General features: G+C 48.6%; 37 protein-coding genes across 37 annotated transcripts; 18 read left to right on the plus strand and 19 right to left on the minus strand.

Moving 5' to 3' along the window:
- Positions 1-1,010: 1,010 nt before the first annotated feature.
- Positions 1,011-5,531, minus strand: FSST1_005684 (DNA-directed RNA polymerase III subunit RPC1; the record flags this gene model as incomplete). The annotated part of the gene is made up of 4 exons (XM_083231985.1): positions 1,011-5,009; positions 5,066-5,215; positions 5,271-5,382; positions 5,440-5,531. The coding sequence occupies 4 exons, from the start codon at positions 5,529-5,531 to the stop codon at positions 1,011-1,013; spliced, it is 4,353 nt and encodes a 1,450-aa protein (XP_083089114.1).
- Positions 5,532-6,024: 493 nt separating this feature from the next.
- On the minus strand, positions 6,025-9,463 carry FSST1_005685 (DDHD family phospholipase; the record flags this gene model as incomplete). Its single annotated transcript, XM_083231986.1, has 8 exons — positions 6,025-6,181; positions 6,244-7,047; positions 7,101-7,509; positions 7,569-7,801; positions 7,853-8,582; positions 8,632-8,665; positions 8,721-8,800; positions 8,848-9,463. The coding sequence occupies 8 exons, from the start codon at positions 9,461-9,463 to the stop codon at positions 6,025-6,027; spliced, it is 3,063 nt and encodes a 1,020-aa protein (XP_083089115.1).
- A 789-nt stretch (positions 9,464-10,252) lies between these two features.
- FSST1_005686 (uncharacterized protein) lies at positions 10,253-11,102 on the minus strand (the record flags this gene model as incomplete). The annotated part of the gene is made up of 2 exons (XM_083231987.1): positions 10,253-10,886; positions 10,948-11,102. The coding sequence occupies 2 exons, from the start codon at positions 11,100-11,102 to the stop codon at positions 10,253-10,255; spliced, it is 789 nt and encodes a 262-aa protein (XP_083089116.1).
- A 761-nt stretch (positions 11,103-11,863) lies between these two features.
- On the plus strand, positions 11,864-14,044 carry FSST1_005687 (fimbrin; the record flags this gene model as incomplete). Its single annotated transcript, XM_083231988.1, has 5 exons — positions 11,864-11,886; positions 11,942-12,152; positions 12,212-12,909; positions 12,968-13,953; positions 14,013-14,044. 5 exons carry the CDS (start codon positions 11,864-11,866, stop codon positions 14,042-14,044), a joined length of 1,950 nt encoding a protein of 649 aa, XP_083089117.1.
- Positions 14,045-14,370: 326 nt separating this feature from the next.
- On the minus strand, positions 14,371-16,651 carry FSST1_005688 (MBOAT, membrane-bound O-acyltransferase family-domain-containing protein; the record flags this gene model as incomplete). The annotated part of the gene is made up of 7 exons (XM_083231989.1): positions 14,371-14,490; positions 14,543-14,760; positions 14,821-14,917; positions 14,965-15,083; positions 15,139-15,790; positions 15,847-15,968; positions 16,027-16,651. The coding sequence occupies 7 exons, from the start codon at positions 16,649-16,651 to the stop codon at positions 14,371-14,373; spliced, it is 1,953 nt and encodes a 650-aa protein (XP_083089118.1).
- Positions 16,652-17,941: 1,290 nt separating this feature from the next.
- On the plus strand, positions 17,942-19,150 carry FSST1_005689 (splicing factor SR family protein; the record flags this gene model as incomplete). The annotated part of the gene is made up of 6 exons (XM_083231990.1): positions 17,942-18,024; positions 18,425-18,481; positions 18,533-18,632; positions 18,701-18,918; positions 18,971-19,050; positions 19,095-19,150. 6 exons carry the CDS (start codon positions 17,942-17,944, stop codon positions 19,148-19,150), a joined length of 594 nt encoding a protein of 197 aa, XP_083089119.1.
- A 1,363-nt stretch (positions 19,151-20,513) lies between these two features.
- Positions 20,514-21,776, plus strand: FSST1_005690 (uncharacterized protein; the record flags this gene model as incomplete). The annotated part of the gene is made up of 5 exons (XM_083231991.1): positions 20,514-20,561; positions 20,609-20,947; positions 21,007-21,282; positions 21,342-21,478; positions 21,536-21,776. 5 exons carry the CDS (start codon positions 20,514-20,516, stop codon positions 21,774-21,776), a joined length of 1,041 nt encoding a protein of 346 aa, XP_083089120.1.
- A 631-nt stretch (positions 21,777-22,407) lies between these two features.
- Positions 22,408-23,256, plus strand: FSST1_005691 (uncharacterized protein; the record flags this gene model as incomplete). Its single annotated transcript, XM_083231993.1, has 4 exons — positions 22,408-22,411; positions 22,582-22,686; positions 22,758-23,125; positions 23,179-23,256. 4 exons carry the CDS (start codon positions 22,408-22,410, stop codon positions 23,254-23,256), a joined length of 555 nt encoding a protein of 184 aa, XP_083089121.1.
- A 260-nt stretch (positions 23,257-23,516) lies between these two features.
- Positions 23,517-24,848, minus strand: FSST1_005692 (RlmE family RNA methyltransferase; the record flags this gene model as incomplete). The annotated part of the gene is made up of 7 exons (XM_083231994.1): positions 23,517-23,619; positions 23,670-23,851; positions 23,906-24,034; positions 24,082-24,393; positions 24,441-24,467; positions 24,535-24,588; positions 24,654-24,848. The coding sequence occupies 7 exons, from the start codon at positions 24,846-24,848 to the stop codon at positions 23,517-23,519; spliced, it is 1,002 nt and encodes a 333-aa protein (XP_083089122.1).
- A 551-nt stretch (positions 24,849-25,399) lies between these two features.
- On the minus strand, positions 25,400-27,133 carry FSST1_005693 (uncharacterized protein; the record flags this gene model as incomplete). The annotated part of the gene is made up of 2 exons (XM_083231995.1): positions 25,400-26,758; positions 26,810-27,133. 2 exons carry the CDS (start codon positions 27,131-27,133, stop codon positions 25,400-25,402), a joined length of 1,683 nt encoding a protein of 560 aa, XP_083089123.1.
- A 716-nt stretch (positions 27,134-27,849) lies between these two features.
- On the plus strand, positions 27,850-29,017 carry FSST1_005694 (OST3/OST6 family protein; the record flags this gene model as incomplete). Its single annotated transcript, XM_083231996.1, has 4 exons — positions 27,850-28,197; positions 28,265-28,365; positions 28,420-28,775; positions 28,833-29,017. The coding sequence occupies 4 exons, from the start codon at positions 27,850-27,852 to the stop codon at positions 29,015-29,017; spliced, it is 990 nt and encodes a 329-aa protein (XP_083089124.1).
- Positions 29,018-29,781: 764 nt separating this feature from the next.
- Positions 29,782-31,222, minus strand: FSST1_005695 (WD40 repeat domain-containing protein; the record flags this gene model as incomplete). Its single annotated transcript, XM_083231997.1, has 5 exons — positions 29,782-30,207; positions 30,400-30,717; positions 30,802-30,928; positions 30,988-31,025; positions 31,181-31,222. 5 exons carry the CDS (start codon positions 31,220-31,222, stop codon positions 29,782-29,784), a joined length of 951 nt encoding a protein of 316 aa, XP_083089125.1.
- An 862-nt stretch (positions 31,223-32,084) lies between these two features.
- Positions 32,085-33,062, minus strand: FSST1_005696 (TBP-associated factor 8 family protein; the record flags this gene model as incomplete). Its single annotated transcript, XM_083231998.1, has 2 exons — positions 32,085-32,752; positions 32,807-33,062. 2 exons carry the CDS (start codon positions 33,060-33,062, stop codon positions 32,085-32,087), a joined length of 924 nt encoding a protein of 307 aa, XP_083089126.1.
- A 1,642-nt stretch (positions 33,063-34,704) lies between these two features.
- On the plus strand, positions 34,705-37,473 carry FSST1_005697 (uncharacterized protein; the record flags this gene model as incomplete). Its single annotated transcript, XM_083231999.1, has 1 exon — positions 34,705-37,473. One exon carries the CDS (start codon positions 34,705-34,707, stop codon positions 37,471-37,473), a length of 2,769 nt encoding a protein of 922 aa, XP_083089127.1.
- A 419-nt stretch (positions 37,474-37,892) lies between these two features.
- On the minus strand, positions 37,893-39,702 carry FSST1_005698 (serine hydroxymethyltransferase; the record flags this gene model as incomplete). The annotated part of the gene is made up of 5 exons (XM_083232000.1): positions 37,893-39,040; positions 39,110-39,256; positions 39,300-39,393; positions 39,456-39,512; positions 39,583-39,702. 5 exons carry the CDS (start codon positions 39,700-39,702, stop codon positions 37,893-37,895), a joined length of 1,566 nt encoding a protein of 521 aa, XP_083089128.1.
- A 1,494-nt stretch (positions 39,703-41,196) lies between these two features.
- On the minus strand, positions 41,197-41,988 carry FSST1_005699 (60S ribosomal protein eL19; the record flags this gene model as incomplete). The annotated part of the gene is made up of 3 exons (XM_083232001.1): positions 41,197-41,340; positions 41,415-41,835; positions 41,966-41,988. 3 exons carry the CDS (start codon positions 41,986-41,988, stop codon positions 41,197-41,199), a joined length of 588 nt encoding a protein of 195 aa, XP_083089129.1.
- Positions 41,989-42,674: 686 nt separating this feature from the next.
- Positions 42,675-50,859, minus strand: FSST1_005700 (armadillo-type protein; the record flags this gene model as incomplete). The annotated part of the gene is made up of 4 exons (XM_083232002.1): positions 42,675-43,223; positions 43,279-48,534; positions 48,590-50,661; positions 50,721-50,859. The coding sequence occupies 4 exons, from the start codon at positions 50,857-50,859 to the stop codon at positions 42,675-42,677; spliced, it is 8,016 nt and encodes a 2,671-aa protein (XP_083089130.1).
- A 1,226-nt stretch (positions 50,860-52,085) lies between these two features.
- On the plus strand, positions 52,086-56,868 carry FSST1_005701 (P-loop containing nucleoside triphosphate hydrolase protein; the record flags this gene model as incomplete). The annotated part of the gene is made up of 7 exons (XM_083232004.1): positions 52,086-52,827; positions 52,883-53,585; positions 53,644-54,214; positions 54,265-54,362; positions 54,416-56,437; positions 56,492-56,567; positions 56,626-56,868. The coding sequence occupies 7 exons, from the start codon at positions 52,086-52,088 to the stop codon at positions 56,866-56,868; spliced, it is 4,455 nt and encodes a 1,484-aa protein (XP_083089131.1).
- Positions 56,869-57,215: 347 nt separating this feature from the next.
- FSST1_005702 (U6 snRNP complex subunit PRP24) lies at positions 57,216-60,419 on the minus strand (the record flags this gene model as incomplete). Its single annotated transcript, XM_083232005.1, has 1 exon — positions 57,216-60,419. The coding sequence occupies one exon, from the start codon at positions 60,417-60,419 to the stop codon at positions 57,216-57,218; it is 3,204 nt and encodes a 1,067-aa protein (XP_083089132.1).
- Positions 60,420-65,300: 4,881 nt separating this feature from the next.
- Positions 65,301-66,385, plus strand: FSST1_005703 (uncharacterized protein; the record flags this gene model as incomplete). The annotated part of the gene is made up of 4 exons (XM_083232006.1): positions 65,301-65,375; positions 65,439-65,613; positions 65,680-65,915; positions 65,975-66,385. 4 exons carry the CDS (start codon positions 65,301-65,303, stop codon positions 66,383-66,385), a joined length of 897 nt encoding a protein of 298 aa, XP_083089133.1.
- Positions 66,386-66,894: 509 nt separating this feature from the next.
- On the minus strand, positions 66,895-68,041 carry FSST1_005704 (mitochondrial 54S ribosomal protein uL22m; the record flags this gene model as incomplete). Its single annotated transcript, XM_083232007.1, has 3 exons — positions 66,895-67,034; positions 67,094-67,918; positions 68,002-68,041. The coding sequence occupies 3 exons, from the start codon at positions 68,039-68,041 to the stop codon at positions 66,895-66,897; spliced, it is 1,005 nt and encodes a 334-aa protein (XP_083089134.1).
- Positions 68,042-68,390: 349 nt separating this feature from the next.
- On the plus strand, positions 68,391-68,887 carry FSST1_005705 (cytochrome c oxidase subunit VIIa; the record flags this gene model as incomplete). Its single annotated transcript, XM_083223786.1, has 4 exons — positions 68,391-68,414; positions 68,519-68,561; positions 68,705-68,735; positions 68,800-68,887. The coding sequence occupies 4 exons, from the start codon at positions 68,391-68,393 to the stop codon at positions 68,885-68,887; spliced, it is 186 nt and encodes a 61-aa protein (XP_083089135.1).
- Positions 68,888-70,208: 1,321 nt separating this feature from the next.
- FSST1_005706 (uncharacterized protein) lies at positions 70,209-71,332 on the plus strand (the record flags this gene model as incomplete). The annotated part of the gene is made up of 2 exons (XM_083232008.1): positions 70,209-70,268; positions 70,613-71,332. The coding sequence occupies 2 exons, from the start codon at positions 70,209-70,211 to the stop codon at positions 71,330-71,332; spliced, it is 780 nt and encodes a 259-aa protein (XP_083089136.1).
- Positions 71,333-72,362: 1,030 nt separating this feature from the next.
- On the minus strand, positions 72,363-73,766 carry FSST1_005707 (HAD-like domain-containing protein; the record flags this gene model as incomplete). The annotated part of the gene is made up of 2 exons (XM_083232009.1): positions 72,363-73,344; positions 73,471-73,766. The coding sequence occupies 2 exons, from the start codon at positions 73,764-73,766 to the stop codon at positions 72,363-72,365; spliced, it is 1,278 nt and encodes a 425-aa protein (XP_083089137.1).
- Positions 73,767-77,567: 3,801 nt separating this feature from the next.
- On the minus strand, positions 77,568-78,386 carry FSST1_005708 (SDR family NAD(P)-dependent oxidoreductase; the record flags this gene model as incomplete). The annotated part of the gene is made up of 1 exon (XM_083232010.1): positions 77,568-78,386. The coding sequence occupies one exon, from the start codon at positions 78,384-78,386 to the stop codon at positions 77,568-77,570; it is 819 nt and encodes a 272-aa protein (XP_083089138.1).
- A 1,445-nt stretch (positions 78,387-79,831) lies between these two features.
- Positions 79,832-81,415, minus strand: FSST1_005709 (enolase C-terminal domain-like protein; the record flags this gene model as incomplete). Its single annotated transcript, XM_083232011.1, has 4 exons — positions 79,832-80,922; positions 81,015-81,163; positions 81,225-81,258; positions 81,346-81,415. The coding sequence occupies 4 exons, from the start codon at positions 81,413-81,415 to the stop codon at positions 79,832-79,834; spliced, it is 1,344 nt and encodes a 447-aa protein (XP_083089139.1).
- A 2,010-nt stretch (positions 81,416-83,425) lies between these two features.
- FSST1_005710 (transcription factor domain-containing protein) lies at positions 83,426-86,315 on the plus strand (the record flags this gene model as incomplete). Its single annotated transcript, XM_083232012.1, has 3 exons — positions 83,426-83,595; positions 83,861-83,930; positions 84,015-86,315. 3 exons carry the CDS (start codon positions 83,426-83,428, stop codon positions 86,313-86,315), a joined length of 2,541 nt encoding a protein of 846 aa, XP_083089140.1.
- A 439-nt stretch (positions 86,316-86,754) lies between these two features.
- FSST1_005711 (glycoside hydrolase superfamily) lies at positions 86,755-87,839 on the minus strand (the record flags this gene model as incomplete). Its single annotated transcript, XM_083232013.1, has 2 exons — positions 86,755-87,159; positions 87,210-87,839. The coding sequence occupies 2 exons, from the start codon at positions 87,837-87,839 to the stop codon at positions 86,755-86,757; spliced, it is 1,035 nt and encodes a 344-aa protein (XP_083089141.1).
- Positions 87,840-89,365: 1,526 nt separating this feature from the next.
- Positions 89,366-90,214, plus strand: FSST1_005712 (uncharacterized protein; the record flags this gene model as incomplete). The annotated part of the gene is made up of 1 exon (XM_083223787.1): positions 89,366-90,214. The coding sequence occupies one exon, from the start codon at positions 89,366-89,368 to the stop codon at positions 90,212-90,214; it is 849 nt and encodes a 282-aa protein (XP_083089142.1).
- A 2,729-nt stretch (positions 90,215-92,943) lies between these two features.
- FSST1_005713 (uncharacterized protein) lies at positions 92,944-96,161 on the plus strand (the record flags this gene model as incomplete). The annotated part of the gene is made up of 4 exons (XM_083232016.1): positions 92,944-92,966; positions 93,188-93,323; positions 94,193-94,411; positions 94,467-96,161. 4 exons carry the CDS (start codon positions 92,944-92,946, stop codon positions 96,159-96,161), a joined length of 2,073 nt encoding a protein of 690 aa, XP_083089143.1.
- Positions 96,162-96,915: 754 nt separating this feature from the next.
- Positions 96,916-98,862, plus strand: FSST1_005714 (RING finger protein; the record flags this gene model as incomplete). Its single annotated transcript, XM_083232017.1, has 1 exon — positions 96,916-98,862. One exon carries the CDS (start codon positions 96,916-96,918, stop codon positions 98,860-98,862), a length of 1,947 nt encoding a protein of 648 aa, XP_083089144.1.
- A 3,445-nt stretch (positions 98,863-102,307) lies between these two features.
- Positions 102,308-102,864, plus strand: FSST1_005715 (uncharacterized protein; the record flags this gene model as incomplete). The annotated part of the gene is made up of 2 exons (XM_083232018.1): positions 102,308-102,392; positions 102,446-102,864. The coding sequence occupies 2 exons, from the start codon at positions 102,308-102,310 to the stop codon at positions 102,862-102,864; spliced, it is 504 nt and encodes a 167-aa protein (XP_083089145.1).
- A 570-nt stretch (positions 102,865-103,434) lies between these two features.
- On the minus strand, positions 103,435-103,869 carry FSST1_005716 (hydroxyisourate hydrolase; the record flags this gene model as incomplete). Its single annotated transcript, XM_083232019.1, has 1 exon — positions 103,435-103,869. The coding sequence occupies one exon, from the start codon at positions 103,867-103,869 to the stop codon at positions 103,435-103,437; it is 435 nt and encodes a 144-aa protein (XP_083089146.1).
- Positions 103,870-104,853: 984 nt separating this feature from the next.
- FSST1_005717 (guanine nucleotide exchange factor GET3) lies at positions 104,854-105,929 on the plus strand (the record flags this gene model as incomplete). The annotated part of the gene is made up of 2 exons (XM_083232020.1): positions 104,854-105,243; positions 105,294-105,929. 2 exons carry the CDS (start codon positions 104,854-104,856, stop codon positions 105,927-105,929), a joined length of 1,026 nt encoding a protein of 341 aa, XP_083089147.1.
- A 578-nt stretch (positions 105,930-106,507) lies between these two features.
- FSST1_005718 (cleavage polyadenylation factor subunit MPE1 domain-containing protein) lies at positions 106,508-108,456 on the minus strand (the record flags this gene model as incomplete). Its single annotated transcript, XM_083232021.1, has 3 exons — positions 106,508-107,891; positions 107,947-108,235; positions 108,285-108,456. The coding sequence occupies 3 exons, from the start codon at positions 108,454-108,456 to the stop codon at positions 106,508-106,510; spliced, it is 1,845 nt and encodes a 614-aa protein (XP_083089148.1).
- An 855-nt stretch (positions 108,457-109,311) lies between these two features.
- Positions 109,312-111,294, plus strand: FSST1_005719 (metallodipeptidase; the record flags this gene model as incomplete). Its single annotated transcript, XM_083232022.1, has 3 exons — positions 109,312-109,347; positions 109,606-111,062; positions 111,114-111,294. The coding sequence occupies 3 exons, from the start codon at positions 109,312-109,314 to the stop codon at positions 111,292-111,294; spliced, it is 1,674 nt and encodes a 557-aa protein (XP_083089149.1).
- Positions 111,295-112,266: 972 nt separating this feature from the next.
- Positions 112,267-112,998, plus strand: FSST1_005720 (yippee zinc-binding/DNA-binding /Mis18, centromere assembly-domain-containing protein; the record flags this gene model as incomplete). Its single annotated transcript, XM_083232023.1, has 1 exon — positions 112,267-112,998. The coding sequence occupies one exon, from the start codon at positions 112,267-112,269 to the stop codon at positions 112,996-112,998; it is 732 nt and encodes a 243-aa protein (XP_083089150.1).
- Between the last annotated feature and the right edge of the window lie 1,704 nt (positions 112,999-114,702).

The following is a 114,702-nucleotide window of genomic DNA, read 5'->3' on the forward strand; positions in this document are numbered from 1 at the left end:
AGATATTTAGGTTTAATATATTAAGTTTTTAATTTATATAGATCCTTTAGTTTTAAATTTATAATAAAAACCTTAAAAAGACTTAAGCTCTATAAAATATAAAGTAAAAAATAAAATAAAATATATTATAACTTTAAAGTTTATAATTTAAAGCTTATATCTATTTAATTATATCTCCTTTAAGAATATCTTCTTTTTTATTAATAATATAATACTTTAATTTAGCTTTTAATATAAAATATTAAAATATTTTTCTTCTTTAAAGACTTATTTAATATAATTTAATTTAATAAAATATAAAAAGATTAAAATTAGATAATTAAATTATATTAATATAATATTAAGCTAATTACTATATATAGATTTTTCCTTATATATATTATTAATTTTAATATTATAAAGTCTATATTACTTAAAGGTTAATTAATATAAATATTTAATATATTTATTATTATTATTTAATATAATTATTAATTTCTTTTTATTATTATATTAATTATTATTATTATAAGCTAAAGCCTTAAGGCTAATATTTATAAGGTTAAAGCCTATTTAATATAATATATTATTATATAAATTATTATTAATTAATATTTTTTATTATATAAATAATAAAATAAAATAACTTATATATTATATTACTTAAAATATTAATATTAATAATTCTTTTATTTTTATTATTATATTATAAAAAAGAGAAGATTTTTTATTATTTATTTAAAGCTTATATTTTAATATAAGGTTTAATTTAATATTTAGCCTTATAATACTATTATACTATTACTATTAAATTACTATTAAGCCTTATAGTATTATTATATTATTATTATTAAATTACTATTACTTTATATTTACTATTAAATATATAGCTTCTTTTAAAGTATTAGCTATTATAAAGAAAATAATTAATTTAAAATAAAATAAAATAAAACCTCTTTTAATATTATTATACTAATTTTAATTTTACTCCTTAGCTTAACTTACTAATTCTAATTAACTTAAAACTATCTTTATACCTTACTATAGGCCTTGCGCTTTAAGGCAATCTCTTCTGCCCAAGAATCCTCGAAAATCGTTGGCTTCTTCTTAACATCGCTATTTCGAATACCTAAACGGCGAACGACTTGGAACGCCCCGGTACCAACAGACATTGTCTGTCCCATGATAATGCACTCACTAACGCCTTCAATCTGGTCCGTCTTCATTCCAGCTGCAGCCTCGAAAAGATGATCTGGGGTCTTTTCAAACGAAGCCAATTGCAGTACGCTATCGCGCATTTTGGACAAACCGAAACGTGTGATGCCAAGAACCTCGCCCTTGTAGGTCATCACGTCGGCAAGAAGTTGCATGTGGCGGGGATCAATATTCATATCACCCATGACAGAGCCAATTTCGACCGCGATTGTTGTTCTTGCAGCTTCGATACCAAGCACGTCCCTGCATTCCATGACGTTGTTGGTGCTTGCCTTGGTGCCAATCACACCCTCCGTAGTCATACATTCACGAAGACCATAGCCTTCAACGAGAACAGTGTGGGTATTTTGTTCTGAAGTCTGAATGATTGCGCGAGTCGCTTCGGAGTAACCGGATATGGGCACGTTAGGCAGTGCTCGGCGAAGGAAATTGGCCCTCAGTAACATGTCGCCACTTTCCGCAGCAGCAGTCTTGCTTCGGGCAGTTGTCCTCTTCGCTGCCGGGTCGCTAATATCACGCACTCGAACGACTATTCGGTCGCCATCGATTGAAAGATCATCTCTTTGCACCTTGAGCTTGCGTTGTTTGCATATAGCCTCCGCAATATCGTAGGGACCGATACCAAGATGCATGTCCGAAAGCGCAGTTGGATCAATCTGTAAGACAACATTGCCTTCTGTTGTTCGCCATTCGTCCTCCACAAACCGCAGGATATCTGAAATGTACGTCTTCTCGATCCGCCCTTTGACTACCCTTGCGGCTTCAATCTGCTCATGGTTCTCCAAGGGGCATGTGATGACCGGTGTGCTAATAGCCTTCGACGCGTTTATAATTTCCTTGATTCGGGGAACACCTTGTGTAATACTCATACCAGCAACACCAGCAAAATGGAAAGTCTTCAGCGTCATCTGAGTACCCGGTTCGCCAATAGAGTGAGCTCCCACTGCCCCAACAGCATGTCCAGGTTCAACATGTGCCTTTTTGTACTTCTCTAGGCACAGTTTAATGAAAAGTTGGAGTGTTGACAGCGTGACTTTGGCGGTTCGGTCGGCGTGGTCTTGAGCAGTCGGCTTGACCATTGTGTCGCCCTCAAACCCAGCAAGTTTTCTTACTCTTTCCAATTTTGATGCTAGAGCTTCAACATGACGCTCGATGGCTTTGAGGAATCCTCTTGCACCCTCGTGCTCGTCAATACCATAATCACTAGTATCTTCGTAGTCCAAGACCTCGCCATCCAGAAGTCCCTTTCGGACATAACGCCGTCGCTCATGCTCTAGTTTCGAGTCGCAAAACGATCTGATTTCGTCTGGTGTCATAGAGGTCTCGGTGTTATCGATCGTCAAACTTTGTGCATGGGTCCAGGTTCGTTCAAAATGGACCGGTGCTGCTGAACCTTCCATATCGACAGGATCGAGTTTATCCGCGCCAAATTGGAACTGGACAATACCACCACCAGAGGTCCGGACCGTGTCGTCATATTGGGTTGACAAATCCTCAAGTGACTTCATGAGTCGCCGAGACATATAGCCGGTCTCGGCGGTTTTGACAGCAGTATCGACTAAACCTTCACGACCTGACATGGCGTGGAATATAAATTCGGTTGGGGAAAGGCCACTGTAGAAGCTGTTCTTGACAAAGCCTTTGGAGGGGGGTTGTCGAGCGTTCTTATGGAAATGGGGGAGCGTTCGGTCCTGGAACCCATCTGCCACACGAGCACCGCCGATGATCTGCTGTCCGACTAGGGCCACCATCTGAGCCACGTTGAGGTCCGAACCCTTCGATCCAGATTTAGCCATGACAAGCGGAGCGTTGTTGCGGCTCAAGGTTTCGACACAATAAGATCCTGCCTGTTGTCGAACCTTGCTGAGAATACCCGACATGAAGTTCTCCAGGGACTGTTCCTGATTGCAACCGGCAGCCTTCTCAAGTTTTCCGGCCTTGAAGGTTTCAATCAAGTCATCACATTGCTTGTAAGCGGCTGCAGCAAGCCTTTCCTTCTCCTGGATGAGCGATTCGGGAGGAAATACGTCTCCGATACCAATAGAGAAGCCATGATTTGTTAGCTGCCGTGCACAAAGTTTGGCTAGCCTGTTCATGGCTGTCACAGCCTCGTCTGGTCCAAAATCTCGCAGTATGACATAGAAGATCGAGTCTTTCTTGCCGTCTCCCACGGTAGACTTATCCATGCGACCGCACATCACTTCTGAGTTACGAACCACCAGCCAACCATCATTAGGGTCCATGTCGGGACATTGACCAGGCCTGGCCTTGTATGTTTTGCACTTGGCATCAAGATTCACCTTGACTGGCGAATCTTTATTGGGCCGCATTAACATACCGAACAGCTGCTTACCTGTCCAGAGGGACTGTGGTGCAATGATGGCCGGAGGTGGCAAGTCTAGGTGCGTTTTACCATCCATCATGTGCATGCAGAGATAAGTGAATGTCTTTCGATCGAAAAATCGATCTTTGCCGCTTAACAGATACGCGGCGGTGATAAAATCTTGTGTCGCAGCAATGACAGGTTCACCGTTCTTGGGGGTGGCAAGGTTGTGCTTGATACCCATCAGATTGATGGCCTCAGCACGAGCCTCCTCAGTTTGTGGAACGTGAAGATTCATCTCATCTCCGTCAAAATCGGCATTGTAAGGGCCACAGACACACTCATTCAGCCTGAAGGTCCTCCAAGGACGGACTTTGGCAAGATGGCTCATGATACTGAGTTTGTGGAGGGAAGGTTGGCGGTTGAAAAGGACAATGTCGTTGTCTTCAAGATGTCGCTCAACAATGTCACCAAACTTCAGATCACGAGCTATATACTCCCTGTTGCCAAACTTGAGAGATTGTAGATAGCCACCTTCGTCTGACTTGATGACTCGCTGGGCTCCAGGCCAGACGTCTGGTCCATTTTTAACACATTGACGCAGTTTTTCGATGTTGTGTCTTTGCACCCTTTCAGGATAGGTCAAGTTCTTTGCAACCAACTCAGGAACAGCGACCTGATCAATACCCAGGTTAGGATCTGGGGAAATAACTGTTCTTCCAGAAAAGTCGACTCTTTTACCGGAGAGATTTCCACGGAAACGGCCCTGCTTGCCTTTCAGACGTTGACAGAAACCTCTTGTGGTTTTGCCAAACCCAGGCTGCTGGAGGCCAGGAACGTCGCTGTTGACATACATGGCTATCTGGGTCTGTAAGTATTCCCATTGCTCCATGATGGTCTGGACCGGGGATCCTTTTTGCAAAGCGGAGCGGATCATGCCACTGACCCAAACAATATCAGCCAATTTTGTGGTAATGTCGTCCTCATTACTGGCATTATCTTGGGCAACAGATGGCCTGATACAGACAGGTGGGGCAGGCAGGAATTGCCAGATAAACATCTCCGGTCGTCCCTCAGCAGGGTCAAGTCCCAGAAGCTCACAGTCTGTGGGGCTAATCATTTTGAAGAGGTTGAGGACTCTGAGCGGATTCAAATCCTCCATCGCTTTGCGTAGATGCTTATCAAGCTCAGGATTTTCGCGTTTCGCCTCATTGAACGAGTTGTCAAACTTGATCTTACTTTCTGGCGGAGTTTTCTTGACAGAGGTTGACTTGTTGTAGGCAACAAACTTGTCATGAGCTAGCTTGAGGACACCAATCTTTCTGATTTGGCCATTGAGAGAGCCGCAATAAGGACAAGTCTTGACTTTTCGGCATTGTTCGTTGATCCTCTTGCATATTTGGGTCCGTCGTAAATTGTCTAGGAATGGTCGTCGTAGCTCCTTCAGGAACTGTTGTCGTTCGGGCTCCTCAAGTAAAACTCGACCACAGTCCTAAGACGGCATTAGAACCTTAATACCCATGCCACACGTTCGGTTTATGACTATACCTTGCATATTTCTTGCAGAATCGACATGATGAAACGAAGATATCCAACATGGAACGCAGGCAGCGGCAGGCGAACATGACCAAAATGGCCATTGCAGTCTTTGAGAGACTCTTGGCAGGTCGAACATCTTCCTTGCTTACTGGAGGTACCCTAAGACGATATAAACTTATGGCCAGGATGTTTTTATTTCGCATGAATCACTCACCAGTCGAGAGTCCAAAGGGCCGTGGCGATATGGAGCGCGATTGTTCTCGATGTCATACAGTAGGCGATCGGAAACCTCGAGAACAGCTTGGTTGGCAATATCTTGGTTAGATCTAAACGCGAGGAGTCAGTGTTGTGCAGCCAGTCAATAAGAAAATTGGAATACTGACTGGATACCAAATTTAATACCCTTGAATCGCTTTGGCAGCTTGTCCACAAGCTGCTGCTTGACGGGACTGTCCACAGAACCGGAAACCGCCATTTTGAATGCGTAAGATAGTTCCAGGTCACCGTAGCCGTCGCAGGAGATCTTTAGGTCCAGGCGCCAGTGGACTTTGATAGAGATTGCGAAGGCGCAAGCTTGTTGGTAGTGCTGTAGCGTTTAACATCAAGTTGAAGATTGAAGGTCGCAAAATTTCCATCGCCTACGAAGAGGGACTCGGCGCGCACTTAGATAGTCGTGCCCCACCATGCTGCCGACATGCGGGGCCACGCATCCGACGACGGGTAGTCACGACGGACACCAAGTTGACTTGGTTCAGTACAACCCTTACGATACAAACTACGTATTAGGTTGGTACGAGCTTCTAATTCTAGATACATAAAAATTATAAACCGTTTATTATCTGTTTTGCGAGATTCTAGGCCAAGGTTACTGGAGCATTGTCGCAAATGCAACTCAGTCTTCACACGCCTTGGCGTTCTCTCTTCATTCATAGAGGGCTTTCTCATCCGCAATTCTTTCTCTACTGCGATCATGCTAACTCTTTCTTGGACGAGTCCTCGGGATCACTTTTGAAGCTCGACCGGTTCGACAACAACTGCGACAGAACAAAATGATTCACGTCTTCGTCGCCCCAGTATGCCATATGAGATGCAATCGTATTGATCGGGTTGAAGTCGAGGACACTTCTATATCTGCTGTCAATGCCCATCTCTTCATTAGGTTACACTGTGGTTCAGTGTACACTTACTCTTGGATACTGTAATCAACTCTGCCGTTACGGTTAAGTGCTCGAACTTTGGCCTCCTCATTACGCATCTTACGCGCCTTCTTATCTTCATCCGCTGCTGTGGTCGTTGCACCATCATCGTCCTTTGTCGGTCGAAGACGGCTTTTCTGAAAACTGGTATACAAAGTTTCAATCTCATCGTCGATCAATGTCGGGTTATGATCTCCGGTTCTCGAGTCAAGCCCAGAGTTGCCAGTTGCAGAGTCCGCGAGCTTTCTTATCCGTGCGTCTGTTACCTCCAACTTTTCAGCAGCACTGGAGACGTCCTGGTTCGTTGCCACCTTGGTCCCTGTGGCATCAGTGCTGGCAACCTCTCCTTGACTTACGTTGGCCGTCAGCCGCGCGACTTCTTCACTACTTAACCCGAGAGAACGATTGAGTAGATTGCTGGCAATACCAGCACTCAGGCTTGACCACAGTCCACTGACGCTCTGGCCAACTTTGGCTCCAATTCCTGTCAATCCCTGCGGTGCAACATTGCCAAATATCCCTCTCTTCGTGTAAGGTAGCAACTGGGGCTTCAGTACCGACATAGAGGGTGATATCAGAGGTTCTAGGCGGTAACTAATAGGGTCTGAAGGATGGAAGATGTTGAAAATCTGCTGAACCTTTGGTGATGCGACAGACGTAGGAAGACCAGTTACCGAGGAAATCTGCTCTGTCCCTGAAGGAAGGGTTGAAGGGCGCAGAATATCATCTGAAGTGCTTTTCCCCCCTGTGGCGTTGACTTTCCCTGATGAAATATGATGTCTCGCTGCTATTGTCCTGGAAGCATATTAGCTGGTGGATTTCTCTATATAAAGTGCGGTAAGACGTACTGCCCCTTGAGCATTTGAAAGAGGCCTATCGGAGAGCCGATACAAAAGAAGTCATCAACCTTAAATTCTAGGGTGAGATCGGAGTCTTTGCTGGGCTTTTCGGAAACATTCTGAGCGGGCCATAGCCTCATAATTGATCTCGAGCCGGGAACTTGGTCCCGTCTCTGTTGGCAAAGCAGATCGAAAAGGATAGCCGAACCTAAAGAGTGACCCATCAGATGCACTTTCCCCCGAAAGTCCGGGTTCCGTTCTCTGAACAGTTTGAAAATTCTGTTGCATTCGTTGAGAACAATCTTCGAAATCTGAGCTCGGTACGAACTTTGATACAGTAAAACATCCAACGCAAGATCTGAAATCAGAGAACGGGCGAAAGCCACACCTTCAATAGTGATATCCTCTAAAGATGGGTCTGACGAGTCGTTCAAGTCAGCTTCATGTCAGTCAACAAGTATGGGAACATGCACTTACACTCGTCCTCATCACCGTCTAGATCCCCCAGATCACGCTCGCCTTTTTTCTCGCGCTTCTTGGGAAAGTCTAACAAGTGTCTCCAACACACGGGGAGCACCTGCACTCTGCTATTGCCCGGTCCTGCTCCCAGCTCTGAGTTCAATGCCTTCAAGTCTGCCGAGTTGGCATAAACGGACTTGATTGTCTTGCGGAGGACGTTGACATCATGGACAAAGTTGACACTCTCCATTCTAAGATGGTCAGTCACATAACTATCAGAGCACTCCTTAGTCAAGCCTTACCGTAAGCTGAGAAGCTGGCCTATGCCGTGGGTGACAAGCACCAGGTGCTCTATTTCACGTCCTTGAGTCTCGCCGGCCTGCGCGTTGTAGTCGTCTTGAATTTCTTGTTCTTGCCGCCGGCGTATTTCTTCTTCCTTTTCAGCCTTAGTCTTACCTTCGCTTTCAAGAAGAGAAGATAGCTGTCGCTGGAGCGTTGATTGCCGAGGGTCTCGACTTGGGTTGTTCACGCCTTCTTGAATCGGTTCTTCCTGTGAGGCTCGAGTCGAAGGCGGTGCGGATCTTCGCTTCAACAGCTTTTGTTGTTTTTCATCTAGTGGTAACACATCCTCACCAGTTTCAGGCTTATTTTCGTCACTTTTTTCCTTTTCTGCGTCTTTTTCTTTGCTCTTAGAAGGCTCTGAGTAACCGCGAGCCAGTTTCACTCCACTCATATAACTCCCGCCAGAGAATCTCTGGTACATAGAGGAAGCCACCCACGAAAGCATGCCCTCTGTGTTCAGATAAGCAGTATTTGTATCATGATAAGTGGCCATACTGTTCATATGTGTTCCAAACAAGCGGTACGACTGGGGTTCACTCTGGCCACGGGAAGGTGGTTCTGTTGGTGAAGCATCACCAACTTGCGGTGCGGCGGTGTTCTCTACTGGTCCCTTGAGCGCTGACCTCAGGTTCTCTTGTGACGCCTTTGGTGTCATGTTTCGTCTCGTACCCGATGGACTACGATCCCTTGCTGTACAATGATTTAGCTGGATAAGTGAATCAAGTTCTGTTTGTCTTACTGGGATATAACCATGGCTTCATCTTAAGATAACCCTGAACAGTAGGTCGAGTTAAATGAGAGTTTGAACATATGTCTCTTGGTACTGACCTCCTCGAGCTGGGCAGCAAGATTCTCCTCGCAAGGGCGCAAGTTCGAGCCTTCTTGATAGAACCATGTTCCGCGTCGAACTAATAATGATCAGAAACGGGGAGAGGTAGATGATGCCGCAACATACCACTATAAACTGGCCCAAGCCAATAGACAGGGGCCAGTTCGCGGGATTCAATATCCACGTCAAACAGAAAGTCCTCGTTCACCGGGACACGGATGCCAGTCGAATATGAACACAAGATCCCGGCAGCCTGATCCGGGATATCATCAGTGGTGTCGCCTGTAACTTCTGCCTTACGCTTTCTTGTGGCCGCGTGTGTGTTTCTGGGGGCTTGGCTCCGAGTACTTTCGGTTTTCTCGAGCAGCTTCTGATACTCAGCTTCAAGAGCCCTGGAGTCCGAGGCCGAAAACGCATTGTATTTCTTGGGCGTCGTAGAAACCTGCTCAGGTTCCGCCGAACGACTTAGTTTGGGCTTTCGCTTAGGGACATCCACGGCGTGAAACCACTGAACCTTCAGTGGAGGGCATCCTGAAGGATATGTCCGGAGACTCTGGCCATATAGGTGCGTCGTGCTATGGTCGTCTGGATTCGCAGGCGCCGCGGTCAGAAGACTGTCCGGTTCTGCTTTGGGCCTTTGAGTCGGAGTTGTACTGCGACTGGCGGCCCAAGGGTTAATAGAATCAACTGCAGAACTCAAGTACGACCTCTCAGTCTTTTTTTCAGCAGCCACTGGGGCCATTGTTTTACTGAATCTTCTTGACCATACACTTGGGCCTTTTTTGCAGAAGATCAACAGCGTAGACCGTCTCAGAAAGAGCGAAGAGGTAATTGTGCGTGTTTAGAGCTGTAGTAACGCTAGAGCGACACGAATCTCACCGTTGTCCCTGGAGAGTCAGAACTCGGTTTAATAGTCAACGTTATCAGCCCTAGCAAAGGTATGTGATTTTAGTTGAACAGAGCGTTTTGAATCGAAGGCACAACAGGCAAGTTTGAGGTTTCCACGAAATATGACAAAAAAGATCACCAAGCATCAAGAGGCATCGAGAAGTTGAGAGTTAATAAGGATTGCATGTTTCATGTGAAAGTCCATATGACGTCCCATGGCTCCAATGAACACACTACCTAGGTAGGTACGTTAGTGCGGTGATTGTTAGCCTAGCCGCTTTTAGCACTTCCATGTAACTTACCCGGTACGATACTAGGTAGGTATATCATCGTCTGATCTACCTACTAAGGTATATCATAGATAAAGCTTCATTTCCAAGGTTCACTTCCTATCCTCCTTACGTTTCTTTTCAAACAAAGTCATTTGGTACTGAAAGGGGGCATTGGCAAGAATAGATAACTTGTTCAATATAATTGAATAGATAATCGCCACCGCGTTGCAGCTCATGCTCTTGCAACCCATTTTTACCTTTTGTTTTCCTTCCTCAGCGCCGTGCCCTTGATTTAATGACTTTTGCCTCGTCCACACCCAAGATCATACTCCTTCACATTAAATTCAGGTATATGAAGTTATCACTCCGACTTACAACGACAGCAGACCTGTCTGTAGAATCGACCCCCACTGGCCCTGCTGCTGCTGAGCAATATCTGCTGCTGTCCTGCCATAGCTGTCTCGTAAACCACGAACGTCCTTTTCGCTGTTTACCGATAACCGGCCAATATCTAGAGCTTCGGCCACAGAGCGGGCGTTTTCGGGAAAAGAGGAGGTCGGGATCGTTGAACATAGCCAAAGCAGAAGCCAGAGGGTCTCCTCTTGTTTGCACTCAATGGCCAGGTGAAGCCCACTCTTCATGTCTGCGAGAGGATCCTGATATGTCACAAAGGGTGCCATGTCCTCGATGTCATCGCTGGCATCCCGAAGCAGTTCAACAATACCTCCAATGTCACCCTCTGCACACATCACATGTAGCGCACGAGCCGGGCGTGCTTCAGGGTAACTCTCAAGATATGCTTCCTCTGTAATTGACGGCAGAATGTCTAGTCCTTCTTGGACACCACCCTCGTTTGTATATGTTGTGATAATTGCCGCGCCCGATGGTGCAGAGAGAAATGGGTTGGTCACAGAAGGTCCCGCGTTATTGATAGGAAGGAGGGCGCTGCAGCTGGGACACTTAAGAGACAGGGCTATGTCAGTGGATTGATCCAACAAGCATTGCCTAACAATATTCAGTTTACATTCCGAGCGGCGGTGAAGAAAGAGACATCAAATGAACTCACCAATGGAAATGGCAACCGCAGGACAATTCGAGATCGTCAGGGACCAGTGAATTCGAGGCAATACAGGGGCCAGCGGTACCAGAAGCCTCGATTTCATCATCGTCTATTTCCAATCGCAACACCAACGCCTCCTCGCAAACCTTACAAAGCGACATGTCGACAGTACCGAAGCAGCAAGGGTACTTGTAAGAATTCTAAAACCCTGAAAGATGCGCAATTCGAGGTGGCTGAGGCAGGCAGATAGATACAAATGAACAAGACTGCGAGGTCTAGTAGGGGCACAGATAACTTTTGCTGTGCTTTTTTCTCTTCTCCACCTCCATTTCTGCACAATACTGTAGCCTACCTCCCACACCTCTATTAGTTGGTAGGTACTTAGTAGACGCTGCCAAGTCGAGTGGGGCGCGACGTAGGTACATCAGTACGTACCGGGCAGAGGAGACCCTGGTACGGGGGACAGAAAAAAAGCTGCACTGTCATCTTGCAAGCGCCCTCATTACATCATTGCTGATACAGGCCTCCAGGATGCTCTCGGCCGGAAAGCTCCCCGCAGTGACGTGGCAGCCAAGTACTGTGGCGCAAGCGGATAGGTACACCAACCACAGTCTCGCCCACCTGAAATACCCAAGTTGTCGTTAGAAGGTACTTAATCGACCGCCTTGTCCAGGTACTGCTCAATCTGGAAAAGGTGCTCCCAAAGCCTCCCCACTCATGCTATGGGTGCCGCCTGAAGACCGACCGTTCGTCTCCTTTCAGATGCCCAATTCTCGCATCATCTCCTTCAACTCGCAACAGTGATCAGCCTCTCGTTGCGCAATAGGTCGTTTCTCTATTCTCCTAATTGCTTCGCGATCCCTTGGCCTGGCAGTCTCTTTCTGCAAAAGCGCCCGACGCGAGCGCCCCTCATTCCCCCGCCATGAACGTTTTGAAGCTTCAGAGGTCGGTTGCGCCGGATCTTGCGGGATGCATTGCTCAACTGACAGTGAGGCAATAGGAAGTTTCCTCAATTCCAACAAAACGAGATATTCACATTGTCCGATGCCTTCCAGCGACTTGATGTTGACGACAAGGGATACCTTGACGAAGCTACCGCCATCAAGGCCACGCAACAGAGCGAGAACCAGCCCTACGACGTCGTGCGCCAAGCGCTAAAGGAAGTCGAGCTCGATTCATCACGACGTGTTGAGCTGGAAGATTATGTCAGCGTGCGTATTCCCGCTAAACTGCCCAACTTCGTGATTGAAACTGACTCTCCTGCTACCAGCTCGTTGCCAAGCTCCGCGATTCCTCACCTGCTCAAAAGCGCATGTCCACGGGGCCTACTTCATCCTCAGGGGGTGGAGGAGGCGTCGTTGCACAGCGAACTGGTGGTCATGCCTCCAAAGGCAGCTTAAGCGGCAAGATTCAGGTCCAAGGCTCCAATGCCAACATTACTCACACTATCAATGAGGATGAGCGCACTGAGTTCACCCGCCACATCAATGCTGTTCTGGCTGGTGATGCCGATATCGACAGTCGTCTGCCCTTCCCCACAGATACGTTCGAAATGTTCGACGAATGCAAGGATGGACTGGTCCTGGCCAAACTCATCAACGACAGCGTTCCCGACACCATCGACGAACGTGTTCTTAACATACCTGGCAGGAAAATCAAGAATCTCAATGCGTTCCACATGAGCGAGAACAACAACATTGTTATCGAATCTGCCAAAGGCATAGGCTGCTCTGTCGTCAACATTGGTGCGGGTGACATCATTGAGGTCAGAGAGCATCTTATCCTGGGTCTGATTTGGCAGATTATTCGACGAGGACTCCTAGGCAAAATCGATATTAAGCTCCACCCTGAGCTTTACCGACTGCTTGACGAGGACGAAACCCTTGAGCAGTTCCTCAGACTACCTCCGGAGCAAATTCTCCTTCGCTGGTTCAACTACCATCTGAAAGCTGCTAATTGGTCTCGCACGTAAGTTCGCGCCTTTTGTTCATGTTTTTCTTCTTTTTTCCAAACTGACTATTCCTAGTGTCAACAACTTCTCTTCCGATGTCAAGGATGGCGAAAATTATGCGGTTCTGCTTGCCCAAATTGGTCCTGAATATGGCGTTACCCGTGCGCCTTTGCAGAAGCAAGACCTACATGACCGGGCCGAGGCTGTCCTCCAAGAAGCGGACAAGCTCGGCTGCCGCAAGTTCTTGACGCCAAAGTCCCTTGTTGCAGGAAATCCAAAGCTTAACTTGGCTTTCGTGGCCAACCTCTTTAACAACCATCCCGCCCTTGACCCTATTACAGAGGAAGAGAAACTCGAAGTCGAGGACTTCGATGCGGAGGGAGAGCGTGAGGCTCGAGTTTTCACTTTGTGGCTTAACAGCTTGGATGTCCAGCCTGCAGTTGTATCTTTCTTCGATGATCTTCGGGACGGCGGTGTCCTCCTTCAGGCTTATGAGAAGGTTATCCCTAACTCTGTCAACCCTCGTCACGTAAACAAACGTCCAGCTCACGGTGGAGAGATGTCAAGATTCAAGGCCGTTGAGAATACCAACTATGCGATTGAACTAGGCAAACAGAATGGCTTCTCGCTTGTCGGTATTCAGGGAGCCGACATCACTGATGGGCAGAGGACTTTGACTCTTGGTCTCGTGTGGCAGCTTATGCGCAAGAATATTACAGTTACCCTATCGTCACTGGCTCAGAAGCTGGGTAAGAGGGAAATTACCGACGCCGAGATGGTGCGATGGGCAAACGATATGTCGCAAAAGGGCGGCAGGAACTCTGCCATTCGTTCTTTGAAGGACCCTTCAATTGGCTCGGGTATCTTCCTTCTGGATGTCTTGAACGGAATGAAGAGCAGTTACGTCGATTACGACCTTGTGACAGCTGGTCAGACCGACGAGGACGCTTACTTGAATGCTAAGCTAAGCATTAGCATCGCTCGAAAGCTTGGTGCAACCATCTGGCTAGTCCCCGAAGACATCTGCCAAGTCCGCAGCCGTCTGATTACTACATTCATTGGTAAGTAATTCCTACGTTTCATATTTGTATTCAACCCAATTCGCTAACTTGATCGATAGGTTCCCTTATGGCTACCCATGAAAGAATGTAGATAGTCTGGAACATGTTTGGCGATAGTGCGTTTCGGAGATGCTGTTTTCACGTGCTGGAATATTTATATAGTTTTATAAAAGCTTTTGTTCCATCCATCTTAATTCTGCTATCGGAGCCTGTCTCGTCCTCAATGCCAAGGAAAGCCTCGGCTGTGTGGTCTCATTAGAATAACTTATATACTACTTCACAACGTCATGAACCATCCGTGGTGGTATTGTATGCTCAGTGGTCTGCAAACACAGCGTCAACTCTCGTTTATTCATGCCTGGGTCTATCCTAAGACGTAAGTTCCCCCGTCACCAAAGCATGATCCGTCAGATTAGTTCAAAGGATTAAATACAGACTGCACAGAAGGCTCGGTCCCGTGAAGATACCCAACCAGAATATCAGGTTTCCCAATGTTTTACGCCCCCGCAGCCATTTGGTGCGACTCAATCTCACCAGCTTCAATACAGACTGTCAGTAACCAAGCCGGTGAGCCAATCACGGAACTTACCGGTAGTTGACACATTTGGAGGAATAGTAGATAGCCTCTCAATTTTTTGAATAAACACCACATTACCAACTCATGAATGCAAGCTGAGAGAAAGAATGTGATGAGGGTGGCCGTGTGTTTGTTGACCTTCAAGGATGAAATAGAGCTATGGTAGACATGTCGTAATAAAAAGACGTGTACTGGTCGGTTCCAATCACGGGCGAATTGATCCCAGGAGACTGATGAGCAAATATTTATCAGTTCACGTAACTTCAGCGTGCAAATGGTGTCCGACTTACCACTGTTCCACCATGCGTCATAAAAACTACGATCGGCAAAGTATGTCAACTCGGCTAAGATGTTAAGGATAGTCTCCCATATAAGATACCAGACAAGCTAACGATTAGCACATCCCTTCCGATTTGAAGGAGGTTCTCGCTTACCAAATATTCCATCATGAAAGGGAAGAGGAGGTCAAGAAGTAATCCCGGGAACTCCTGAAGTCTTTCAACAAGCGGAACATCATTGTTCTTCATTTCAACTGTTTTCATGACCATGGGATCTGCCGTTTTCTGTTAAACATGTAACTGATAGGTTCTCAGTAGAAATTAACTTACATATAGAGTACTGCGAGACTTGTACCATGACAAACAATATGCCGACCATTGCTACAGATTTCTCCAATACATATGACCAGTCGATGGAGTCCGATCGTGGATATTCTATCTCGTAGACCAACGTTGGTAACGGGATCCATTTGTAATGGTCAATGAAAGACAGATTGTTCGGATATGCTTTGTCGGCGGTAAGAGCCGTACCCTTGAGTTCATCCGACATTGCATCAATCTCCCATTTCATGATGCGCTCAAATAAAGCGATTTGTTGGTCGTCCAGAGGTTCATGTGAGGCAATTGCTCGTGAAATCTTCTCAATATCGCTCTCTTCTTGTTCTGGCTGCGCTGAGATGGACTTTCGACGCTCTTCAGCGGAGGGAACAACGCTTAGGTGGTGGGTTGAGATAGCGGATGCAGGGGGTTCAGTCTGAGAAGGGGTCATTGCTGGATCAACGAGGTCGAGTTGTTTCAACTTTTTCGTGATGGTAGCGCGTTGCTTGTAGACTGTAGAGAGATGGCCATTATAGAAGGCATACGAATGTTGTTTCATCAACATAACAATGCCATGCAAAACGAAAAACACGGTATGAGTCCACGGCCAGTCACGCCACAGAGTCAAGCCAATAACTCCGGCCAGAAAGGTTGTTTGCCAAATCTAAAGAGAGTTAGTTAGCCCAAGACCTGACGATTCGGGATATATCTTCCACCTACATGCTGAAGCAACCATCCTGCACCATCCCAGTTGAGGTAGTTGGCAGATACAAACCATTGGTTCAACCAAGTGACTGCTGTAAGGGCACACATGATGCCGTCTGATAGAAGTAGAACGACCACTTCGATCCAGTCAGTCTTATAGATCTCAGCGAATACGAGACAAGAGGGGAGTCATACCATCCCGATGGAACATGGTCTTCATGATATCGCTAGTTCCCAAAGGGTTTCCGTAAGCTTGCCAGTTACGGATGGAAATCTTCAAGACGAAAAGAGACACGGCAAGCCAGAACAACGTGTAGAATCCATGGAACGGGCTGTTGAATGCTGACGGGTTGTGGCGGTCAAAGGCAGAGAACTGGCGAGTGAAGACTAAATCAGCAAACTTGCGTCGTCGGATCTTTGGGCCAGAAGGTTCTTCAGACCACTGCGAGCTGGTCATGAGTAATTGCTGAAGGCTGTTGTCCTCATCTGAGACGATATAGACGCCTGAGTCACGGTGGCTAAAACGGGACTCGGGTTCTGCAGTTTTTGGGGATGCTGATAATGTTTTCGGCAGTAGATGATCACGACTGCCATACGGGTAACGATTCCTGACAGTGGATGGCTCTGTCAAAGTTGGGCGGACGTTTTCTTCGTAGTCCTCCTCACTAGGAGTCTCGGAGCCAGGCATATCAAGCGTTGTACCGACAGACCGCAGAGCTTCGCCGAGCGATCTCGGCATTGGCCGTCGAGTTTCCGACACCGCATGTCCGGAGCTCCGGTCGGAATGTGGAGAACCTACCGGAGCCACTGAGGATTTCATGGTTTTGGCAGTAGAGGGTGTAGGTTATTTAGCGATAGCCACACAATTCTATGAAGAATCAAGCAAAGGAGGCTTTCTTCTTCAGAAGTATGGAACAGATGGTATGACAAGCGATAGATGCTCCAAAAAAAAAAAAAGATGTAGGCAGAAAAGGTTGAAGTTCCCATATCATAACCGTAGTAAGCGGCAAGGCCTTTTTAAGAACAATCCAAAAAGACAACGAACATGGATAATGAACTTGATATCTGAACGGATGCAGCGGCTCACGATCCAACAGTGCCAGCTGTAGTCACAACTGTATCTGCTGATGAGTCCGAAGTTGCCGTGCGACAAAGGGAAAAGACTACCTACCTACCTTAGTACTAAGGTGCCTCCTAAGTTACTTGCCTGGGTACGGACAACAAATATGCCTGCTTTGCCCAGACGTTTAGTTCCGGGAAGTTTGATCAGACGTCATTCTGTCGGCCTTCGGGCAGGTCCTCGCCCTCCACACTTATTGAAAGTACCCAACTCACACACGGTCGGGAGGCTCGGACGGGACCAGCGAACGCCGGGTATAGTAAAGTCCACCCTTCCTACCTTCCTCCTCAATCAGGCACTGGTGAAGAAGGTACCAACCATTTTGAACATGGTTGGTATGTGTTATAACTTTTTTTATTGAAGCCTAATTAAAGGCGACTCGATGTTGTGAAAAGAAATTTTATCACTCTGCCTAGGTAGGTATCTTATCAAGACCAAGCCAGGCGAGTAATTACAAGGCGAGTGAGTTATGATGACCTCATATGCAGTCAGTTGCACTCTTCTACACTACAATTACATGGGTTTTCCCTGAAACGGGCTGCGCGCTCGCCAGTCGACCTTGCTCGGCCCCGAGGCCGATTACAATTGAACGAGCATGAGAAGATCCCTATCATTTGAACTATCGAGTCAATCCATTCAATTGAATGAGTATCTGTAGACATTTAGACTACAAAACAAGGCAGCACTACTAATGTATATACGTCTGGTAGTCCCATAGAGGAAAAAAAGCTCCATCACCTTGTAAGTGTAACGCGTTTTAATTGGGTGCGCAAGTTGGTCGTATTATGTCAGCGACGCCGCTAAATTTTCCGCACCTGCCAACACTCGTGACTGCATTGCATCGTATCGTACAACCTCGAAAGGTAGTCAAAGGTTACACCATCATCAATCGGTTTCCATCGATTCCTATCCTCTCAGCACACTTTTAAAACTTCTCCATCGGTTTCTCTTGTTATAATCTTCCAGAAGCACGTCTTTCGCAACACGACAATGTCTCGCGGCGGCACCACCCTTTACGTGACCGGCTTCAGCCACGGTACCCGCGCTCGCGACCTCGCCTACGAGTTCGAACGGTATGTCAACCTCGCCCACGCTCACGCCCACGCTCTCGTCCACGTCCGCGTCCTATCGTTTTCGCGCTCGCCTTCGTCTGTGTCTGTGCCATAGCCTAGAGACTCTTTCGATGCAATGCAAAGGTCTCCTGCTTGGCCATGATGCCTCGCCGTCCATCGTCGTCCTTACGTCCTCGTCCTCGTCCTCCCGTTTCCGTTCTCGCTCGCGCCCACGCCCCAGCACTCCCTCCTCCCCTGTCTTTCCACTTTCTTCGATGGGACTGCTCGTCTATCGCGCAGTCGCTCTTCTGCTCGAGCAAACGCATGAATGCCGTACGCATTCGTATCCAAAGGGGGGCCTCTGTCGGCGTTTTGCTGCGTTACACCGTGCTTCATAGTATACTGACCAACCCTTCAATAGCTATGGCCGACTGGTTCGCTGTGACATTCCTGCACCCAGGTCTACGTCCAGCCGTCTGTGAGTGTGATCGACTATGGTAACTTGCGACTGAGCTGACATGGACAATAGCTTCGCCTTTGTTGAGTATGAGGACCGACGTGATGCTGATGATGCTTATCATGAGATGCACAACAAACGTATTGGTCGTGATGACATTCTAAAGATCGAGGTTCGTCATTCAACTCTGCCCATTAACAATGCATGGCATCTAGAAATGCTTGCTGACTTATCTTCCAGTGGGCTCGCACTCCTCCTTCTGCGTCTTGGCGCTTCGAGTCAGGCCGCGATCGTGATCGACGTGGTGGTGCCCGCTCTCCTAGACGTGGACGTTCGCCTTCTCCTCGTCGCAGCACTCGTGATTATTCTCCTCGCAAGGACGACCGCAGGGACCGTGACCGAGACTATGATCGCGAGAGCCGACGTGATAGGGATCGCTCCCGCAGTCCTGACCACCGGTAAGTTCGTCTCTTGCCTTGTCTGTTGCTCGTACTAACATTGCCACCGCAGGGACCGTGAGCGGGACTCAAAGGATGATCGCGAGGACCGTGACCGCCGAGAGAACGGCACCAACGGTGATGACCGAAAGCGTATGTCTTGTAACCCTGCTTTGGTTGATTCTTGCTCACAATAGTCACAGCTCTCGACAGTCCTCCCCCTGCTAACGAGGATCTCGACGTCGCCGAGTGAGCATTTCACACGCAGTGCTAAAAGCGCTCGCAATGTTGTCTGGGCTTGTCAAGCTCAAGCAAAAGTTTCTGGCTTTCTAGTCGAGGCTGGCTTCATTCCCTGCTAGGACAGGTGCAATGTGTAATATTGTTTGAATAACCCAGCTAAATGGCAACGTATAAGAATCTACGGACGCCATGTTGAGTTGGGTGGGTTATCCCGTTTTCCGAGACTGAAGGCTTTTGCCACGGCGCGTTTTGTTTGGAGGCTTCTCATTTCGTAGTTAGTTTAGATTGTTCTGTACCATGATTCGACGCAACGGGTCAATGATCTGTTTTCCTCGCTTCCAACTCCTCGTTGTCAGCTGAATATATGTATAGCCACGACGTTGTGTAACACAAAGTTGTGACTTGTTCCATGTATGCGGTGGCGCTTCAGTGAATGATTAACCCTCCAAGGTCTGATTTTTCTTGTTACAGCCCATTTCCCCTGGGCTTGACTAGAATGAGTTGAACGATGACCGTGTTGTAGTAGTAAGTCGTAGTAGCTGAAATGTACCTTCCCTTGATTATGCCAGCCCGAGCCATCAGAAATCTCGACCTTCAGAGTTTAAAGTCTTGTAACGAAACAACTGCAGGGATATTGAAAATGAAGACCTGCGTTGGGTTATCTTTGTGTAAATGTAATCTCATGGAGGTTGACTACTTTCGCTTTGGTTTAAGCCACAAAATAATACAAGAATTCAAGTTTGTCTCGTTTCGTCTCCGGATTACCCTGTAGCTGTTACTTTGGCTGTCAAGTACTATACCCACAATTCTAAACCTTTCAGGTCCTACTAATGATTCTCCCGAACGGCAACCGGGGCACCACGCGCGCGCCCCCGAAGTCATCCGCATCGCCGGCTCACGCGCCCCCATCCGCTCGTTGACGGCACCGATCCCGTATCCCGTCTGTCGAACATACTTCTCTTATTACAATCCAACCACATATATATACATATATACAATACTTGTCGAGCTGTGGATCGCTGCCCGGTTCGCCAATAACCCGCCTCCTCGCCTTGCTGTGTATTGGTCTCAGCGCATGAGTCTCTTCCTTCTTCTCCGATGGTTACCGACAGCTTATACCTGATTCGACCTCTCAGCATGCCATTACTATCTTTCAGTCGACAGTAACAATTGGAATCATCATTCCATCGGAGATCTCAACGGCCCAATCTCGCACTCCCAAGCCCCGAAAGCTGCCTACCATTGTCGCAATCCACAGCTAGAACATATCGACCACTGCCACCACAAATAACACAGCGCTTCAAACAGAGACGAAGCCTTGGCTTGAAGGAAAATACAATATCGCACCGCACAGCGTAATACATCAATACATCACGATGTCTACTGTACGTGAGACATGCGCCAATGCCTCTTCGAGACAATTGGTACACGGTTACTGTTCTATAGAAGCGTCGCTAATCTGGCAGTTTAGTCACAGCCTGGCTTGGTGAATTCGGCAGCGCCCGTGGCCTCTGACAGGTCTATACAGTTTCGAGAATCCATTTCCCAGCCAGTTATCGCCGCATTTTGCGCTGGAGGTGTCGCCGGTGCCGTGTCCCGAACGGTCGTATCCCCTTTAGAACGACTCAAGATTCTTATGCAGGTGCAAAGCGTCGGAAGAGATGCGTACAAGCTGTCGGTTGGAAAAGCTTTGGTCAAGATGTGGAAGGAAGAAGGCTGGAGAGGGTTCATGCGAGGCAATGGCACCAATTGTATTCGCATTGTTCCTTACTCTGCTGTTCAATTCAGCAGCTACAACTTTTACAAGCGGGTGCGTGATGTTTGAATAACCGGCTTGAGCTCATGCTTCAAAGGCTAACAGGGCCGCAGAGTATATTTGAAAGCCATCCAGGAGCTGATCTATCACCACTCACTCGGCTTGTCTGTGGTGGCATAGCGGGCATAACGTCCGTTTTTCTTACGTACCCTCTTGATATTGTTCGAACACGACTATCTATCCAGTCTGCAAGTTTCGCCGAGCTGGGCGCCAAACCAGAAAAGTTGCCTGGCATGTGGACTACTTTGACCCAAATGTACAAAACCGAGGGCGGTATGTCTGCATTGTATCGAGGCATTGTCCCTACTGTTGCTGGCGTAGCACCATACGTAAGTCCTATTACCAATGCTCGACCATGGTCTTGAATACTGATAAAAAATCTACTCAGGTCGGCCTCAACTTTATGGTTTATGAATCTGTTCGTACATATCTGACGCCGGAGGGAGAACAAAATCCCAGCGCAACGCGGAAACTGCTTGCTGGTGCTATTTCTGGAGCCGTAGCACAAACTTGCACATACCCCTTGTAAGTAGTCTCACTGTCCATCACCACGTATAAGAATCATCACTCACATGGTTGCAGCGATGTTCTACGGCGGCGATTCCAGATCAACACAATGTCAGGCATGGGTTACCAGTACAAGGGCATTACGGACGCGATTCGAGTTATCGTCATGCAAGAGGGAATCAAGGGCCTTTACAAGGGTATCGTGCCTAATCTTTTGAAAGTCGCCCCCAGCATGGCATCGAGCTGGCTAAGTTTCGAGATGACGCGTGATTTCCTAGTCGATCTCAGGCCTGACCCTGAGCCTCAATCATTATGATTTTAAATCTGTTTGTCAAGATAGTCCGTATGCCCATTCGGATTTCTGAAGCATAGATTGTTTGGCAGCAGGGGATGGAATAGTGGATGGAAGAATGGTGCGGTTATGGGAGACATCGGTAGATTTGTATATTCATGGGATGATTGGAACAGTAACAAAACACATGGGGCAAGGGCTACTGTACGTATTTGGTGTATGCATAGAGGATTAGGCATTATAGGAAAGAATCAGTACCTAGTTGGATACTATAATGACATTTGACTGAATGGACAAAAAATTGGCTATGAAAGCATAATCACAGTTGCTAGCGCGTGACGGCCTCGATAACGCAATGTAATCGAGGCCTTCAACGTATGTTAGTCACAGTTGGAGCATGACAGACGGAATTAGTAGGACCACCAGACTCGGTCGCTCATTTTTGGCCCATGGAACACACCTCGGTGAGTTCGGTGAGCAACTACGGTGGGGTGACTAAGAAAACCCTAACTGCCGTCAATCACCGCCCTTCAGACGGCCACACCAATCTGGAAGACCCACCAGTGCAAAGGCTTCGAAAAGTGAAAGAAAGTGTTGTTCGACGCATCCACCTCCATACCCAGCACCGCCAAATTTCACAGCGACAACCGCCGCCATGGGTACGTGAAGATATTGAAGTTCAGCCTCTGTATGCGAGTAGAGAAGGTGTGCGCTTCTGTGCCTCCTTCTCTGCGACCAATGCACCATCTTGTTCGCGAAAGCGCAAGACAGAGTTGCTATTTTTTGAGCATGCTTGAACAAAAAGGCTGACGATGGCTTCACCCTACAGGTATCGATCTCGACCGCCACCACGTTAAGGGCACTCACCGCACTGCCCCCAAGAGCGACAATGTCTACCTCAAGCTCTTGGTGAAGCTTTACCGCTTCCTGGCTCGTACGTCCAACCCTCCGTCAACGACTCCGTAAAGTTGAATATGCGGACTAACCCGAATCACAATTTTACAGGCCGAACCGATGCCTCTTTCAACAAGGTTGTTCTTCGACGTCTGTTTACTTCCAAGATCAACCGACCTCCCGTCTCCTTGTCCCGCATTGTCGCCAACATCAACAAGGAGGGCGAGAAGCGAACCGTTGTTGTTGTCGGTACCATCACCGATGACAACCGTCTGCTCGAGTGCCCCAAGGTGACCGTCGCTGCTCTGCGATTCACCGCCACTGCCCGTGCCCGCATCCTCGCTGCTGGTGGTGAGGCTATCACCCTGGACCAGCTTGCTCTCCGTGCTCCTACCGGAAGCAACACCCTGATCCTCCGTGGTCCCAAGAACGCCCGTGAGGCTGTCAAGCACTTCGGCTTCGGTCCCCACAGCCACAAGGTAAGATCAATCGTTACTTGCTCACAAACGACAACGTCTAACCCCCATTACAGAAGCCTTATGTCGAGTCCAAGGGTCGCAAGTTCGAGCGTGCCCGTGGCCGAAGACGTTCTCGTGGTTTCAAGGTCTAAGCGGTTTATGGTGAAAATTATTGGCCTTGGGTGGAGTTGGGGCCAGTTTATGGGGCAAATGATGCCGAACATCGGCTTGCAAATGGGTCTTGCATGGAATTGGCGTGCCTAGGTATCACAAAATTCTACAATGAACTTCTCGCGCATTGCTGCCGTCATGATGCCATTTTCCAATTGATCGAAAATCGCTGGCCCAAAATTATATACATGGTGAAAAGATGAGTGCATTTCAACACAGCCTGGCCCCTATTGGTGCACTTCTATACGCCGGCTCCAGCCTTGGCAGTCTCGTCCTGTGTGCCCGTCGATGATTGTATTGTAATGTTAGGCTTCCTTCGCAACCCAATGAAGTATGCCTCGCGGCTTTCCTGTTGAAGGAATTAGTATACTTACGCGCCCTCGTATGGGTGTACCCAGCCAGAGTTAGACTTGCCTTTCTTGAAGAATCCGGCTTTTCTCTAAATACTTTGCTGAAGAGCATCTTCAACTTCTTCTCAAAATCCTTATCCTCAGATCCCTGATAAAACTTGCAGACAAAGTGTCCACCAGATCTCAGTGTATCACTGGCAAATTGTAGCGCGGCGGCACAAAGATCCTAAGTCGATGAGTTTGGACGCTTTTCACAGTTGTAGAGTAAGACTATTCTCACCATACTCCCGGCATGGTCGCGAAAGGCGTTCCCGCTCGTGTTCATCAACCTATGATACGGGTTACTCAACGTGTTCACGTTAAAGCCAGTGGTTTGGTCCCAGGGTGCTGACATGTCACTAAGAACAACCTAGACAGGCATTAGCGTACAGGTTATACAGAGATAGCTGAACGAACATCTACGATGCGCTTTTTTGACGCCTCTGATTCCAACAACTGTACCTCATCCTGGGCAGCATGACGTTCCATATCAAGATAACTCGGCCGATCAAGCGCAGCAGCCTCATCGGGACTAGACTGTTCGGCTTCACTATTATCTTGTAGGGGAGGTGGGCGTCGATGGCTTTCAAGAATGAAGTTTTTGACCATTTCCTGTACGTCTGATGAAAGGAAGTCGCCCTGGAAGGTTGCAACACCACGCGGCGGTTGGGCTGGGATAAGGTCGATACCAATGACCCGACCATTGGGCCTGGTTCTTTCTACAGCGACCTTATATCATCAATGATCTGTAGAGCCAAGAGACATATGGACCTTACCTGTGACCAACTACCTGGTGCGTATCCCTGATAATGAGGTAAGTAGAGGAGCTAGCTCTTGGTACTGGGAATATCGAGTGTAAACCAAACTCACAAGATCGACCACTGTCTGTCCGCTTCCCTTGAAAAGTCTGTATTTCGAGTCCATCTAACGGAGACATTAGCCCACTCATGACTCTGGACATGTCACGATAAGAAAGAAAAATGACGAACCTCGAGTAGCTTGAAAGCTGCCCGACTTTTGAGTCCCTGGACCTTTGCACCACGGGCATAGGAATCACGACCCTGGCGCTGTTTCCAGCGAGATCCCGATGACGACCATCGGACAAAAGGTGCGATCGATTTCTGCAATGATAACACTGAGGAAACACATTGGCCTGTAAGGCATGGTGCCAATCGAGAGATCATTTTGAAGATTGCAGGTGGCAAGAATAATGATATTAGTAGCGACAAAACTTTTCACAACCCTGTGTTAGCTAGGTAGGCTTTCTTTTGCAAGTGCCTAGCGGAGTCATCCGTCGAGAATCATGGAATCGCAGAATCAACTCCAGCAACGCTATCATAAACACAATAGACAATTCAGTAGCTCGTTCAATCACCAAATCCCCTGAAGTGTCTGGGGGCACATAGAATGTGGAAGATACGAGATTATTAGTTGAAAGTAGTTGAACTGTCTGACTGTGCCTGACGGCCTTGCTAACCTATACTGACATGCATGCTGGGAATGTACAAAGCCTCGACACACTTTGGATGAAATCCTGGTTACAAATGTACACTTCATCTTTTGCGCCTACTAAGAGGCAATGTCTAATTCCAGTTCAAAATCCTTGCGCCTATGCCAAACTCCCGACCCAATAGCACCGCTGATCCAGCCCAATGAACCAGTAAACGCCAGTAAACCACGCCGTCCCATGCCATATTTGTCCTGTTAGACGAACGAAACAACTGAACAGTCCTTTTCAATGAAGGAAACTAGCACCGGCTCCTCTTCTATCCTTCTTCAAGGGAGAGAAGGTCGCCCCGGCAAATGCATTACGAGGGCCTCCCAATGGCGCTTTCGCCCTACGGCCAGCCCCCATCTGTATCTTCGCTGGATTTGGCGCTGGTTCGGCTTCTTCATCATCATCAAACAGAGTCTTGTTGCCACCACCGAGCACCTTGCGCTTCTTCTTTCGCCCATCTGCGTCATCAGCACCATGCCTCGACAACGCCGCAGCAGGGTTAGACTTCAATAACCCAAGCATCTTTTTGGGCCTTGCCTGAGGCTCAGCCTCTGTCTCACCAATCTCGACTTCCTCACTCACCGCTGCAAGCTTGCCGGGAGCCTTTGTTGTGTTTGCCTTTTTCTTTGCCTGTACAGGCATGTTCTTCTTTGTTGTTGGTGCCTCATCGAGAGCCTTTCTTGGTCTACCCCGTCCCTTCTGAGCCTTCGGTTCTTCGATCTCTTCAGCACTAACATGACCATCTGACTGGCCATCTGAACCAGAGGTTTCATCTATAGCTTCAATGGAGAGTGAATCACCAGCTTCCGCAACTTCATCCTCAACAGGTGCCACAGGTTCCGGGTCATCAGCAGCTTTACCCGTCGGTGAATGGACTTCACTTGGCTCCTCCGACAGGCTGTCGGATATATTCTTGCTGCGATTCAAGAATGGTGTAATCGAAAAGGTCGATTTCTCGCCTACTAATGCCTGTTCAGCGCCTCGCTTCTTGAACGGGCGCCGAAGAGTGTTTTCATCCGGTCCTGGCGTTCCGATGCTGATATCTTCCATGCTTATATCATGAGCTCGCCTCTTTCCGGCCAGTTGTTCCTTTGTGACGGCATTCTTCTTGCTCAACTTGTTGTTGGCCATCATCTTACGTGCTTCCTCTAGTTCGGCACGGCAAGATGTAAGCTCGGCTCGCGCATCCTTCAAGTCTGTCTGTGTCTTCTTCAACTTGCTTTTTGTGTCTTCCATGCGGCCTTCCAACATCTCGTATTCACCGCGGACTTCCCGTAGCTCTCTGCTATGTTCTTTGTTGAGTCTTTCCATTTCTTCCTTAGCTTCGTCGAACTGCCCCTTCCACTCATCGCTGTTTTGGTTTTTTGATTGCATGCGTTGGTTAGTTCTTTTCTCATTTTCAAGCTCGACTTCGACCGAACTGAGTTGGCGTTCGAGATCCTGCTTCTGGGCGACAATAGCGCGATGATTTTCGAGTTGTGACTGGAGATGTTCGAGTTCGGGTTGAATCTGGTCAAGCTTACGACTCAGGGCAAGTTTCTCCTGCAAGACTTTGTTTGAGTCTTGTCTAAATTCGTTTAACGAGTCGATCTCAGCCTGCTCTACCGTTAATTAAATACCTGATGGGTTTCGCCGCCTGCCACTCACCTTGAGATCTTCCAATGCATTACTCTGTTTTCGGATTTGTGTATCCTGGGCTTTGAGCTTCGATTTGGATGTTTTGAGCTCGGCCTGTGTGTCGCTGCTTTGTTTGGAGAGTTTCTTCACGAGAGCATCTCTCTGAACCAGCCTGTCCTTCAACGAAGCATTTTCATCGCGTAGTGTCAACAGTCGAAGCTTCAGTAAACGAGCTTCTTCGTCACGACCCGTCAATTCCATCTGATTGACATTACTCTGGTGCTTCAGTTCGAGCTCGTTGATCCGAGCTACGCGCTGTGAGGTTGCAGTCAGTATTGTGTTAATGTCAAGCATGTCGTAACGTGCATAGCTACCTCGCTGGACCTGACCTTCATTATCCTAGATGGAAAGTGCAGGTCAATTATAACAATGGGGCTAAATGCGGCAGATAAGTATGATGCTTGTGTATATGCAAAGCGTGTCTCATGCGAACGGTTTGAACAACGAAGTGGGATGAATTAACGGATATCAGAAGCCAGCCAAAGTCTGTGTTTTGGTAACTAGGCTATTCCCAGTAGCAATAAACAAGATGCTACATCTAGACTAGTGTAGATACTGGCACGCTGCACGGACGCAGGCACGTGATGAATGAAAGGCAAAGAGATCCTGCCCAATGACGCGTGAAACCACGACGGGCTGCAAAAAATAGGGGACTGGAAAACAACTAGACGAAATTGTAAGTGCTTTCTCAGGTTATCTAACCACTAAAGCTGATTTGATATTTCCATCAACCACTAAATCAGTACCAGTTTTTATGCGATGCGCCTGCCCCCCCACCAATTCCCTGTTTGTCTATGAGAGCTTACTAAGGTAAGGTATTTAGGTACGTACCGCAGCTAGAATCAGAGGCCACCTCAGCTTCAGTTCATTAGCTCCAGCTTCTTGTGTACAAGGTGTAAGTAACAAGGTGAACTAGGTCAGTAGCTTCACTCTTCTTCTACGAAATACTTGGCCAATTGGCCTCTTCCTTTTCCTCTTTTCCTCATCCCCGAATTGTTGTTCTAGCCGCCATGCGTTTTCTCAATTCGCTTCTCTCCTTCGCCTTGCTTGCGACAGGCGTTGTGGCTGCGAAGAAGTCCTCCGCCGAGCGATTCAACGAATTCCACGCCAAACAAATCTCGACGCCTCTCAAGCTCAAGGATTCCACCTACAAGTCCTTGACATCCACACCTCGAGACTACAGTGTTGCTGTACTGCTTACCGCTGCCGATGCGCGATTCTCTTGTCAGTTATGCCGAGAGTTTCAGCCTGAATGGGAACTGCTAGGCAAGAGTTGGAACAAAGGCGACAAGGCAGCCGAATCGCGACTGGTTTTTGGCACGCTAGATTTCGTTGACGGTAGAGATACCTTCATGTCGGTATGTACCCTTGGAAGACAGCAATACAAAAAAACTGTGGTAGTTTGGTTGCTGACTTGTATAACAGCTTGGTCTCTCAACTGCTCCTGTGTTGCTTCTATTCCATCCTACGGTTGGTCCCCATGCATCAGCCAAGAAGGAGCCCGATCGCTATGACTTCAACACTGGGTGAGTACCGCAATCTCGTAAACACAGGAATGGCAATGAACTGACATCATTCAGACCTGCATCCGCCGAACGAGTTCAGTCATGGCTCGCTCGCTCTCTTCCTGACCGACCTCACCCTAGCGTTAAGCGGCCTATCAACTACACAGGTTGGATAGTCTCCATCACTGCTATAATCGGAGTCCTCACTGCGGTCATGGTTGCTTGGCCCTACCTCGCTCCAATTTTCCAAAGCCGTAATCTCTGGGCTGCTATCTCCCTGATGGTTATCCTGTTGTTCATCAGTGGCCATATGTTCAACCACATCCGCAAGGTTCCTTATGTTACTGGCGATGGACGCGGCGGGATCAACTATATTGTCCCAGGTTTCCAGCAGCAACTTGGCTTAGAGACCCAGATTGTGGCGGCACTTTGTATGTTGTACCTTTTCCTTTTCAACTTGTCTACTCATGCTAACCTCTATGTCCAAGATGGTGTTCTGTCATTCTGCGTCATCACTCTCACCATCAAGGTTCCGCGAATTGCCGATGCCAAGACTCAGCAAGTCGCTGTCATCGGTTTTGGTGGTCTTCTCTTCCTCGTGTACAGCTTCTTGTTGAGCGTGTTCCGTGTCAAGAACGGCGGATATCCATTTTCTCTGCCACCTTTCATGTAGAGAGGCTTTAGAGCAGGGACTAGCGATTGGGATAACGGGTGGATAACTCTTGTGCCGCACACCGGCGTTCACCCTATAATGTCATCATCCAGACGACGGTTTTTAGGTCAAGGTGGACTGAGAAAACAAGCATTGTGCCAGATAGGGAGTCCTAGGAAAATGAAATGACCATGTGCCAAAGCTGGTCCATAGTATCTGGAACACACTTATTTATCTGGCAATTTTCATCGGTACCCATGCAAGCACTATGCCAATACTTCATAAAAGCATTTACATTCTAATCAATGCTTGGTTAAAAAGGTGTTTAGTGCTATATGATACATTATCTTCGTTAAACCCTGAGCCTGTGGTTGGCAGAATAGTCCTTCTTTTGTTGGTTAACGGTCACCGAACGTTTCTTGATGTGCCAGAATAAGGAGACAGTTGTATCCGTGTTGATCACATAGGCACGTTTTGACTGTACGACCGGCGACATTACATGATAGCTTAGATAGGCACATATACATACAATCACCGAAAGGAAGTCGTGACATATTTTGAAAACTCGAGTTCTTTATTGGAGAACAAAAGGATGAATCCCGGTAATTTCAGGGGCTGCCTATAACCATCAAATGCGTTATGCCCTCGTCAGATTTGTAGTCGCCCCCCTTCCTTTGCATCAATAAAGACCAAACGAGGAAGCCAACCAATTGACGCCCCACCAATGATCTACCTTCTTCCGCTCGCCTTCGTCACCACGCCTCTTTTTTACAGGGTAGAGCAATTTATGCCCTCGACATGACACCCCAGGCACGGATGATGTTGTCAGTGTAACCAGCGAACAGAGTCTGGCCATCAGCAGACCAAGCCAAGCTGATACACTCAGGCTCTCGGCTCTTCTTGCCGACAGCGGGGAACTCGGGCTTGAGCTCATCAACCTTGCTCTTCTTCTCGAGGTCGAAGATGATGATGCTGCTGGCGGTGGCAGCGCACAGCCAGTATCGGTTAGGGGAGAAGACAAGAGCGTGGATCTCGTCGTTGGCGTTGAGGGAGTAGAGGTGCTTGGACTCGTTAAGATCCCAGAGCATGGTGGTACCGTCCTTGCCACCAGAGGCGCACAGGGAACCGTCGGGGGAGATGGTGACGGTGTTGATGTAGCCGGTGTGACCAATGTGGTCAGTCTGGAGCTTGCAGGTAGAGAGCTCCCAAACCTATACCAGATGTCAGAACCTTGTCAAATGCATGAATCTGGGCGTGTATATAAAGAATTGTGGCAAGTTAAGATCAGGGCAATGGTGAAAAGTGGTCTCATGGCCTGCGTGAACAGGCTCTGAAGTAGCAAATACTTGGGTTGCAAACATCATGTAAAAAGCGGCAAGGAAAATATGGCTTGTTGTACTGACCTTGACAAGCTTGTCCCAACCAGCGGAAACGATGACAGGGTTCTGGGGGTTGGGGCTGAAGCGAACGCAAGAGGCCCACTCGGTGTGGCCCTTATCGGTGATGGTGTACTTGCAGTCACCAAGGGTGTTCCAGAGCTTAATGGTTCGGTCACGAGAACCGGAAACGATCTGGCGGTTGTCGGCAGAGAAGCTGACGGAGAGGACGTCGTTGGTGTGGCCGACGAATCGTCGAGTGGTGGTACCGGTAGCAAGCTCCCAGAGACGCAGAGTCTTGTCCCAAGAGGCAGACAGAGCGTAGGCACCGTCAGAAGAGATAACCTATTTCCAACAATCAGTCGAATTCTTCATTTCTTCTGCCCGCCGAAGCGCTGTTGTTCAAGGCGGGGCACTGGGTAAACGTACACAGTCGGAAACGATGTGAGAGTGGCCGTGGAGAGATCGCTTGGGGTAGCCGTACTGGGTCTCATCGCGGGTGAGGTTCCAGATGATCAGGGTCTTGTCTCGGGAAGCAGACAGGAGCATGTTGGGGCTGTCGAACGGTTAGTTAGGTGACTTGGATCAACTGCGTGTTTGCAATGCTGCACATACTTCTCCATGGAGGTAGCCAGGCTAGTGACCCAGCCATTCTGTGAACAGTCAGCCTTCAGTCTTTCCTTCCTCAAATATTATCTCCTTCCATGATGCCGACTCAGCATTTCGTTATGAAGCGGGCCGTGACCGGCGACATTCGCGACACAGCAGTTGGCATCGATAGAAGCAGGGCTGATGGGGTTCGACGTACGTGGCCCTCGAGGGTTCCCTTCAAGATCAATTGTTCGGCCATTTTTGCGGTGACGAGGCGATGCAGAGGATCAAGGTGCGTGAAGGGGAAGAAAGAGAGAAATCAAAGGCTGCTCTGCAAAACCTAGGCCGAGTCGGATGGGAAGGCGGTTGCGAATCGTACCTGCCCTTTTTTTTGTGTGGGTTAAAAATTAAGGAAAGTTAGGGCCTTGAACTCCGCTTTGAAATTAGCGGGGTGTGCGAGCGGCAGGCGAGGTACGTATTTATTTTCTCTGGCACTTGCTCTAGGGTGTGGTTTTTTTTTCCAGTTGCGTGGCGCTGTTGATCGTGGCACACATGCCCCAATGTGGCTGATAAGATGAGCTCATTATGAGATATGATGCTGAACGGGCTGCGATCTCGGTCAAATGTCCTAACAAAGCCTTGGAGCTATACTACGCAGTCCTCAAGCCAATTGAAGGGAAGCTATAGTTTGATCACGGAGCAGAGTAAAATGTGCGGTAGACCAGACCAGACTGTTGTGGGAAGGAGAATGCTTCTTGATCGCCGTGTAGCTCGTCCTCGCATATTTGATCGATGCGGCCTAAAGGTTGAATATCAATGTCAGTGGTCTTCGTATGGGAGAAATGGGTAAACGCACATAATACGATTCAGTCATATTGTATCAATAACCAAGTTGTTCCGTGCATGTAAGTAAGGAACGATGGCCTTGGTCTTTGTTCGATTCGTTCTTAGCCGCAACTCTACATCAGTAACTGATCTGTCTCCATGTTTACCCTCGCAGGAAACATCAAATCAAAGAGAGGAGAAATACAAAGCAAACCCCGAAACACCTGACGCCATCATCCAACCAACACCATTATATGCATATTGGATATCATGTTGGTGATCTTGTTCATGTATCCTTATGTCACCTTTTTGCTTGCTAAAGCGGTTGAACGTTTGCCAGCTCTTGGTACTTCCTTTCGTGCGAAAAGCGCTTCACCGTTGACAATCATGCTGTGGTCCGCAATCTCCATTTGATCAGTATTTTCCCCTCTGCCTTCAGTCGCCATGAACCGTTTCATTGTGGATTCCCAGAGCCGGAATCTCTCTTTCCCGTGCGTATCGCGTTCAACCAGGTTTTTTACTTCTTTCTGTTTTCGCATCTTGGATGCTCGTACGAGTCGTCTAAGAGCATCCTCCCCCTGCTGAGCTGTTCTTGCCGCCTCTTCGCGTATTTTCTTAGAATCACGAATGCTGGTATCTTCTTGAGGAGTGAACTTATAGGTGTGTTTGCTTGGAAAGTCAGGGAACGAAGTCGGGACATAGTCTTTCTCGTCCTTGTCGGGCTGACCACTGAGTTCCTCGCCCAGAAGTGGCAGTGTCGTGTATGCGTCAAGATCTTCAGGCAAAACATCAACGTAGCCAGGAAACACTTGTGTTTTGGGAACGGGCGGCTTCAAGTGTGGTTTTAGTGATGAGACACTGACGTTGTGCCGTCGTAGCGCATGCTCGAAGTCAGTGGGTATGGGATGTTCGCGGCGAGCAGCCAAAGCGAGAGTTTTTGCAGCTTCAATCATGCCCTCCAAATCTGGTATATGTCAATAACCCGGTCTTGGTTGCCCATGACCAAATCGTAACTCACAGGTCTCTACTATTCCCGTGAAACTTTCCATTGCCTCGGGGCTTGCTCCTTCAAACCCATCATGATTGAGAACCATTGCGATAGAACGCTGAAGGCCTGTTCTAGCTTGGTAATGAGGATTCGGTACCAAAGAAGCGATCGAACTAATCTCGTCGTCGTCTAGTTGTATCACCTCGTTTTCGGATTCGTCCAGTCGAGCGCGTTTTGGATCAGGCTGTTGCCCGTCGACGGGCGATAGACTTCGCTTGGGTGTCATTGCGACCGATTTCGCAGTCGGAGGTTTCGCGACGCGATGCAATGTCGACTCGCTAATTTCCCATTGATAATCGTTGCTTTGAGAGTCCTAGCGATAATGTGTTGATATCTGGTTGTGTTGCATACAGCAGGTATAAGTATTAGATAAGTCGATAGTGAATTTGTCGTTTGTGAGGCTGAATGCACGTTCGCGATAGATGTTTATGTATCAGTAAGAGCTTAAACAAGGAGCTGCTAAGCTTCGCTGGTGGTGTCTGGAGAAACCCCGGCCCATTCGCTAATATTGGATGAGCCCCACTCGACCCAACTTCTTGTGCCTGAATCACTAACGCTTATAGCTACATGGAATACTGTCAGCACGGCCTACCACGTAGGTAATATCCAGCTGGAATCCAGCTTCTAAAGCTGGCACTAAATTAAAATAATCAAATCTAAATATATTCATGAAGGAGCTGACGGTTGGTCGTGAGGTTTGGGTTGTAAGTAGTTTCCAGCTTTTAAGTACCTACGAAGGCATGTTGGTAAATGCCGGCACTTGTATGGAGTAAATGTCGCCTTTCCATTACAACCTGGAAAGCCTATTTCTGTGTAAAAAGGTAGGTGCGTGCTAAGGGAAAGGCATCTATCTATTCAATGATGAAATAAAGTTATAATACAGATGCAGAGACAAATAAACAAGTCATCCTGACACGCCAGATTACGTCGCGGTCCTCTATGCTGCCTTTAGATAATGTGCAACTTGTGTGCAGTATTAATGCCAGTGGTATGACAAAGTTCTAGACCAACAGATCGACAACGGTCTGGCCTTACCGCTCAAGTCCCTTGAAGCTCCCAATACAACCTATTGCACTGATCCATGCAAGTAACGATTCTCATCATCCACTTACTGTAGTACCTACTGTACAGAGGTAGTACCTACTACTCAATGGATCTTTTGACCGACACTTGGAAATATGCCAGTACACTTCTCGCTCAACATCAGAGGGGCAGTTACGAAAACCACTTGCATGGTTTCCAGGTGACAAGCGAGTCAGTTTATCACCACATATCACTCAAACTACCTAGCAAGCACCCTTTAAGTCAAAGCGTGTCACATGCTGCCTGACGAAGCTGATCTTTTTTGAGCAGCCCTCAATTATGTGTTTGGCAATGGAGATGTTAACGCGAGCGTAGTTCATATAAAGAGATCAGGTTTTCTTTTTTTAATGTTACTATATATATCTGTACATTAATTGCCTCTACCCAAGTAAAAATCCATAGACATAAGAGTAAGTGGCGTCACAACACAGGCTATTCTTAGACAATGCGAAAAAGAAAAGCTTATTACATTTCGTGTACAACTACCAATAAATGCCACGTTGTATATCTACCTGCACGTTCAGACAGAACCCAGGCCTAGTGACATTATAATTGGATTTTTCCTAGGACCCTGATTGTCTAACACCCCTGCCCTAACTAAAACCCTCAATATCAAAGTTACAGTCCCACCTACCGTGTAAGGACGGCATCGTATGCTTTGTATTATTTTCTATACATAGGCTGGAAGCTGGACTTTCACGGCTTGCCATTCCGAGATATTTTTTATGCATCTGCACGAATTCCCTATCAGACATCTATTCTACTCTTACGCTGTACCATCCACAATGTTTCCTTTCGACCAGGCCTCTTTGCCGCAAATCACAACACGCAAAGCCCTCATCGGAGTGGATTTTCAAGAGGACTTCATATCCAAGGATGGTGCTCTACCTGTCCACGAACCAGACGGCTTTGTAGAGCGTACTGTCAAACTTTCAGAGGCGTTCCGAAATGTAGGTGATGTTGTCTGGGTCCAGTCTCAGTTTAACGAAACGCGACATGCACCGGAGGAAGATATTGTTATCACCGACAAGGCGCCTAGATCAGTACAATATTCTTCAAGGGGTCGTCCAAGTCCTCCAGATAAGATAATCGAGGCTAGTGGTCCGCCAGACAAGGAGGCTTTCCTCAGTCATGAGGATGCTGTATGTGTTAAAACCGACACGCCTGGCTGCCAGATCGCCTCCGTCATCCAAGACTCAATGCACAAGACAGACGCAAAGCTTTCTAAATCCCACTACTCGGCTTTTCGGTCGACTCATCTACTGCGCGTTTTGCGAGCCAAGATGGTCATGGAGCTTTTCATCTGCGGGTCATTGACTAATGTTGGTGTGTACGCGACAGCCCTGGATGCTGCCGGACATGGCATGGCCATCACCATTGTCGATGACTGCTGTGGTTATCGCACCGAGTCAAGGAAGAGCGAAGCAATAGCCTCTCTGATAGAACTCACCGGGTGTGAGATCGCTTCATACGATGAGGTGATGGAGGTAATACAGCCCAAGGAGAAACTCCCAAAGTCACGAAGGACCCAGTCACCCACCTCATCACAAGGCTCGGAACAGTCACAGACCTTCAAGTCAGGTTCCAAAGAGACGAAAGGCCGCGAGAAGAGCACCACCCCGGATTTTGTCAAAGACATGACAAGCCTTCGGCTGGCTTCAGATTCACCAAGCCCGGCACGCTCATCACTTCAGACCCCACCAAAGGCCTCGTCAACAGATGCAGTTGAAGGCCATGGCTCAATAACCAAATTGCCAAAGACTGAAAAGACCCTTGACATGAACCAGCCTATAACGAGTGGAGAGCCCGACGTTGCACAGATCGCAGATTCATCTATCAAAAGTAAGATTGTGGATGCAATAGGAGACAAGGCACATCAAGCATCCCCACTGCAAAGTGCTGAAGAAACATCTACCATTGATCCAGACCGTTCAAAGAGCTCCCCCAAAGATAAAGACAAGTATACTCAGTCATCAGTCTCGGCAAACAAAACACAGAGCGAACCAAAACTCATCCAAGCGATCCCTACCCCGGACGACAAGCATCTTGATCAAAAGACCAAGGAGTCAGAAACTCCGAAGGACAAGAAAACAATGGCAAGGCGTGATGATAACTTTCGAAAGAGGGAGCTTTGCGAAGGAGATACCGATATTATCGAGAATGCTCTCCCTGATTCTCTAGTCGACGGCATATTCGACAAGCTACGCGAGGAGGTCCATTGGCAGCATATGTCCCACCAAGGCGGACAAGTCCCACGACTTGTCGCAGTGCAGGGTGAAGTTGGTTCAGACGGAAGCCTCCCAGTTTATCGACACCCTTCTGATGAATCGCCACCACTGCTGCCATTTTCCCCGACCGTTCAGACCATCAGGACCGAAACAGAGAAGCACCTGGGGCATCCCTTAAACCACGTGCTCATTCAGTACTACCGAGATGGTACCGACTACATCTCCGAACACAGCGACAAAACCTTGGATATTGTCAAAGGATCTTATATCGCCAACGTGAGCCTGGGTGCTGAACGAATCTTCACGTTCAGGACGAAGAAAAAAGACAAGGACGCTGCTCAAGACGGAGCCTCATCACCGGCAGACGCGAAGAGAACGATCCAGCGCGCCAGACTCCCACACAATTCACTATGTCGGTTAGGTCTACGTAGCAATATGAAGTGGTTGCACGCTATTCGCCAGGATAAACGACCCAGAAAAGAAAAGTCCGAGGCGGAACTTGCTTTCGAGGGGGGCCGAATATCTCTAACATTTCGACATATCGGTACGTTCTTGAACCGGGAGGAGACTCTTATTTGGGGCCAAGGAGCCAAAGGCAAGACCCGTGACGAGTCTCATCCCGTCATCAACGGCCAATCTTCCGAAGCTATCGAGATGCTGAAGGCTTTCGGAACCGAAAACCATACCTCAGAATTTGACTGGGATGCGTATTATGGAAAAGGATTTGACGTGCTGCATATGAGCAATGCGCCTCGTTTCTTTGCTTGCCGCGACCCAATTGCCAATATGCGCATTGCTTTGATGTTGGCCGAGTTTGGCGTAAACCATGCAAAAGGAAGCATAACAACAGGATCCGAGCCGTTAAGCTCCGATAAACTTGTCGTCAAGTTTGCGGATAAGGATAAGTCCATCGTGCAAGGTGATCTTGCTGTCATGTTGTATCTGGATGCTCGTTATAGCATTAGCAACCCTGGTAGTGCTCTGCAAGCTCCGTCGGCACTTGCAACTCGACTCACTCGTTTCCAGCGTGCCATGGTCTTTTTGGATATTTGGCGAAACCAGCCCAAGGTCGGCGACAGTGGCACACGAGATATCAAGTCTCTCAAACAAGAACTTGAGGTCTGGGACGGTTTCGTAGAAGGGGACGCACAGCCCTTTATTGCTGGCGCAGAGATGTCGCTGCCTGACTTCGCAATTTGGCCAGTTCTTTACAGCATGGTAGACGAAGTGGGCCTGAAAACTTTTGATGGGTTGAAAAACCTCAAGGTGTATTATGAGAAGGTGAGGGAGAGGCCGAGTACGAAAAAAGTACTTGGCAGAGGCTAGGGGATATATATTTTATGATCAACCAAAACTTGTATATTCATTAGTTGTTTAGGTGTAATAATTAATTACTTAGCGTTGTAACGATGTTTCGGGATTGCCGTTAAATTAAAAAAAAAAATTCGCATAATAAACACAGTCAGATGAAATTCTTATGTCCTACTTGGTGTTTTCAAGCTGAGTCTCCTCGAGCCTCAAGTCGTGTTGTACCAAAGTTCATTGCGTAAATAATGGGCCGATGGAGTCAGGAACCGAACGATTATGGATCATGATATGCACTATAGACCTGTCGAGCCGAGTTGCATGTTTTGTGCCAACCCAAGATAACGTGAGAACCTTGTTGTTGTTCCCTCACCACGAGTAGAGAAGGGTTTGGTGTATCAATTCATAAGTTCTTGACTAAACGATTCGCCAGTAGAATGTTATTGCGACGTGCCCCATGGTACAGGGTATGTGCCTACCCAATCCTCGACTTCACTTCGCAGCTGAACGATTTCGGATTGTGTCTCACCATCGCCGAGATGCTCTAGGAAAACCTTTATTTTACCAGGAGTCTTATCACCTTTCTCCTCCGCCGCCTTCCGAGCAGCCTTGTCAATGCGAGAAGCGATAGTGACAGCGCGATCAACAACATCAGCGACGCGGATGAAGTCATCCTCATTAAAGCCGCGAGTGGTCATGGCAGGTGTACCCATGCGAAGACCACCGGGAACCAAAGCAGAACGGTCCCCTGGGACTGTGTTTTTGTTGGCTGCGACGCCAACTAGTTCGAGCACGCGTTCAACTCGACCACCATCAATGCCGTGTGGTTTTAGGTCGGCCAGGACCAAGTGATTGTCTGTCCCCCCGCTGACAAGCTTGTAACCTAAGCCGCCTTTGCCCTTGGGCTCACTCAACCGTTTCGCGAACGCTTTCGCGTTCTTTAACACTTGAGACTGATATGCGTGGAACCCAGGAGTTTGAGCCTGCTTGAGAGCCACGGCGAGGGCTGTGATGGTGTGGTTGTGGGGGCCGCCTTGGTGACCGGGGAAGACGGAATTGTTGATTGGACCTTCAAGGTCATAAAGGATATCCTCCTTAGTTTTCGGGTGCTGCCTTCGAGTGCCCTTTCTGTAAAAGATCATGGCACCACGGGGCCCCCGTAAGCTTTTATGACTGGTAGTAGTTACAATATCTGCGTGTGCGAACGGTCCAGGTATGACCTTGGCTGCAATTAGACCAGAAATATGAGCGATATCGGCAAGAAGATAGGCGTTGACTTTGTCACAGATCTCTCGCATGCGTTGGTAGTCAATAAGTCGACTGTATGCACTTGCACCAGCAACGATAATCTTTGGTCTATACACGCTCGCAATCTCCTCCAGTTTGTCATAATCAATGTATCCAGTCGTCTCATTTAACCGGTATGGTAAAGTTTCGAAGTACTTTGAGATGGCAGAGATCTTCTTGGTTGGTGTTTGGTAACCGTGTGATAGATGGCCACCATGTGGTAGGTCCAGACCCATTAGCCGGTCGTGTGTATTGAGCAAAGCGGAATAAACGTAGAGATTGGCGGGTGCGCCGGACAGAGCTTAACAATACAATCAGCATCAAACTGGGGAGATATAGAGTAGTTTAAATGATGTCTGTATTGACCAACCTTGAACGTTCACCCCCCATTGCTTCGGATCGAGGCCAAATGATTCTAGAGCGCGTTGTTGACAAAGTCTTTCGGACTGATCGATGAATTCGTTACCGCCGTAGTACCGGGCACCTGGATACCCTTCTGAGTATTTATCTGTGACGCCTGCTGTTAGCACTTGCTGCGGCCGGCCTTGAATAAAGCTCACTTTGCATCACACTGCCCAGAGCATCGAGCACGGCTTGTGACGTGAAATTCTCGGAAGGGATCAGATTTATGAAGTGTTTCTGACGATTCTTCTCCTATCCAGCCGATAAGTAAACGGGAAAAGGCATGAGGGCCCCTATTCAGCGAGGCAACCGACCTTCTCGATAATGTCAAAGACGGCGGGGTCAGCTTTGTTCAGGTGAGCCGAGAGAGCCTGTAGTAGGGGAATTGAGATTTGTTAGCTGCTAGACTTATCCTAAAGATCCAATTGAACAAGAGCGCACCTGCTGCTGATCCTCAACGGCTAACGAAGAAGCTGGGCGAGTGCATGTCGCTGATATGGCGACTGGCTTCGCAATGCTACGCAAGACACGGGAGGTGCCTCTCACGCCTGTGAGGGACATGGCGGGGCGTAGAGCTGGTAGACGGGTGCAGAAATCGGGCAATAGGAGTACGATTGGCAGAAGAAAGAAAGTGGCTGTCCTGCTATAGTTCTTCACAGAAAACCACACGACTTCGCAATGTGGTTGTGATTGTCTAACGGCGCGATCGCTCAGAACGTCATCGACTGAGACGATGGACTTATTTAGTGCAGAAAGCGTGAGCGTGGGCGAGGTGGAGGAGGTGGAGGTGGAGGTGGAGGAAGCCCGGGCAGGACCGAGACTCGAATGTTAAGCATGGATCTCATGTTGCATTGGTCTAAACGAAAAGCTGCCAACCGCAACAGGTACCTCAAAGAATACTAAGGTACTAACCTTGCTCGGTGGGCCATACAGACCTGTAGGTACCTACCTCCTATCTAGATAGTAGGCAATACCTAAACATCACCTTTAGCGCGTACCTTCTGCAGTTAATCTTCAAGATCTATTGATAAACATAGGTACCTATGTAATTATTATATGTCTTGAAGCTACTGGTAGTATATATTTTGCATGTAATACTTATCACTGTTGCGGCTGGCATCATGGGTTGAGATTCTTTGAAGCTGTTGCGTCTAGTGCATCATTTGTAGTTAATGCGGGCTGCTGTTTGCGTCAGTTCCAATGGATGGGATTAGCAATATGTAGGCACCCCCTGCAGCGCAGTTTGTGGACGCGAGTTCCTCTATAATAAAATGGGACTGGTCCAACCTTTGTGATATCCATCAACACTTAGTCACACAGACTTATTGTGGCGGATCAATAATAAACCATGAGTCTGTGGGTATGATGTAACTGGGGAGACCTATCGCAACATCCAACTCCAGAAAGTCACTACTTGCAAGATATGAATGGAGCCAGTATAACAGTCTGATCTAATGTTATTTGATAATGACCCCATGCATCTTGTCTAGTCGTTTCTCGGTTTCATTCAAGTCAGGCAGTCAAGATTCCATGGATTTAATTCGTCTCTTGATGGCACCGTTGTTTTCCGGATACTGGTTGACATCCATGTTCATAATTACTTTGTGTTTATGGCTTAACCAATTGTGAGACGCCTGCTATGTGATTCATCGCTGGTGAAACAGATTGCATGTGCTATTTAATGACGCTCCCACAGTTAAGAATTGTCAAGTTGCGGCTCAAGTGTGGGTCTGGATCCTCTTGGTCACCCCAGTTGGCAGTATAGATCGAACATCACATACGACCGCAGATAAAGACATAGGCAAACATCATTTTCGTCACTGATTGAAGCGGTTTGTTGTGGGAGTGAGCAAAGCAAATGCTCACGACAAGATCGTAAATGGGAAAACATCCAAGCATCCGAGCATCATCGATTCCATTTTCAATGCTACATGCCTGAACCCCGCCGGTACAAGTGTAGAAACCAGAAGGGCATAAAAAAAGACCCAACCCGTAGACTCCGTATGCAGCCTCCTCTTAAGACCGAAATGTTGTCGTTGTCCACTAGGCTTACATTTATTCCTCGGCAAGGAGGGCATTTCGCTTCGCCACCGCACGCTCCTGCTTGCGCTCACGGGCAGCCTTGTTCTTCGCACGCTTGGCATCCATCTCCTCCTGAAGGGCAGTCTCGCGGGCCTTCTCAGCCTTGGCACGGTGAATCTGTAAATCTCCATGTCAGTAGGCATCCCTCGACGTAGCCCTAATGATAGGGCAACATGATGGATAAGACATACGTGCTCTACGAGGGCACGCTTGTGCTTGAAGGCGTTACCCTTGCTGCTGTGGTACAGCTCGTGGTAGAGGTGCTTGTCGATCTTTCCGCTGGCACGGTACTTGACCAAAAGACGGCGGAGGACTCGGAGGCGGCGCATCCAGAGGACCTGGCTGGGCATACGGGCATCGGCGGTACCCTTACGCTTACCGTAGCCACGGTGTCGGCCCTCTCGTCGGGCGAGGTTCAGCTCGCGGGCGCGCGATCGCGAGTGCTGGGTGACGGGCTTTCGGATGATGAGGCCATCGGAGATGAGCTTTCGGATGGTCTGACGAGAGTTGGCGTTGGAGATCTCGCTCTGCTCGTTGGGGTCGAGCCAGATCTTGCGCTTGCCACAGCCGATGACCGATGAGGCCAGGCGCTTCTGAGTTCGCAGGTTGACCCTGTAGTCGAGAAAAGAAAATTATCGATTAGCCACCAGTCCCCTCTGATAATATGATAACCGTGTTCAAGATTTTCCCGAGCACCGAGTCCGTGACGACGCCATCAAGAGCATTTGTTTCCAGCTCGTACTGTCTCCAAAGCTCCTCCTGCATCGCCTTCTCGAGTGTCGTGATCGATTCGATATACTTACATCTTGATTGTCGTTAGTGGTGACGGCCGGGTCCTCGATGGATGTTGGATGAAGACTGAGAGGGGTTTGCAAGGCCAGAATTTCTCTGCGTTGCACCTCACCTGTTGGAATGGTTTGTGGGTTTCAGTGCGCTATGCCTCATTCGATGCACTAAGCGAGGGCTCTGATAGAGTCATGAGTCACCGCCGATTGCACGTGACTCGCGCCACTTAGGGTCCGGCTTGTTTTCAGTCGTTCTTTTGGCATTAGGTACTAAGGTAAGTAGGTAGTTATTTGTTCTGGTGGGGTGCCACAGAGCTTACTATGGCTCAATTGACAGGTGGAGGCTGCAAATTCTCATTGACTCGTTGGTACAACTGCCTTTTCTGTTCTATTCTTTTTCTCGCCAAGTTTTAATAATAGTTAACGCAACACTTTTCAAATGGTACTGAAAATAAATAAACTGCTTACCAACTACCCATCACGTTGAAACTTAACAAGTTCAAAAGGGGAAGAAGAAAATATACACCATCCTCTTAATTCTTACAGGCAACCATGATTCCCTAATTAGATGCTGCGATATACTGCGATTGGATCGTTTGTACTTGTATTCATTCAACCTGCTATAATAGCAATGGCAGACATAAACTCAGGATCGAATCTATACATTTATGTGAATGCTTCGCTACCCACATCAACCTTGCCCACGCTCCATATCTCTTTTTCGTCTTCGGCTTCATCGTTCGATAATCCGAGTCCTCCTTGCCCACCCTCAGCTTCGCGCCTCTCGCGAGCTTGAGAACCCAGCCTCGTAGCAACACGTTTGAAGTAGTCACCCATGCTTCTCTTGGTGTTAGGAGCAAGGTCAGCCCCGGCACCAGCCATGAACTTGTCAAAGATGCGGCTCTCCTCGTCCGCCACATTGAACAACTCTACAAATGCCGCTTCGGCAGCAAGCTTGACAGGGATGACAGGATCTCGAACGCTGGCAAATATAGGCTGTGCTAACAGAGCAACATGGGGCCGAACCATCTCCATGTCGTTGCGGCTGACGGTACGAACGACGACCAGAGCAAGTCGACGCGAATCGGTCGCATTGCCAGGCTGGATAACAGAAGCCAAGGCCTCGAAGATACCCTTTGTTGTCTCAAACGTCTTTGCAGAATCCGAGAGCAGGTACTTTCCAGTAGCAAGAATACAGTTGTCCGCGACAAAGACCTAAAAAATTGTTAGTTGACTAGTATAACATCTCACAAGATTAAGAGTAACTTACGCTCTTGTTAGTGACACCCTGGCACAAGAGGTCGGGCAAGTCGTCGACTAAGGAGCTTTGAAGCAGAACATCTGGGGACTCCGCCAGGACGGAGTTCAGAGCAAGAACAGAAGAATGGGTAAAATGTGGGGTGGCCACGCGGTTCTTTAACAAACTCAGAGCGGCATCTTCAGGAACGTTCTTGATGAGCGCGCCCAGTAGCTTGGCATTAGTGATGGTCATGGTCTCATCTCTCTCATCTGTATCCATGTCGATAAGTGACAAGACAGAAGCTCGAGAAGCCTCTCCCATGTTAGCGCCAGCTTTGCTGATAACCTCGTATAGCGCCTTGAGCATAGCGGTCTTGACGCCGGGGTCCGCTGTCTTGGATCCAGTAACGAGCTCGGCGATGAGGGGATCAATGCGTGGCGTGTACTTGATCAAAGTTCCGAGTGCCTTGGCAGCTCGGGTTCTCAGCGTCTCGCTGGATGAGTCCGCCAGAGATTTAGCGAATGTGCGCTGAAGCTGGGGAAGAAAAGGCTTTAACGCGGTGGGCATTTTATCCAGCAGGTTATTGAGGGTCAGGAGAATGGCCGACTTGACTTCGGTGGCACGCTCTGAAACGACTCGGATCAGGGGACCAGTAATCTGGGTCACAAATGGCTTGAGAGAAGCCTCACTTGTTCTGTCAACAATATCCGATATACCCAGGGCGGCCTGTACTCGCTGATCAGCGGTGCCGTTCATGAGACCCTGTAAGAAGATAGGCAGAATAGCGTTGATGCCCTTTGGCAACTCGAAACCGCGCAGGTTCGCTCCTGCGACACCAACACGCTGAAGAGTTTGTCGTGTTGAGATAACAAGCGACTCCATTTCCTCCTTTCGCAGCTTCTTGGTGAAGGCGCTGAGAGCTGCCCACGCAGCCTTGACAACATCGGCGTCTCTGTCGTCGAATGAATTGAGAAGGGAGCGGATGATATCTTGGCTGTATCTAGAGTAATCTACGCTAGCAGCTGCGAAGAAGTTGGCCATGTGGTGTGCAGTGGCTGATCGGCGACGGTGGTCCTCATGCTTGAGAAGCTGCAATAGGACGTTCATGACCGTATTCAGACCATCGTATTCATCAATAGACTGGATGACAGTGTCGAAAGACGTCGCCAGCTCTTCACGAAGGCCATCCTCCTTGCAGTTGATCTCGTTATCCATAAGCGAGTTGATGATGTTGGGCAAGCGACGATTCATGGCAGGACCAGCAACCTTGGATAGAGAGGCAAGAGCCTTAGCATCGAAGGATGAAATAGGAGGTGTTGTAAGTGTTGGGATGAGGTTTGGCAAAATAATGTTGGATCGGGTTGTCTCAGTAAGCAGCGTAAGAAGAGCCTGCAGAGCGTTATCTGCCTCGTCCTCAGAACGCAAAAGGTTGAGAAGGAAGGGAAGGACCTGATCGACTGCTCGCTTGCCAAAAATCTGCTGAAGCGAATCAAAGGCTTCTGCAGCAGCTTCTCGAACATCCTCGTCGGAATCAGTAAGCGCGGTACGAACAACTGAGATGAGGGTCTTCTCGTGGTCTTCGAGAGCCTCGGGAGAAGCAGACGAAATAAGTTCCCTCAACGCAAGACAGATACCTTGCTTAGCATCGACATCGACAGATGTCTGGAGACCCTCTTCCAAAGTAGGAAGAAGACTCGACAGAACACCATCTCCGGCCTTTCGAATAAGCTCTCCAAGAGCATTGCTGGCGATGACCTTGTGTTCCATGTTGGAGCTTCCCAATCGTCTGATGAGAAGTTGAGTAAGGGTGGGCACAAGCTCTTTGAGGGTTCTCGGGCTATGAACGAGAACCTTCCAGACAGCAATGGCGGCTGATCGAACAGCACCAGCTGTATCACATCTGCATACATATAGGGCTGACAGAATCTTGTTGCGCTTGTCTTCGCCAAGGGTTTCTTTGAGAGACGCGCCTGCTTCCTTGATGTTCTCGTCGTCTTCAATATCTTCGGCGTCAGTGCCAGCCTTGATACCTGTAAGGTTAAATAGAAGATCTCCAACGAGTTCGACGGAGCTGAGCCGGATTCTGTAGCTATCATCGGCGAGACCACGCTCGAGTTCCGGAAGTAGAAGATCGACAGCTCGAGCTGCGAAGTTCTTAACCAACAATCTACCTGCGCGTAGTGCAGTTTCACGAATAGACTCGATATCGTCGGCGAGGCCTGCGAGAATAGGTGGAACAATTCGGCCCAAGTAGTTGGAGAAGCTGTTGCCAAAACAGACGGGAAGAAAGATGAAAAGCGACATAAAACCCTCGCGAACGGCGGGTTTTGAAGATTCGACGTTCTGGAGAATGGTCGGGAGGGTCTCCTCCAGTCTTGTTGTTCCCAGTCCAGCAAGAACTTCGCTGAGGGCTTGAGCAGATCCCAGACGGTCACCAGCACCAGTGTCTGACTTGAGGGTTTGCATAAGGCCAGGAATAAGGTCGGGAAGCGTATCTTCTCCAAGCTTCTCCACCAAAGAACCTAGAGCCCTAGAAGCAGTAGCTCGGGTGGTCGGTACTGGATCGACGATGGCAAGCTTGAGGCCAGCCACAAGCACAGGCAGGTGCATGATAACGTCCTTCTTCTCCGTCAGGTGAGCCAAGCTGCCAATGACCTGTGCAGCCTTGCGCTTGGTGTTAGAACGATCGGCCAAACCGCGTTGAAGAATGCGAGTGACCAATGCCAGAGAGGGAGCATCAAGGTAATGGACGAATTGAACTTTGATAAGCGAGTCCAGAGCCTCATCTGTGTATTTCGTAGGGTCGCTGAGGGCCTTGAGAATGATGTCAACCAAGGACTTGATCTCTGGGTTGTTGATGACTTCGCCAAATCTCTTCAAGCTTCGGTTCGCAGCAGCTCTGACTTCTTTGTGACTGTCGTTGAGCACGCCAGTGAGAGGAGGAATGATGTCGGGTAGACTGTTGGCAAGCTGCTGGGGATCGAGGTATGCCATTGCACCGAGAAGGTCACAGGCACCCTTTTTACTTCTCCACTGTTGCTCCTCCAGGCCGTTAAGAAGGGTTGGCATAATCTTCTTGACACCATAGGAGCTCAACCTGGCAAAACATGCCTTTGCCGCTGCCAAACAAGCATCCCGAACGTTTGCATTGGCGTCACCAAAGCCCGTCAGCAATTGAGGCACGATCTGAATCACATAGGGCTCAAAGATGCGCCCAAGCATGGTGGCCAGGAGCTCGTACGCGAGTAGAGCGGCCTCACGTTGGTTTGCTTCCTTCTTGTTCTCCACAGCATCATTGAGAGTTGAGAGTATGCGGTATTCTCGGATTGATGCAATGCCACGACCCATGACAAGTCCAGCCAGACCATATGCAGACCCACGTTGGACAGCATACTTCTTCGAACTAAGAAGCTGCTCCAGAATCTGACCGAAATACTTAGAAGACTGATCTGGACAGGCCTGAATCAGGGGAGGCAAGCATTCGGCAATAGCATACTGTACTGTTTCGGAAGGGGTACTTAGAGTAGCCACCAGGCGATCAATGACAATGGGGATCTTAGGGTCACCAGGGCTGAGGTGACGAGCCAAGGCACCATACATGATGATGACGGCTTCGTTTACACGATCAGCCGCATCACTGTTTGTGTCTGGCTGCTCCAAAGTCTGCTCAAACTTCGACATAAGTTTGTCGAGGATTGTCTTGCCGTGGATCTCGACCGCCTTGATTGAGGCATCCAGCATTTCACTCCGTACCGCGTCGTTTTTATCGCCAAGGGGTCCGGCGCTGATAAGAAAATCGAACAATGGATCCAGCTGATCGGTCTTGATAACTGAAGCGAGTTCTTTGAAGGCAGTCGCGATACCTTGCCGACCCTCCCAGGGATCGGACAGATCCATCTTCTTGGGCATTCCAAATTCATCTAATTGCTGAACCCTGGGTTTTGCTAGCTCAATGTAGGTAGACTTGAGCTGCTCGAGCACAGCTTCCAAGGTCTCGTGATGTATGTTGACTGCTTCAGCCAAAGAACGAGCAGCGCCACGACGTAACTGCCCATCTTTACTCTCAAAGAAAGGTAGCAACCTCAGCGGCATCTCTGTCGTAACTTCAAAACCACTTTCCTCCCAGATTTCTCGACCGAGATCTTGATGTTCCTCCTCATCATCGTGAGCAGCAACCCAGATTTCATCAGAGTAGCCCATTTCGCTCATGTCAACTTCGGCACTGATCGACTGCAACACTGTGGATCTAACCCTCGTTTCGGGCACCAAGGTACCCTTTGCTAAGACGATCATCTCGTCTCGGTCCATGTTAGGAGCGATACAGCGACACATGTCAGCAAAACAGTCCTTGAGAAGCTTATAATGCTGAGCATATGCCTGCATAGAACTGATGAGGACTGAGAGGAGCTCAGCTCGGGGTACGGCCTCGTCGACACAGACATCTGTATGGTATGAAAGGAACTCAATAGCCAACACTAGTTGAGCATCGGCGTCATCTGCTGAACTGCCAACTCCACCCTTACGGAGAAGGTCCAGCACGAGTGGCAGAGCATAAATGAGTGACACTGAGTCGAAAGGTCGTTGTTCGCCTGCGAATCGCAATCGATAAAGAACTCTCGTAATCAGATCCTCGACAGCCTCTTCCTGGTAATTTTCCGATAAAGACACGCCACGCAATCTTAAGGCTGCGATTCCGATGAAAGGCCTCATTGAACCCAGGCGGTCAGTCACCTTTTCAGCGCAAGTGAGATAAGCTAGAGGTGCTTCGTCTCCTGTGATCAACGTGGCACCGGCGTCCATGATGCCAACCAGGAGGGATACTGCAGTGCCAATCCATTGAGTGGCATCGGTTGGCGGACCAGTGGCAAGGCTGCGGATAATGCCAATACCTCGCAAGAGCCTCGCCACGGTCGCGGTAATTGATTGTCTGATTTGACTCTCTTTCTTGAGTTGAGCGTTGACCTTTGCGTTCTCTTCAGGGGTCAGTTTCTTTTGTTGGCCTTTCTTCTTTTCAAGTTGACTCCTGAGTTCTTCCTCCCATTTAAGAATATCGTAGTCCTTCTTGTTCTTGTCCAAAACTTGCTGAGATTTCTTTGCGAGGACATCAACAAATGCGGTGCCTTCGGCAGTTCTATAGATAGCCGCCTCGACAGGACCAATGTCTTGTAATTGTCCCGCATTGAGGTCTCGGCGCAGTGCCTCCAGCAAGCGTGGGATAATAGTTTCGGGGGCGACAAAGGCCAGATCGGCAGCTGCGTTGTATGCAGCTGTCTTAACAACCCCGACCTAGCAATTTGTCAGTAAAGATGTTGTTAAACCCTGTGGGAAGATGGCTACAAACCTTCTGATCAAAAGACGTCCTGGCTTCTATTTCGGCCATAAGTTCGTCTTGATATTTTGTCACAAGATTGCCAGGATCCAACTCCATTCTGAGACACATGTCGATCCAGTTTGCTCTTGGTATCAACTCCGACCGTGCCAGAACAAGAAGGCTGTTTGCCTGAGACTCGAGGTCTTCCTTGGCAATAGATTTGCCAGACTTGCTTATCTCGTTGGGGGTGAGACAAATTGACTTCACAACCTGAATCAAGTTATGAGTACTCGCTGAGTGTTCCCTATCACTGGACCCAGAACGCTCGACATGATCCCATAAGCCACTTATGATGAAAGCGGACACCAATCTTGAATTATGGACATAGAGACCAGAAAGGAGTTTGGATGACTCCTGCTGAATAGTAGCGGGTACGCTATGGGCGGCGACAAGATGGATAAAAGCTTCAGACCAAGCAAGGGCCACCTGCTTGTCCACATTCTCATCAAGGCTCTGGAAAACAGAACCCAAAGCACGCGCAAACCATCCAAGATCTTCGTTTGCTGTCACTTTGGAATAAATTCGATGGCTCAGAAGAAAGGATGACTTGGGATCCAGAGACAACGATTGCTTTGTGACTGACGCTTTTGTTAAACTAGATTCCGCTGAGGAGCCGGGAAGTAAGCGATATATTTGGGGGCTCACAGCCGTCAGGATATAAGCACCAACGACGAGACCGCTTTGAGCAGCAGAGGCGGCATTGGCTGCCACCTCTGTGAGGGTTGTGACCATTTTAGGCACAACAGCCTCGACAAAAGTGGCCATACCCGGGGACACTGATTGCACTTCAGCAAGGGATTGCAGGATAACTCCTACCCTGAGCAGCCAGCACTTGCGAGATGGGATCTTCTTTTCGGTAAGTCCCTTGGTAACTGAGTCCAGGACAGATTTGGGCACTTCAACATCTTGCGCCAGAAGAAAGGTTATAGCATTTGCCAATGCTGATGTCTCTGCGGCCAAAGCACCCTCATTTCCTTCCTTGACAGCTACAGTGGCCACCGCACTGGCGACCTGTTCGGCACTTGAAGTTGAAAGAGGGGTAGCTTCGAGCATCTGCGCATGCAATATGCGATGATCAGGAGATGCGAGTTTGCCTGCTTTGAGAGGGGTTGCGACCTCATTAATGACCTTCTCCAACGAGGCGGTATCCTTCGATCTGAGAACTAGTGCACGGAAAGCATCCAAGGCACCAGCACGAATTGCTGCATTTGTTGACTTGGCGTTTGACAACAAAGGTTTGAGGAGATTCTGTTCGAGAACCTTTGAAAGGTCGAAATCTTCGGGTAGAGAGCGGACAAGAGGCGTAACAACGCCCCCAAGTATGACCTCGGGCGCACGCAGAAGGCCTTTCTCAAGAGCAGGGATCAGCTCCTTCGAGAGTTCCTCAGGGGTTGCGAAAGAAGTAAAGAAGTCACTAAGTCCCAGCACAACGTGCTCCGGAACAGCGGTGCGGGAGCCAATTATTTCTCTTGTAAAGAATTCGTAGTACTTGGGTTTGATGGTATCAAGAACCGGTCGCAGGTGATCCTTCCTGGCAGATACGCCAGCGATAACACCAAGCAAGACAGCATTTCTGGGGGTCGATTGAGCGCTCTTCGTAGCTAAGGTATTGACAGAAGAAGAGAGTCTCTTCTCGCTTGAGTCAAGTGATGAGAAAAGCTTTCGTAGGCCCCTCCTGGTAACAATGATAGCAGAGTGGGCTACAGACTTCCTGGCAGAGGACTGGTGGCATTTATCTAAAGCATCGGCGTCCGTTAAGATGATATCGGAAGCGAATTGGTCCCACAATGAGGCATCAAGATACTGCATGAACAAGCTACACCATTCGACGAGTACAAACGCGTTGGTCGGAGCGATGCCATGTTTCTGGCTTTCCTTACGCAGAGCGGCGATGAGCGGGGCAATGGTCTTGGAGTCGATACCAGCTGAGATCAAGGCAACAAGGCACTTCTGGACGGATAGTCGGGACTGTCGATCAGTGTAGAAGGCGTATGTACCAAAGAAGAGCTGAAGAAGACGTGCGATTGAGGTGTTGTCGACGGCTGTGGAATGAAGAGTCAGTGGGCTGATGGGCCTTGGTGGACTACAGGGACTTGCGCACATTTTTGAGTAAGCTTCTCCTCGATTGAGCGTAGCTGACTGATTCTAACATTGGTCGAAGACGAGGCCAGGGCGTGTTTAATGGCTGTAAAGTCGAGGCTGGCTATGCCGCCAGGTTCGGATGAGTCGCCGTTAGACATTCTGGAGTTCGGAAATGAAAGTGAGCGTTTGGTTTGATGAACTCATCTGGGGCTACCAGAGCTCACAAACGCCGGTTCTGAGGCGTGTCTTCTGTCGTGGCGGGGGAAAGGCTAAGTCGAAGGAGTTTGGTGATGAGTGGTTGGTGGTGTTTTGGATTTTTCGTGCACCAAATCCGTTATATCTACACTAACCCGCGGACTCGACCCCACGTCGAAGCAACAGGTAGCAACTTACTAACCTAACACTGTTTTTTCCGTGGAGCTGTAGGTTGGGCTCGAGGCTGCCCCTCCAAGCACTTAGACCACAGCGAATAGCCAAGTTGGTGGGGTTAAGAGCCCTGAAAGCCCCTACGCCCAAGCCAGATAGGTCATTGGAACTTCGCATCGGTATGACGCATCGGGGATAGATAAGGCAAAAGGCGTGCGCAGCTTTTATGTTTCTCGTCAGGTAGGTACCTACCTACCTAGGTACTGGTAAGTAGAAAAGTCAGGTAGGTAACCTCCAAACTTTAGGGTAGGAAACCAAGTAACCCAAGGTCATGCATGGTCTGAATAGCATAAAGTGAGTGACCTGCTAATTTCGTCTCTTATAACCCAAGCGGCCAACTCTTCTGATACCCTGAGGCTACTACCTCCTAGACTACCAAGGTGGATCGGTTCAGAAACGCTCGAGTAATTCGATGCTATCATTAGCACTAATAAAGGCTGCTACGAGCACAAGCTGAGCTTGATGGGACGGGAAACATTTAACGGACTACGCCTGTGAATGCATATGTAACCAGAAGTTCCTTGCAGGTCCGAAGAAATTGGTCGGACTTGATACCAAATCATGACCAAATTATATAATCGAGGTTTTCAATCCATCCATCGCACGAATCTTGACAACATCATTCTGATTTTGAACCATTGGCACTGTAGACTACTGTCGAGCATTTTTATCGACTCTTCATCTCTCTCATCGACATGATCCACAACTGGACCAAAAGCCCTTGCGTCACAACCTCCACCCGATCACTTCGCTCCTACACCCTTCTCTCGTTGATTGGGATCTTTTGACATAAACATTGATCCCGCTGTCTTTAGTTTGACAAGGAACAAGAGATTACCGAATACACTAACTATTCCCTCATGATTGTCTCAACCTGAAAACGCATCTCCCTCCTTCTATTGGGTCTCCAAACTTACCACCGATCCATCCTTTTTTCCTCGCTTGGTCGCTGACTATCATGGCTGGCGGCGCAAAGAAGAAAAAGAAGCCCGCTGCCAACCCAGCTCGGGGCTTCGCTACTACTTCGGTCGCTTCCAAGCCCAGGCCAGAAGTCACCGAGCCCGAACCAAAACCTGCAGTTGCCAAAGGCCAAGATGCCCCTCCATCAACACAGAAAGATGCCCCTCCATCATCGTCTAACAATGCGACTGCCACCACCAACAGTCAGGAGGTGACTCTGAGCCCCGAAGAATTCGAGAAACACTTGGAGGAATCTGAGTTGCAAATCCTTGTCGAAAAGCATGCCGCGAAAACGAAGAAGGATGCCTTACGCCAACGGAACCGGCTCGATACTGATCGTCGGCTCTTTCGCAGTCAAGCCGACTCTATCAATAGCTTCAAATGGCTGCCTCAGGATCTGATGGATCATATACTTGATTTAATTCAAGCTGAAAATCGGTTCACAGCTTCGAGTTTGTCTTCGTCCGACAGCACTGGCGCTGGTAAGATGCTCCCCGAGGAAGAAATGATCATTCGCCTCTGGACCTTACAGCAAACCTTGACTACGGCCGAGTTTCCAATTGAGCGTGTCGCCGCCGTCATACGCTATATCTTGGATATAGCCCCAAATGTCTCGACCACGAGCAGAGAATCAATCTGGGGACTCGAAGAAGCACTCGACTGGCTGGCCCGAGAATGCAGAATTGAGGAGCTACCCAGCTACGAACCCAAATCAAAGCCCATGCTCAAAAGCACCACCGGTTTGTTTCCTTGGTATTTAAGTTCTCCTCCGTCCTGACCATGATTCTTCTGTAGATACTCCCCAGGACAGTCCAGTACCAAGTCGCTCAAGTACCCCTCGCCATGCTGATCCGCGAAACGGCCGCAAGAACAAATCTTCTGGGGCCAAAAGCCGGCAAGTCAAAAACTCAGTGCCCGACAAAAAGATGGTGGTAGCTTGTGATAGCGATATAGAACCCGACGAGCTTGTTTCGAAATACTTGGAGAGCAAAGCGAAGCTATTGGAGTATGAGCGTGGGCAACCCAGGGACTTGCCAATTAACGAACATGACGAGCAGCTTGCTGTTGCCAAGCTTGAGGCCAAGATTAAAAAGATCGAATTGGATGTGCTCTTCGACAAGTACGAGGCAGACCAGCAATGGAAGGTCCAGAGAGTTGATCTAGAAAGGCAGTTAGCTGCTGCAAAACATGATAGGCAAGATCAGGCTGGGGAGAACTTAACCATTGAAGGGGAGCCCGTACTCGAAAAGACTGATGTCGGCGACATCAGTAACGAGGCCGAACGGATCGCTGCCGAAATATTGGCTGAAGTTAGCGATGAAGATAATGACATTGGAGGGCTGTTCGCATCTCTGCCACAAAACGAAGTCGACGCACGTACAGGCGAAAGTCGTACTATTGTTAATTCAGCTGACGGCAATCAAATCGTGATTCGTGACTTTGGCAAATCAACAGGTATCAGTCCCCGACGAGCTCTTGAAGAAGCGTGTCGCTCAAGGTAAACGAAGATGATCATGAAATTGGAAAATAATGATACTAATCATAAAAAAAATCAGGGATTCAATGGCAAAAATTTTATATACTATCGTGTCAGATGCCTCGTTTGCGAACCGCCATTCTGTGGATATCATTTGGACGAAACCTCAAGAATTACCACCGCCAGCAGCTTCATCAGAAGTTGAAGTTGTAGCGGACCATTTTCGATTCACGTTCACCATGACCAGCATCGCCACACCAGATTCGAAGCAGTCAGAATCCTATATCTCTACCGCAGCCTTATTTTACACATTCAGTGGTAACACTAAGGACGAGAAGGTCGCTATCAGACTTCCCCATGTATGGAAAGATGTTTGGGCAGAGCTTGCAGAAGCTAGGAAGGCACAAATCGACGAACAAGATAGAGAGGTGATGAGGGGCTTAAGAGCCCTAGTCCGTGAACGTCACGACCAAGAGCTCGAAGACGGTGTCATAATTCAAGGGGCATTCCGAGGACGGGGTAACAAACATGTCACTGACTCAGGCGATGATGGCAACCACGATCGCTCGAGGCAAAATACCACAAATGGCGATTACTATCAGAAGATCTGGGCAGACAAATCTAGCACCCGCAAATTCCAAACGATGCTGGTAAGCAAAAATATGGATCAATCGTTCTCAGTAAGACTTACACGGTGCAGCAATCCCGAATGCAATTGCCCATGTGGCACTTCAGAGAGCAAGTATTGGAAGCTGTTGATGGAAATCAGGTTGTAATTGTTTGCGGTGAGACTGGATGGTGCGACGCTTCACTTTTCCAGGTTCCGAAATCCTTGACTGACCATCGCACAGCGGCAAGAGTACCCAAGTTCCCTCTTTCCTACTAGAGCAGCAGCTCTCTCAAGGAAGACCTTGCAAGGTTTACTGCACAGAACCTCGACGAATCTCTGCCATCTCTCTTGCTCGTCGCGTCAGCGAGGAGCTTGGCGAGAACAGAAATGATCTTGGAACTAACAGATCGTTGGTGGGTTACTCTATCCGATTAGAAGCCAACACGTCAAGAGAGTCAAGGCTGGTGTATGCGACCACCGGTATCGTCATGCGGATGCTCGAAGGGTCCAACGATCTCCAAGAAGTGACACATTTGGTACTCGATGAAGTGCACGAACGGACAATTGATAGCGATTTTCTCCTCATCGTCCTGAAAAAGCTACTTGTCAGACGCAAAGACTTGAGAGTCGTTCTCATGTCTGCCACAGTCGATGCAGATCGTTTCTCCACTTACCTTGGTGGTGCACCAGTCCTCAACGTTCCTGGACGGACGTTTCCTGTTCAAGTCAAATATCTGGAGGATGCCATCGAGCTTACTGGATATACGCCTGCGGACTCAGAGCCTGATAAAATGGTGGATCTGGATGACGACCCTGTCGAAAGTGAGGGAGAGAACACGAAGAGTGATATCTCAAAGAGTCTAGCAAGTTATTCACCAAGGACTAAATCGACGCTGTCTCAGATTGATGAGTATCGGATCGAGTTCGACTTAATTGTCCAGCTCATAGCTCAAATCGCCACAAACGACCAACTCCAAGATTTCAGCAAAGCCATTCTTGTCTTCCTGCCAGGTATTGCTGAAATCCGGACGCTGAATGACATGCTTCTTGGAGACCCAAGATTCGCTAAGGACTGGCTTGTCTATCCTTTGCATTCCACAATTGCAACCGAGGATCAAGAGTCAGCATTCTTGGTCCCGCCGTCAGGAGTCCGCAAGATTGTCCTCGCTACCAACATCGCCGAGACTGGAATTACTATCCCTGATGTTACTTGTGTCATTGACACTGGTAAGCATCGGGAGATGCGATTTGATGAAAGACGCCAGCTTTCGAGACTAATCGACACATTTATCTCTCGAGCGAATGCAAAGCAAAGGCGAGGCCGAGCCGGCCGTGTTCAAGAAGGTCTATGCTTTCATATGTTCACTAAGTTCCGCCATGATCAACTGATGAGCGATCAGCAGACGCCTGAGATGCTCCGTCTTTCACTGCAAGATTTGGCCATTCGTGTCAAGATCTGCAAAATTGGAGGAATCGAGGAGACCTTGGGCGACGCCCTCGATCCGCCCTCGGCCAAGAATATTCGGCGAGCGGTTGACGCGCTCGTAGACGTTCGTGCACTTACTCAGGCAGAGGAACTGACACCACTTGGACATCAACTCGCCAGGCTGCCCTTGGATGTGTTCCTCGGCAAGTTGATCTTGTATGGTGTGATTTTCAAATGTTTGGACATGGCCATCACTGCTGCTGCCATTCTGTCTTCCAAGTCGCCTTTCTCCGCACCTTTTGGCCAACGTACCCAAGCAGATAATGCGCGTATGGCTTTCCGTCGTGGTGACTCCGATATTCTTACTATATACAACGCTTACCTAGCATGGAAAAGGGTATGTCAGTCTACAGGCGGTGGCGGGAAAGAATTCCAATTTTGTCGCAAGAATTTCTTGAGTCAGCAAACTCTTACCAATATTGAGGATCTCAAGGGACAGCTCCTCACTTCCTTGGCAGACTCGGGATTCCTTTCTCTGACCGAAGAAGAAAGGCGAGCGCTATCCCGCGCCCGCTTTTCTGGTGGACGAGGAAGAAGGCAGCAGCAGTTCTACGACATTCCCCGAAGAGTCAACCTCAATAGTGACAACGATGTTGTTTCCGCATCAGTGATAGCTTGGAGCTTCTATCCCAAGATTCTAGTAAGAGATGCGCCGGGATCAAAGGGCCTGAGGAACATTGGTACAAACCAATCGATTAGCCTCCATCCGTCATCTGTCAATCGAGGACGTCTTGATCTTCGATGGCTATCGTACTATCATATCATGCAATCCAGAGCGTATGTTTTTTCTACGGCCGCCTGCTTCTATGTTCGTACTAATATATATCCCAGAGTGTATCATGCCCACGAGGCCACGGCTGTGGAAGCATTTGCCATCGCTCTTTTGTGCGGCGATGTAAGATGTGACGTAAGATTTTCTTTCTTGCCATCGTCGATAGAGGGAGTACTGACTTGTGAAATTACAGATGTATTCTGGAGTAATTATCCTCGATGGAAATCGGGGACGTTTCGTAGTTCCAGATTGGAAGACGATGTTGGTTATGAAAGTCCTCCGAACACGTCTACGTGAACTGTTGACACGGTCTTTCAAACAACCAGGCAAGTTGCCTACCGCCCAACAAGAGAGGTGGCTTGATGTATGGCAGAGGATCTTCACACAAGATTTTGGACAAGATAGAACTACTACGGGAATGACGATTAAGGCATGATTGGACATGTATTTCGATGTACTGTTTTGCGACCGCAGCCGAAATATTTTGGTTATGTGTTTTCAGAAATGGCCCCTCAGTCAGTCCGCAGAGGCAATTTGTCTCTATGCTCCAGGGGAAAAGACTACTCAGAAAGAAACCACAGCTCCAGCAGCTTATGCTGTCCTCAGGGTATCAGAAATATTGACCGCTGGAAGCAGAAGAGACGAAATTAGAGATCACTTTATGTTCCTTAGACTATAGTTCTTAGACTACTTATTTATACCCTAAGACTTAGGAAGCTAGTAGTAAATTACATTGTGCTTCATGATAAGCACTCGAAGTCAGCATTGAACCGAACTTGCGGCTTAGTTCTCCTTAGCCTCCCCCTTGTCTCCCTTGATTTCTTTACCCCCTCCACTGGCAAGGAACATAGCCTTGAAGTCAGCATTGCTCTTTTTGGCTGGTGTGTCAGATTCGTCGTTTTGTGTAGGCTTACTACCGGCCTTGAAACCAAGACCACGACGCGGGCCAGGCTTCCCCAGTACTGGGCGACGTACGGCAGTTGCGGAGGGTATGAACATGGTGGATGAGGCACCAGGAACATTTGACTTATGCTCCTGATCCTTGTTCTTTCTGCCTGTGATAATACGGTCGGGGATGAACTCTGCTTTCGATTTTCGGAGTTCATCAGGCGTGCCTGTGCGGAGCTTGTGGCCTTCAAACTCCATGCTGTTTAGTTGTAGACTGGCCTTGCCTGCCATGGCTGCGTCGGCAAACTCGATCTCGGCTCCGCCATTCCCGGGCTTCGCCGTCATTTTGACTATCGCACCGAAAGGTTCGACGAGCGACCGGATTCGCGCATCGTTTACAGTATCAGGAAGACCCATCAGAGCGATGGTTTTTGCCGAGATTTCCGCTGCAGTTGGTTTGGTCTGAACTTCAACATCTTGCATAGCTTGGTCGCCGTCGACATCATGAGACGAAGGTGCTGGTGAACCTCTGGCATTGTTAGTAACAATAGTCTTGGCTGCTGGCTTGATCCTGGACTCTTTAGAGAGAGCGACTGCGAGAATTTGGCTTCTGAACTTGGTATTGTTCATTTCTGTCACAGTTTTCGCAGCCTCTTCTGTAGTTGCAAAGTCAATGAAGGCAAACCCCTTGTTTTTTCCAGCCAGAGTTGTAGGGATGTTGACCCGTGTGATATTGCCATACTTGGAAAAAACATCTTTCAGCTCTGTCTCACTTGTCGATCGATCCAGATTGCTAATGTGAATTTCTCGACCTTCTGCAAGAGCGCCCTCTCGAGCTTTTTTGTGTCCTGGGTCGGAATACTTGGCAACGAGTTTGAAACTCTTTTCAAGGAGCGTACCATCCAGCTCAACGGCCTTTGCTGATGCTTCTTGGTCTCGGAACGAAACGTAACAGAACCGTCGGTGGGCGTTGACCTTCAGGCTCGGCCAGCGTATGCTGAGGATCTCACCGCAATCCCTGAAGAGATCACGGATGTAGTTTTGATCCGCAGCAGGGGGGTAATTTGTGACATATACAGTCAGATCGTGACCTGATTTGACGGTCAGCTGTGACCGGTTCATATATTTGCCGTCTTTTAGCATGGCGGACTGGGCTTCTTCCGGTGAGCTGAATTCAATGAGTGCTGTTGAGGAATCGTTTGTCTCATCGCGCACCAATGCCGTAACATTGTTAATATGGCCGTAGTCCTTGAAGTATTGCCGGACCTTAGTTTGCGAAACGTCGGCAGGAAGACCAGAGACAATTATGGTGGCATTTTCCCTATCCCTTTTCGGAGGTTGTGCTGCCGGAGTAGGATCAGGTCCTACCCCATTGGGACCATTCTTTTGGCGTTTGCTGCTGCTCTCAATTACATCGGTAGATTCCGGTTCGGCGTCCCTTTTCCTCTTGGAGCCACCTGGCGATGACGGGACCTGCTCTTCAGGTTCAGGAACAGTGTAGTAGGCAGCATAGGCCGCCGCTTTCTCTTGTTCTTCGCGCTCCCTGCGTCTTTTAACTTCTTTTCCAGTCTTGTGCACTCGATCAGCAGCCTTTCGCAAAGGCAGCGGCATTTCATAATCGTTGCAATGTTGCATATAGACCTCCAACACCTTCTCGGGCCAGTCAATTGTTCTACGAGCAACGGCACGGGCAAGAACTGCTGTCGCCAATGTTGGTATTCGGTATGTGCCACCTCCAGACGACGGCGTGGGACTTCTGTTGTCCTGTCCTCCAGTGGATGAAAAAATGAGCATTTCCCACATGTAAAAGCGGAACCAGAAGTCGTGGTTGTCAGCGTGAATTTGCATTGAGGCCAGCTTGTTCCACTGGGCTCTGGCCTCATCTACCTTGCCCTTCTTCTCAGTGAGGTATTGGATGTATATACGCTCCAGTCGAAATTTAGGGTCGCCTTGGAAGTCTTTGCCGTAAAGTCGCTGCCCGACGACTGACACGTCCTCGAGGGCCGCGCCGAGACCAACATCGGCAACATCAACAGCTTCGTCAGATGCAGTAGCATCCATGGCATTGCGTTTCAAGAAACCGCACCATGCCACGTACATTTCGATCATGCCCTCCATTCCATCCTTGAGCAACTGATCTTCACTTGTCGCAGCATGTTTGATAGATTCGACCTCGCCAAAAGGAAGCCTGGCCTCTTCGGCGCACATGATGTAACGGTTCCAAAGAAGACCAGACCATGGACAATGTTGAACGGATCTTTGGAGCACGTCAAGGAGGCTGCTTGGCTCCTGGAGCTCGGTGTTGGACGAAGAAAGGAAGACAACGTATTCGTACCAGGTGTTTTGGTCGGTAGCGAGGGCCCCGGTGAGAGCACGAGCATAAAGTCCGCGGCATAGGTCGATTCCAATTTCAGGGCTATCGTTGCTGCGCTTACTCTGAAGCATTTCCCATTCGAGATACGTGTTGAAGGCAGCCTTTTGGGCTTCGATGTCGCTGGTTTCTACTGCTTTTTTCAGATCAGCCTCGTATGGGTCACGCGCTGCAATCAACCGTTTCGTCTCCTGGGCGTTAGTGACGATGTCCTTCATGGAATCTTCATAGGCAGAGGGATTGTATTCGGTGAGGAAAGTGGAAAACTTTTGGGAAGTCTCGTCCCAGGTGAGGTGCGGCGTTAGTAGCAGTCGATTGCGGTAGAGATGACTGATGCGCTTGATGCCATCGGGCGTTCTAGTCTTGGCTAGCAACTCCATCTCGAGTGATATCCAGCGATCCCAAAGCAAGTGGCTGTCGCCAAGACGATAGCAAATAGCTTCGTATCCTTGCTTCCATAGTTCGAGAGCAGCGCTCAACGAGAACAGTTCGCGGCCGAGCATGCGCTCCTCGTCAGTCCATCCTTCTCCAGTAGAGATCTGGGTAGCTTCCCACAGAGACCAAAAGTAATTGCAGTAGGCGAGCCAAATGCGTAGGCTGCCAGGCTCACAGCCGACGGCGCGTTTGTAGTGTTCAACAGCATTGACTCGCTGGTCGAGGTCGGAGGCGTTTCGGACGATCTCTTCGAGGTAGGCAAGCCAGTTTTCCTCGCCCACTGGGTTCGCCATGGTTATCGCGCTGGATGGATTAGAACAGAGAGTGCATCACAGAGAGGTTTGGGCAATATCGGTTCTGGCGCATGAGATGTTGAATAATGAGGGTTTGTTGGTCGACGCTGCCGCGGAGTGGCTCGGGAGGGAGATTATTTTTTTTGGTTTTTGGTTTTTGGTTTCGAGAGTTTGGAGGGAAAGTAAGGCGATCACGCGAGAACGTGGCTAAGACTCATCCAAACTAAGATTAATCAGCTTAGTGGGCAGAAACAATAGCCTCCTAAGTTTTAGGGTATAAAAATAAGTAGTCTAAGAACTATAGTCTAAGGAACATAAAGTGATCTACTAATTTCGTCTCTTATGCTTCCAGCGGTCAATATTTCTGATACCCTGAGGTCAGCCCAGCAACTACAGTAAGTTGTGATGTGCCCTGGGAATGGATGTCTGGACTTAGGAAGATTGCGTGTGGAGCAAGGGAAAAAAGCTCCTCCCAATAAATCAACAGCTTGGGCTCGGGACGGGACCAGCTAGGCAGCCTAGGCAGCGTTGAGTTAGCACAGCATCGACGGAGCAGGGGTTTTACGTAGGTACTTTCCCTGAAGAACGGGAAGCGAGCTGGAGGGTCGTCCGAATGATGTAATGGCTTGTCTACTGCCTAACCGATGAATTGTTTTAGCTACTTTTGATACAACCCTTATTTAAAACCCGACTATCGGGATAGAGATATTACCATTGACGATCTGAGTACAGGGTTCAGGTTTTCGCCTGTTGTCCAAAGTGCATCACAGACTGCCTCCTCTCAATGTCTACGATAAATGAAAACAATAGGCCCGGCTCTCAAGGTACCTGCCGTAGGTACGTAATGGATCCCAACAATCGGTACTCGTTACAACTGTATGGGCTTGTTGGCTCTGAGCTGATCTATTACCCAAAATGCACAAGCCGAGAGAGTCTAGACCGCGATTCGACTCAGTTTACTGCAACAAGGTCTTGGCAATTCAACGTCCGATCCTTTATTCCCGGCATATGGTTCAACAACTGGCTGAGTCGGGCTGCCAGCTGACAAAATCCCCGACTCGATGAATCAAGAGTAATTAATGTCTTTTTTTCTTTCTTTTTCGGACAACAGCCAGGTATGCATGTGATCGAAACCATCTATGAAGACTTGTCGACCTTGAAAGCATGGGGAATTGTCTCGTGTTCCTCAAAGTATGATGGAAACCTAGTACCCATGCTGAAAGTATCACAGCCATTTGTTTTAGACCTAATATTGTTCCCGGCTCTAAACACCTCGCAGGTGTGCCAGGCCACTCAAGCAGTCTGACAAGTGGAAGATGGAAATATTAGTGGATGTGCAGAATACAAATTAAGAGGGTTCATTGTCGTCGTAGCACCTATTGCCCAAATCCTTCTACCGTTGAGAGGTCTAGAGGTGGCAATGGCTCTTCTGGCATCCAAGTCAGAGCGTCACTTCATGTATTATTACGAACAACTAATTTGAATCAGTTGATTATCAAGTATCTCGGGTGCATGGACCCGAAGACCACTGGCGCTACATACTTACCTGCCACGCAGGTTGAATTTGCGTTCTGACGTATTGTGCTGTACCTGTTGGTTAGAATGGAAGTTGACAGACACAGGCAGGCTGTGGAGGGTAGGGAGTTAGAATGACGACAATGACTTTTGGACCCTGGCTGGTCACGCAACCATTCAGCGGTTCTATATGGGTTTCAAAGCCCAATACTGACTTCATCCTTCACTCTGTATGACTCTACATGAATTTGGAAAGCTGATACTGGCTTCGCCTCCACTACTTAGCTTAGAGTCACCGAATAGCTTAGTGTTATAGTAGATAGTTAAAGTTCATGTAGCAGCCTTCTTCTGATGAATACAAAACCACTGCTCAACAAATAGCTACCACTACTTCTTCCTTCAATAGGACCACGTCACCTATCAAAGGCGGATTGTTTAAATGAAGACTCAGTACGGAGTTATGAGGGTTCAATTATTTAACCGCAAATGAATCGTCTTCATCCCATCTGAATGAATTGCAACGCACAACATAGCCGTGCCCTTCAGGACTTCATCTGTTTCGATCCCCATGCAGACATCACTCATCGTGATAAGCCCCAGTCCCATTGCAAGTCAGAACTCAGTACTCGGACAGTTTCAAATCGAGAGCGTCACTTATTTGAAAGAAGAGAGAAATCGACTTTCATCACGGGTTGTTCGAGTTATCGTTATCAAATTGGCGGCATACAAGATGGCCTAGAGCGCACTGTTTACAGCCGTCAGAACCAATAGTTAGTAGTCGCAATCCAGATGAATGGAGTGTAAAGGCCGATGAAGCGGCGGCTGAAAAAGGCGCCAGCAAACAAAGAAATATGTCAACCGCCAAGGTACTAGGCACAACATACCTAACTATGAGGCCTCTTGTCGATCATCCGGAAGTCAACACTACACGCTTCGCCAGCATTAATTGATGTGTCTATGTGATGTTTTGATTGGATTGCGCTTTGAAAGCATCATTGGCTTTTTGGGCTATCTTTCCGGCTCCTCGGTAGTGTTGGGTTTCGGAACAGGGTGATCAGGCAGTTCAGTTACTTAGACTAATACTGGGCCTAGCCTACATGAGCTAATGAGTCAATATGTCTATTATTCTTATGAGGTGGTATCAAAGCAGTAGTGACACGAGAAGCAACCATTTTCTGGACCAAGGGGAAGAGAATAGAACCAATCATCTGAGGCACTGAGGAATACGAGCTGATGCTGCCAACCGACTTGCCTAGGTTGATCCACAAGATCATTGCGACACCCTGATTTTATATTCTATCAATGGATGTCTCAAAGCTGAGTCCGTGAAACGTCTTGGGCACAGGCGTGCCTAATTGATTGTAGTCACGTATCGTCCAGTCTATACTTTGCATTAATGCAGTAGTTAGTGTCTGCTAGCTTCAGAGTACTGTAGTCTGTATTGACAAAGGATTGAGGTTTTCACGTTCCATGATGGTTGGCGTTCGTCCCCTCACACATTGACCCATTTTCCCAAGGCCTACGGATAACTAGCTCGTTGGCTGATGCACACATTCAAGCCAGACTCGCGAGAAGGGTGGGCTTGCTGGGATGCAGCCTGCACATCCTAATAAAAGTCGCCAAGGCTCGGTGTGCAAAAGTTGCATAAAATAGCGCTCGCTCTGAAGAGATGGGCGCATTTCTTTGACGGCAGTTGTTTTGTAGTTCTGTCTGTTGAACTGGGTGCATTTTTGGTCCATGTGTTCGTCTCAAATGTGTTAGAGGACAACCATGGTCAGTATTTGACAACAGCGGTGTATCAGGACACATAGAGGTTTAGGATAGATTAGACCAAGACTTTGGCCAGTCTATTCTCTACTAAAGTACTAACCTTTGGTAAGACGTAGGTAGGGACTTTGTGATTTAAAAAAGGGAAGAAAAAATAAGGAACAAAGAGAAAAGAGCATACAGTCAACATGACCGTTTGGTGGAAAAGATCTAGAAAGGATCATCTTTTAATGGTGTCTGCAGGTACACACAAGTCTTGCCAGATGAAACAAGTGAGGGGACGGTTATTGGACCCGCAGTAAACAGCCCGTGGACGCTAGTACCTGGCGCCAGGAGCTTCTCCAGTAAATCCTTACCACTTGACGCTATTCAAGCCCTGAATGGGTGGTGATTGGCCCCCTTTTTTGGGGTCGGGTTGGCCTACGTTGATGGCGGCGGGTGCTGACAGTTTCGCGACGTTGGATCGGGCCTGGTTTTATGGATTTGTTGCTACAGAGGAACCAAAAGCCAAGCCAGACAGGGGCACGCAAATAAGGCATTTTGAACAAAGAACGAGAAGAAGGAATCAGACAAGCAAGCATCTCACCTCATCTTGCCCAATAGAAACAAAGTCTGTCCCTAAAAAGGGTGTGATATTGTACCCATCAAGCTGGGTCGCCCTTGTCCATCATAAATAAGTAATCGTATCAGATTCATGCCTACCTACCTAGTAGGTAGCTGTTAGATGTTCATAAGACGAGCTTCCTCTTTGCATTATCCTGCATTCTTTCTAACATCAGTGCAATTTGACCAGGTCCCCCAGTTTGTTTTCCATTCCTCCCTCACAGTTCTACGCCGGGGTATCTCACTCACTTGATCTCATCTCATCTCATCTCATTTCATTTCATTTCTCCCTTGGCTGTTTCTCTGTGCTCAACCTAACCCACCTTTTTCTCTCTTTTCCACTATTCTATCGCGTTCTCAGACGGCTTCTCTTCTTCTCTCGACATCGACATCTCTCACGACGGACGACCTCACTGCACCGGGCTCTTTTCACTCTTTCAAGTGCTCCGCGTCATTGCCTCTCCATCCAGTCATTCCTTTGGGTCAATTCCTTCTCCATCATCTTCTTTCCCTATATCTTTTTGCTTTCTTTTTATTCCCGTTCGGGCTTGGCAGACGACAATAACCCTCATTCGCTTCCTCACTCATTCGTATTCTTGACGAAGGCTTGCATCCGCTGCTGCATTGAGTACCACGTTGAACCAAGTCACTCACCTCTGTTACATGGCATTACACTGCATAGTACACTTGGTTGTCCGACTCTCGTCTTTCCTTCCTGCTTGAGGGTTTCTTTCGCGACATTACTGGGCGCACAACCTACCTCACCCAGGTCAACCTGAGGCATTTATCGATATCCTCATCAACTTGGACAAGGTCTAGCCACTCTCCTTGCGACCGCGGCTGCCAACGATTCACGCACTCGACTACCTGTTGGCTCGACTCACCCTCTACTTCTGTTCCAACGGTCAACCGGAGCCTATCACCAAGTTCGGATCTGGCAACTTATCATTCACTCAAGGTAACGGGATTAGTTCTCGTTACATAAACAATTTCGAAATGCACTTTTCTTTCTCAACTGTTTTGGCGCTGGGCGCCCTCCACACTTTTGGTGTCTACGCTCAGGACTGTATTGTAAGTGACTAGCGCTCAATCGTCCACGCAATCCATTTCCAAGCAGGTCCTGATAATCTCTAGAACACCTGCATCGAGAATGTCAAACCCACTGTTGGCTGCGCAGATCCTGCTGATGCCAGTTGCGTTTGCGTTTCCAATGACTTTGTCAAAGGCGTTGCCGAATGCGCAAGAGCACCTGAATGCGCGGCTGCAGACGATGCCATCACAAATGGCATAAGCAACGGATTTTGTGTCGGTACGTCTTTCTCGCCAAGAGCTGCGCACTCCTTGTTACTCCATGGTCAAGGCTAACTCCCCCAAGGCCAACAGGTGCCTGCTTTCCCAGGCGCTGCTACGACCCCAGTTGAGAGTGTAGCGACGTCTGAAGCAGTGGCAGCAACATCCGAAGCCCCTGCTGCACCTGAAACCACTGCCGCTGAAACGACTCCTGCAGCGCTCCCGGAATCCTCAGAGTCATCCGTAACATCGGAGGCTGCGGCTACTACAGAAGCTCCTGAGACTACTCCCACTGATTCTGTTGAATCAGCCGAATCTAGTGTAAGAACCGACAAACATTCCTTTGACTCTGTATATCTATTTATTAATACACCTAACAGGTTACCGAGGAAGCTTCAGCTTCTTCCACTGATACCAACAACTCATCTGCAACCACTGAAGCAGCCGGTGCTGCCGCCACATCTGATTCGGCGGAAGATGAACAGGAGGACGAAACTGCTGGAGGTGGAATGTCTGGTGGTGCCAAAGCTGGTGTCGGTATTGGTGTCACCATTGGTGTCCTTGCTCTCCTTGGTGCTGCCGGTTTCTTCTTCTGGAAGAAACGTCAAAACCAGCAGGACCTTCCACGCAGAAACATGGACGATATGTCACCACCTATGGCTTCTAGGGATCGCAGTTATCCTGCGCCTGATCAAGGATCAATCGGCGAGAAGCACGGGTATGATCTTGAACTCATGTCCCATCGGTATGAGGATATGCTTCCCCGGGAGGAACCACGACACATGGTTTAAGGTCACTTTGGAGAAAGCCTGGCGTTTTAAAATAGGGGCACAAGCAGAACCAATACAGTGCAAACATCATTCTCATTCGCATCATTGCTTGCTGAGCAAGGCCTCTTTATGATTCAGGACTGGTTGCCCAGCTCACGAGTGGTCATCAAGCGTGGCGGTCCACAGCGAAAAGAAAAACACTGACAGGTTCTGCGAGTTACGACGAGTGGAAATGAAATTTATATCAAACCAGGCTTTGATCTGGGCGGCGTTAAGAGGTTCCTCGACGGACAAGATACCATAAAATGATATTGGGGGGAGGGGGGGGGGCAATAGTTGAAAAAAGCCAAGTCAGTGAGGGAACTTAGCATATTTTAGCATCTACATTAACTTTCATCAAGTGTACATCCTATTCATTGTACATATCTTACAAGTCCCTATGGGATATTACGCTGTGGTCTTCTACTGCGTTTGAATCCCGCTTTTTTTCATGGTTCCAACGATGCAGATTGCATCAGCCAACATCTTGTTTACCACGAATAGTATGGTCTTTGTCCATATACAGGTCGGTTGGGCAGATGTACCCATGGTCCCTTCTTGTTCTTCTTGGCCACGCGCTCATCGTACTCTCGTATTCTTGACTTTTCTTCCTTGAGTAAGACAGTTAGGCCTAAAGAAATTAGTCAGTCTCTAAAACCAAGCATAGATATAACAGCCATAAAAACCTACTTGTGCTGGGGTGTCTGATGATGCCCATGCGTCCTCGGCCCTTGTAATCAATCCTCTTTCCCCGCCAGGGACCCCTTCCAACCCACGATTGAGCGATATACATGCGTGTAGGGTCCTCAATCTCGAGCCATTTCCCATCGATAGTCTGGATTTTTTTCGGGGTTTTTAAGATCTCGTCATTGAACTTTCCAAGTCCCATACCACGTTGAGCAACAGCCAGATCGCGAGCCTCTTCAAGGTAGTATCCGATCTCAGCTGCCATCTTCTTCTTGGACCACTTCATCTGCAGGATAGCATCATCGACGGGCTTGCCAGCGATCTGGCGGGCCAACATGACAAGCTTCTTGACACTTGTTGGCATGAACTCGCTCTTGTGCAAGAGTTGTCGCTCTGTCATTTGAATACGCTCGTCTTTGGTCAAGCGACCGTTACGACGGACCAGTTGAATAACCTTCTTTCGCTGCCAACGGACTCGGCTTCGAGGGTCAGGGTCCACTACCATAGCCATGTTCTCCTTTGTCTTTTGCTCGACTTCGGGGGTGCCAGGAGCGGCGGCTTCCGGACTCGCGGTCTCGATTTCTTCTTGGAAAATGTTGTCCTCTACGCCACTGTACATGCTCTTTTGAAGATATTCCTCGCGGCTCTTTGGGTTGTCGAGCTGGGATGTAGGATCCAGGGAAGCCACCGTCTCGGCATTCTTATTTCGGGGCTTGCCCCATCCCTTGAAAAGATTGGAGGCCCATTTGTGTCGTCGCTGAACTGTAGGTCCGATGGTTGCAGAGAGAACGGGAATTGGTGTGCTGGATACTGGATGCACAGTCCTTGCTGTAGAGCGAAGCTCTTGGTCAGTTTATACGGGATTCAACGCCAATTGAGCGGCAGACAGGGTGAGAAGAATATCGCCGTACCTGACACTGCCAGCCTCTGGGCAGCTAATCGGAGACTCATGGTTGCAGACGTCGTCGGGCTCTGCAAACCAACCAATCTCTTCAGAGTCGCTCTCACAAGATGTCTTGCAGCTGAAGGTCGTTTCAATGGGCGAGATTCTTTTCCGTATCGTATTTTACCGCTGTTCAGCCGTGGCTATCACTAGCACCACCCACTGTAGCAGGGTCGGAACAGCCCAGCTGCTGCTATGGTAGCGCACGTGACTCGAGCGCTCTAGCGCGATTAACATCAGCCCATCTCGGGAATCAACTTGGAACTGCTTGACCACATTGAAATCCCAAGCACCTCTGCCACCCTCGAACGCTCCGCCTCTTCGCCCGAACAGCTTTGCACAAATAAATCAGTCATAATGGCCGTCCGACCCATCACCGGTGTACGTCTCCCCGACCCAATGGCTTGGCCTTCGCTTCACTCGGGCCAGAGGAGCCTCAAATAAACCCGGTACCAGAGCTTTTCGTGGACTGACAATTGTGCTAGATGCTCCGACGAAACCTCGTCCTGGATCTCAGCATCGCTCTCGGTACGTCGACCTCTACTACAAACGATTCGAACTGCATCAATTGGAATTTGTCAACGTGAAGGGAAGGACTATCGCGAGAGCTGACAATTCGCATGATGTGGTTGGTTGGAGAGCATCAAACTGACTGACTGGTAACATCGCAGGCTCCGGCTTCGTCATGGCCAACTTCTTCTGGTAAGGGATATCGCCGAAATAATGACACGATAGCGAGACTAGAAGACTCACCATTCCGACACAGGTACGGCTTCCACATGCCCCGAACCAACGCCCGCGACAACTACTACATCAAGCTCGAGGAGGAGCGAGCTGCTCAGAAGAACGAGTAAAGCAAAGATATGCCGAGCCGAAGTCGCATGGCCTAAAGCAAGGGTATAGGGGAAGGTGGAAAGTGCACATAGAGGCCACTAGCCAATGTTTCGTTTGTCGTGTAGCTGGGTAAAAAGCAAAATACCACCACGGCTTCAACCACATCAATCGCTGGGTAATCTGTCCTGTAGGCAAGGGCAACCGAGTCTATGTGCTTTGATCATTCCTGAGATGCTTTTAGAATGAAATGTGATAAAATGCGACTAGTGTTCAGTTGGCGACCCTACGAGCTGCGAGCATGAGCCACAATGGTACGATCTCAGTACTCAGTACTAGTTGTGAAGTTATGGATGAGATTTCACAGAGCGACTCGATGAATGTTTTTTGGTTGTAAGCAGCAATTATTATACAAATCCATGGTCCGATAGAGATATATGCCTGTTCTGCCCATTCCAGCAATGCCGTCATCAAGTTGTTGCAGCCTCGCATGTAATTCAATGAACCAACATCAAGGCATATAAACTACCTACCCCGTAGTGTTTTATCACTACGCTGATATCGCTTGACGCGCGTACGTTTACTGACATGAATGGCCCGCGTGAGGTGTGCAAGCAATAAGTTTTATGTGTGAATAAAAACTATCTGTTCGAGATGGAGCTCCCCCATGTTGCAAAAAAAAAACAATCGCGGATGATGCTAGCCCATATTGTGACGGCAACACTTTTCGAAAGAGGGAAAACAAAGAAATAAGAATCAAATTAATTGCTGTCTTTTTATCTTGCGGTGTCTGGTGAGTGCCAGCTTGAGGACCAGTGGTAGTGCTGAGGAGGCGCCTTATTTTTGCCGTCTTTTACATCATTACTCTTCTGCCCCTCTATAGGATATTCTTTACCCTCCCACGCTGTTGTCTCGACCATGAATGAACCCTTCTTGTCTTGACATCTACACAAACGGATTAATCGTCAAAACCTTTCACCATCCGCCATCAAGGCTGCGGTATATATACAGTGCAATATTGCGTGCAAATAGAGAACTCACTTTCGGAATAGCCGTTCAACGGCAAAGCACTGCACGGGGCTATCCCATTTGACAGGCTCTTTGATCTCGCATTTATACTGCAGCATCTCAAGGAGCTCACAGCCTTTCAGGTCAACATTCTTGGCTCCCTGATCTAGCTTGCGCTTGCGACCGCTGAGATTGGTTTGGATACGGTCAGGAAGCTCCGAAGCGTGGAAAACTTGACACGGGTAGCCCATCTCCAAGGGCAATCGTGATCGCAACTAGAAAGTGTTACTAGATACCGTGATTTATCCGGAAGGTGATTTTCCTCTCGTTTTAACGATGGAGGCGGCGACTGGGAGTCGATTGTTGGGAGAGATTGAGGAGATGAGTTTAGAAGAGGTGAGTTCAATATCTCGGAAATGAGGCTTTTGCCGCTTTTGATCATTGCCTATCCCACATTATCACCTCATTATCGGCCAAGCTTGAGGATTATCATGACTATGGACCAAGCAAGAAATACTACTTGAATACTGTCTCCCTCGGTTTTACTCATATTTACGAGTTTTTCTCGGTCATTTCTGCTTAAAATTCTCTGACTTGGAGGACACTTCTCCACCACCAAGTACACACGCATGAGCCCTTGTTTAGATTTTCCAAGCTGCAAAATGACTCTCTTATTCCGTTACATTTATATATATACATATATATGATTGTACCAATACGATGCTAAGCTGCAAGTACAGATGCTTCGAGGTTTACGTTCATCGCTCACGTCGGATCCGAACGTACTCGGCCTCAGGACTCAGTTTCAACAACCTCAAATTCAACCAAGAAAACTCACACATATATCGCCGCTTGATGAAATAGCAGCGGCTCATTTTCATACGACAAAAACTGCGAGTATTGGAATATCTGGACGTCAACTCCCGCTTCTTTATAAAGTCGTATCGAATCTCGTCAGCCCACCTCATCTCTATACTATTCTCATCATCGACATAGAAGGTCGCTTCGATGCCACCCGGTTGCATTGTTCGCCATCTCATATGCGACACGTTTACGTTCAAAGGCCCGCTCGAAACGATCCAGAACATACACGTACCCTCGTAGCCGAAGCAGAAGGGATCCTTCTTTACGGCGACGTAGCTCGCGCAAGCGCTGGGCGTGAGTGGTGGGGGACTATCGTCGTAGGCGGTTTGGGATCTGGTGATATCTCGGCGAACTGGAAAGGATGGCTACGGGTCGATCGCGAGGGCGTGCGTGGCTTTGCATTAGGTATCAGTGCAGATGAGGCTCTAGATCAGAAGGAGCAGAGACAGGATGTTGTGGACATGGCTGGGTGGGCAGTCACCTCGCAGTGGGGAGGATATACGTTCAAAGACGGTGGTGAAGACGTTTCTGAGGAGGATACGAGAAAAGGGGACGGTGTTGACAATATAGAACGAGTCGATGTCAACCGGGAATGAATCAATAAGATCTTATGTGACCGAATATATCATTCTGTAACGATATAGGCCTACTCCAGACTGGTTCATAGGACTCGTACATGACCCACAAACTTCAAAGCTGGTAGGAGCGTCATAGCGGACGCCATGGGCAAGTCGATCGTGTAGGGAGAGACTAATGAAGGGGCATGTGGACTGTTATGCGTTTTGCGACACAAACTTGCCCCGTCGTCACCGTGAGCCTCGCTCGTAACCCCCAGTATTTGGTGTTGATCCACGGTCAAATAGAGTACCAAGGTGGATTCGTTAGAAAACAACGGTCCGTCTGCACGAACACTTAAGAAGGCCTAGTTGCGATGTCAGCCGGACCACTTTCTGAGCAGGATTTTGAATCACAATTGAGCCTCGCCAACCTCTATCTTGAGTACTCATCTTTCAAGATAGAGACTGGACTACAAAAAAAAAGTCTGGTGAGGTTAGGACGGATAATCTGCTTGTTCTCGATGTTCGGCATGGCAGTTAAGTGGATCGGCAATTAACACATATCAACTAGTCGTGCGAGTGAATCAACATACAAACTGACTTGTTCTTGGTGCTCATTGATGACGATATACCCGATCAACACAATTAAACCCAACTTTTTCTTATCGACCTTGTTGTTTTTAAATCACGGCATAGGAGTGACGTATAATGAATGTTGCAAGAGTCTTTGATTTTTCTATCTTTATGCTATTCTATAGGGTTGATGTGATGCTCATCAGGGTATAGGTGGGTGGTGCATCAAGGGTGGTGGGTAAGAAACTAGCTAGATAAAATGAAAAACCCGGGATCTAGAGTTCGTCCATCTACCTAGACGATGGATGCTCTATCAAATCTTCAGGATCTGTATCCGTAATGTGCTCGTGGCACCTGCAAAGAGCCGTGATGCAGATGCGGTGTAAAGAAAAGTTCGTTTCGCGTGGCTTTGCTATAATAAAGGAAATTCCGTAACTCCATGAAAAAAGATGGTATCCCAAAGTAGAGTATATGAACAGATGGGAGGTAAGTCGGATTAGATGGTTATACCATCCATATCAACAGCGATCTCGGTGATACCGGAGTCAGGAATGAGGGCATGCTTGACCATTTGGCCCTTGGCAGCCTTCTTGTCCATTTCGCGCTTAATACCATGGTTGACAGCATCGAGGACGTTTTCGACAGTAACACGAGGCTTGTGGGCAGGTTCAGTGCCGTCCTGGTATACACCGGTCTTGACAAGAATGCTGTACCAATCATTGTCGGCGACCTTGTTGACAGCATTGGTACCACGGATGTCACTCTCAGGGGTGTCGCCAACGAAGTAGACAGTGTCAGGAGGAGCGACGAGACCATGCTCAGTCTGGCGCCACTGACCCATCAAACGGGAAGCAAACTCGAAAGTAGAGACCTGGGGCTTGCCGAATGCATGGGTATGTAGAACACCATTCCCGCCAGTAAGGTCCTCAAAGGTAACCTCGAACATACGGCGAAGGGCGCCCATGCCGAGACGAACATGTTCATGGGCAGCAGACCAGACAACGTCATTGTGGGAGAAGTAGAAAGGAGGACCCTCGTCGTTAGTCTCGCTGCGGGTGCCGAGACGACCGCCCTTTGACATGGCGACATCGAGCATGATCTGGATGTCGCCGGCCCAGTCGCGAGAGTCGGCGAAGACAAAGACAGCGTCAATTACAACGTCGGTGAAGTCTCGTTCACGTGAGTTGCGGTGCTCCTCAGGAGTAAGCTTGCGAAAAGGAGTTGTGGCAGCGTTGTGCTTGATGATATCGCCAGGAGTTACAACATCTTTGAAGCCATAGCCCTCAGCAACGTGTCGACACTTCTCACCCTCGCCACCGACGACAAGAACGGTGCCATACTTCTCAGCCATCTCCCTCATGGGGGTGTGACCGCAGATAAATTGACCAGGCTTAATGTCACATTGGAGCTGACCAGAGAGATCATTGCATCGCTCCTCTTCTGTCTTACCACCACCGTTGGTAAGGAAGATATGAGGCCTATTATGTGGTGCATTAGTATTATGGTCCAAGCTAAAGTCACGATGCCCTTTATTATGTGGACCTCCCCAGAAAAAGTCCGGGGATGGTGGATCGCGACTGCATATGGTACATGGTTCGACTTACACTTGAATGCCATATTCATTGTCACCATTGAGAACCTTCATGGCCTGAAGGGCCTCAGGAATGGCTCGTCCGCCGCGGACAAGGACACCGTCAATGTCAAAAGCAAAGACAAAGGAGTCAGCCACAGGCTGGGAAACAGCAGGGGAGAGAGGAGAGGCGGGAGATCCAAGACTGGCAATGCTGTCACTGGAGCTGGAGCTTCCAAGCTCAGGAGAGCTAGGTACAGAGTCGGGGGTGGTGACCTCGCCCTGGTCAGGGAGAATGTCCTTGAAGAACTCGGTCTGTTGTGAAGACATGGTGGTGGTGATTCGTATTGTGTAGGAACAAAAGCAGTCCTGTTCAGGCGCACGCGTATCGATTTAGACACGTGGAGTTGAGAAGGTTTTGAGTGGGATCGAACAAAGTGTCTGTCTGAAGTAGCCGGATGATGACTGGGGAGTGTTGAGCTATTTGTGTAAATGATGATGGTGGATATGGAATCTGGGGAATGATGGAGAATGATGATTTCTACCGTCAAGAACGGTGGGAGAAATGGAGCTTTATAGATTTAGATATCAAGCGGAGAGCAACAGGAAGGTACGTAAGATGCCTCAGAAAGCAAACATCAAGCAAGACGCCATCTTGGCCATAGCCTGTGATCGATATCGAATCGACGACAACAGGCATCCATGGCAAGCAAGGTATGGGCATGGCATTCTCGGTAGACGCCCGTCGATACGTAGGTCGGGGTCCAATAACCGAGTCATTTCACATCTATCGAAACTATAGCGTAGCAAGCCCAAGGATGATTCCCCTATACCCACACTAAGGGTTCCACAGCTTGGTGATGGTGATGTGAGGTGAGGTTAGTTTAGGTTTTGGCCATAGTGCAACAGAAAAAAACTTTACAGTATGAGGTAAGGGATGTTGATGACGGCGTGCTTCCTTCCATCTTCTAGTTCTGGTCGACAAAGGTACCTGTCAGAGCCGGGTGGGTGGGTGGGTACTGTATACATGCAATTCCCTGCTGCAATGCTCAAGACCCGGTGTATTGACTACACTAGCTTCTGGCAACCTGCTGTTCCCCTCGCGGCTGGGGCGGGCCATCACGATTTTGCTGTGCGCTGGGTTCTTGACGCCGTCGCCGCACTAGAGACAACCTGACAACCCCATCCTCAACCTCACCTCGCACAGATTGGACGTCATGACCAAATAGAGAAATACGAAACATGCCTGTTCAGACCCTTGTTATCATTTGCCAACCAACAGGTCGTAAATAACGCAACTGGAGATGGGAACGTATCTGCCTGCCACATTATATCTCTTGTCTGTCAGACAGACGCAAGCAGGTGGAACGTGCTGTGATCGCCAATTGATTGTCGTCTTCTAATCGGGTTATCAGGGCTTCTTGAATCGTATTAGACACAAGAAAAAACGGTGTAGAACTGTGGCGTTTTCGAACGGCAACGATATGCTCTACATTCTACCGTACCTGTACATACTGGGTACTAGAGGAATTTCAATTGTGGTGTGGACCCTGAGGCTCCTTGGGTACGCACCACCAATCAGGGACTCTGCATCGGCCATTTACAGCCAGTGAAAGCAGCATCTCTTTGTAAGTCCCCTAAGGACAAGTTAACGACTTCCAGGGGCTCAGGGGCTCATGCACTCAGCTCTCGGCGTCAGAATTAATGCAAGACCGACGCCATCAAGCACGAGATCCTGAGAGAAACCGGATTCAACACCCAATGTATCAAAGAGTATCCACCGTCAAGCACAACATCCATGACGCCAATACGGTCACCGTCAGAGAAAGAGGCATTGTTGACGGTAGTAATGCATGCAAGTAGCTTCCTGCCGCCTCCACTATCTCCCGCGGAATCAAGACTCGGTTCGTTATTCTATGCCAATCTGGTACCCGTTTCGTATATTTCGGCGTACAGTTTCGGTCCGTTGTTCAAGTGACGTCAAACTGGCTCCGCCCAGGGTCCGCCAAAACCCCACCAGTCCGACCCGAAGCCCTATCAGCCATGCGGAACGGCCCCATCGGTGGGCTTGGGTCATCCACTGCAGTCTTTGACGGGCACTTTCGGCTGGCACTATCAATAAAACATTATTCATACCAGAAAAGAGTTACATTACACAACAATCGGCGATTGTTTATGTGATCTTAACATTGGCAAGAAACAAGATATAATGAACCCGCAATAAATATACTCATAGTCATCATGATGGAGGACGAAAAAGAGCAGGGAAAATATGGTTGTACAACGTGGCTGCTGTAACACAAATTATCCAGCTCAACGAGATCTGTCCCTGAAAGCATGTGAAACGCGGTCAAAAGATAGCCGTTATCAGCTTGATCGGGATTAGATCTGCATGCGATAGTCAGCCTGGTACAAGAACACAGGGTCCTTCTGTGTGTGCACACCAGAAAGAAAGACCAGAAAGACGTTCGTCTATGAACGGTCAGTCAGTGGGCTGCTTGCATGTCACTGGCCGGCCTGCCACTTCAGTCCAACCGAGCTTGGCTTGGCTTGGCTCAGCTCAGCATTTGGTGCCTCTGCCTGTCGTGTCGACGTTGTCTTGATACGGTAGTCATTATCGTCATCGTCACCGTACCGTTTTCCCGTCTTGCCTTACATGAGAGTATATACCATCGATAAGCTAAGCTTGCACATTGTTCGATTCTCTTGAAATGCCTTGTTATCTATCTGCTCGTCTATTCACGTCCTAGATAAACGTAACCATCTGGGCCATATTTCTCTTGGCAGCAGCGGCCTCCTGAGTTGACCTTCAGAGTTTTTGCTAATACTAGGATCATGGTTCAGTACGCTTGGCCTTAACGTTGTCTTTCGCGGGGTACGCGCGCGATTAACATCACTGTTCCTCGCAGAATCCCTGTAGTCGATGGAGCGCAGGAGTCGGACGAAAACAAACATGAGGGGGAAACACTGGGGAAAGCAATAAAGGATGATTTCTGGCTGTTTTCATGAACCCGTGTATCGCGTTACGGTGGGCTGAAGGGTCTGGACGGCAGGGGTTCTTGTACAGAAGTAAAGGGAACTTTATTTTCGGTGGTTGTTTTGACTTTGGCAGTCCGTGATGTCACTCACTACCACTCATCCTGCAGAGAATTTCTAGAAACCAATGCCTTCGGCAAATAGAGTTCAGACTTTTCAGGAGAACAATATTTCGCCTTTGTTCCAGGGGATCGATTGGTACCTACCTAGGTAGATAACGATAACCAGTGTCTACCTATAGCGAGGGGATGTCTTGGCCAAAGTATATTGTCAGACAGCCTCGGTCGACTCCCGCACAAGATCCTAGTCACCTCCTGCTTATCATTTCCTCGTTACGTTTGAATGTTCTGTCACCGTCCGAGACCCTTATGAATCAAACGGGATAATTCTTGTTTTCTTTGGCTTGTAATGGAGGGTAAACACAACGGCACGGTAGCCTCAAAAGAGACAGGGGTGGAATGGGTGTGACAGAGCCAGATATTGTGCAGAGATTTACGGTTGTATACTGTAGTTTGTAAGACGCAGTACATACTCTTTGAGCTCCGATTTGTCTTGATGAAAAAAAGCCGCGTTATGCGGATTGCTCATCATCTTCCTACAAACCAACAAACAGGCCTCCAGTCGCTCGCTTTCTTTCCCCCTCAATCTTGCCTAACAGCACAGTCATTGGCATTCCTGGATTGGGCATCGATCTACGCTAATTGCATGAGAACGAAGACTGAAGCAGCCGGCCAACGCCGTCGAAGCCCGGCGCCGCGACCCCGGACCTGATAGCGCCGCCCCGGGTCTCCGATTACCTGGATGATCCGTCGCAGAAATGGCCATGTACCAAGGTGAGAGTGGTTTTGATGTCCAATACATTCGTGATAAAGCACCGCCATGCTCCACGAGTCAGAATCTTTGCGGCTCGGACAGATAATCACCCACATAACTAGAATTGACTCATCTCCACAAACAGGGAACAACATCGGTGGCAGTTATTCGTTTCCATAATTCTCCAGGTTTTAGTTTTGCTTCGATATCCATAGCGCTTCGCCTCCACATACCCACATCTCCATATCTCCATTTCTCCCCACGAGCTTAATCTTCTCTCCTTCACTGAAGATTGACGAACAGACCACCGTCGACGAGAAGCTGCGCACCCGTCACATATCCGCTCAGCTCTGGACACGCCAGAAAGACGGCCGGGCCAGCCATATCTGATGGGGAACCAGTACGTCCCAGAGGGATACGGCCTTCCATATAAGTCCTCTTTGCATCATCAGCTAGGTCTGCGTCGTTGAGCTGCGTACGAATCGTGCCTGGGAGAAGCGCATTGCACCGAATGCCGTGTTGTCCCAGGGCGCACGCTGTGCTCTGCATCAAGCTCAATACGCCTGCCTTGGTGGGTGTATAGTGTGTCTGTTGGCCACCGCCGACAAGGGCTGAAATGGAAGAGACGCCGATGATGCTTCCTCCCTTGGGCTCTTGGTGAAGAGCCATCTGCCGTGCAGCAGCCTGGGTCACGTAAAAGGCACCATCCAGATTCGTTCGCACCGTTGAGTGAAGCAAATCCGGCTCGAGCGTAAGGAAATCAGCAAATGTGCAGATGCCGGCATTAGACACGCAAACGTCAAGTCGCTTCTTGGGGGAGTGTTCGACGGCCTTCTTAACCAATTCTGTTGCTGTCGCTGGGTCACGAACGTCGCCCGCTTGGTGATCGAGGTGCCCGGCAGTGGGTGATGCTTTTCGGATTTCGTCAGCCTCGGCGATGAGTGACTCGAGGTGAGCCTGGTCTTTTTCAAGGCCCAGGTGGTTCACCACGACATTAGCGCCTTGCCGCAGAAACTCGAGGCAGATAGCACGGCCAATGCCTGTTGTTCCGCCGGTAATGATGGCAGTCTTATTGGCGAGAAGACCTGCTGGCATCAACATAGTTACGAACGTAAATGCGCAACTGACTGTAAGTGCTTGTTTCAATTTGCTGTTCCAATATGGCAAACCCCGAGGAGACTGGTTAAAACGATGCCAAGAATGAGGTGTCGTTGCACAAAAGGAAAGGCCTTCGCAGAGAGTCTCGTATTAAGATTATTACTGAGACTTTGAGGCGGGTTTCTTTGTAAAAATGATTCAAGGTGAAGATTCGAAGAACTGTGAGACGCCCATTTCTATGTCTTTCCCCTCATTTCCGGTAAATGGCTCTTAGTGAACCCGAACTGACCCTCCTCTTGGAGGTGAGCATCCATCACGACCCGCGCAAATGGTGGGACAAGGCAGGAAAAAAGAGGAACGTGCCTCTTCTAGACCTTGTTGTGACGCTGATGACAGAAAAAGCCTCGGTGCACCAACCTGCGAGATATTTTGGGGCAAATTAAATTTACAATGTTGATGTTATCTCGGTGTGCTTTGACGCGAGACACCGGCGGGGAAATGTGAATTACTAAGGTTAGTACTAACAAGAGTGAGTTTTGGCCGAAACCTTTTTAAGACGAAAACTGGAGTGATAATGTGGATCTTGGCAGACTCCGGTCTGATGGTAATTCCTTTCATAAATCAACGTAGAGTCGGAACAGGAATACCAGATAAACACGCCAAATGATCGTGAACCTCGAGTATTGTATCTCAGATCTAGCAAATCTCGATAAACCTCCCCGCAAAACAAACTCGGTCAGTTCCCACAAAAGCCTAAACTCTGGACCCGGAAGCTCAAGCCAACTGCTCTTTACTGGGGTTGTGCATTGGATCGTGAGAATGAACTTGCCACTGACGTTCTTAACTGCCACCGTCTTTCATAAAGCGGCGTAGTAGACGGTCACCGTTTGACCCCAGAAAAAGGGTCTCACGATGCATGCATTCAACGTCGCGTCCGTTTGCTCACGAGACTCACTGAACGTTGTGGGTCGCATTATCAAGATTGTATTTTCGTCTTTGTATTATTAAGTACTCAATTCTCAGGTTGCACTGTCTTTCAATAACATCAATAATTCACATACCATATTTGGTATATTTTCAACTCCATATCTATATCGAATAGAGATCGGCTGTGTCGATACACCTCTATTTCTTGGAGGAGCTCCTCAACTCTGGCTGTTGATAAATGATTTTCTTTTTAGGGGGTACAATTGCAACCAGACACTCTGACAACTCTGTGTAAGTGAATCTGAATATGTCTTAATTCAATCATAAGTTTTTTCAAGTACCTGGTTCTATCTTTTCACGATGTCAATCGACACCACTGAATGCACGAAAAGTCTTTCTTGACTGAGTATGTACTAGGTATGTAGATTACAAAACGTAGCCATAAAATCAAAACCCTAACTAAACCTAAAACTAGAACACTGCAACGTCCATGATAGCACTTATTACAGAGCAGTCGATTTTTAAGAACTCGTCGAGGTTGTGAGACTTTCTACCTTGGCCGCAAGGGAGTCAATAGTGCCGTTGGGCTTCTCAGATTGTTCATTTGACTTGATTTCCTTATCAGTTTGGGGATTTTGAGGTATCTCGGGAACCTTGAATAGATAGTCACTGGGGATAAGCTTAGCCCGAGCGGCAGGGTTAATGGTCAACCCGAATCCAGGCTTATCCAGGTCGGTAGTTGTGAGATACCCCTTAGTAGGAATAGGCTCATCGATGAAGAGGTCTCCGAATACGGGTAAAACACTCTTGCCGTCGGGGGAGTTGGCCAAATACTCTTGGAAAGGAGTGTTGGGCTGGGAGATTTGAAAGTGGTAGCTGTAAGGACCACTGGCGTGAGGAACAACCGGCACATCGTACGCAGCAGCCAATGCAGCGACCTTGAGAAGCTCAGTCAAACCACCGAGCCACATGACGTCGGGCTGAATAATATCGAGATTCCGGCCCTCAACAAGCTTGCGAAAGCCATATCGAGAGTACTCGTGCTCACCAGTGGTGAACTTGACAGTGGGGTGGGCACGCTTGATGAGCGCAAATCCGTCAGTATCATCGGGCGACAAGCACTCCTCCCACCAATTGATGTTTAGGTCGAGACAAGCCTTGACGAGCTCGATTGTGTAGCTGACGTTCAAACTCATATAGCAATCGACCATGATGGGGAAATCGGGACCAACAGCCTCACGATGCTTTCGCAGAAACTCAACATTCTTACGGAGACCCTCGTGGCCATCATCAGGGCAAAAAGGTAGAGGGACCTTGCCTCCCCAAAATCCCATTGCCTTGGCAGCTGTGGGCTCAGGGCCTGTGCAGTAAAAATCGAGGCGCTCCTTGGTAGCGCCACCGATGAGACGGTAGACAGGCTCGTTGCGAACCTTTCCTAGAAGATCCCAGAGGGCGAGGTCGATGACCGAAATTACGGCGATGGGGAGTCCCTTGCGGCCGTAGAACATGGAGGCTCGGTACATCTGCTCGAAGAGGAGGTTGGTGTTGCGAGGGTCTGCGCCGATGAGGAAGCGCTCGAAGTGCTGGTGAACAAGCCAGCAAGCGGGAGGTCCTATCAATCTGTCAGTAAACCATTTCTAGCCGTTCTTGAGGCTCCCAATTCGCAAGCCTATCATCCGAATCTCTTTAAGTAATCGAACTTACCTCCAAAGCCAGTGGCGAAGCCTACTGTTCCATCTGTAGCCTCAATCTCGACCAGAAATGAGCCCAAAACGTTGATGCCCCAGCTGGTTCTTGACTTTTTGTACTGTTCCCATTTTGAAGCAGGTGTTGAAATATCGCTATCGATGAGCCTAGAGTTTGATTGTGAGCGATGGTTCCGAGACGGGATGATATGGGATTGTGCCAGCATACCAGTGACCACCCTTGACGTTATGATAATCACCGCCTATACACCAAGAATTATTAGCACAAATTGGTAGTTGTGGGCGTTTTTGCATTTTGATTCACGGAGACGTAAATCAGCACGACATACCTGATCCAACACCGCCGATTATGAAGGACCTAATGGCCTTGATCTTGGGGAAGTCCTTGACAGATGACATTTTAGAGGCAGAGAGTCAATTGAACCATGCAGGAGCCGATGAAGTGAAGTTTCTGAGCTTAACAATTCGCCAAAAGCGAAATTATTTATAATGAGAGGTTTGAAAGGAAGAAGAAGAATTGTCGCGAGCTGGGGATGAGCCTCTCTTTACAAAGGATGTGCTGGTACTACGAAGGTGGGTTGAACATATTTGGGCTGCAACAGTACCGCATCGAAACTCATAACTGACTGGTCAGTGAGTCTCGTGATGGTACAGTCCGGCAAAGCAATGTCCCGTAGGGATAATGCATTGCCTCGGATTCCCCTCTGGCGCACAGATATCGGGACAAGATGCACCGAACTTGGTGTTGAACATGGAGTCATCTCCAATTACAAGACCTTCTCCACAATTTCTCGGTCCTTGTCGGGGTTCAGAGCGTAAGAACAAAATCGGGAGCAGCTTCAGCTTAGCGGCGGCTCATGAGTTCCCGGGGGGGTTTTTTTTTTTTTTCGTTTTTCTTTTTTCGTTTTTCCCCCTCCATCTTTTCTTACTTGCCCTTTTTTGTCTAGGTATAATTCTTCTAGCTTTGCAATGATACTGAGGGTACTGTCTTTTGGTTACTTGCTTCCCGCCTTCAGACTTCATAATCTACGTCGATTTCGTACAGCCACCGGCCTTGGCTTCGTCTCCGTTACCATGCATTCAGCCATTTCTGTTTCTGCCACAAACATTCGGGGCCAAGTGTGCAATTGCGGGGTGACAGGGGAGGGAAAGGCAATGTGTGGAGAGATTCTACATGTAGCCTACCTAAGCTCGAAGTTTTGGGGAGATTCTGAAAACTATTTACTAACATAAAAAATAAGTTCAATAACGGTGAACTTGATATACATATAAACATTTCGATGTTTAATCCCTGTGTCATAATCCACTATGTAATAGCCATTGAATAACCTTGTCCGTCAACATGTTTTAAAGACAGAGGCAGCAGCCCTTTTGAGGCTGAATTGAAGACCCAAATGGGACTAATACTGTTGCAGGATGCAATGTACCTTCACCAGGTCCGGGGCAAAGAACTTTACGATATCCACTTGAATATCACTTTCCACAAATCAGATTATACCGCTTCTCCCATTCCCCGCTTTAGGTAGGTCCCCGAGGAAAGAGCCTGGGAGGGTGAGGTTAGGAGGTAAGAAGGTTTGAGCAGGTACAGCCTACAGGACGCGTGCGGCGTGAAGGTCCCGTCATTTTTCTCCGCATTATAGATCCATCGTAGTTGAACCGGACTGGGAAAGTCCACCCATGAAGCATGTGAAGCCAACTGCTTCTTTTCTTTCCCTCGAAATTGATCTCTTTTTCCTACAGTTCCACAACAACTTGATCGAAACCCAAGATCTCACAACAGTCTTCATTCAAGCAACTCTTGCAGCTCCGGTTAACCGACTGACAAGACCAAGCACTGGCAGTCTGCCCACCTGCTGAGGTAGCTCCCGAGTCCACCTCGGCCCACCTCAAATTGGCCCGGTCATCACGGCGCCACTTCCCATCCGTCCGAGGCACAAAGCCAGCAGAAAGCGAAGGGAATAGTGAGAAGACAGGTGCCAGGCAAAGAGGAGATATCAGTTCATAAATAGGATTCATGAAAATATTCATGCGCATCGGCAATTCACGGTATTGGTAGAAATTCCTACGTCAGGTACCTACCCTGATGTTAGGTTACTTATCCATTCCTCTGCTACCTATTTAGTGCTGTACAGGCCTATTTATCCTCGGGCGATCGTACTCCTGCTCCCGCTTGACATTATCCCGGACCGCGAGGTCAAACACGACTGGTCTTTCGCGCGCGTATATGCTGTTCACCATTTCGTCGCTTCTTGCTGTGCCTTGGACCACCCCTGTTTTTGGGCTCTATTCACGTTGCTCGCGCGACTGTTGGGGAGCTCGTTCGTTCTTACATCGTGCCGACACACGAGACCAGTTACAAGGGCTCTGGGAGAATCACCCTTACGCCCAACATCCATCTCACATTTAACCATGCAGAACGGGGCCAGCAAAATATCGGGCGACGTCTCGGTAGAGAATCGCCCGCCTTCCACAGAGGCAGATAGTGATGAAGCCAACCAATTCCATAGTGAGGACGAAGACCACGGCGACCATGAAACTCTCTGTCGTAATGGGAAGAGGAAACGTCCTGTCTCAGTCTCGTAAGTCCAGCTCCCGTCTCTGCTTGTTACCTACACACTTTTCCCAACCACACAAACAACCGCCTCAGACTCTGGCCGAGTCCATGTCTCAAGTTAAGGATTTGTCTTGTCCTCTTGGCAGATCTCCAATTCGATAATCATGCTGGAGTCTTATCTGCATTTCCTATACTCTCTTATCAACACCATGCCATCCGAGGCCACTCCATCGCCCCATCACTCGACCTCCCCACTCCCTGCAAATCTTGAACATTACACCAGATTGCAGATTCAATCTGCTTTGTCTACAACTACACAAGATTTTGCCGACACTGAAGCTAACGTTGCCGTACCCAGATGTGAGCTGTGCAAGCAAAGAAAAGTACACACAATTGTGTCCCTTATTTTCTACCTTGAACATGCTGACCTAATTCATCTTTCAGGTCAAGTGCGATCGTGGCCAGCCGTCATGTGGGTGGTGTAGCCGCAATGGTGCTGTATGCGAGTACAAAGAGCGCAAAAAGCCTGGCTTAAGGGCGGGCTATGGGCGCGAGCTTGAGCAGCGCCTCGACAAACTCGAAGAGATTCTGCGCTCTCATGCTGAGATTATTCACGGTTCTTTAGTATCCAATACAAACCCAGTGTTTGCTACCAGTATTCGACGAAGCAACCCAAGCCTTTCTAGTGAACAAGGAACACCACGGGATACTCATCACAACCTCTTCCGACCATCTGAACCAATCCGCACACCTCAACCCGACTCAGCCTTGTTTGGACAGAAAGCTCATGGCTCGAATTTTGCGCCAAGTACCCAGAGCCTTGATTTTAGCATCGCTCATACACCCAAGATGAACGATGGGTACCATGGTCAGAACAGATCGTCATTTTCAGGTGCCGCGGCACCATCTCAGTTATCGCCTATGCAGCATAACAACGCTGCTCAAGAATATTATACTTCAGTACAGCCAAATATCCATTCACCTACAGCACCGTTATCCTCGGCACCAGGAGCCTCAACCCCTGACCGTGATATGCCGCCATACGATCTTCTCTACGCACTAGTAGACCTCTACTTTAAGCACATCAACACGTGGTGCCCTATTCTCCATCGCAAAACAACTCTGGATAGCCTTTTCGGGCCATCTGCGCTCGATGAAACAGATCGAGTTCTGCTGCATGCAATCGTGGCAACAACTATGCGCTTCTCGGCAGATGCAAGATTAACTGAGGAGCGGCGAGAACACTACCACAGGGTCTCCAAAGAACGTGTCCTCCTCTATGGCATGGAGAACTCTTCAGTCAAGGCTTTGCAAGCCCTCGTTATACTGGCGCTTGATCTTTGCGGAAGCAGCAACGGCCCACCGGGATGGAACATTATGGCCCTCATTACCAGATCTGTTGTGCAACTTGGTCTAGCTGTCGAGGTCACCTCGTCGACTGTGTCGCCTCATTACCTGTCAATTTATACGCTTCGGGCCATGACACTATCAGAACCCAAGGATTTCATTGAGGAAGAATCAAGACGTCGTTTGTTCTGGATGATATATTTGCTAGACAGATATGCAACACTTGCGACTGCCTTCGAATTCGCTCTGGATGACAAAGAGATCGACAGGACATTACCGTGCCGCGATGACCTATGGATAAAGAATCAAAAGGTCGATACACGATGGTTTACCACCGACCTGCACTCCGGTTCTCCGGGGCATGACATCGACCAGCCTGAGAACCTTGGCGCATTTGCTTATTATATCGAGATACTCGGCATTCTCTCGAAGATACACAAGTTTCTCAAGCAGCCGGTTGACATTAGTGCTTTGAGTGACGTGGAACAGTGGCAGATGAGATACAAGGAACTGGATAACATGTTGACATCTTGGAAGTTTAGCCTTCCTGGGGAGTTTGGCAACATGGCCAAACTGTTTCACCCTGGTAGTAAGAACATCAATTGTGCTTGGGTAATGCTTCATGCTACGTACCACACCGCTGTCATTCGTCTTCACTCGTCCGCAGCCTATCCTACAACGAGATCTCCCATTTTCACACCATCATACAGCGCATCACAGCGGTGCCATGGTGCAGTCGAGAATGTCGCCGCACTTGGAGAGTTTGTCGTGAATAATGGAATGCTAGCAAAGTTGGGGCCTCCTTTTGCTTTCACCCTCTGGGTTTCAGCGCGCCTGCTTCTTGTTCATGGCTCGACGGTTGAGCGTAAGCTATCACCCCAGCTTCCATTTTTCGTCGAGAGTCTACGCGAAATGGGGCGGTATTGGCCTGTCGCAGCCCGATACTCCCAACTTTTACAGAGGGTCCTCGATGAGCATCACGACAGTGAACGGCAAGGGGATGGTATTACTCCTAGTTCGGTCAAAATCTTGTCTGACATGCGGCGTACGGCATTCGACTTGGATTTCCTCATTTCCCGCCAGCCGAAGCAGCCGGGTGGTTCAGCTCTCAGCAGACTACCAAGCGTTACACCAGCGAGGACCCCAGCGCCTAATGAACTTGAATATCTCGATGTATTTGATTTCTTCAACGTGCCTCGTCTTCCTTTCGGTGGTGAGAATATATCTGGTGTCAACAGCGCCCCAGTACCACCAGGTTCAGACATGGACGCGTCCAACGACAACGGTACCGGTTTGGGAGCATCGAACGAGTTCAACATTACCAATTTTATGGTCGATGCTAACAGTGACTGGCTTTTCAAGCAAGAAGGCGGTCCTAAGTACATGGCAGCTACATAAGCTGCGTCCCGGAGTCGGACGGGTTATTGCTATGTTTGTTGGAAATTGGCTTGAGTTCTGGATGAATTTAATTATCGATACCCCCTTTTTGCATGTTCGGGATTTATTGATGAAGATACAAGGATGATACTTGTTACTTGTTTGGATGTGCTGGTGGGTTGGAGTCATAATGGTATCAAAATTGAAGACCTGGTTGATTTTGAGCCCAGGGATGAATAACGGGTTCATGACACCAAAATCATTCACAGCAGTATTAATCAGTCATGTCACACGAAAGTCTTATTAAGTCAAGGGGTTCCACAAGTTTTTGCTTGATCTAATAAGAATTTACGTGCCGATATAACATCTCGATTATTTCCCCCAAGCTTGGACGAATGAGAAACGAGACAGAGGAAGTTGCTCCTCCTTATCAAGGAAAACAGCATACATGCCTGGGTATCTAATTCTCTACGGGAGTATTGTAAATATTACCAGTGCAGTACTGGACCCAGCCGTCAAGGTTCATCTTTTTGATGACGGTACTGAAACCGTTGGTGCCCTTGGCTTTGCCTTTCTTCGAGCAAATCACCTTCCGGTCGGCCTCCTTGACCTTTGGTGCACCCTTAGGATACTCGATGTTAAATACTGGCTTCTTGGCCTTGATGAAGGCGGCAAATATCTCGCACTCGGAGTATTCGACACACTGCTCATTAACTGAGAACTGAACGTAGGGCAGAACAGACTTAATGATATCGCCAGCGTTCTTAAGCCCAGTCGACATGTTATACTTGGCGGCTTCGGCGGCAAGGAACTTGACGTAGTCGATGGAATCCTTCTGAGTCAAGCCAAGGCCATTGTCGTTTTGCTGCGGTCATGTTAGATTCGGTACTTCAATTGATGATAGTGGTGACCTACATAACCATCGACATTATCAGGATCGATAGCATCGCAACCCTTCTCAGCAGCATACTTGATGCGCTTCTTCATGATATTTCGAACGTTTTTGCTCCTAAGGTTAATCCATTTCTCGTCGGGCCACCCGTCCATCGTCTTGCCCAGATCGGCCTTCTTGAACTGGTTCTTGTCATCACGCCAGTCCTCCCAAGATCCAGCACTGAAGTAACAGATGACCTTCTTCCCAGCCTTGTGCAGCGCCTTAAATGTCTCACCATCGTTGTCGTAGAGGTCCAGATCATATACGCCGACATTGGGCTTAAGGTTCTTGGCGGTTCTATCCTTGTTGAGCTTGAGGGGCTTGAGAAGAATGATCTGCCAGGTAACGCCGACCTTTGGTTGCCATAGGCTGCCACGGGCCTTTAGATAGGGTTCTGTCGAGTCATCACTCTCCGTGTTGGAGGTATCATGGCCGTCGTTTCCTTCCTTTCCTCGAGTGAGACCAACTCCTAGGCCAACCGACAGAGCAATTATCACTGCAAGGGTCACACCGATTGCAGTGAGCTTCTTCCATAGCGGCAACGATTTCCTCGTGTTTCCCGCTTCCTTTTTCTCCGAGGTGACGACCTCCGTGGCTGGTTTTGTGACCATGGTCGTGATTGTAGTGCAAGTCCAGGAACAAGTGAGTATGGCGGCTGGCTACCCGTTTGTGGCTCTCAATGTGCTCCTTATAGAGAAAAGAAGAGGATATTAAGGAAAAGGAATTACATGAGCATGCCAGACGTTCGAGCTCTAATCCCCATCCGGCCCGTGGGCAGGTTGAGGGCGGAGCAGTTGTGCATGGATTCGATGGTCAGACTGTACCAGCTCGTGAAATTCGGTAGGGAGAGCCCAGTACATAATACCGCTAGCAATATTCTGTACTCTTGGTTGGTTAATGAGCTGGCAAGAAGTGGCGTTTTTGCCTGTGGAAGAAAGCCCAAGCCCAATGAGGGAATCTCCTTGGGATCCAGTAGGCTGAGTTGCCGTCAGCACTATGCCCTTAGCTTGAGATCTAGAACGAGCTGAGGATTCAGTGGGCAGCCCACACAGGATCAAGGTCCCTTAATCTCATTGTTTGATGAATGCCAGTGCTAGGTACTATGTAGTCATAGGGCTTCGGGAGCATCCGAATTGATTAGAGACATCCAAAGCTTTGAGTTGCAGAGATCAGTGTCTTGTTTGATGTGTTGCAAATCGCCGCATTTGAAACATTCCGTCTCTTCTTGGCTGTCAATGCTTTCTATCAGGGTCCAGAACTGACACGTATTCTCACACTGTCCAAGCTCTTGATAGAAGTAAATTACACAAGGACAGTTTCATACCTAGATAGCTCAAACAGTCTTACCCTCTGTCATACCCTATAGACAGAAATGTGCTCAATATCACGACGATTATTGTGACGTCGCCCAAATCGAACAAAACACATAGGCATCGCAACTAAAAAATCAATTGAATAAATGTATTCTTGTCAAATGCCTTTAATTCGACTGTGTAAAATACCATAGTTTGCTTGGATTTGACCAAGATATCACAGTATTTCGACGACGATCGTACCCAGCCTGGAACGAATGCCTTGGGAATAGGAGATATAGTTTTATCTGCCACATTCCGACAGCATATTGATTGTATGAACTGGAGCGTTCAGAATTCCCCTGACTCTAGTCCCAGCTTCGATAGCTGAATGACGTGTAGAGTGACGATATTTGCGGACGGCTGTTCAACAACCAACAAAATACAATGACCCATAACTTAGATACACAGCATCGTATAGGCTCAAAGCGCTCTATGGTGTCGCAGGTTCATTGAATGCGAATTCGCAAGCTCCATCGAATCTAGCATGATGCCATATGCCCATGGGTAATTTAGCCTAAGAACCCTCTTCCAGTCCATCTGTAACCATTTCAGGTCGATGTTGTCCGAGATCGAGCCCTGAATAGGAAACTCGGCGATCAAGACTCCGAAAAGGACAGCAACACGGAATTAAATATGTGACGATGTTGAGCATAAATATCATACTTGAAGACAAGTAAATATGTTATCGAAGTAGCAATCGCTTCTCTTGTTGATGTCGTGGGCTGCTGTTTCGTAAGCACCGATACCAGTGTCAGTCTCATATCCATACCACACACCCGACCATGAAGACGTTCTCAACTCAAGCCATGGCCGTGTCAGCTTTGCTGGCAGGGCTTTCCCAATCGTTTGAGATGAGGCGACCCCCACCAGTCGAGCTTGTCAAAGGATTCGACTGGGCAGACCCATTCACGCTCAGTTCCATGGCGGCGTTCCAGCCAAAATGTGACGAAAAGAAACAGTTCGAGGTTTTCGAGTACACACTCGCAGAGTTGATGGAACCTCCCCCAAAGGGGCTGAAACCTTGGGCCAAGGGTCTCAAAGCAGTCTTTGCCAACAGGGAATACCCCGGAGGATGGCTCGGCCTGGACCCTCACGCTGGTGGTCGCAGCGTACTGCTGATGAACTATGATCAGATTCCTCTGGTGGTTCGTGAATGGATTGAACAGCAGGAGCGAACCGACGGCGAGGGCAAGGCGCTTTTCGCCGTGCTCGAGAGACCAAAGAACGACGAAGATGAGATTGAAGAGGTCGTCAGGTTTCCCGAAGCCGACCAGATCGACCGGGAGAAGGATAAAAACAAGGTTGCCGTTTTTGCACCTGGTGCTTTGTACGGTATCCTCCCTCTCTGGGCAGCGGGAACAAGTGAATGTAAAGGTAAGATGAGATACCCAGTCTGGTCCTGTGTCTGGTGTGCAATGGCTTATAACCAAATCGCAGACCAATTTGTCGACTTGTCCAAGTACAGCCCAAAGCCTGTCGACGGCGGAGTTGTTGCTTGGGTTCTACATTCGGAGCGCCAGCCTGATCAAAAGACCAAGGTTGACATCAGAGTTCAGGCACTTAAGGAAAAAGAAGTCAAGAGCGGTCAAGAGCAAGGCCAGGCAAAGACGGCATCAAGGGAAGAGTTGTAAGATTGATGTTTATATAACTGCATTTCCTAAGTATCAAGGTAGCGTTCAAATCCATTGAGTTCTAGTTGTATAGCTGATAGTTAAACCGACACAACATGGGGTTTTCTTTCTTATGATCTCCCATGCCTCTCTCTTGGTGCCTACTAACCTTGGTGAGGTACACCAGGAAACACAATGCACAAAGGGTTTTCCCCTACACATTCCGACTTGATTGGTCGAGTAAGAAAAAGAAAGAAAGCAATTTTTTTTGGGCGGTTGGCGTTAAGGTTCGTTTGTTCCTGCCTTAGAGGTGAAGATTCCTTGCATCCATAGCCTAGATGGGTGGCAATGCGAATGTAGTCCCAGCCATCGCGATCTGAACTGACCTCGGACCCTTTTCCAACCTCGCAGGTAAACATTGAATATAAACATTTCCCCCTCATGTTTTTGACCGCTGTTCTAGAGTTCGGATCATAACCTATTGCAGGGCTAAAAGACCCCAGTCCGGTTCGTTGGGCCGGGCATCTATCCTACACTATAAGTACTGTACTTGCGCACACACCGCCTTCGGGTATGATGCATCAGATCGACGCCAGCTTCACGGTGCGGGTTTGAGTTGTCATGATATGGGTCTGGATGTCATGAAGAGTCATTTACTGTACTGTACCTACCTAGCTAGTGCAGCAAGATGCGGTGGCCATCGTATGATGAAGGACAAAAAAAGCATGTGAAGATGCTGTCCAAGTCAAGCAAGTCAGCAAGAAAGCATGCATGTAGGCGAGCCTTACCGTTGTTTAGGTCCAACAGAGGCCATTGATTAAATGTGAGGCTTTGTCAAAGTCCATTGGCCAACCTCTTCGCATGAAGAAACGTCCATTGCGTACGACTACTTTATCTAGTAGGTATAGGAAGGTAGTACCTACCTACTTGCTCAGGTCTCAGAATTGCAGAAATAATACTGCATGCTTCAAAGATAAAAATAATTTAACCACCCTACCTATACAATACTATCTTAACACTAGTGTTCTTGGGCTGTTTATTTTCTTCATCCTGAGTTCAGTTCGGTCTCGAGTTTTCTTCCTTTCCCTAGGTTAAGTTAGCAGCTAACCCACCACCGCTAAGTGTCCCGTTTGTAGACGTGCAAGGTTAGCTCAGGCACTCGAAGCAATACGACGCTACTAAAGAACCCCAGTATCACATCCAATAGCCTCCGGTGGGCGATGATGTTCTCCAGACAGATCAGGACCGCGTCCGTGCAATTCACCGATTGCGCTTATCTTTACATACGATGTGATTCCCAATGGCAATGACGGAAAGAGATATTCAGACCTGCAGCTGGTCATGTCGAAAACATTCTAATTCGTAGTACCTCACGGATTGAGGCATGACAGCTTATTAATGTCCCGGATGCGGTCTATTGCAGAAGAGCTGGATGGATGGCAAGGAAAACTAACCTAGTAACTGTCTGCTTCCTACTAGTCTACTAGACTAACAGCCCAACTTTCGCCAATCAACCCGACCGCCAGCGAGCAAACGCCAGGACCTCCATGTCGTCAGAAAGGGGTCCCACAGCTCTCGAACTGCATCTGCGAGTCCACCTGTTGCAGATTTGACACTGCAGATGGAACTCATGGGTCTTCCCAGCAGACAGAGGAATAGAGCATCATGAGAGCTTTAAGGAAGTGTCAAGTCGATAAAATATTATCGCCAACAGGTCAAGCTGTTACCACCTGTGCAGCAGTGATTGGAAACGTTGAATAATTTCGGTGAAATATCCAGCTTGGAGGCTGGGGGTAACGAGAACAGTCAAACGAGGTACCTTTTTTCTGAGATGCGTTGTACAGTACAAGCGACGAGACCCAAGCTTGGCTGATCCATCGAGACGTACTCGTACCCAGGGCGTTGCATTGCATTGCATCGCATCGCATCGCATCGCATGCATGGCCTCGCTCGCATCACAAGCGTTGTTTTCGATACCTGATAACAACTTCAATCATCTCAATCTGGGCCGCGACTCACATCCTCTTTCTTCAGTTGTTGCTGCTTCAGCTCCTGCTCCTGCCGACGCTGCACATCATCACTGATTCTGCACAAAATCGAAGTCGAATAAACCCCACATACCCTCCAATTGCTTCTTACATCAATATCATCATCACCATCTTTGGGCTGGTACCTACTACTGTTACCTATCTGTACCTTTATCTTTGCACCTTGTTTCTCTACTTTCCGCTTTCAAAACTTCTTCTATGACCTTCTCTCAAGTTCCTCAGATCAAAACCTATCTCCTCACGGTATCGACTTTACGTATCGCTGCAATAATCACCCTGTTCTGCATCCGGCGAAGGCAAAACCATCTTCTCAAACGGCCTAGAATCAATCCCTGTATCAATCGTTCCGGTCGATGCGGTCGCAGCACCCTTGATTTGTACCGGCTGTACCTTTTTCTTGTGTCGTTACTACTGCCCCGTAGCAGCAGCCGCCGCCGCCGACCATCTTTAATTTCGCTCCAGTCCCCCCCAGCCTTGTTGACCAACGCCAAACCGGTCTTGTCCTGGTGCCTCCCCGTCTCGTCAACGAACTGGTTCTTCTCCCAGCCCAACAACTCTCCCACAAACAAAACAAAATCTCACTCGAACTCGAGACGCAACAGACGATCGTCGCAGTCACAGTCACCTTACCTCAAATCATTTCTACGTTCCCTCGATTCCCACACGAAGTCTCCATTGCAGTTTACAAAACACATTTCAGTCATGGGTAGCTTCACCTTTAAGTGGTAAGTCGCAAACTACTTTGTTGCGCTGCGCTGCGCGTCACTTCGCTGTACGGCGCTGCTTCGCTTAACCTCTGCGCACAACAGTGCTATGGGACTTTGTATGAGAACCAGCTTACTTCCATACATGCGCCTCTCTCAGTGTTGCTCCGCGTTGTGGTTGCCAATTGTCTCAATTTTGTCCATGTCTGAGACAGTTAAGACTGACACAAAACTTTCCATAGGGAACATCCCGCCGAAGAGGTTTACGTGACCGGCACTTTCGACAACTGGACCAAGAGCGTAAAGCTAGAGAAGGAGGGTGACGTTTTCTCTAAGACTGTCGACCTGAAGGAGCCTGAGGGCAAGATTTACTACAAGGTGCGTCAGCATCAGCGAGCAACGACCCGCAATGCCAACAAATTACTCTCCTTTTCCCCCTCCCAATATTCACTTTGCATTTGACCCCATTTGAAAACTCCTATACCCTTTTGCTATGACCGTCAGCGCCGAATCAATACTCTCACTATTGCCGGAGTCATACAAAGACAAGAACACGGTCATCCATTGCTACTAGCCGGACTTCTGCGTGGTTGGTTTTGCCAAAGCAAGATGGGAAATAGCAGCGATGCCCGCGCCGCCCAGCAATCTGTGCTTTGTGGTCATCGCTATCTTCAGACCTCTTTTAAGCCTAAAAAGCTTGGAGGTGCAATGTTGGTGGCTGCCGTAATCTCAGGCCCCTGTCCAAGGATTTTTTTCTTGCAAAGTCTCCTACGCTACCAGGATCGGGGGGCTGGGCCCCTGGTTCATTTCCCTGGCTGTCATGTCATGGGTTCTCAGGCCCATTTGGCACCTCGCACCATCCCCAACCAAAATCCCCCGCGGTTGGGTATGACGCAAGACGACCACGATCGCGACAGTTCTGGAATGCGTTAGTGAGCGGAGAGCGCTATAACCAACCCATATCAGAGCTTTTTCTTGGTCACGCCGGTAGAATTCTGTGGCGCCAGCCGACCATTGCGTTGCGCAGAACCAAAGTTCTTCGGTGCTGCCAAGGCGTCTTTAATTGCACTTGATTTGCTTGCACCCTAGTGTGCCTGCATATACCCGCACTTGCTCTCAGCTTCCTCTTCGTCATCGCACCAGTTCATTAAACTCACTTTGTCCCCTCTTTCGAAGCCAATTGCTATTCCTGCACTCACACACTTGTCGCAACCATTACAAAGTCCGTCGCTCACCGTTTGATCTAGTTCATCGTCGACGGTAACTGGATTATCAATCAATCAGCACCTAACGAGCCTGATCTTGAGGGCAACGTGAACAACTTCGTCACTCCCGATCAACTTATCCGCGAAACTCCGGCCGCCGCTATTATTAATACCGTGACGCCTACATCCACGACTGCAACCATGGCCAGTGAACAACCCTTGGAAAACAAGCCCACTGAGTCGACGACTCTGGCCGATAAGGTAGCTGAAGAGATGATTGTTGAGGACAAGATTACCAGTGCTGACTTTTTAGCAGCCTACCCAAGAGGATAAGCTGCCTCTCGAAACCCCTTCTGACATCCCTGGTGGTTTCCCCACTACCCCTGCGAACGAGCTTGACAAAACTATTGGTATTAACCCTCTTCCCGCCTTCGAGGGTGCAGGAAACCCCATCAAGCTTGAACCCGGCGAGAAAATTCCCGAGTCCATCACCGCTCAAAGCACCGATTCTCATGTGAAGCTGGACAAGGACTCTTATGAGAAGAGTGATGCTTACCCTGGTATTGAGACCGAGCTTCCTCCTGTCTCCTCTAACACCATTCCTGAGTCCAGCCTTCCCATTATTGGTGCGGATGTCATCGCCTTCAACTCTGCTGCACCTACAGCCACTACAGCCGGTCTTGCTGCTGATGTTCCTCTGGAGTCTAATGGCGCTTTCGTTCCTGAGGTCGTGAGAGAGAGCCAGGAGAAGGCCAATGCTGTTACCGAGGCTAGCACAGACCCCGCAGAGGTCAAGGAGAAGACAATGGTCGAGGAGGAGCTCAAGGGCACTGTTCCCGAGGCCCCCGCAACCTCAGTAGGCACAGCTGGTGTTGGTACTGAGAAATCGGAGAACACTCCCGACACTAGCCTCGCCGCTTTGGCCGCCACTGCCGGAGGTGCTGTCATTGCCGCTGGCCTCGCTGCCAAGGAGACAGTGGAGGAGAAGGCTATCCCTGCTCTCAACAACGCTACCGACGCCATCGCCGATTCCGCCAACAAGAACCTGCCCGACTCAGTCAAGGAGCAGCTTCCTGTCGCCGCTCAGGAGACCCTTGCTGCCAAGAACGAGGAGCAGATCCGAGAGCAAGTTTCTCCCGAGGTTCCTGCCGAGGTTAAGGAGTCCCTGATCGAGGCTGGAAAGGCTCCCGAGGCTGCTGCCAACACTTCTGCCGTCGAGGACAAGAAGGCTGTCGAGAGCGAGCTTTTGAAGGAAGTGAAGCCTGTTACTGGCATTTACGATTCTGTTGTTGAGCAAGAGCAGCCCAAGGACGAATCCAAGCAGGTCTCTCCTGAGGTTCCCGTCGAGGTCAAGGATTCTATTGCGGAGGCTGGCAAGGCTCCTGAAGCTGCCGCCAACACTGAGGCTGTCGAGGAAAAGAAGCTAGTTGAAGCTGAGCTCCTTAAGGAAGTCAAGCCCGCGGCCACAATTGATGAGACTCCTCAGGTTGCTCCTGAGGTGCCTACCGAAGTCAAGGACTCTATTGCCGAGGCCGGTGAGCGCCCTGAGGCTGCAGCCAGCACCGAAGCTGTCGAGAACAAGAAGGAGGTTGAAGCTCAACTCCTCAAGGAGGCCGAGCTTGTCCCTGCTGTCGGGGACGCAAAGCCTACCGTTGAGGCTAGCCCTGACTCTGCTGTCAAGCCTCAGGAAAACAAGACTCAAGAGCCCGTATCTGCCGTTCCCGCCGTTGTTCTTCCCACAGAGAGCAAGGCCGAAGAGCCCAAGACAGAAGCGCTAGAGGCTAAGGAGACCAAGCCCGTCAATAAGAACGAGACCCCTGCGGTCGGCAATGGCAGCTCGATGGTCGGCAACGGCACCACAGCGACCGGCAACGGTGCCTCAACAACAGAAACCAAGCCCACTGAGGCCTCGCGCAACGGCAGCGCCTCTGCAGCAAGTGGTAAGGACAAGAAGAAGAACCGACTGAGTTCAATCTTCAGCAAGATCAAGCACAAGCTGTCTGACAAATAGATGAGAGGACGAGACAACTAAGCTAATGTCGCAATGATGAGTGAGGTATCGGAAATGCCTCGCGGTTTTTTGTTTTCTTGCGGTTGGTGTCTTCGTTTATCAATGATTCCCCTGGATCCATGAGCAAGAGAGAGTGGTTACTGAGGGCGTGGATCTCCGTCATATACCTAATTCATATTCAGTTTTTACGCGCATACTTTTGATTGAAGCCGGACTTTATGTACTGTAGATTGTGTGCTAAGTCAAAAGAAAAAAAATATCTGCTTTAGGATACATATTTGATGAAGCCACGATGATATCTTGTAACCACTGGAAGTATTTTGATCATGTGATGGATGCGCCTCAGCAAATGACTAATTTTGTCAACTTTATGTAAGCCAAATCGAGCATTAATCGAGCAGAAGCTGGTAACGCCATTACTCTGCGCCGAGCTTGTCAACTCCGTCACGATTTGCCCCGCCAGTGACTCGCTCGATCCACCTGCATCTTTCATCCATCAACGGGGTCCGTCCCAGCTGGACCCCCTCGTGAACCTCAATCTGATCATTTTCCATCAAAGTGCCTAGAGGCTCAATATCTGCCTTTTCCTAATTATTTCGGGCGTGCCCACTGCCTGCCTTCGCATCTTACTAGGCGATCACTTGGACCTGTCTCTTGCCCCCGCCACCGGGACAAAGCGCGAACGATCGAACAGTTGGGCCGATCATTTATCTCATCGCAATTGAGACTTATCAAAAAGTAGCCTGCACGAAACATGAACCCCTCCACATCAAATGTGGGAAAGTCTGTCGCTGCTCCATCGAATTCTACAGCTATTCCAGCTGGCCCAGCGACCTCAAGCTTCGAATCATTCCGTCGGCCATCACAGGCTGGTTCCTCATACTCGCAGTCGATGCCTCGAAAAGTTCAAGGCTCCCGCAAACAACATCGGAGTCAGCGTAGGCCTGGACTTGGCGACAGATCAAATACTGGTCCCGACGACGAAGATGTCATGGATGACCTCAGAGCTTTCAGAAATCCCAATAGCAGGCGTGGTCAAACCTCAATCACCCACCTTCTCAATTACTCCATGCCACGCCCAGTCCAGGATCATCATTCACACTCAAGATCTTATAGAAGAACTCCAACATGGGGACCTGGATCAGGATATCACGCAAGCGACAAGGCTCGATACGTCCATGCCAACTACCGCTTCATCCTTTCTCCAGAGGGTACATATAATAAACAAGCCACGGATGCCGACACACACCTGGACTGGTCTCTTGTGATGCAGATTATTGCTTCAAGCGAATCGCAGGGCTCATCATGCCCGATTTGTCTTTCTGAACCAGTGGCACCACGAATGGCGAAATGCGGGCATATCTTTTGCTTGCCCTGTCTTATCCGGTTCATGAACTCAGCGTCGAGCGATGACGATGCGAGGGGCCGAGGTCCTAAATGGAAGAAGTGTCCTATTTGCGAAGACTCGATCTATATGCAAGACGTACGGCCTGTCAGGTTCTACGCAGGACAAGAAAGCCCCTTTCCTCGAACTGGTGACGACGTTGTGCTACGATTGATGGCACGTAACGCAAGCTCTACGATGGCGCTTCCACGAGAGAGCGGTTCTGAAGCCCTATATTCTGTGGACGACATTCCTTGGCATTTTGCTGCGAACGTCCTGGACTATGCTCGCATGATGAAAGGCACCACAGACTACATGGCTGCTCAGTACTATGAGGAGATTGCCGCACTGACCCAACAAGCAAAGGAAGATGAGACGCTCTTTGGGCAGAACGATGAATGGTCCCAGAAGGCGATCCGGTCTATCACGGCCGCTAAGGAAAAGCTTGCGGAGCTCGAGGTTGTGGATAGCCCAGCAATGTCGGCAAAGCTCTCTGCAGACGCCGACTTTCATTTTTACAGCTCCCCGCCGCATCTGTACCTCTCGCCGCTGGATATCCGTATCCTGAAAACGAAGTACGGATCTTTTTCGTCTTTTCCTTCTACACTTCTACCTCGCGTGGAGCACATCTCTACTGGGCATGTGGTTGACGATGCAATGCGCCGAAGGGCGAAATATCTGGGGCATCTTCCTCGCGGATGTGTTGTAAATTTTCTGGAATGCGATTGGACTGATATTGTGCCAGAAGAAACGCTGGCATCATTCTCGGCTGATATCGAGCGGAGACGGAGACGTAACCGCGACAAGGAGACGCAGGAGGAACGCGAGCGACTCCAGGCCGAGCGCCTTGAAGCTGCGAACATACGTAAGACCACAGGTTATCAGAGGCTTCCCGAGCCGCCAGAGGAGGATAACATCCCCCGCATGGATCTTGAAGAGTTCCTGCCATTGAGTGGTCACTCTGGCAGCACGCCTCCAGATCCTCGGCCAGGATTCGAGACATTGGCTGAGATGTCGACCAGCCCATCAAACCAGAAGACCGTTTGGGGCACGAAAGTGATCAATGGGTCACCTGAGATGGCAGCTGCCCAGCCTTTAGACGTTCATGACGGGTGGCTTAGAGATGAGGACCTGTTCGACACGGCCGATATTGCGATGCAAATACAGGCCATTGAAGCGGCCGAGAGCAGCGTTCGCCCGGATAGTGTTGGTGGAGCAGGGCCAAGCAGCAGTGGTGGCGGCAATGGTGGCGGCGGCAAGAAGAAAAAGAAACAGAAAATCACGCTCATGAGCACCGGGGGTCGGAGAGGTAACTAGGTCTATCGTCCCTGTCTTTAGGTTGAAGATTCTTTTCTTTTTTTTCTTAGGTTCTCCCCGGCGTGGCATAGTCGGTCCGTACTATTAGTCTTCAAGGTAAAGAGATGGAGTAGAGTTGTCAGCAACTGCATAGAATTTTCAGAACAACACAACTTTGAATAACCGGAGACGAGCAAGAATGGGAATTATGCTTGTTAATTGTCTGTACGGTTAATTCTGATCCAGCCTTCAACAAGCCCCATTCAAAGATATAAAGTAAAATGCCGCCTTGATTTTAACATTTCGGTCATGATGATCACCGAGATGAACCTTATTTGAGGTGATGTAGATACCAAATCACATTTTCGAGTTACTGGCTCAAGGAGCATATAGTTGATCAGCCCTTTCCAATGTGAAGAGATGCATATGTGCATTATGTAGCATCGTGCCCAACGAGGAGATTATGCATGTGGTACAGTAAACTCGGAGGCTTTCACCGTATAGTAGTACCTTGGTGTGGCTCGCGTGCTACGGTGCTGAGATCTGCTCTCAATGTCGATCGAAACTTCAAATGCGACATGAAACTCAACTTGAGAACGCTATCACGGCACTTGGGCGGGACTTAATGATTGATATTCGATCAGCACAGCAGACTACAACACAACGTCGTCATAGTTACTGGGGCATCTCTCCACAAAGGTGACTAGACACGGGAATGCCGATGTCGATATGTAAACCCAGAAGCCGATATCGGTACGTACCTACAGGTCATCGCCACAAGTAAATTCCTCTGTACATGTAAATTGTAACTCTTTTTACGACTTCGGCTAATCGGACCGTGATACCGTTGAACGATGTGTTATATATCCGTAGGTCTGAGTTAAAACCAGTTAAAACCTGAGTCTGCGGGTATTTCATAATTACGGACTACCCTATTAAAATGGAAACCGAGCTCTGTTTAGCGATGCTGTGGGGCTTTTCATGTTTTCACGACGAAGCATTAGTACCTAGGTAGGTTACCTAGGTAGGTAGGTACCTTGATCCGTAGTAGCAGGCACCTAAAGGTTAGGTAGGGTAAATAGTGTCGAGAAAGATTGAAACATAACGTTGGTAGCTTTTCGGTTGATGAACGGTCAAGGATTGAGGGGCCAGTCAGGAGGTGATGGATAAACAAGCAAAGAGGCATTTGCTTGACCTTCTGGAATAGGCACGCCGCTTCGATAGCGGGGTTCTTGTCGCTTACAGCGCCAAGATGTACTATCTGACTGTGTTGGCGGCTAGATATTCGATGGAGATGGTTCCACGATAAATTGTATTTGAAGAGTGTATTTGTCCTAGCAACATGCATAACAGCTAGGAAGTTTGCCTGTTATTCTTGTAGATCTTTCTAAGCCCAGCGGACACTGAATCTGATAGTTACGCCCCTATATTGGGTGGTAGGAGCTGAAATAAAATTGGGAGGGAGCCAATTCTCTCCCATGTCGGTGAATGTTAATGAGCTCATACAAGACCTGAGACTACCTATGGAGCTGGTGCTAATGTATTAGCGGCCGATGAATATTACCTATTGAAATGAGATTAAAGAACCTAGCTGACCCAACAACACCAGGTACAGGGTGGATGGAGCTTAGTCGCTCTGATTTTGGATTGAAAGAGAAAACAAGGGAAACAAGCGGTTAGAGAAACAGGCCAAGAGAATGAAGAATGCACGTGATTATGCGCCGAGAAGGAGGTAGTCGGTGACCCCGCGTTGAATCGACATGGACTTACGAATCATCCAAAACCTGAACAATAGGAAAAGTGCACGTTTTGGATCACTGTAATAGTGAAGCTTGACAGCGGAAACGCTTGACAAGCCACTGGCGGAATGAACTGTTGCCATCTGCACGGTCCGGCTTTGTCGTCATGAGACCAGGGGTGGTTGGACTGGGCATATCCTGGGTCGTTGGGGGGCAGCAGAATGAACTGAACCGCTTGTTCGGCACAGGGACTGATGAATGGCGATGCAGGATTAGAGACATTGGAACAAATCAAGTTGATGGTGTTGCATCGTCTTGTGACGCTGACGAAAAGTGAGGTAGGTTCATCGAGTTATAAATAAAACAGGCAAGCCCAGCCAAGCCCATGCCAGAACAAAGCGGCACTTGGGATTGAAAGTAAAGTCGACACATTATATGTGTCGTTTCAGCCACTCGATTACGTTGGAATACGATCTGACAGTCAACTGAGCCTCTATCTACCACCTACGGATAACTATACTGTACTGTACTTTGTAGCGCCCACCTCAACAGATCAGTCGCCAAGAGAATGCCATGGCGCTAACTGTTCTCGGCTGACGAACCTCCAGCTCCACTGGAGAAGCGCTGAGCCGAGCCTCAAAGCCACTTGCGCACCCCAGACGCTCTGGAAAACTCTCTGCCCGAGAGGAAGAAGGAAGAAGGGTCTAACTCCATCAACGTTTCAGCCTGTTTAATTTTTCTTCTTTGCCTTTTCTTGTTCATCTTCTGAATACCAAGTATGTAATATTGTTCATCACAGATTGTCTTGGGAAGGGATCCTAAATGCCAAGTCAAATACTGACTTGTCTTGTCTTGTCTTGTCTTTTGTTCAATTTAGAGACACAGATTCACTGGCTTTCGAGCTAGGTATTGACTTGCTCTGGAACCACTCCAACCCCTGTCAGTTACGCACTTGCTTGGCCTTAACACACCCAACCCTTGCTTGGACAGTCTTTCACTTTCTCCGGGGCGGCACAGATCACTTCGCCATCTGCAGTATTAGTGCAAGTGGTCTCTTTGATGCTGTGCTGTATGTACCGTACACTTAGCAGCTTGAGTAGCTCTTGGCCAGGTGCCGAATAGCGAGAGCCAAGCCACAGAATCCAACTTGACATTACAGGCGCCGAAGATCCGATCAAACAGAACCTCCATACGGATAAGCCAAGCAGAGACCAAGAAAAACAAAACTGCTAATGCATACACACACATGCATGTTGCTCATCATTCTACTGCTACCACGGGCAGTATTATAACCCTGTCAACCCCCCATTGCTAATCGCCCATCCAAAGCTCTGGTTTAATTTGACCAAAAATCTTCCGACCTCTCTACTCATTGAAGCGAAAGTGGAATCCCCTTTTCCCTTTTTCCTTTTATAAGAATACACGGCTTGGACTCATACAGAATCCGTCTCTCACTCGCATCGCACTCTCTTTCGCATCAGAGAGAGATTGCGTGCAACCGCTGAGGCTTTGCTCTTGCGGGAGACGAAAACGGCATCGCGCTTACACGTTCACAACTTACCCTATCTGGCAATCAACCTTTGAGCAAGAGTCGATGTAGTTCAAGACTCGGCAAAGCCTTGAAACTTTGCTCGCTTTTTAAACTCTCCCACTATTCTTAAAATATCACATTCTCAACCAACTGTTGCATGATTCCACACTTGGAATCTGCTCTCCATACCGAAACAATGTCGAGTTCCATCGCTAACTCTGGCTCTATCAAGCCTCGAAGAGAACCCAGAGACACAGGATTTCCTGAGCCTCTCAACAACCGTCAGCACTCCGTCTTGAACAGACATTCTGAATCATTCACTAACTTCTTATAGTTCGCAACACAACTCTCCCACATCCTGATGCGGATCTTTCACCAAACGCATGCCTTACCCAAGAGGATATTGACCCCGATCGGGCTCTTATGCGAACCCGGCGATCTTTCCTCAGGAAAAAGCGACGAACTCTGAACCATGGACGTATCACTCCGGCCTCAGAGGCCCTCTACAGCGCCTATTCTCTGGTACAATCCGACGTCGGCGACCACGATAGTCTTAGAACCAGCACCAACACCAACCCATCACTCATTAGCGTTCGCCCAACTACACCCAGCATTCGAGTCTCCAGGGACGAAACCGATAGTCTCGCATCAAGAACCACGAGGAGGGAAGACGAAGACACGCCACCGACTTCGCCTGACGTCCCGTCACATCGTTCTAAGAAAGGATTCTTGAGCAAATGGCGAAGAAACTAGGAATGCTTGAGCTAAAAGTCTGGCCTCACAACGGTGTGGTGTACACCTGGCTTCGATATGAACATGACTGCTGCAACGACGTACACGGCCGAATATTATGACCTGCAACGACCGCATTCGCAAAATGCATTTCCGTCAAAAAAGATCACTCTCTTTCTCCCCTTTCATTTGTGTGCTTGGACAGCGTGGCGTTTATGTTGAATTAAGGATCGGACTTTGGAGTGGGACGGAGTTTTGTCTGTAACAGAGGCAAAAGCTTGGATATGTACTATAGTCCCTCTGGCAGGGCAGAGACAGCAATGTCACCCATATACAGTAGTCGGCTCACCTTGTAGTAGTATTGTAGTAACCGACAAAGACACTCGTTAAAAATTAATAGTTTTACCAGTAGCTTCATCGCTATTCTCATGATGGTCATTGTCTCTTGTGCTCTCATGGTGCAAATAACTCATATGTACTGTCTTAGCCGCGTCGCCATGCTTGGCGCACAGGTGTTTCTTGCCGTACAGAATATGGTATCATCATTCTGGCCCATTTCCTCCACAACTACAAGAGAATAATGCTCCCCATCTAGCTTCCACGATAGCTAGTGTAGCTGTAGGGGCTCAGCAGGAGAGGTACGTGATACGTCTGTCTCTCCTCCATACGGAAGGTAACCGTGACCTCTGGGAAAAAGGTGTTTTCCTCGCCAAAGTAAGCTCCAGTATCAAAGCGCAACGTCCAGCGTGATGAGCCCCGTCCCTTGCGGTCCTCGAGGATTTCAACAAGCGTTTGGAGAGGAGGCTCGCCAGCAGAATCTTCGGAAAGGTAGGGCAACCATGAAGTAACTCGACCGTCCTCATCCGTGATGGACTCGAAGGTGTTGGCCCGAGGCTGGGCAGCCGAGTGTGGATTGGCAGAAGGGGGGATGGGGCCTTCAAGGCGGACGCGGATGCCGCGTGCGGGTCGACCGGCCTGTGTGTCAAGGACGTGACATGTGATGGGGTCTTTGGTGGGCGAAGTCATCGCGAAGGTGGTATTTGGTGTGTGAAGTGGTTGGTTGTGGTGGTGGGATCAGTACGGCAATTCGGTATTTGGAGGTCTTGACTGTGAGTTGAGCTCCGATTTATGCGCCTGCGTGAGCGAGAGACGATGTCGAAACAAGTTGAAACAACTGATTTTTTTTGGTGTTTTTCTGTGTCAGCTCCTATCTGACTATCGGTGAGTAAAGAAAGAAAGAAGAAGAAGAACTACCAGGAAGAGAGGGGTTTGAGGTGAAGTGAGGTGAAGTGAGGTAGTGGGAGACTGCGGCGCACAGCCTACCTACCTTAGTACCCTGCTTACAGCAGATAATCAGTGAGTTTTTGGTTTTGGGGTAGACCTAAGGCCCAATCATGAAACAATGCTCAGAAAGAGCGTTGACTGTATAGATAAGCGGTGATTCTTGAAATTTATTACTAGATGAAACCGTATTAGGATTAACAAGAAGCCATATGGATATCTACGCGCAGCTCCGGACGCTTGACGCCGTTCGCCGGTACTCGAAATATGCTATCTCATGGACGGGGCCGATCCAACAAAAACTGAGGTCGCTGACAGCATAATAGGGTTTACTATTCAGATCCGGAGTTATTATTAGAGCCCAGAATAGTTTCAAGACGAATTAATGTTACAACAATCAAGCTGTATTTGAGCCGACTATTGCTGCACATGTGGCGAGTGGGTAACAATCATGTGGCGGCTTTATGACAGAATAACACAGTCAGGACTCGCTCAGTTGCACCCAGGTACTGCAGGCACTATTATGTCGAAATTTACCCCTCCATCCAAGCCATCCACCATCTAAGAGCTTCTAGACTATCTAAAAGTTACCCAAATCCTGATTCTACCCCGGACAAGCTTTACCTCATAGTAAGTGAACAGCTTCATGTTATTCGTCTTCCATTTACGTACCTACCTAACCAAAAAGTTAGAAACCGTCTGTAATCTCATCGTTACCCTTCCGCGAAAATGTCCACCGCCCTTATCTCCACCGAGGACGCCCTCGAGCCCTCTCTCCAGTCACTCCTCGACCAGCGTAGCCTCCGCTGGATCTTTGTTGGCGGAAAAGGTGGTGTCGGAAAGACCACCACTTCTTGCTCTCTCGCCATTCAGCTCGCAAAGGTCCGCCGATCTGTACTTCTCATCTCGACCGATCCTGCCCACAACCTGTCAGATGCCTTTTCCCAGAAGTTTGGCAAGGAGGCCCGCCTTGTAAATGGATTCGACAACCTGAGCGCCATGGAGATCGACCCCAACGGCAGTATACAGGATATGCTGGCCGGTCAGAACGAGGCCGATGACGTTAATGCTGCTGCTGGCGGCCCTCTAGGAGGCATGATGCAGGACCTCGCTTTTGCGGTATGCCAACTCGGATTCCATGCAACGTCGCGTATACTAATTCCTACCAGATTCCCGGTATCGACGAGGCCATGTCATTTGCTGAAGTCCTCAAGCAAGTCAAGTCTCTTTCTTACGAGACCATTGTCTTTGACACTGCGCCCACAGGCCACACCCTGCGCTTCCTCCAATTCCCCACCGTTCTTGAGAAGGCTCTCGCCAAGGTGTCACAGCTGTCGTCTCAGTACGGTCCACTACTGAACGGTTTCCTTGGTTCCGGCGGTCAGCTCCCCAATGGCCAGAACCTCAACGACATGATTGCCAAACTAGAGTCTCTACGCGAGACCATCGGAGAGGTCAACACACAGTTCCAGGATGCCGAGCTCACCACCTTTGTTTGTGTCTGTATCGCAGAATTCCTCAGTCTCTATGAGACTGAGCGCATGATCCAGGAGCTTGCTGGATATGGCATTGATACCCACTCCATCGTCGTTAACCAGCTGCTCTTCCCGAAGAAGGCCAGCGACTGCGACCAATGCAACGCTCGCCGCAAGATGCAGCGCAAGTATCTTGACCAATATGAAGAGCTTTACGCTGAGGATTTCAATGTCGTCAAGATGCCTCTTCTTGTTGAAGAGGTCCGAGGAAAGGAGAAGCTTGAGAAGTTCAGCGAAATGCTTGTCACGCCTTATGTCCCCCCCGAGTAGGCAAACGAGAGTATTATGTGAATTACGCGAACAGAATAGAAATAAGTTTGGGTCAAAATGACTAAAAAAGACAAAGGGGTTCCCTTAGTGCATATAGAAGAAGCCCAGTTGCCTGAAGGAGTTGCTATAGCGCAATTGAAGGTTTATAAAATATACGTTTTAACATGAATCAAGTCACAGAACAGATATGCCCAGTTGTTAGAAATTTTTTTGCTTGTTTATTGTTGACTTTGACTGATTCAAAGTTTGATGGAGCTGTAAAGCCTCGTCTCCTAGACCCCAGCCATACATGGCCATGAAAACCTGTCATGGCAGAAAAAGAAAACCCCAATCCTTGTTCCCTCAACGCCAGTCCGTCCAGTCTGCCGGTAAGCTATGCTGATTAAAAAAGCAAATCATGGCCCTACGTCCCGATCCAAAGCATGTCATGCCAGCCCTGCACCATGGTACAGGGCACTCAAATATCTATGTGTATGTGTGGTGCAGTTAGCCACGGCAGCCGGAATGATGGTTAAAATAGACAAAAACAATCGCTAGCGGAAATAATGCCGAGTCGTGCATGTGGGTCGAGTCATAGCCTAGAGTTCTCGGTAGTCGCTGGGTCGTACTCTTCGCTGCTTGTTCTGGTGTCGGTGAGGGTTGACTGGCTTGCGAAAGTACGCATCCTCGTCAGGGCCAACACCTTGTCCAAAGTTGCCGTTCTGGAAGCCATTCATCCCGCCGTTCATGTTGCCCATATTGCCATTCATACCGTTCATCCCCATATCCCAGCCATTCATCCCGCCGAACCCACCGTTCATCCCAGGGAACCCGGGCATGCCCATCATGCCAGGCATTCCCATCATGTTCATGTTAGGCATTCCCATGTTCATGTTACCCATGTTTGGCATACCCATCATGTTGGGCATCATAGGCATTCCGTTGAACATCATATGATTCATGCCCATGTTCATGCCCATGCCGTTCATACCCATGCCATTCATCACGTTTTGCTGATTTTGCTGATTTTGCATGGCTTTGGGGCCCTTGGGAATTCGAGGGTTGTCTAGAATATCGTCTGCTGGCCGCTTCTTTGAATTGGCATCTGATGTCTTGGCACCATCTACTTGTTTGTTCGCTTCATGCGGGACAGATACAAGGCTTTTGGGGCCAGTAGGAGGGGTCTTGATAGTTGCAGCTTGAGATACTGGCGAGTTCGACTTTTCCTTGGCTGAAACCATAGATTTATCATTGGGTTCATTCTCAGTCTTCTGCTCTGTGCTGGCAACGTCCTCATTGTGAGGCTTATCCTGGTTTTCGCCGTCTGCCTTAACACCTTCCGAAGCTTTGGGTGACGGAGGAGGTGGGCTTTTGGCTGCTTCCTTCTCCTTCAAGTACTCTTGAATCTTCTTCGAGGTATCCTCATCGGGTTGAAGGTCATCAATCAATACACCTTCTGACTGGCATGCAGGGCAGACAAAGTCGCTTTCGATGAGAGCATTGGTTATGCAATCATTACAAAAGGTCTTTTGACAGCAAGGAGTCTTCATTGGCTCTATGAACATCTTCTTGTCAATTGAACACTCCAAGCCCTGTTCTTGAATTTCCTTGTCCTCAGCCGGTGCATTGGTTACTGCTGAAGACTTGGCCTTGGCCTGGAACTGTTCCCATGATGCCTTATCAGGCTCGGCAATAACAAAATCTCCTTCAGCATTGACCATGATACCCGAAGGACGCTTGGTTTCGTCGCCATCAGTCTGTGCAAGGACAACGGACTTATCGACCTTCTGTAGGAACGAACGAGGAATACCAGTTGTTCGCTTGACACGTGGGCGGTTATCGAACTCAGGATCGTCGTTGGTCGGGCATAATTGAATCCAATGACCCTTGTTGCCACATCGGTAGCAGATGTATCCGTTGGGTGGGTCATGGTCAGGAACATTCGCAGGTCTCTTTGCACCAGCTTTGAAAACCGGCGTTTGGCTGTTGTAATGTTGTTAGCTATGAACAAGGCACCTCGAGCATTGTTGAAACTTACTGAGACATCTCCTCCTGCTGGGCGGACCACTGCTCTGTTTGGGCTGCAAACATAGCCGCCATTTTCTCCTCTTCCGTCATGGCATTGTTCATCTGGCTAATTGCATCGGAACTTGGTTTGGAAACCGATGCCTTGGCCGTTTGCTCTTTGCGACCAGCATTCTTAGCTGTCACGGGCATTTTACCAGATACATAGCGAGCAGCACGCCCTGCGCCAGGCTTGAGCGCAGGCTGGCGTCTGGCGATGACAGTCGTTGACCTGGGAATGATAGTCGTGTCGTCGTCATATTCTAGGAACATGTCAGTGCTTTTCGTCCAGAAATCGTTGTGTCAACTCACCTTCGCTGTTATCGTCGGTGTAGATGTGCAGATCAAAGTCGGTGCCATCTCCGAGGCCACTTTTGGTAATGATCTCACGCTTCAGTTCGAAGACCGAGATACCGGTACCATCAAACTCGACTCTAGTAGGTTCCCTTTGGGATTTGAACTTGAAAAAGACGGAGGATGTCATTTTGGTCGAGATGTGCTAAGATGTTTCCTACAGGAACGGGAAAAGCACAGCACAAAAAACAACAGAAGTTTGTTGAGATTCAAATATCGTAAGTCCGCAAAAGTCCAAAGGTTAGGTCGTTTGGGTCGCACAAAGCACTATGTAAGTATTGATTGATTGATCTTGTGTTTGTAAACAAGGCAGCGTTTGTTTTCTTTGTTCGTCTTCTTTCTTGCACTGCCGTGCCTCTTTCAACTGTCAAGGTGAATGGAAATAATCAATTTTGATTGTACTTTGAGGGAACAATAGTGGCAATAGGGTCAAAAAAAGAAATGGGTGCAACGAATAAGGAGTACAGCTGGCAAAAACAAGCCAGAAGAGAAACAACCCTCAAGCTCCACCTCACTTTCCAGACACCACGCTCGTCAAACCACTGAACCAGCAACCTTTTTTGTTAGCTAGACGTCCCGGCGTTAACGTCCTGACAAGAGCACACCAGCGACACGTTATTCGGGACAGAACAATCTTGACCGACGGGCGAAATGACGGTTGGTCGGCGGTCGCGTGAAAGTGATGAGATCGAATTAATCGGAGGTGGTCAGTCACACGAGTTACGGGCTTGCTTGCAGGCGCCGAAGAAAAACGGCACAAAAAAAGAAAATAGGGCACAGCCAAGCGACCTCGTTGATGCGGCAAGTCGAGTTATTGATGGTGAGGGAGAATGTCGACAACTCGGAATGGTTACGGGTGATGGAAGGGTGGGGAGAGGAAGAGTCTTCCGACATCAGGGCGCCGGAGAGGAGAGATAGGCGGCCGACCTGCCCCTAAAGCATGACTAATCGGCGATGTTGTCTTAGCGCATAAAGGTTATTCCGAATGACTAAGCACCCCGCTCAGAGAACCTCGCGACATGTGAGTGGGTGACTGCTGTTTACGAAGAAAGGTATTTCTGCTGTTCGTACATAATGAGTCCGAACTAGAGTCCTTGTTCCAGGTAACCAATCATTATTGTGCCATTATTACAAGGGCGGGTAGTTTACCATTGGTTACCGCAAGTAACCGGATCTTTTGTCTACTGTACTGTATTATCGCTGTCAACCCCGCCATAGGTACATACATACCTACTAAGTAGGTGAGAACGGAGCTGTTATATCGCTGCCCGCCCGATAGAGCAGGTCCGAGATCAAGCCTGGTGTAATGCCCCGCACCTTCCGCCTCAATAGGGCAGCTGTCTGTTGTGCTCAAGTGGTAACTGCGCTCCCCAAAAGGCCCTTTTTATCATTACGAGTACCCATCTCACAGAGTTTTTCTCAAAAGCCAAACCTCACTTATCGCACATATCTCACAGACTCTATTCGTGTCCACCAAGAAAAGAAAATGGCTCCCCAGCTCGACGGTTTCTTCAAGCAAGTCGACAGCTCCGCCGACCACTTCATTGAGCGTCTGCGTAAGGCTGTTGCTATTCCCTCCATTTCTGCCGAAGATGCTCGCCGACCTGATGTCGTCCGCATGGGAGAGTGGCTCGGCGACGAGCTCAAGGCTCTTGGAGCTTCTGTAGAGCTTCGACCTCTTGGAAAGCAGCCCCACAAGGAGTATCTCGACCTTCCTCCTGTTGTCCTTGCACGATATGGAAACGATAAGAACAAGCGCACTATCCTAGTCTATGGCCATTACGATGTTCAGCCTGCTGAGAAGAGCGACGGCTGGGCCACCGAGCCCTTTGACCTTACTGTTGACGACAAGGGTCGCATGTTTGGACGTGGATCTACAGACGACAAGGGTCCCGTCTTGGGCTGGTTGAATGCTATTGAGGCTCACCAGAAGGCTGGCGTCGATTTCCCTGTCAACCTGCTCATGTGCTTCGAAGGTATGGAGGAATATGGTTCTGAAGGCCTTGACGACCTGATCAAAGAGGAAGCCAAAAAGTACTTTGCCGATGCTGAGGCCGTTTGTATCTCGGACAACTACTGGCTTGGTACCGAGAAGCCTTGCTTGACCTACGGCCTTCGCGGTTGTAACTACTACTCAGTCGAGATTTCCGGCCCTGGTGCCGACCTCCACAGTGGCGTCTTCGGTGGCACCGCTCAGGAGCCCATGACCGATCTTGTCAGGGTTCTCGGATCGCTCGTCAACACTGGCGGCGAGATTCAGATCCCTGGTATCAAGGAGCAGGTTGCTCCAATCACTGCTGATGAGGAGGGTCTTTACGATGGTATTTCTTTCACCATGGACAACATCCATGAGTCTTTGGGTAGCAAGACAACCATCTTTGATGATAAGAAGCGCACTCTTATGGGCCGTTGGCGATATCCTTCACTGTCCATCCATGGTGTGGAGGGCGCTTTCTCTGCTCCCGGAGCCAAGACCGTCATTCCTGCCAAGGTGATTGGAAAGTTTTCTATCCGAACTGTTCCCGACATGGACATTGATAAGACCAACGAAGCTGTGTACAAATACGTTGAGGACCAGTTTGCCAAACTCGGCAGCAAGAATACTCTCAAGGTTTATGCTCAGCACACCGGTAAGTGGTGGGTTGCTTCGCCAAAGCACTGGAACTTCTCAGCCGCTGCCAAGGCTGTCGAGCGTGTATGGGGTGTTGAGCCTGATTACACTCGTGAGGGTGGAAGGTAAGTCAAATGAGCTGCGCTTGCTGTTGTCACCGCTAACACAACTACTAGTATCCCTGTCACTCTGACTTTCGAGGAGGCCACAGGCAAGAACGTGCTCCTGCTACCTATGGGCAGCTCTACAGATGGTGCTCATTCTATCAACGAGAAGCTCGACAAGCGCAACTATATCGAGGGCATTAAACTGTTGGGAGCCTACTTGCACTATGTTGCTGAGGAGCCTCAAACTTAGAAGCTATCGGGAAATAATACAAGTTTAACGTACCGTATGAAGAATACGAACTGGGATTATGGATGCTCCTTGAAACAAGAACAAGGTCATTTCGTATATCTCTGCTATCCATGAACCACTTGATATCGTATAGGCATTTGGGTTAGCCAGCAATTTCGCTTCTTCATGGTTATTGATCAGTCAGCTCACCGTGCCCAACCTGCAAAGTTAACGCGATCTCAAGACTACATGCTCGACAAGATGGTAGGTACGTACCTGGCGGCTTCATCTCAGCTGCCCAGCCTGGTAGCAGAAACGTTGGCGTCATAATAAGTCTTAAGATACAAAAACAACTAGTCTAAGAAGTCTAGTCACAGTAGCATAAGCTGATCGACAATTTTCGTCTCTCGTCAACACCGGGCAGTCTGTGTTCTGCTCGGGTGGCTGGACCCCTCTTTTTTCACCCTTCTCTTGTCGCCTGTCCACTGTCGTTCCCCCGCGCTAGGTGCCGTTGGTACTTGATAGGAGGACAGGGGGGAGACCTGGGGTGTTGTTTTTGCCCCTCCCAGTCTCTGTGGAGGTTCTCTTCCATCACTGGTCGTGAGTCCGGTGATCGCTGTCCGGCTGAGTCGGTCAGAGCGACCAAATGATCAGATCTATTGGTATTAATTTCTCCTTACCCCAGATGCTGCGTCGAAGTGCCAGATCACTTTTGCACTGACTACAGCCGTCTTCAGTTTTAACTCAAACAACCCAGTCTTGAGCTGCCACAGAACAAAAATTTAAGCAGCACCAGCATTCATCTGCAAGGACTTTACTGTACGCCACTTGTGGAGTTTCTGGCGCTTTCAGTGAAACGTTCCCCCCACACCTTATCGGACGGACCTTAGCCTTTCCATATAGTTAGAAGGTTCCAAAAACGTTGATTCTACTTCCTTCAAAAGACGACAAACTCGAGGATCCCACTGGATCGCCAATATTACGACCGCCGAGATGGTTCGCGAGAGTGGCATCTCGGCCACAAAGCCTGTTTTCCCTAATTTCTTGCTACCAAGCATCAAGCTTCCTTTCTCCCGTCGTCACTCGACCTCCTCGAGCTCCGCAGAATCTGCCGCATCATCAGCAGTGACAACGCCAGCAAGTTCACCCCCGAACGATGGTCTTTTAGCTAAGACTGGCCGAGGTCGACTTATTCGTACCTCACCAAACACGTTGCGTTGCTCAACATGCTCCGCAGATATCGCCTTTGCCTCTCAAGTAATCTCGAAGGGCTTCACTGGCCGATACGGTCGGGCGTTTCTTGTCGCGCCACCCGCTCTCCCTGCCCCTCAGACTCTGAGTAACATTCGGATTGGTAAAAGTGAGAATCGACAACTTGTAACAGGTTGGCATGTTGTTGCAGATATCAACTGTGGGGCATGCTCGAGCAAACTTGGTTGGAAATATGTGGATGCGAAGGAGCATGGCCAGAAGTACAAAGTCGGCAAGTTTATCCTGGAAATGGAGCGGGTCGTGATATATCGAAGCTGGGAAGACGCCATCGATGAACATGAAGAGGAGAATCCCGCGACCCCCAGGAAGGGTAGTGATGAGGAGGTTGAGTTTGATTCTGACGATGATGACGAATGTGAGGATATTTTTGCTGGCACTTGGGATCCTGAAGTTGTGGAAGGGAGGCGAAGGAGAATGATGGCACGTCGAAGTCAAGCCGAGAGTGACGAGTAGTCATCGTTGCTGCGGTGTTGTCTCGAAGTGATGAACTGGATTTGAGTTATGCATTAGGATGGCGTCAAGGGATGAATATTGAATATGATATGGGAAAGGACAAATACCCAAGAGGAGGCTGGGTGCAAGGGCAACAGCGTCAGTCGATAGATTGATTTATCCCGTAGAATTTAGAAATTGTTATGAATTAGATTCATGTCTCACATCATTTCGAAAAGCGGCGCTGCTGTCTTGGTGGTTTGGGTGATCAGATATTCTAGACTTGTCGCCTGGTTCATATGACAAATGAAGTTGCCTGATAATCTCAGGGCAACCGACATATGTGAGCGTACATTATGAGACATGCTTCGTGTTGTGATATATTTATTATGGGTTCTCGTCACTCAGGACAATTCACCCACAGCCACGATCGCGGTCCGATGAAGACAGTAGCTCACATATTTAGATTTCTAGACGATCATGAGATCGATATATGCGCCGATAGAAGGTCATATGACAGCGTATAATGATTTGATATGGTTAGATAAGTAGGAGGTTACGGCTATTGTGATTTAATGTTCTTCAGACTTAACCTTCGGAGCATTGGTAAAGGTAGCCGCTGGAATTATGAGAGACGAATTGGTAAGTCACTTCATCCTATTAGGCTGGGCCTTGAGGTTATTTGTTTTTATACTCCAAAACTGGGAGCTTAACTTTTATGCTACCCACCAGAAGAAGGAAAGATCTGGATGCGCCCCAACAAGCTTAGTAGTATATGCATTTCACACAGCAGCGGTATCATAACATCGTGATCTGGTCGCCCACGATCTATAGTTTACCGGCTTCACCAATCAAATATAAAGAAGATTGGATTAAACCTGTAATATGTGTAAGCTTGAGGAAGGTTTGGGAGAGGTGGGATGTGCAGGGTGGGGTTGTGGTGGGGGATGGAGAAAATAGGAATTAAAGTATATATACATGTTTGGGAGAGATGAAGGACAGTTCTTGACAAAGGACAAGCTGGATATAGACAGGTTTTAGATTACTTGACAATAAATCTCTTCGATGCATACCTCTACAGTCCATACCGTCGTAGAATAACATCTAGTAGATATATACTCTGATGGTTCTTATGGAAGTTAGTAACTGAGTACCTACTAGGTACTAAGTTGACGGCAACGCGTGGGGCAGATCCCCTGAAAGTGGAACACCCCTGCGGCGAGATATCGTCACAGTGGACAACGAGCTATGAGAGGGGTGAGGGGCATCTTGCCATCCATGGATTTCCGAACAGACAGCCTACCAGCTACATGCCCGCCTGCAGCTCACGTCGTCTCAGTTCTGTTCAGGTCAGGTACAGCAATATGTTTGTGCTTCTTCACCGAATAATCCTGCATTTGATCTCGCATTGCAATCGTCTGAGGTGTGTAACCCCCACGCCCCTCTCACCGCTCTATTTGTTTGATCCCTTACTATACTACAGCAACTTTTTTTTGTCTCAGGGGAGCGACGCCGTAGGGAATATTTCATTTGTTTTCGATTTCTCGATTTCTCGATCAGAGAATAGTTAGCAGGAAGCTACCTGCTACCCGGGTAAGAGAGGACCACTTCTTTAGTTGTCACTGTCGTCACCCCAGAACCACGGGCTCCATTCCTCCACCCAAGCTTTCTATCCGCCACTTTTCTATCTTGCTCCTCTCCACTTCTACCTTGTTATTGTCTCCT

Source organism: Fusarium sambucinum, chromosome I (assembly GCF_050947815.1).
Source record: "Fusarium sambucinum isolate potato_lamoka chromosome I, whole genome shotgun sequence".
Classification (NCBI taxonomy): domain Eukaryota; kingdom Fungi; phylum Ascomycota; class Sordariomycetes; order Hypocreales; family Nectriaceae; genus Fusarium; species Fusarium sambucinum.